Raw genomic sequence first — 144,179 nt, forward strand, 5'->3', positions numbered from 1 at the left:
ACATTTTTTACCCGATTCGGATCCGACCTGGATTCTTCCCCGATAGTCCGTAGTAAAACTCTCATAACTTTTTACTCTGATGTCGGTTGGATACGAGGTTTTATGTGTTGCAAACTGGACTCGTAGGCCTTCGATTTAGTGGGTGATAGGACTTCTAAATCTTTATATATTGGGAGAAAACATCCAAGACATTTGACCCAAATTTCAAAGAGATCTTTAAAAAGGAACTTACGATAACTTTCGCCAACTTTTATTTTGCCACTTACCTAACTTCAAAACTTGAGATACAACCCTTGAACACTTAAAATCTGACATACCATATCATTCTTAATTTATTACCCACCCTCCTTGTCTTTCCACGAAGATATGAGTTAATTTAGATGTTTTGAATAGTCGGGGTGTTACAACGAGTTATCTAAGAGTCGTACAATGAGACCACAACTCGTAGTGTAACTCGTTGTAGTTTGGAACTTTTAAGTTTGAGTCCTCTTATGAACTATGGTATAAAACCAAGAATTGTATGTTGACTCATACTAACTAGGCCCAAAAAGCGTAACTACTGGATGTAACTCACGAGTCATTTCGCAAGCCTAGCTTTGTGACTACGACACGTAGTCGACTCGTGACAGTCAAGACAGTAGCCTAAAAATGAAAAAGAATCTTCATTTTTTATGTCTCGTGAATCTAACGGTATTCCCACAGGTGCAATGCCTCCCAAAAATACGCCAAAGAAGGGCATACCAAGCCTGAAGGTCTATGGCTAGGAAATCCAAACACACATTCAAGACTAATTGAGTAGTTTTGATGAACAATATAGCTCAAACTACTATGCATCCAAAAAGGCTAAAAGTATAAGAGTAGTCCTAGTCCACCACCCCTCCCTAGTTTAAATAATGAAAGGATTTTTCTAAGCTTAAACAAAATGCCTCAAGGTCTAGTGAGATCAATTTTGATAGCAGCTTCCCAAGAGAGATTTCAGAGGCTTTGAAGTTTGAGGCTGAGCGATAGCGATTTTAAGAAATATGGAGTAAAAATTCCCAAAATCTAAAAAGATTCTAGATGTCATGTCTCTAGTATGAGTGTGATATATCTACGAGATATTTCCCTCACTCTTAAGGGGTAGTTGAATGATGTTATGAATATAAATGGAGGAGGACATTATTATTATTATTATTATTTTTTTTTTATTATTATTATTGTTATTGTTATTTTTACATCACAGAGTAACCTAGAGGAATCTTAAATTTGCACTGCCAAGTTATATGACTTGCCCGAGATTAAGCATTATTTGATAAATATCAGTTAGCATGGATGGGCAAAGCCACCATGCAAGTACAATATTGAAATAGTGAGGGAGCTATACACTACATATGCCACGACAATGGAGAGTAAAACCCCAAAGAAGGAAAGTGCAAGAAATCAACCACTATTATCTTATGTGCAAGTGCGGGGTTAGCAAGTTGATATGTCTTAGAGAACAATCCAATATTTTCTTTATAGGCTCAAGTTATCTAAGCCCCATTCGACTTCAGAGTACAAACATAGAGCGGACGCAACCAAGGATGTTAAGAGGTTTCCCCACTATGACATTGTGTGCAATTATAGTGGATAGTGAACATAGTTGCTTAATGATGAGATGAGGCATATTGGGTAACCGATGGCAGCCTGATAACTAATGCGTCACTAATTTTACGGCAAAAGTCTAGTGGTCCATTATGCATCACAGATTGGCACCAATAGATAATGATAATACATTGACACCCAACTGAACTACATTCTTCGCATGTATCATATTCGGGTATGCTCTTAAACCTGGCTAGGTAAATCATGGAGGAGATATTAGAAAGGGCCTAAAATATATCATGGGAATACCATTTTTGTTTTTGGTTTATGGGCTATGTAATGAGGCTGAGGTTTCGACATATGCTGATATTAATCATTTCATCAAAGTGAACTGCATCCAAGATGTTAGCTTGATTTGCGATGATGCCAACCCGATAACGAGAGTTTTAGGATAGCACTCTAGATCTTTGAATGCATTGTTTGTTGATAGATGCTTCATAAGGGGAGTGGTTTGATACCCCTATTCTTCTCAAGCTTGAGTTGGATGGCGGTCTAAGAGACGGGTAGACTATTAAAGCTGCAATCTAGGTGGTCAGATTTGAGATACCATTTATACTGAATCTTGATACCATGTGTGCCAGCCCACCCAGCCATGGTCATAGTGACTTAATATTATATTACTAGGCTGGCCAAATGGACAACACACACAGAGAAGTAATTGGAACAACTTTTGAAATAGCTGAAGTTGTGGGTAAAATCTACGATTGAGGCATCTTAGGACTTTCTAACAACATCATTTGAGCAATCCGTGAAGGACTTCTATGGATGAACAGATGTCTTAGAGGAGTGGATGCATAATAGGCTGACAAAGCTGAAGGAAACTGAGATGCGTAAGATTTATGGAGAGCTCTCTCTACTTCGAGAGAAGATTACAACACTATCCAAACGCTCATTTCTGTCAATCATAACCCTATTGAGGTAGAGATAGAGAAGAAATCATCCTTCTAGTTGATCTCTTTGCATATGAGGATCACTTGAATAATAAAAGATATAAGATGGTTGAGTTTTATGATAAAGATAACAACCCATATCAAGCACGGAAGAAACATGCTCAACAGTTTCACGAGGCCTGGTGAGCTTCAATAGATGACCCATTTGAGAGAAGAGTCTAAGTGTAAGCGCTTGTGAGGAACATTCGAGAGTGTGGCTTCTGGAGGTGCCACAGTTTTAACGGGTGAGGCCTTAGAGGATGAGCCTTCTATTTTTAGTGTGTCGGCCACTACTGGCATCACTACAATTTCGATGGAGATCACTAGAGAAACGTCTGCAGGCCCATTTATGCCACTAGACTTGTGCACTTATGGTGCCACATGAATGTCTCATGCATGTCACAACCTGGGCCTACACCCTGGACGTGGTCAACACTCGATAACCATTGTTGGTCCCCAAGCGAACCTTCATCCTGACTGACTACAAGCAGAAGACTAACTCAAGCAAACATAAGCTTAGAACTGAATTAAATTCAATAAACTCAAATACTCAACTTAAAAATAGTCTGAACAATACTCAATAGATAAACTCAAAGTTTGTAAAAAAAATAACTCAAGAAGACACATACTGAAAACTACTCAAGTTTGTCTATCTATGAAGCCTCTACTATTACAGAAGGATATCGGGACAAGATTCATGACATCTCAAAACTACTAACTATAAGGTAAATGTGAAGTCCTCCCGTATATTAGAAGGCTCACCAAAGCTAACTGAAACTGCAAGTGGTATCAACGAAGCTTCTGTTTATGACCCTGAATACTTGTATCTACATCATAAAAGATGCAGGCCAAATGGCGTCAGTATATGGAATGTACGAGCATGTAAGGGGAATTCTAAAGCATAAACATAAGCTTGAACTGATGGAAAAGAAACACACTTACTTCTTCTGAACTCACTCAACTCAACTCAACTCAACTCAATGAAACATAGTTCAACTCAACTCAGAGAAGTAGGGCTCAACTCAACAATAAGGTACTCAACTCAGTGAAACATAGTTCAACTCAACTCAGAGAAATAAGGCTCAACTCAATAATAAGATATTCAACTCAGTAAAACATAGTTCAACTCAACTAAGAGAAATAGGGCTCAACTTAATAATAAGATACTCAACTCAGTGAAACACAGTTCAACTCAACTCAGTGAAACACAGTTCAACTCATATCAGAGAAATAGGGTTCAACTCAATAATAAGGTACTCAACTCAGTGAAACATAGTTCAACTCAACTCAGAGAAATAGGGCTCAACTCAACAATAAGGTACTCAACTCAGTGAAACATAGTTCAACTCAACTTAGATAAATAAGGGTCAACTCTAGATACTCAATGATAAAGCAACAATAAAAGATGCAATATATGGAAAGTTGTAAGACAATAGATAACAACTCAATTGTATGTAAAAATAAAATAATAACTAATTTGTATGTAAAAATACAATAATAACTCTTATTTGGGAGACTCTCTAATCGACAACCATCACTATGAGCTATGTCATGAAACCACGTCTCGCCCACGTTGCCAGAACTGTCATATACTTTGCTAGAGCATATAACTCCTCAACTATGTCACGCCCCAAGGCTACCCCTAGATGTGGACACGAGACTTAGGATCACGATAAACCCCAAGCTAACCTTGATGACATATCATAAGCATACTAAGATAACTTAACTAAGATAATTTTGTGCGGAAGCTTAAAACATAACATAAAGGGGAAATGATGGGGAATACCCATTCTAAATCTGCATATAGATAAAACTGATTTTAATGACACTGACAAATCAAACTCAACTAAAATTAAATCTAACTATGTCTGAATAAAAGCTTCTAATGGACTAGAGCTGCTGGGACATGCCCCTAGCTAACTTCTAGCAAAACTGAAACTAAAAGAGTAAAAGTAAAAGAACACATGTCTATCGTCCTCGAAGATTGAGGACTTATCACTGATACTGCTGAATTGGAGATCGGGAACCAATCTACACGTGATTTGAATGTTGAGGACTTGAACATACATCACGAGAAGATGTAGCGTAGAGTATGCTGCAGTACTTGAAAGGTACTGAAAATGCGGGATATAATAAAGCTGAACAATATATACATAACTGAAGAAAACAATAAGAGAAATGATATAATCTGAAACATGACGGAAATACTAAAATATACTAAATAGAATGACCAAGTATAAACATGCTGAGATTGAATACTGAACTATAACTGATAACCTGGTCAATACACTAGAGTTTGACTATGAAAGCTACTATTAACCGACATAAAACCATGAGAGCTATTTGTGGAGTCCAATGTATCGCCCCATTGAGAGGACCCAATATACCTTGCCAGAGGTATAAAGGCATGATTAGTGTGATCACTAAATATGTTTCCCACAGAGGGGACTTATCCTACGGGGGCACGTAGTTCTGGGACTATGAGGGTGACTGACCCTAGTCCACTAGGTGTTAGGCCTACTCCCAACTGAATATGTATAAACACATTATAACTGAAATACTGTAATATTAAATAGCTCAAAATACTGACATGCTAACTGAAAATGCCCCATTAATGTACTGATAATGAAACATTCTTAACTAGGGCATGTATATCTGAATAAACTGACCTAGAAAGTGTAATTCATGAACTAAACGAATCTACACAACTAGGGTTCTGAGTTTCATGCAAGAACTAAGCAACAATTCCTCAAAAACATGATAACCTGATTTGGATTAGTCTAACAATTGAATCACAACAATAATCTGAAGTTCCAAAAACCCTAGATCTAAACATGATATAGAGAATCAAGAAAATGACTGAATTCTAGGGACCTAATGGGTGAAAGGAATCCACTAGTGAAATCCCACATACCTAGTGATGAAATTCACAGAGAAATCTTTCGATTTTGGGGCTGGAATTGAAGAAAACTTGTTTTGTTCTTGGAGAGGGATTGGTCGACTCTTTCTGTAACACCCCAAAAAATTTTTGAACTAAGACTCGAACCGTTCTTCGTAGTGAGTGAGATTTTACCAAGGAATTAAAAATTTCTTAAGTGTTAAGTTCATTAGATGTAGCACCTTGAGTTCCAAAAAGAATTAAATTGGAATTTTGTGAGTTAAGTTAAGTATGAATTTTGGATCGACTTCAAACGACCATAACTCCTAGCTCAGAATGAGTTAGGTGTTCTACCAGATATTGTAGGAAAGATCTTTGAATTATCTTTTCAACGCCGCTGAGTTTTCTAAGTTTCGAGGTCGGATGAGTGAGATATGGCCTTTTGAAGATAGGCTGTCCAGTTAAGGAAAGTTAGCCGAAAATAAAGAGGGGTATTTTGGTCTTTTCCTTACCCAACCAGATTTAATTCATTTTTAGTAATATTTTAAGGGTCTAATACTCTTAGGTTCAGTTTTATAATCCTAAAATACGCCTAGGGTTTTAGTTGAGAATTCAAGAAGAGAAAAGAGGAGAAAAGAGAAAGGATGAAAGCGTTCGTCGAGATTCTTGCATCTTGTTGCGGATTTTCACCATGGGTTTAATCCCTAAGAGGTATGTAAGCTTCCATAGTGTTGGGTTCTTTCACCCACACGCCAATCATGATTTATTCAGCGTAATTTCGTTCTTGAAATTTAAAGATTAGAGTTCTTGATGAGTTTTTGATAAGTGTTCTTGAAGTTTCATTAAGTTTTGAAGTAAGATTCTGCTTAGGTCAAATTTAAACGACCATATCTCTTAGAATATTAAGAGTTACGTGAGACATAACCTATCTAATTAAAGGTAATTGAATCTACTTTCCAAGCCCATCAATTTCACATCAGTCCAATAACTGAGTAAAAAGTTATGACTATTTTGGTAACCTATACAGTGCTGTTACGAATTAGCCGACGGGAAAATATTAAAAAGAGTCATTCTTGCCTTTTACCTCCAAGAAAACCATAAACGAATTTCTTGACTAATAAAAGGCTCAAAACAATCAGATTTTCATCTTCACTAATGAAAATCATAATTCTTGGCCATAGAGATTTCAAGAAAACAATCTCAAGAAAGGTTTTCTTGATTGCTTACTTTCAAGCTAGGGTTTCAAGGCTTCTAATCAAGTTCTTCTTCAAGATTCTTAAAGATTCTTCAAGAATATTTTTCTTCTAGGTATGTAAGGCTATCATAGTGTTGGACTAGTTCGTCCTCACGCCTTACATCTACTTTCAGATCAGTAAAAGAGTAATCTAGGATACTTTCCCTATATTTGAGTATTCTTGAGATAAGTTAATTTTGAGTTCTTGAATTCATGTTTCTTTTAAAAGTTCTATTCCTAATTATCGAATAGCTATATTGTCATTGAGATCCTTCATATCATGAATCATAACTCTTGAATTCATAATTCAAATTCAAGAGAGAGTTGAGAGTAGAGTTCAAGGAAGCCTTTGAGTTCAATTGTGAATCCTTTGAGATCAACTATCGATTTGAACTAAGTTTTGAGGAAGTAAGTCAGAGAATGAGAAGAGACACATACATGAGTTTCATAATGTCATGTAGACCTACGAGTCAAGTCGTTCATGCCTATAAATTCCGCATGAACTCCAGAAGTTGAGTATCTTTGAGAGGAGTAGTATCTTCAAGTTCTAAGTCTTGAGTATTGAGTTCCTAATCCCCTTTGAGATTATATTTCTAAGCATGAGACTATTACATGTTACCCATAAAGTCTTTGAGTTGAATTGTTCATGCCCATAATTCTGCATGAATCGTATAAGTCGAGCAGTCTTGAGAAGAGAAGTATCTTTGAGTCCTTGAGTTGAGTCGTTCATGCTCATAATTCCGCACGAACCCTCTGAGTTGAGCATTCTTGAAATTAGTAGTATCATTGAAGTTCTTGAGTTCCAAGTATTTGAGTTCTATCTATGGTTATTGAAAACCTTGCATTGAGTAGTTCATGTCCATAATTCGGTATGAACCATATTTTAAGAAGTCTTTTACAAACGTTTTAACTTTGTTTTAAGACTTAAGTTTTGAGTTCAGTAAAGAGTAAAGAGTAAAGTTTGAAGTCTTTTTCTTCAAAAGTATATGGGGACTAAGTATTCCCAAAGAGTTTATAAATGTTTTCACATTTAAATAAGAACGGAAACTGAGATTTCCAAAGGGCCTTCGGGCTAGTTTTCAGAAAAGAGTAATAGCTTTCTAAATGAAGCAAGCAGGGAAACTGAGATTTCCAAGATAGCCTTTGAGCTAAGTTTTTGAGCAATTATCTCAAATCAGCAGAAAGAAGTATGTTTTTAAAACATAAGAGCTAGTATATTTTTGGGAGTAGTATTGAGCACCGATATGGGGGAGAGTTTAGACAACTCACAGCCTCCATAAACCATGTAGCCACCATGGGTAGAAAAGGGTCATACTTTTTAGATGAACCTTTTTCGAAATAGACTAGTGGATCCATTAGGCAGTTCAGGTCCTATACCTTTGGCCGGGTATAGGATGCGCTGGCAGCGTGAGGTAGATCGCTGTATCATCACTATAGCTCTTATGTGATGGTTGTCGGTTAGAGAAACTCCCACAGAAGTTATTGTATTTTTATATACATCAGTTTATTGTATTTTTATATACATTTCAGAGTTATGTTGTATCCTTGCATACACACAGATTTGACAGCATGTTTTTAAACAGTTTGTTTCTTTATATTGCACTTGTTTTAAATTGCTTTATATTGAAATGAGTTCAGTCATATTTAGTTGAGTATTCAAAGTTGAGTATCCAGAGTTGAGTATCCAGAGTCGAATATCATATCTTTGAGTCGAATATCATATCCTTGAGTTGAGTATCTAATCTCTGAGTTGAGTATCTTATCCTTGAGTACTTCTGAGTTGAGTAAGTTTGAGTAGTTTGGAGTATTCCTTGAGTTGAGTAAGATTGAAAAGAGGCAAGTATGTTTCCTTTTTATCAAGTTTCAAGCTTATGTTTATGTTTTAGAATTCCTCTTACATGCTCGTACATTCCACGTACTGAACCACTTGGCCTGCATCTTCTCATGATGCAGACACAGGTATTCAGGGTCATCAATAGGAGCTTCGTTGATACATCCGAGAGTTCGAGTTAGCTATGGTGAGCCTCCTTGCTTTCGGAGGATTTCATTTACCTTTAAGTTATATCCGTTGTTAGGATGTCATGGGTCTTGTCCCGGCTTCCATCTTTATCAGTTAGAGGCTTCATAGATAGTCAGTATAGTTGCGAAGTCTGTATAATTTATTTTATTAAATGTTTTAAAGACTAAAGTTGCCTTTTTATGGCGAGTTGTATATATTTTATTATACAGAGTTTTCTTTGGACTTAAAGTTTGTATTTAAGTTTTATGAACTTTTATTTCAGTTTTTAAGCTTTGTATGCTTGAATCAGTTTTCCGCTTGTAGTCAGCCAGGATGAGGGTTCGCTTGGGGACCAGCAATGGTCTTCGAGTGCCGGCCACGTCCAGGGTGTAGGCTCGGGTCGTGACACTTTCTCTTTCTTTTCATTTAATTCGATGATTTTTTGGAGAATGAATTGACTAGGATAAGTTCTAATTAAGTTACTAGGTTAAAACTGATCAATATGACGTAGTTTAGGTGTCCAACGCATATGGAAAAGACCAAACAATCCCTGACTTAAAAGTTGTCGGGGCCACTGACGGAGCTGACCGATAGACCATCCATGGACCCACGGTCCATCCTGGTCAACCATCATTTGGCTTCATAGACTGGGATCTGGGGGTCTCGATCCAAAGACTAGGACAGTCCGTAGGTCCGACCTTGGGTCGACCCTTAAACTATTTTGTCTATGTTTCTGGGGAGGGGCTGCACGTGGCCAACCACGAGCCCCACCTACGGTTTGTGGGTCACCCTGCGGTTCGTGGGTGGTGCCTGTTTGTGGCACCTGCAACTTCTGATTTCTACATTTCTGGTGTGTCTACAATACGAGGTGTTACATTATCTCCTCCTTGGGAACATTCATCCTCGAATGAAGACTAAACTAGGTGAACATGGAGTGAAAGAGTTGCAAACCTTACCACTAAGTACTGGAAACTAAAATCTAACTGAATTAAGTTCCAAGTACATGCAAATACACTGAAAATGCAAGTATAGCTGAAGGAACATGATATTAAAATTGAATTTACTCATGAGTAACTGAAAGACTGGAGAGGAACTATTACTTCAAGCTGGAATGGAATCAGAAGGAAAAAGATAAGGATACTTGGCCTTCATGGCTGCTTCTGCTTCCCAAGTAGCTTTTTCTACAGACCGACTCCTCCACAAAAAATTAACTGAAGCGACTTCTTTGTTTCTCATCCTTCGAACCTGGCGATCAAGAATCTCAACTGGCATATCCTCATAAGTGAGGCTATCCTTCACAGCCACACTTTCTAATAGTAATATAGATGCTAGATCCCCTACACACTTCTTCAACAACGAAATGTGAAAGACCGGATGCACCGTTGCTAGTTCTGCTGGCTACTCTAACTCATAAGCCACTTTACCAACTCTTTTCAAGATCCTGTTAGGGCCTACATATCTAGGACTGAGCTTCCCTTTCTTGCTAAATCTCATCACACCCTTCATAGGTGACACTTTTAGGAAAACCCAATCATCAATTTGGAACTCCAAGTCCCTCCTCATTACATCTGCATAGGACTTCTGGCGACTCTGGGCTGTCTTAAGTCTATCTCTGATGAGCTTAACTTTTTCCATAACATCATGGACCGAATCTGGTCCTATCAAGGCTGCTTCACCTACTTCAAACCAACCAACTAGAGATCTATATCAACGCCCGTACAATGCCTCATAAGGGGCCATCTGAATGCTGGAATGGTAACTCTATAAGAGGAAGGTGATCATCTCAAATACCCTTGGAATTGATCTCGCAAGCTCTTAACGTGTCCTCTAGGGTCTGAATGGTACGCTCTGCCTGATCATTCGCCTGTGGATGAAATGTTGTGTTGAGGTTAACATGAGTACCAAGACCTCTCTAAAATGACTTCCAAAAGTGAGAGGTAAACTGAGGACCTCTATCTGAGATAATAGACCTTGAACCCCTTGCAACCTGACTATCTCATTAATGTAAAGCTTGGCATAGTCCTCCGCCGAATCTGTAGTCTTAACAGCCAAAAAGTGAGCAGACTTAGTAACTCTGTCAACTATCACCCAAATGGAGTCATGCTGCTTGCGAGTACGAGGTAAACTTGTAATGAAGTCCATGTTTATCACTTCCCATTTCCATGTAGGAATGTTGATCTCTTGAGTCATACCCCTAGTTTCTGATGTTCTACCTTCACTTGTTGACAATTAGGGCACTTAGCCACAAAATCTGCTATATCCCTTTTCATACCATTCCACCAAAAGACTTCCCGCAGATCACGACACATCTTAGTGGCGCCTGGATGAATAGAATACCTAGAGTTATGGGCTTCTGAAGTATATTCTATCTCAACTTACCCACCTTAGGAACACATAAATGACCTTGATATCGAAGCACACCATCTCCCCCTTGGGAGAAAACCTCAACTCTCTACTGATGAACCGCACTCTTTAGTTGAAGCAATATAGGGTCACTGTCTTGTTTTTCCTTAACCTACTCTACCAATGAAGATTCTGACCCATTCTGAACTATCACACCACTATCTGATATGCTCATAAGCCAAACTCCTAAGAGAGCAAGCCAGTGAACATATTTCGCTAGTTCTTTCCTTTCTTCCTCAACATGTGCGACACTACCCATAAATAGTCTACTAAGAGAATCTGCTCCTACATTGTTCTTACCAGGATGGTAAAGCACATTCATATCATAGTCCTTGAGGAACTCAAGCCATCTTCTCTGGCGAAGATTCAACTATTTCTTGGTGAACACATACTGAAGGCTCTTATGGTGTGTGAACACATCTAAGTGAACACCATACAATTAATGTCTCCAAATCTTGAGGGCAAATACTACGGGTGGAAGCTCGAGGTCATGAGTCGGATAGTTCTTCTCATGCACACTAAGTTGTCTAGAAGCATATGCTATAACGTTACCTCGATGTATCAACACACAACCTAGGCTGACTCTGGATGCATCACAATAGATCACAAAACCATCTGAACCCTCTGGTAGAGTCAAAACAGAAGTTGTAGTCAACCTTGTTTTTAGTTCTGAGAAATTCTTCTCACAATCATTTGACCACTGGAACTTAACTTTTTTCTGAGTCAACTTATTTAATAGAGAAGCTATAGATAGAAATCCTTCCACGAACCTTCTGTAATAACCAGCCAAACCCAACTTCTAATATCTATAGGAGAGGTAGTTCTAGGCCATTGTTTCACTACTTTTAATTTTTGATAATCCACTCAGATCCCTTCGCTAGACACAATATGACCAAGAAAAGCAACTGATTGCAACCAAAACTTATATTTGCTAAACTTAGCGAATAACTGGCGATCTTTGAGAGTTTGTAGGACAACTCTCAAATGAGTCACATGTTCTTCCTTATTCCTAGAGTAAATGAGGATATCATCTATGAAGACGATAACGAACAAGTCCAAATACTGCTTGAACACCTTATTCATCAAATCCATAAAAGCTGCAGGAGCATTGGATAGTCCAAATGACATAACTACAAATCCATAATGTCCATACCGAGTTCTAAAAGCTGTTTTTGAGATGTCACTATTTCTGATTTTGAGATGATGATAATCAAATCTGAGGTCTATTTTCGAGAAATGATTAGCGCCCTGATGTTAGTTGAACAAGTCATCAATCCTGAGAATAGGGTACTTATTCTTTATTGTGACTTTGTTTAACTACCAATAGTCAATGCACATCCTGAGAAAACCATTTTTATTTTTCACGAACAACACTGGTGCACCCCATGGGAAAATACTGGGTCTGATAAAGCCCTTATCTAGAAGGTCTTTCAACTGCTCTTTCAATTCCTTAAGCTCAGTTGGAGCTATTCTGTAAGGAGGAATAGCAATAGGCTGGGTATTTGGAATGAGATCAATTCCAAAGTCGATTTCCCTTTCGGGAGAAACTCCGAGAAGATCTTCTGGAAACACTTCTGGGAACTCATTTACTACTAGAAATGAATCAAGAGTTGGGGTTTCAGAGCTTGAATCCTTAACCCGAACTAGATGCATGATAGAGATACCCTTTAGAGATTATCTCTCTAGCTATAACATAAGAAATGAATCGACCTATAGGCGCTGAGTTTCTACCTTTCCATCCTAAGATTGGATCATCTGGAAACTGAAAACGAACGATCCTAGTTCTACAATCAACTGAGGCATAATATGAATGTAACAAATCCATGCCTAGAATGATATCGAAGTCTACCATTTCTAACTCTACAAGATCTGATGAAGTGACTTTGTGAGAAACTGTGACATGGCAATTTCTGTATACCCGTGTAGCTATGACTGGGTCACCAACTAGAGTAGAGACTGAGAAAGGTTCTAAGAGAGATTCTGCACTGACACCGAAGTTTACTGCTATATATAGAGTTATAAAGAAAATAGTAGCCCTTGGATCTAACAAAGCATAAACATCTAAATGAATGACTCACAACGTACCAGTAACCACATCAGGAGAATCTTCCTGATCCTGGTGAGCCTAGAGAGCATTACAACTTGTTCTGGTGCTGATTGCCACCTCTACTAGATGAACTACCCTACTGAGTTGGGCGACCTGCTGGTGTAGTTGAAGTTGTAGACTGAGCCTTACCATTATTACCTCCATGTTTTTGATCAGAAGAAGGACAATCCCTCAATCTATGACCACACCCAAAACAACCATCCTTTCCTGCAAGACACTTGCCCGGATGGTTATTACCACACTTTGGACAAGTTGGGTAGGTCCTGTTACCTGAAACATTCCTCTGAGACTTGGAGACTGATGCCCTACCTTTCTGATCCTGTCGAAACCTGGAGGATGGAACACTAGTTGATGAATGTGTTGGGGCTGAAAATTTCTGTTAAAACTGCAAGCGATTTCCACCACCCAATTTCTGTTGAGAGTACTCATAGTTGCCCTAGCCTTTTTGTTATCCTTAGCCCGTTCCCTAATCTTATCTCCATCAACCTGCTGCGTATGAGTCATGAGCCTAAAGATGTTCATATCTTTCCGGAACATAACACTTCTGCACTCTGTTCTCACCAAGTCAGATACCCTAAATAGAAACTTACTCATCTAAGACCTGGAATCGGCAACCATATGTGGAGCATACCTATAGAACTGGGTGAACTTAAGTCCATACTCCTGGACCGACATAGAACCTTGTCTCAAATTCATGAATTGCTGAGCCTTAGCCTCTCTCAATTCTCTTGGGAAGAACCTGTCCAGAAAAGCTCCAGTAAAACACTCTCAAGTCACATGAGTTGCATTCTCACCCCTGTTGTCTTTCCACTATGTAAACCATATGTGAGCCACATCCTTAAGCTGCTAGGATGCCAACTCTACCCAATCATCTCCTGTCACTTGCATCACTCCAAATATTTCTTAACCTCATCAATGAAGTTCTGGGGATCCTTACTAACTTGCGACCTTAGAAACACTGGTGGGTTCATCCTAACAAAATCACGGACCCTAGCTGTCGCTGTTCCACCACTAACATTTGTAGGAACTAGAACTTGTTATGTTCTGGTTAGCTACACTCTAGGCCAATAGTTGAATTTCCGAAACTCTGCATTTGAAACCTCCTGATCTGGGACTGGAGGAACTGCATTAGTGTTGCGGGCATTCACATTTCTTGCGTAAGCTCTACGAGGAGGCATGATCTGAAAACGCATATTGATGGATTAGAAAGGAGATCATACCCACGCACGATAAGAATATCAAGAAAGTGAAGTTTTTCTGAAAACAATTCATAGCCTCCCCATCATAGGTATGGCGCGCTTCACACTAATGAAATGGACTCTACTTAGTGTGGCTTTTCAGACATCTTACGACTCTTGAACTTGGACCTGATACCAAGTTTGTCATGCCCTGAGGTTACCCCCTAGACATGGACACGAAACTTAGGATCACGAGTGGCCCCAAGCTAACCCTACTGGCATATCATAAGCATACAAAGATAACTGCAATAAGATAATTCTGTGCGAAAGCTTAAAATATAACATAAAAAGGAGCTGATGGGGAATACCCATTCTTATTATCAATATAGATAAAAATGAGTTTAATGACACTGACAGATCAAACTCAACTAAAACTAAATCTAACTATGTCTGAATAAAAGCCTCAAACTGACTAGAGCTGCTGGGACATGCCCCCAGCTAACTTCTAGCAAAACTGAAACTAAAAGACTGAAAGTAAAAGAGCACAAGCCTATTGTCCTCGAAGAATGAGGACTCACCACTAATACTGTTGAACTGGAGATTAGGAACCGATCTATGCGTGATCTGAATGCTGAGGACCTGAACCTACATCACGAGAATATGTAGCACAGAGTATGCGTCAGTACTTTAAAGGTAATGAGCATGTAGCATAGAATAAAGCTGAACAATATATACATAAATGAACAAAACAATAAGAGCAATGATATAATCTGAAACATGATGGAAATACTAAAATATACTGAATATGGAGCTCACTGAATGCAATGACCAAGTATAAACATGCTGAGACTGAATACTGAAATATAACTAATAACATAGTCAATACACTAGAGTCTGACTATGGGAGCTACTATTAACCAACATAAAACCACGAGAGTTATCCATGGAGTCTGATGTATCGTCCCATCGAGAGGACCCAATATACCTTGCCAAGGGTATAAAGGCATGACTGGCGTGATCACTAAATTTGTTTCCCACAGAGAGGACTTATCCTACGAGGGTACTAGTTCTGGGACTATGAGGGTGACTGACCCTAGTCCACTCGGTGTTAATCTTGCTCCCAACTGTGTAAGTAACACATTATAACTGAAATACTGTAATATTGAATAGCTCAAAATACTGACATGCTAACTGAAAATGCGACATTAATGTACTGATAATGAAACATTCTTAACTAGGGCATGTATATCTGAATAAACTGGCCTAGCAAGTGTAATTCATGAACTAAACGAATCTACACAACTAGGGTTTTGAGTTTCATGTAAGAACTATGCAACAATTCCTCAAAAACATGATAATTTGATTTGGATTAGTCTAACAATTAAATCACAACAATAATATGAAGTTCTAGAAATCCTAGGTCTAAACATGATATAGAGAATCAAGAATCTGACTGAATTCTAGGAACATAATGGGTGAAAGAAAACCACTAGTGAAATCCCATATACTTGATGACGAAATTCACAGAGAAAACCACTAGTGAAATCCCATATACTTGTTGACGAAATTCACGGAGAAATCCCATATACTTGATTATTTTTTGGAGAATGAGTTGACTAGGGTAAGTTATAATTAAGTTACTAGGCTAAAATTGACCAAAACGATGTAGTTTAGGTGTCCAACGCATAGGGAAAAGACCAAACGACCCATGACTTAAAAGTTGTCGGGGCCACCAATGGAGCTGACTGATGGACCCACAGTCCGTCTTGGTCAACTGTCGTTTGGCTTCAGAGACTAGGATCTGGGGGTCTCGATCCATAGACCAAGACCACGGCCCATGGTCTGACCTACAATTCGTAGGTCCGGCCGTGGGTCGACCCTTAGACTATTTTGTCTGAGTTTCTGTGAAGGGGATGCAGGTGGCCAACCACGGACCCCACCTATGGTCCGTGGGTCACCTACGATCTGTGGGTGGTGCTCGTTGGTGGCACCTGCAACTTCTGATTCTTCATTTCTGGTCTGTCTACAATACGGGGTGTTACAAACTAAGTGGATCCACTAATCTATGCTTAAAAAGCAATAAGGAATCGTCTAAAAAGTATGATCCTTTTTACCCATGTTGGCTACATGGTTTATGGGTGTTGTGTGTTGTCTGAACTCTCCCCCATATCGGTGCTCAATACTACTCCCAATAATATAGCTTGTGCTCATATGTTTTTAAAAAAACACTTCCTCATCCTCAAACTTTGAGATTATTACTCAAATGGTTTCTCTTAAAAAAGATAGTACTCAAAACTCCTCATGAACTCATTTGGAAATCGGTGTTTCCCCTTATTTTAAATGTAAAAACATTTAATCTTGGGAATACCTAGTTCCCATCTATTCATTTTGAAAAATGAAACTTTACTCTCCTCATCCTCATCCTCATACTCGTTTACTCAAGTCTTAAAGCAAATTATAAATAATTGTAAAAGACTTCTCAAAATAGGGTTCATGCCGAATTATGGACGTGAACGACTCAATTCAAAGGGTTTCAATAACCATTTATAGAACTCAATACTCGAAACTTAGTTACTCCAGAACTCAATAAATCAATGATACTACTCATCTCAAGAATGCTCGACTAATAGGGTTCATGTGGAATTATGGGCAAGACCGACTCAACTCAAGGACCTCCATGTATAACATATGGTGATCCATAATTATGAAATATAGTTTCAAAAAGTGTTAGGAACTCAATACTCAAGAATTTGAACTTAGAGATACTACTCCTCTCAAAGATACTCAATTTATGGAGTTCATATGGAATTATGGACATGAACAATGATTAACGTTTCAAGGACACTTCATCCAATTCTAAGTGTCAACGATCGTTAGTTAGTATATAATCCAACTAAATGAGTTGGGGTCGAATCCCACAGGGAGTGGTACGTGTTTGAGAATCAATAGGAGAGTGTGAACATGGTCAAATCAGTCACAGGAATAGAAATTATCGAATAAAGACATCATTCAATTCAGGGGGTGACATGAATGTCAAATGGGGGATTTTGGTTTGAAATTATCAACTACAAACAACAATAAACAATACGAGTTAACAACAGTGAGACAGGTTCTTGGGATGTGATTCGATTATAGGCTAATATAGACAAATGGGTAATTGCAACTATTAAAAAATAGCTAAATATTAGTGAGTAAGCTAGACTATAGAGGAAGTAAACTTTCTCTCGAACAATTTACCCCGAATAAAGTCGATTTCTCTCGAACATCAATAAGCATGCAAAATAAGAACAGCCTACACTTTAGTCCATTCACACTCTCGAGCTGAATGTGTGGAAAAGTGTTTAGGATTCACTCTTTCGAGTTGAACCCATGACAACCCAATACCCACAGACCATCAATCAATAATCTTAATTTTAAAACCTCTCTCTTGAGCAAGCCAAAAACACAAGGACAGAATTGCATTTGCAACTAAAATTCTTAAATTAAATCACAATTATTGATTGAACTCACTTTTAAATAGCATTTAAACTAACAATTAGCAATACCCATAAACTAAATCAGCCCATAATCACATAATCACACCCCAAGAATTGGGGTTTTAGTTAGACATCATAAAATGATAAAAATCGTTACCAAATTGAGTTTCCATCAACTGGGTAAGATTGATTTCGTCTTTACAATGGTCCAATTCGAAGAATCTCAAAGACCCACTTCCAATTTCTCAAAAGTGAAAAACTTCAATTCTCCCAAGCTAAAGGAAAACTAGAGAAAACTTGTCTCACAATTCAAAACTTAATAAAAATATGTTCTAAAGAGTAATTGATACTAAACTAAATGTTCAAAAGTATATTTATAGTTGCCAAAAATGTACTGCGAAGAGTCACTCGGTGAAGTAAGTCAGGCTCGCCGAACCACTCGGCGATCCGCCCTTTGGTCATTTTCATCGCCTTTCTACCTTGTCCTTCAGCATCCTCAAGGTATGTAACTTTGGGAGATCTAACATTGCATCGCGGAACCACTTGGTGATTCGCCGACTGCTCCTTTCTCTCGCCAAGTTGGTTCTTTCCTTCCAGGCTTGGCACATTGGAACTTTAGGCGGTCAAGTAGCCATTCGGTGACTCGCCAAGTGGACTTGACGATCACCATGCTTGCTTTTCTTTATTCTTTCAGCTTGCTTCGTTCCTTTTTGCAAATCAGTGTCCTTGCTTTGTTCCTCAATCCATATACCTGGAAATCAAGGGTTTTACATCAGTTATTGGCTTACAATAAGCATTTGAGGACACTAAATCTATATAAATAAAGCCCTAAATGAGTCCAAGATTAATCAACACCCCCAACTTATACTTTTGCTTGTCCTCAAGTAAAACTCAAGTTCAGGAGTTCAAAAAGGATGTCTCAAACAGTGCTACACAAGACTCAATCATGAATGCACACAACAAGACTCAACTTACTCAGGCAAGGATCAATTGTGCACTCAAAGAGTCAAGTGGTGACTCACAATTATAAAAAATTCTCAACTTCACAATACTTGCTTGAAATGCAAGTTCAAGCTCAACAAAGGTACTCAAATGCCCTCACACAAAGATGATTTCATATTCACACACAATGGTTCAACACTTTATAGTTTCGGAATCACATACAACTCTCACACTCATAAAGATGAACGCATACATGACTTCACCCATAGGTTTGCCCTTATTTTCCAATCAACATTCGCTTTAGCTCACTCAAGATGAAAAAGGTCTTTTAAAGGCTTGTAACGAGGCTGAGTGCAAAGGTATGGTCATTTAGGCTCGGTGGCTGCTATCCTCATGAAATGCGGTATGAACATCACTTTCTTTCCTTTTCATTAACATTCTCATTCATGCTCAAAATTCATCCCATTATTCACTTTTCATGGAATACCGAACATCCCATTTCTTTTGCAACTTTCACAACTTTATTCCACAACTTTTTCGTTCTTTTTCTTTTTCATTCTTCTTTTCTCTTCTTTTTGTATGGAGGGGTTCCATCTTTATCAAAACCATGGATCAATGGGACTTCTTTGCACTTGTTGATTTACCTTCTCTTTTCATCACACCCCCAACTTAGGCTTTTGGCCTAAGTTGGCTATTCAAACAAACCACACTTCATGAGGATTATGAGTGAATGGATAAAGAGATGGCTCATTTGCTCAAGTTTCTTCCAAGAAAAGGATAAGGCTCAAAGGAGGTTCAAGCAAGGTTCACACACTTACAATGTTGGCCACTAAAGAGGTATATTGTCAAATTGTTTCACTCTTCAAAATTGTTGCCTAAGATCATTTCAAGAGCTTGCATCACTTAGTCAACCAGACCAACGGGGCAAATTCTAGGTGTCATCACACTAGGTTCACAGTAAGCTCATTACACAATGCATTGGCACCACTATCAAACAAGACTCCACACTTTCACTAGTGTGCAATGTTCATCACAAGAGATTCATTCGATAACCAGCTAGTCACAACAAGATGCAAAAAGGTTACATATTATCTATGCAACTTCATTTGACCTCATCATAGCCGCACATTTATTTNTCACACTAGGTTCACAGTAAGCTCATTACACAAGGCATTGGCACCACTATCAAACAAGACTCCGCACTTTCACTAGTGTGCAATGTTCATCACAAGAGATTCATTCGATAACCAGCTAGTCACAACAAGATGCAAAAAGGTTACATATTATCTATGCAACTTCATTTGACCTCATCATAGCCGCACATTTATTTTTGTTTGATTAAGAGCACTTTTCAAGTCATCGGTATTGATCATAACCTATACTCAAATTTGCATAAGAACGGCCATAATCAAACACAACAAGAGGTGGCAAAATTTTTCAGAAGGGACAAAAACCATTTGCATTTAAAATAAGGAGCCATAAGCTCAAACATCCACAAAACAGTGTGAAAACACAATTTACAGTACAAAACCCAATATATAAACAAAAATAACAATCACAAGAGGTAGGTATGGAAATACCTCACCCCACCACAAATAAAAAGCAATTTATCCTCAAATGCAACAAAATAGTGAAAAGTCAATAAAGATGACAGAGAGGGAGGTAAGAAAGGTCATGTCTACACAGTCGCTCCATCTATCGGGGCATCAGTGCCCATTGCAACATCAGCACTACTGGCTCCACTAGGGTCAGCCATGGGTGTGTCTCCAATGAGATCTGCACAGCTGAATCTACCATGGCCTCCTCAATCTCAATAATGCCTTCGTAAGAAGCCTCCTTATCAACACCAAGATGCTACTCATCAGTCTCAGCCTCAGACTCAGTAGCAACCACCTCCTCAACTCAAACCTCATCTCCGGTGGTAGCCGAAGGCATATCTGTATCAGCTGGCATGTTGGGGATCTCCACCATCCCGAAAATCATGGACATATCAGTGGACTTCAACTGGTCCATGTCCTTCCCAGCTCAGCAATAACGACCTTTAGAGTCGTCACCTCCTCAGTGCCCCCTAGCCTTGCTCACACACCGCTATCCATGCAGAAAGGGCATCAATAGATGAACTAAGAGGTGTCACAACAGCAACAAGGGCATGAATAGATGAACTAAGAGGTGTCACAACAGCAGCAGGGGCTCTCTCAATCATCTCAGGGATTGTGGCCTCAAGTCTAGAGGCACGCCTATCAGCAGAATGGGCTAGTTGCCCCATCTGTAGTATCATAGCCTTGGTGAGTAGAGATCAGGAAGCAGCAGCAACAACAGTAGATCTAGGAGGCAGAGGAGCGGTATAGGAACTGGGAGTCACAGAAGGAGCAACACTAGATATACCTGAAGGCCCAGGGTCCGGAGTAGGCAATACTGCCTCTGTAAGTAATTTATCAGTATCAACAATCAGGGAGGTGTCCACCAGGGTTGCCTTCTTATTCTCCGCCTCATACTTCAAGTACTCCGTGTCAATACGCTGAATATTGGTAGAAGATATGGGAATCACTTCCACATCCTTCTTTTCATCTCGAGGCACCCAAGCCTATCTTTACAACTCAGTGATCAACACTGGGAAAGGAAGGGAGGTTTGGCGCTGCTTGGCCCTCATGATAATCTCTTGTGCAATGATCATACCCAAGTTTATCTTTGTCCCATCAATGATGCAACCAAGGCAAGCTACTTTCGCGTGGCGGAGGATAGAGTCATTCTGGGATGAAATTATCGAACTGTTGATGAAGCCAAACCAGTACCTTGCTGCTACATTGAGGTCCTTCTTTTCAATGGGTGCTCCAACCCTGATCCACTTAGGAGTATTGTCAGATATTAGAGAAGCCAACCATTTTTTCATAGTTTCCAATTTTTTTTCCGGATCATGTATTGACAACCATCCTTAATTTCTGTTGAGCACTCCAGAACTACATTGATAACATCACTATCACACTTCAGTTTCTTACCGCTGATAACCACGTAATCAACCGGCTTGAATTTAAAGGTCGATTTCTTCCTTTGTGGCACTAGGGCTCCGTAGGCGCTGTAGAATTCCTGGACCCAGTTTGGAATGTAAGGGCCACAGGGTCTAGTGAATATTTGGTACTTGTGGGACCTCAAGCAGCTCATAATCTCTGCATGTCTGTCTGTTACTCCATTAGTAAACAACCTCCTCTCCTCTATGATGGTCCTCAATCCCTCAATCTTCAGTCTGTTCATAGGCCGGGGAGGAGGAACCTGTGCAGGTGGTGCTGGGACCACAACCTGATCTGGAACAAGAGGAGAAGTCTGAGGCTAAGGTACCCTGACCCTAGACGGATCATGCATCCTCTTGGAGCACATTTCAGCACTCCTGGCCATCAGTAGCTCATCATCATCAGGCTCAAAAGTGGTAGCTCAAGGATCCTGGTGCTCGCCCTCACTCTTAGAAGTGGTGAGGTGAGTGGCGTATATCCCGTCACTGTCGGAGCTGACCTTCGGGGATGCAGGAGCAGGTGCCTTACCTTTCCCTTTTCCCTTCCCACCTGCGGTAGGTAGTTTGGTTTCCTTTGCCCGGGATGCAGTTGCATCCTCATTCATGGTAATTCCCTTTGCCCTCTTGCGAGGCGGTATGTCTCCGCCTGCTACTTTTGGTCTAGCCATTACTGCAAAACACAACACAAGTGTTAGAATTAATCCAAGCAAATTTGCAGAAATAAAGATGCAGACACACTCGCTGAACCGATCGACGAGTCACCGAATCACTTAGGCGAGCCAGATCGGGCAAGCCGACAGGATTGGCTCAAAATTTTTTTAGAAAAATAGCCTGTCGACGATGGGAAAGCCCATTCGGTGAATCACCAAGATCATTTGGTGAGCACAAATTAGCCCGTCGAAAATTACAGTGCATTTTAGGGGTTAGGGGCGCAGAAAGGGCGATCAAAGAAGACATTAGGCAAGTCACCGAGTGCATTCGGCGAACTCCAGCTTCTCATCAAAAGTTACAGAACGCAAACTCAACAATAGCATGAAATTAAAGGTGATAAAGGGGGAGTTGACGAAATGCTGAGTGGTTCGGCGAGCTAGACCCAGCTCGCCAAACTGCCCAACGTGCCATTTTCAACCCCAACTTCCAAAATCAACCCCGCAGCCCCCAAAAACAAAATCAAACCATGCACTTAATCAATTAAATCTAGACCCATAAGACCCATGCCACCGGGGTACTTAGACTCTCCCTGATTTGGCCAAAATTGGTCATTTGACGACTTTATCCCTTAAGAATGACGTCAAATGCTCCATCTTTGGGCAAAGCACGTCATTTAGAACGAATATGGGTTACTCAGACTTTAGACAACTAGACCCAAAAAAAATGAAGCACAACCCAACAATTAATGATCAATTTTAAGGCACGAATTTTAGGAAATCAACAAATTAGCCAATTTAGGCATGATATTGAAATTAAACCAGGCACACAAGCACACAAATATGATTTTAGAGAGGCCCATCACACATCATTAAGAACAATACAATTGCAAATGAGTATAACCGTTAAATATGAGTTTGGGGTTCGGAAAACCAACCTTTAATTTCGAATATGAGAATTTGTAAAGCTAGGAAGCAAAGTGTCCAACTCTGAACACAGATTCAACGACTAGAAAGTGGTAAAAGTGCAAAAATATTGAAAATATAGTGCGGGTGTGATTGTATGAAGTTAAAAAGTGACGAAATGTGAAAGAGTTTGAACTTTTAAACATTTGGCCTTTTAAAACCGTTCAGTTCGCCCCCTTTCGGCGATGTTAGTCGACCTCGCCGAATCACTCGATGACACGCTGAGTGGTTACTTACCTCACCGATTTTTACAGGACCTCCAATTAATATGGGGGTCCAAATGGTGGACAAAGTCGAGCTCGCCGTTTGGTGATTCAACGACGTGTTTAGCGATTCACCGACCTTTCCATAGGCCCATCGAGTTTTACAGACTCTAACCTAATGATTTCTTGAGTCCAACTGTGGTCTAAGTCGAGCTTGTCGACCTCTTTGGCGAGTCGCCGACCAGACATTTTACTCGCCAATCTGCACATTTCAAACACATTCCACTTTTTCATATGCACAATCAACACATGATAATTCCAAAAACAAAAATAAAGCAAATAAAAACTTGGGTTGCCTCCCAAGCAGCGCCTTACTTAACGTTGTGGCATGATGCAAGTCCTCGCTCAAACCTCATTCTTGGGGTTCGCCATAGTGTCACTAGGCAACCCTTCTTATTTTCTCGGGTTTAAATGGGAAGAAATTTGACCCATTTGGGTCTCCAACTGCTTGATAGAGACGGAATGAGAAGTCACCGTCTGGTTGAGCGTCCATACATCTTCCTTCATCTCTTTCAAAATCTTAGCGGACCCCTTAACCTTATTGAGAATACGAGAAAGCATATCCTCAGACCGGCCACCCTAAAAAACATTGGGTTTTTGGCGCTCGTGGGGAGGAACATTCCTATTCTTCTCCCCATCCCTTTTCTTCCAAGTGGGGTTACGATCCCTCCACTCTCTATCATGATCTCTCTAGCCTTTATCCCTATTCCAACCTTGGTTACCACACTGCCTTGGGTAGTTAGCACAATAACTTCACCTTGGTTGGCTAGGAAGTTCACTTATTCATTGTACAACGCTTCAAACTTGGCCTCATCAGGGCTTACACCCCCAACACCTATAACATTTACACTTCTAGCACTAGCTCCCATGACATTTTTGGCCAAAATGTCTAGTAAGGTCATCATATTTGCCATTTTTTGGTCCCTCTCTTGGTCTTTCTCAAGCTACTCCTTGGTCAATTTAAAAGTGAGAGAGGAGACCTGATCTTCGCGGGTGAACCAGCCTGATTAATTTTGGTCATACCATCAAGAAGTTGGGCTGCTATAATGTGAGGTTGTTGAATCAAACCTCCCGGAGAAAGTTGGTCAGCTACGCCTTTGTTGTAACGCCTCAGAAATCTAATGACCTAAGCTAGAGCCTAACATGTAATCTAGCGTCCTAAATAGGGTTAACGTCAAGATAAGAGTCGTAAAATAGCTTACCTAGTACTAAGGTGTTAGTACCTAAACGTCAAGGAATGGCCCCCCCAAGGACCTTCCAAGGGTCCTTGATGAAGGTCAAGGGGCCGCTAAAAAACTGTCCAAAAACAGTCCATCCACGAAGGGAGGACTACGAGGCGTGGAGTGACTCATGCCCCATAGATGGGTGTCGTGAGTCCATCTTTAACCTCCTCAAGAGGGTCCTAAAAATTACATGTCGTAGCCCCATTCAACGGATGTGCAGTACGGTCTGTGGACCAACTCACGTTTTGTGGAAGGGTATCGTGAGTTGAGGCTAAATCTCCTCACCAAGACCCTCATCCTCCCCTCTCTAACCCAAACCATGAGTTACTAGTACGGTCCATGGTTAAAACCACGCCCTGTGGACGGGGTCTCGTGAATGGGGCCTGGGAAGGCTGCCTTAAATCAGCCTAGGTGGGGGTAATTTCGTAAGTTGCTAATTAATTAAGTTAGGGTGGGGGACGGTTATATTTAGTTGTTTTAAGTATATTAAAGCATTGATAGGTATTAAACAAGTCTCTTAAATCTCATAACTCACAAACTCAAAATCAAACCCACTTTCCTTTCAAAATATTCTCTCTCTAAACTCCATTGAAGAACTAGCTCAAAGCTCAAGCTAGGTCACCAAGAACAAGTCTTTCTTCTCTGAATTCGTAAGGAATTCAACCTAAGGTATGGATACTCTTCATTATTGGGTAGCTATCCCCCAAGAAGTCCCTTCAAAGTGTGTTTTTTAAGATTTCCAAAATCTAGGGTTTTACTCCAAACATGGGTCTTCTTCTAAAACGATTTTCTATTGTTCAATTATGATCTATTGTGGTTAATTATGATAGTTTATGGTTAGATTGTTGTAGAATTGATGGTTTTTGATAAAAATATCTCTTGGACCCATGGTTTCCCTTTCTTCCTAAATTTTGAACTAAGATGTGACTTGATTGGCCATGGAAGTTGGTAATTGATTATGTTTATGATTAATTGATGGTTGAATCATGAAATCCCTCTATCTATTATGGTAATACTATAAATTTGGGGTTGATGTTGGTGCATGGCCTTGAAGGGCAATTGGCTAAGGTTTGTTTATGTTGATGTTGCTTCTATGTGACTATGTGAACTACTTGGATAATAATGATCCTATATCTAGTGTGGTAGTATTGATGTAAGATCCTTCTCCCTTATACCCTATAAACTTGATTATGTATAAAGAATGTATGTATATATGTTTATGGTAAGGTTGTGGTGTTGCTTGAAAGGACCTTCTCATGATCACACTTCTATTGCAATGTGAAAGGTTTACTCGCATGCTAATGTTTCTAAATGTGAAAGGAGAATTCTCACTTAAAGAAACCTATGAGCTATTATGATGATATATTGACATGAGTGTCTAATGCACTCTCTTATGACTATGAACTTTAGTAAATGCTTAATGTGACTATAGAAAGGGAGTTGTGCGTAGCACCAAGTGGATAGGAGTATGAGATGGCTTCCTTCACGCTAGTGGTTGGGTTCCCAATATGGTGTCTCATGAGATGGAAACCTCAACGTTAGTAGTTAAGGTGTCTAGTAGGAATCTCCCTATCCCATAACTATGTGCCCACTTAGGTCTTAGCTAGTGGATCCATCTAAATAGCTAGAATGTACGTTCTACCTTAAGAAAGTAGAACACCTCTTTTCGGTGTGGGGGTAGAACATCAGATTCCATGTAGCTCACATGGTCTATGTCTGTTAATGAAATATTTCCCTAAATGATAATGAATGAACTATGGCAAGAACATGGACTTTAACTAGGACTTCTTAAGTGGTACTACTTAGTGTGAGGGGGGGGGGGTATGGGACTTCACTTATACATTGCACAAGTAGACTCTAAGAGGGGTTTTGGTAAGGTTCTCTTATATTGTGATGACTTATGAATAATGCATGGGAGCTATGTATGGATGTTATGAATATAAATGTCTTCATTTTTATATATATCATTGGTAACCTAAATGTGATACTTAGCATTTAGTAGGGTTATGGGACCTTACCTTTGCATTGCACTAGTGTGGCTTTGGGTTGCCCATATGTTGAATTGACTTATGTTTCTTTGTAGATGTTCATAATGGTTTCTAAGCTTAACTAAATGCATGATTTCAATTAAATGTCCCTTTTATGCATGTTTTAAGGATTTTGTACATGGTGTCCATACTTAGTACAATTCATTGTGCTAACTCATATTTTCTACTTTACTATGAGTGTAGGTTCCGATCGTTGATACTTACTACTTCCTTGAAGGTGAAGCTTGGGTTGACTATTCCCTAGGCTTGGTGAGTCCTCAAGTTCGAGGACGAGTTGTTATTTATTCTAGTTTATAGTTTCTAGTTTACTTCCTATGTTCTAGACTATATTGTATTTCCCATTGTTGGGAACTTTATTGATGTAAAAGGCTTTGTCCCTATTTGTACTCTTATGTTTAGATGGTGATTGAGACAAGTCTAGTGTCCTATTTTTATTATATGAAGAAGTTGACTTCTATTGTAAAAGTTTTTAATTTTTCCATATTTTTCTATGTTTTTATGTGATGATGATGCTAAGGGCTTGTATGCGACCCCCTCGTATCAGAGCTTAAGGTTTTGAAAGATTCTAGGGTGATGTTTCATGAACCACATCTAGTAGAGTCTTGTTCATAAGTGTGAAGCGTGCCACACTTATGAATGGGAGGCTATAAGATGTTTAGGAACTTTTCGCTTCTTTGATTACTCATTAGTTGTGCCTTAGAGTTTTTACTCTATGAAGTCATTCTCCTAACCCTTTTCTTGTGCATATAGGATATGACTACAAGAAAAGTGGCCACAAGAAGAGTGGAAGAAGTGATTGCTCAAGATGAGGGAGTTCCTCTCCAAGGTCCTCAAGGGCCTCAAAATCCTCAAGATCTTATTGGTGAGGGGGCCATGACTAATGTGGAGATAAAAACGGCTCTCCAAACCTTAACTCATACTCTAACGGCCCAAGTCACTAGAGATGCTAGGGTCCAAGTGAACTCCAATTCAAGTACTACCGCTTCAAGGATTAGGGATTTCACGAGAATGAATCCCCCTACATTCTATGAATCCAAATTGGATGAAGACCCACACGGGTTTATTGAAGAGGTGTTTAAGGTGCTTGAGGAAATGGGAGTGTCTCCAAGAGAGAAGGCGGAACTAGCCGCCTACCAACTCAAGGACATGGCTCAAGTGTGGCATGAGCAATTGAAGGAAAAAAGGTTCATTAGAGCGGGCCTGATTGATTGGGGAGTGTTCAAGGCGGCCTTCCTTGATAGGTTTTCCCCTAGAGCTAAGGGAGAGGAAGATGTAAGAATTCATCAACATCCGCCAAGGAGGTATGAGTGTGAAGGGACATTGCCTCAAGTTCACACAACTGTCTAAATATGCCCCAACCTTGGTGGCGGACTCTAGGGCTAAAATGAACAAATTCGTTATGGGGATATCCAATCTTGTGGTGAATGAATGTAGGTCGGTGATGCTTATTCCAACCATGAACTTCTCCCGTCTTATGGTTCATGCCAAGCAAATTAAGGAACAAAAGCTCAAGCAAGTGGGTAGAGAAGTGAAAAGGGCAAAAGTTGATGATGGTAATTTGTGTAAGGATAGATTTGAGGCTCAAGGCACACCAAGGTTTAAGAAGAGATTTTCTAATCAAGGCACTTCTAGTACTCCTAAGGTCCACAAAGAGAGGGTGCCTACTCCAAAACCACAAGGTGGTAGTGGAGGTGGTTCTTTTATTGATAGACCTACTTGTGCAAAGTGTGGCAAAAAGCATGGGGGCAAGTGTCTTGTGGGCACGAATGAGTGTTTTAGTTGTGGAAAAAGTGGGTACATGAAGAGGTATTGTCCCATGCTAAGGGCTCAAGGAAGAGAGCGCAAGCAAGTCCCTCCTAGTGGCTCAAATTCCGATGCTCCCAAAAAGAATCGCTTCTATGCTCTCCAATCTAGAAGTGATCAAGAGGGGTCTCCGGACATTGTCACTGGTATGTTACAAGTGTTTTCCATTAATGTTTATGCATTATTAGACCCCGGTCCCACTTTATCTTTTGATACCCCTTTAGTGGCTATGAAATTTGATGTACTCCCCGTAAAGTTAGAGGAACCTTTAGAACTGATCAAGTAATGAGGTATAGTATGGTAGGCGATCAATCATATTGATATTCAGGTTTAATAATAAACATTAAGCTTGAATTTGAGATGAGTGTTATGATCAAAAGAATGGCAACATGAGAGTGATGATGTTAGTCTTGAGATTTGATCTAGAAGACTTAATATAGAGTAGGCGAGGAATTGTGGTGATAAGATGCAATAAATATGAGTGGTACAAGTGAGAGACCCTAACCTTTAGATAAGGGCAGTGAAGTGTGGCTAAGTCACAAGAATAACAAGAGCATTAAAAGGTGTACCGAGAGGGTATGTAATCAGAAGAGGTTAAGAGAAACACCTTAGAAAGAGGTCTTAGTACCTACTTATGGAGAGTTCGGTAGACATGAGATAAGCTTCTCCCGAGTGTTAGAGTACAAGAGAATGTAGACCAGTTAGATATGTGGAATAGATCCATAGTTTTCAAGTGTCAGCTTTAGACCTAAGGGGGAGATGAAAAGATGAGAAATCAAGTCAAGTGTTTGAGAGTAACATAGTAATGAGTTCCAAAGAGTAATATTCTTGGGATGAGGTTCCGTATAGAGGTATAGAACCCAAACCTTAGGATTTGGGTTAAGCGTGAATATAGTAAGGGCATACCATTAGACTCAGACCTTAGTAAAAGTAACCCGTTCCATAACCAGTCCACTCATCATTCGAGGACGAATGATCTCAAGGGGCAGATATTGTAACACCCCAGAAAAAATTTTGAACTAAGACTCGAACCATTCTTTGTAGTGAGTGAGATTCTACCAAGGAATTTTAATTTTCTTGAGTGTTAAGGTCACTAGATGTAGCACCTTGAGTTCCAAGAAGAACTAAAGAGATTTCATTCAAGTCATTCCTTAGTTCCTTTAAGTTTTGGGTCAACTTCAAACAAGAGTAACTCTAAGTACAGAATGAGTTAGGTGAGATACAAGATATTAAATGAAAGGTCGTTGAATTATATTTCCAACGCCACCGAGTTTGCTAAGTTTCGAGTTTGTATGAGTGAGATATGCCCTTTTGAAGTTAGGTTGTCTAGTTAAGGAAAGTTACCCGAAAATAGTAAGGGGTATTTTGGTCTTTTCCTTACCCAATCAGATTTAATTCATTTTTAGTAATATTTTAGGGGTCTATTCTAATTAGTTTCAGTTTTATAATCCTAATCTACGCCTAGGATTTTAGTGGATAGTTCAAGAAGAGAAAAGAAGAGAAAAGAGGAGAAAAGAAGAGAGGATCAAGCGTTCATCGAGATTTTTGCGGTTTTTCACCATGGGTTTGATCCCTAAGAGGTATGTAAGCTTCCATAGTATTAGGTCTGCTCACCCACACACCAATCATGTTAATTTCAACATTAAATTCGTTCTAGAAAGATGAAGGTTTGATGTTCTTGAATTGTGTTCTTGAAATTGGCTTTCATTCTTGAGTTAAGATGAGATTGATAAGTTCTTGAGGAAATCGAGTCGATTTTAGAGTTGTGTTTGATTAAATTCTTAAGTACATGTATTGGGTATCTGAATCAAAAGAGAAATTAAGAAAAAGAATCGAATTTAGGCGAATTGGGGTTAGAAAACAAGGAGAGAAAATCAGACAAGGAAAAGGTACCAGGTCCGCGTTGCGGACCTGTTTCTTAAGTGTGAAAATTTTCTCTTCACGTCGCAAAGAGATCACGGACCCCTCTGCCTCAAAACTTATTTCACGCCCAAATATTAAATGCATCTCCGCGTCACGGACTTGCTCCCCAGACAGTGTTTTTCAATTGTTTCTCATGTTTAACTATCTAAAAACACTCCTAAACATCACGAGATCTTTCCCATCACAAATCACAACCTTGAATTCATAAATCAAATTCAAGGTAGAGTTTAGAGTCAAGTCTTGAGAGTTCTTTCGAACATTTTTGAGAAAATCCCTTTGAGTCCTTTTGAGGAGTCTTCTACCATTTCTATTAACTTGTTTCAAGATTCGAGCAAGTGAGTATGAAAGTGAGAAGAATGTATTCATGAGTCTACTTTGTCATCGCGAGATCCTTCATATCATGAACTATAACTCTTGAATTCATAATTCACATTCAAGAGAGAACTAAGAGTAGAGTTCAAGAGAGTCTTTGAGTTCAATTGTGAATCCTTTGAGATCAACTATCGATTTGAGTTAAGTTTTGAGGAAGTAAGTATGAGAATGAAAAGAGTCATATACATGAGTTCCATATTGTTATGTCGACCCTCGAGTCGAGTTGTTTCATGCTCATAATTCCGCATGAACCCTATGAGTTGAACATTCTTGAGATGAGTAGTATCCTGAAGTCTATGAGTTGAGTTGTTCATGCCCATAATTCCGCATGAACCCTCTGAGTTGAGCATTCTTGAAATAAGTAGTATCATTGAAGTTCGTGAGTTCTGAGTTGTTGAGTTCTGAGTATTGAGTTCTATGTATGGTTATTGAAAACCTTGGATTGAGTCGTTCACATCCATAATTCGGTATGAACCTTATTTTAAGAAGTCTTTTCTTACAAATTGTTTTAAAACTTGTTTTAAAGAATTGAGCACTGAGTTGAGAAAAAGTCGAGTTGAGTTCATTTTCTTTAAAATGATATATGGGAACTAAGTATTCTCAAGAGTAAATGTTTTTACATTTAAGATGAGAGGAAACTGAGATTTCCAAAAGAGTTTTGAGTAGTTTGAGTACCATCTCTTTTAAGAAAAAGATGAGTTTTGAGAAAGTGTTTCTAAAACATGATTAGTATGACAATCGAGTATGTCATCAATGTTTAAGCAGTATGGTATCTAGATATATCATCAATGTTTATGCAGTATGACTTCCCGAGTCATCAGTGATCATATTAAAATATGATTTTGATATTTTTTTAGAAAGAGTTTTCAAGAGCAGTTACCTCTTTTAAGAGGGTAGTTTGAGCAATTATCTCAAACTAGAGAAAGAGTTATGTTTTTAAACAAATGAGCTGAGTATATTTTGGGAGTAATATTGAGCACCGATATGGGGACGCGAGTTCATAGTAACTCAAGTCTCCATAAACCATGTAGCCAACGTGGGTCATACTTTTTAGATGATTCCTTAATGTTTTTTAGCATACACTAGTGATTCCACTTAGTTAAGGCGTTCTATATGACGGCAAATTATAGGACAGTTCTGGCAACGTAGGCAAGACGTTGTATCATCACTTAGGCTCGTAGTGGTGGTTGTCAGTTAGAGAAACTCCCATAGATTTATATTGTATTTTTATATACACATTGAGTATTATTGTATTTTTCAATACATTGAGTTGCTATCTACAGATTTACAGCTTTCCATAAATATTGCATCTTTTACTATTGCTTTATCCTTGAGTACCATGAGTTGAGTCTTTCGAGTTTAGTATCCTGAGTTGAGTATCTTATCCTTGAGTACTTTTGAGTTGAGTAAGTTTGAGTAGTTTTGAGTATCCTTGAGTATTCCTTGAGTTGAGTAAGTTTAAGAAGAGGTAAGTATGTTTCCCTTTTTATCAAGTTTCAAGCTTATGTTATGCTTTAGAATTCCCCTTACATGCTCGTACATTCCATGTACTGAGCCATTTGGCCTGCATCCTTTCATGATGCAAATTTAGGTATTCAGGATTATCAGCAGGAGCTTCGTTGATACCACATACAGTTCGAGTTAGCTATGGTGAGCCTCTTTGCTTCCGGAGGGTTCCACTTGTACTTTCAGTTATATCAGTTATTTGGATGTCGTGGGTCTTGTCCCGACTTCCATCTTTGTCAGTTCACGGCTTCATGGATAGACAGTCGAGTTTCAGAAGTCTGTTCATTTATTTTGTTAAATGTTTTAAAGACTTAAGTTGCCCATTTTTTTGGCGAGTTGAATATATTATTTTTATTCACAGTTAATCATTTCAGTTTTTAAGCTTTTGCATGCTTAAGTTAGTCTTCGGCTTGTAGTCAGCCAGGATGAGGGTTCACTTGGGGGCCATCAAAGGTTCTTTAGTGTCGACCATGTCTAGGGTATAGACTCGGGTCGTGACAGAGCTAGAGATATGATAGCTAACCTGAGGCATATGATGATGAACAAATTAATTTGACACCCAAGTGTTGGAAGGAGTTAAGGTTAAATTCTTCTAATTGGGCTAAGAGGCTTTTGAAGACAAACATATTTATCAATTTTTCACAATGAACACATATGAATGAGTTTATAGTAAAGTATCTATTTGAATTTCAATATCTAGGAACCATAAATCTAAATTTTCTTTAATTATTGATACAAACATCTTAGTATAATACAGATAATAAATTCCCATTTAAAACCCCTAATTGAAAAAGTAATCATTGATTGGATTTTGTTAACTAATTATAAGTTCTTTCATCACACTCTTTACCGAATTTGACCTCAATCTTATTGGATTACTATATTTTGACAACGACCATTCTATTCCCATATGAAAGTATAATTTGGGCGACATCGCATCTTAAACAAAGGATAACTGACTATAATAAACTGATTAGTTGTCACATACGTCTGTTATACCATCCTCTCAAAGTCATATTAATTACCTACACTTTCCCTTGAATTCCACCTCTTCCATATCTTCCATGTGATAATAGATGGGATAACACTTCATTTTTTGTGTAGTTTTTAAGGTTGAGGAAAGGTCCACCACTTTAGGATAATTCATTAGCATGTCCTGGCAAAGCCACATACACAATCATGTGGAAAGGTCTCACACCTTACTGGTTATCGCATGCCCTATGGACAATCACAATTACAAAATACAATAAAACATAATACAATATGCAACATGCAATACAATACAATACAAACTTAACAAAATAACCTGTAATAATTACTACACGACTACCACTCGATCTCTACGAGTTTTGACATGCCACCAATTAACCACTTATATCCAAAACTGACCCCAAACTACATAACTAACCATAACCCTTAACACTATTATAATATTACGATTAACCTAACAATAACCATAGTCCAATAATTACAACTATATATACAATACCTCTAACTTTCAACTTAATACAAAATATACCACTGAATATTAGTTTTTAAGAAAAATAATAATTTATAGACATCTGTGTACCATGAATTTAATACACATTTGATGCTTAAAACTTAGGATTTTTATAAACTCTCTTGCACATTTTAGTAGATTTGATGTGTGTTGTAGTCGTTTTGTAGGAAAATAGGATTCGAGAGCTAAGTACAAAAGATAGGAACTATCCATTATAGCGACTAAGGAACTATTGCATCGATCCTAAGCATTGTCTCAATCCTTTCTTTCCACTCTTAAGAGAATTTTTTTAACCAAGACGGGGTTGGTTTCGATTTAAACTCAATTGATATACAAAATTTCTAACTTGAACATCTGATAGCGAATATTTTTAGTAATGACATAATTGATCATTATAGTAATTTATTAGTGATGACAGCAAAAATTAAATAAACAAAGGAAAAGCTACAGGCTCATATCACTTCACAAAATTAATAACTCAAAAAAATAGTGAAAACTAATAACAAAGAAATCAACCAACAATAGAGGAGGGAAATATACCTCCTCCATAATTTAGTTGTTGTGCTAATCTTACCTTTTATTTGTGATTTTAGGGCTAATAATGTATTATAAAATGAGAGTAATATAAGACAAGATATATAATAAAACAGGTTGAGAAACACAAGAGATGTAAGCTTTTCTTATTCTTCCAAGTAAGTATCTTCAAAGTGTAGGAAGTGTGAACCTTTATAACTCTATTTATAGTGATATACAAAAGGTGATCATAAATATGATAGTAACCATGAAAGTTATGGAGAAAGATCATAAGGAAGATTGTGGAGATGTGCAAGTTAAATATGAGAATAGTGACCATTGATGAGTGGTAGATTTGCACTCATTTAAGATCCATTTAGCTCAATAATTGGTGTCCTTAATGCTTAACTTTGTCCTTTTCTAATTAAATATTGATGATTTGCAGCTATGAAGGCAACTGGACAAGGAATGGACTAAAGCTGTAAAGAATGGCCAAAATGCAAAAGAAGTACAAAATGAACATTGTTGATCGTCTAGCATAAAGGGTGGATCGTCAACTGAGCTAGACTTTGCCCAATACGACAGTGCAAAGCACTTTTGTTTACCAAAGAAGGTTGAAATCACGTAGCAAAGGCGATATGTCGAATAAGAAAGGTGGATTTGAACCACATCGCCCAAAGTGGAAGTGTGCAAGGAAAAAAATATAATGCTCGAAAGAAGAACTAAGGTGGTATTTGGTGATACGCCGAACGAGAAAGGTTGACTCTATCGAGTTCGCCAACAGACGTTCAAACACTTAAAGCCTAGAGCATTACAAAGACAAGCTGGGAAATGAAGAGAGATTCACCGAGTGAGTTAGGCGAGCCCAACTAATGTCGTCGATTTGGTTGCGAAGTAGATTTTTGGGCCAGATTTTGGAAAAATATAAATAGCCTAAATTATAGAGTTTTGAGGGAGTTCAATTAGAGAGTAGAGCTACTGAGTTCAGAAAAGAGTCTTGAGAGAGAAAACTTTGCTTTTTAGAACACTTTTTCTAGCCTTCTTGGGGTTTTACAATTTGAATCTTGAATTCGATAATTTGAAGTTAATCCAAAGTGAGTTTACTCTTAATTGCTTGTAATCAAGTTACCCATGGCCGCTTTCATGAAAGATATACTTTCTTTACTTTTTGTTATTGGTGGCTAAAACCCCAAGATATAGGGCTGCTATAATGGGGTTGAGTGTTAATTTAATGTAGTGAGTATTGTGCTCTATTTTATTGTTGTTCATGCATTAATTGGTCTAATTATCATGGGGTTAACTTAAAGGTTAATGTTGCAAACTTAATTCCTACTTTCAATCTCTGGTTGATGCTTGAAAGAGATTAATTGGAATGGGTAATTAGTTCAATACTAGCAATTTAGGTTTGAAGTCCTTGACTTTCTTGAAAGAGAGGTTATGGGTCCTATTATTGAAAGAGGGAATAGAGTAAGGTAATGGGTTATTTATAATTGGCAATAGTTGAGGTCAAAAGGAGATTCTAGGTACAGATGCTTTGAGATCGAAATATGATTAGCGTCATTGAAGATGACTTAGTCTATTCATGTATGCACATCACTATAGAGAAACACATTTACTCCTATATGGCATTGATATCCAATTCCCGCACCCCTAGATTGTTTGCTAACTCTTGATTTCATTCAAATTTTAGTTTAATTATGATAATTGACAACAAAGCTTCATATTAAGTTGGTGGTACCATCCACCCAATTGTTCTTACTATTCCAAATGAACTAATTTAAAGTCCAACCTCTCGATAAAGAATTCTCCACAATATACCTTTCCCTATGGGATTTGACCCCACTATTCGTTGGGTTTTTACTGACTATGACCACTCACTCATTTAATTGGTTTTAGAGGGTGATTTGAGCGTTATCAAAATGGCATCGCTGTTGGGAGTGGTAGTTGAGAATTCTAATTGAGAAGTTAGATTTTTATTTTGTTTAGGTGAAATGGTCTGGTGGACCCTTATACTTGTATCAGTTTGTATTTTGAACCCTTATACTTACACCTTTGTCATCTGGACCCTTAAACTCAATAAAACACAATTTAACAAATCCCTCTGACCATTGACCAAGCTTATGTGTCTTTAAGATGGCTGAGTTGGCAAAAGTGTGTGACTTCACGCAACTTAAGGCGAGTGAACAACTTTTTTTAAGTTAAAAAATATTAAAATTATAAAAGAAATATTTTTTTAAAAAACAATTAATTAAAAAGTTATTTCTTCTTCCCCAAAGCTTAATTGCTTTCCAACTCTGGCAACTTCAACTTTGTAAGTAGATATTGGCGAGCCGTAGATCTTCGAAGAAACAGAAAGGAATGCTTAACATGCTTATCTCAAATTTCAATACCATTCCATGGCATTCACCGGAGAGGAAGGAAAGTTTCTGTTGGTTCATAGCCTGAGTATAAAGCTGAGAAAGGGAATTAGCAGCGCTACAGAAAGTCAAATACATGGTTCAATCCACCTCATCAAGGCTCAATGCTAGAGACTTCATTTTCTTCCCTATTTTCAATCTTTCACAACAATCGTCTCCTTCTAGTCCCTTAAACTTGTCTTTTTCAACTGGTTTCGATAACCCAAGAAAATCTCAGGCAAATTTTGGGTAGATTTCGACGAGCTTCACAGCAGAGGTTGGTGTGAAATTGTATTTGTAAGCAATTTGGGGTGTGAAAATAGTAGTCAGCGTTGGATTACGAAAAGTTTGATCAGATCTGGTTGTGCGGTGGCTTAGGTTGTTGTTACTGTGGAGGTTGGAGGAGGAATGATGGTGTGCGGCGGAGATGAAGACGGGTGAGGGAGAAAGTATATGTGATTTCACCGGCAAAAGTGGCGACCACGCTGACGATAGCTTTCTTTTGGTCGTGAAATAGTGAAAAGAGGGAGAATTAAAAATGCCAATAATAAATTAAAATATTATTATTTTACATTTGATTCAATAATTTTGGTTAATAATTTTTAAAAATAGTTATGAAATAATTATGATGTGGCATTAATATATCTGACGTAGATATGACATGTCAATTATATAAAGGAGAGTGAGCTACACACATGGTTGGAGGGGCTTAAAAGTCTCATTTTAATTGAGTCTAAGGGTCCACATGACAAAGGGATAAGTAGAAGGGTTTAGAATACAAACTGATACAAGTATAAGGGTCCACCAGACCATTTCGCCTTTTGTTTATTTGTAGTAGAGTTGTTGTTTTGTGTTGTTGTTAGATGATTTGCAGGTTGACAAGATGAGTGACCATAGGAGTGACAATGATAGTCACTATGGTCAAAATGACAATATAGGTGACTTAAATAACATGCCCGTTAATATTGTTCAAAGCACCGGAGAAATCTGAATACCTCCTACAACCGGGAGGGCGGTGCTTCACATCACTGAAACTATGATCCAATTGCTCCAGATGAAAGTAATTTTTGGAGTTCTAGCTCATGAGGATCCCCATTAGCACCTTAAGAATTTCAAGGAGGTGGGTGGACCCTTTGAGTTCAAGAACATCTCCTAAGAATTCGTAAGGTTGAGACTATTTCCATTCTCTATAACTGGAGAGGCTAAAAATGGTTGGAAAAATTGCAATTGATTCTATTATTTTGTGGGATGAGCTAATTGAGGCGTTCTTGAACAATTCTTTCCACCCTAAAAATTGGTTAAACTTCGTCTCCAAATCTAAAATTTGAAAGTCTTGGAGATGAGTCCTTGCATAAAACATGGTTGGGGTTCAAGAAGTTACTCTTCCAATGTACAATGCATTGAGTTCTAGATAATTTGCTACTGCAATACTTTTGTTGGAGCCTTGATTCAGTCAATAAAAGTGTGGTTGATCTATTAGTTCATGGTGAATTGATAAGACAGCCATATGAGGTAGCTGCATTGTTGTTAGATGATATGACTAAGGTCAACTGAGCATGGCACACTAGGGAGGACCAAGACCCCTTCTACAAGTGGGCTTGAGCAAAGAACAAATCAACAAGGACCGTGAAAGAGATGAAAACATGGCCAAAATGATGACCCAAATTAATTTGTTGTCCAAACATGTCATGGGAGGTGGAACTAAGTCAGTGAATGCAGTTGAAACCAACAGTGGGCAGTGCCTGGATGATGCCAAATTTGAGGCATTATACAATGAAGAGGTTCAATACTTGGGAAATCAAGTGGGGGGTTCTCACAACAATTATTAACGTCAAGGTGGGAACCAAGGTTGGAACAAGGATATAGATGGTGGTTGCAAAGAATGGAGGAGTGAAAATAAGAGAGATAGGGAGGTGGACAAATATAGATACGTGCCTCCCCATGATCGTCCACGCCCAAAAAATCCAGCTGGTCTAGAAGGAAGCCGGCCGGAGGACATGCTTGTGAGGATCTACGAAGTTTAACGATCCTATAAGGTATTGAAGGATTTGAAAAATGACTTCTCGAGTTTAACCCAAATGGTGACTTCACATTCAGTTTCGATCAAGCAGCTGGAGACCCAACTGGGTCAAATTGCCACTCATCTAAATCCAAGGCAGAAAGGAACTTTGCCTAGTGATACCATCCTGAACCCTAAAATGATTGTTGAAGTTTGAGGACTATGTTGTTCCATGATGTTAAAGAAGGCGTTTCTTGGAAGGCAAACCAAGTCTTTACTTTTGTTTTTATTGCTTTCGAATAACTTGCATTAAAAAAGAGGTTGAAGGATAGATAAGGGAAGATTGGGCGAGGCCAAACCAAAATGGCGATGCACCTAAAGCATTAAGTGGACTGCTTCTTGTTCGCCTTTTCAGCTGAAATTGGTAAAAAAGTGCACTGTCAAGATAGGCGACCAGAGCTCCAAAAGGCGATATACCGAATTACACTAAGAAGACCACATCGGGTTCGTAGAAATAACCTTTAGGTTTGGTCATTATTCATGCATGTTCAGTGAGCTTAAGCTCTAGACGGTGATACGCCAAACACGTTCAGCGATGTTAGTGAGTGCACCGAACGGTCCTGCTATAAAAGGACCCAGGGTTCTTTTAACTTCAAAAATCAAAACCCTTTGAATTTTTGGAGCCTTTTCGATTTCCCTCTCTTAAATTGTGCATTTTGAGTGATTGTGTGCCTCATGTGAGTGTATTGTTGGTGATAGGAGTGCATTTGCTTGGATCTCGAGTCAACCCAACCCCGATTCCCAATTTTTTGTTTATTTATCAGCTTTAAGATTGGTATTTCGACTTTTTGTTGATAATTTTGAGTTTAGATTGCATATAGGGTGTGGGCTTAAGACCTTTAATTGAGACTAAGTGATTAATTTTGCTGGGTAGCATCATATTATTGATTTTGAACTATACCCATGTGATTTTGATGGTGAATGCATGTATAAATTGTGAAGCGTAATTGTGTTGGTTAAAATGCTGAATTGAGTTGATATACTTGTTAGGTCTATGCTTAATGTAATATGAGTGAAGGCTGAGTAGCTCAATGCTGACCCATTGTATGATTTTTTCCCAATGATAGATAAGGTGATTATTTTCTTAAGGGCAAATCATCAATTAGTGCAACACTTAGTGATAAATAGGGAAAATCTAGGTACCCATGGGTAGAAAAGCATATAGGGGAATGTAATTATTGGGGGAAACTCGTATTTGTTGTGCATGTTGGATTTGGTTGTAAAATTTAGGCACTAGGCTAAAACTTCCTGTTCGGCGAGCTTGTCTTAGCCCGCCAAAGGAGTTAGGAAAATCGCCAAGTAAGACCCAACTCGCCTTCCTTAGCTTGTGCATGACCTTAGGTATTGTTCCATTTGGTGGGCTTGTCTTAGTACCGTCGAACCCGCGTATCACCAAGTGGGAGAGGACATCACCCTTAATGCCTGTGTCTTCCCTTTTGCACTGTCAGTTTGGGTGGACTTGTCTTAGACTGCCGAAACCAATTTGGTGAATCGCCGAGTTGGCATTGAATCTACCTTGTGTGGATGAGCCCTTAGTATTGTGTTACCAGTCATTTCGGCGAGCTCACCGGAGCTGGTTGATCCTGTTGGGTGGTACGCCTTCCCGTTAGGCGAGCCTCAGGATTGTTTTAAAACTTGATTCAAAGTGCTTTCTATTTTGATTGACCTTCACAAATCTTGTTCTTTAATGTGTACATTGCAGGTAATGGCAAGAACAAAGGGTAAGAAAGTGGTCCACTCCGATACTTAGTCAGATAGAGAGTCTCCTCCTCCCCCTCTCAAGAGACACTGCAGGCTCTCCCCCACAACCATCTACCCAAGATAAGGTACAACCGGTGAGGAAGAGGACATAAATTAGATCTAAGTTGGTTCAGCCCTCTTCGACACAGGCACCGACAAGGTTCTCCCGATTATAGCTCCAAGAGCCTTGAATAGGCTCAAACCGGTAAGAGAACGAACCATACTTGAGGAGAGACAACTCTCCATAGAGGGAGTGATGAGTGATTGCCCATCTGGGATCCAATTTATTTCCATCCATTTGAAGGTTTCACTAGATCTAGGAGCCCCTACATCCATTCTTGGGTGAGAGAGTTTTATGCAACGTATGCTCAGGTCCTTCCGAAGAAGGGAAAAGGCATAGTCTGGATGCCACTTGAAGAAGTGGAAGTGAGAGGGAAGAAATTATGGTGCGACGTAGGAGCTATTAATATTGCCCTAAATGTACCGACATTTGCAAATGAGCTGTATTCACTCCAGATGTGCCACGACCTAGATTCTCTGAAGGGCTGGCTAACACCCTTGATCTTTGATTCGTCTCCACCTTGGTTGGCAGATGGTGTCAAGATCGAGAAGAAAAATTTAAATGTAGTGGACAAATATATATTGGTTTGGGTTCATCAATAGCAACCTGATGCCATCCAGAATGAATTTATTCTTCGTCATGACAAGGCGTTTTTGGTGGGAACCATCATAGATCGAGAGCATATACATGTCAGTGCCATTGTTTCTACCGAGATGCTAATGAGGTCAAGGTAGGAACAAACATCGCTCTTATAACCAGTTTTGATCACCCAATTATGTGAAGGGCAAGAATCCTTTTTAGGGCTGCTACAGATATGTGAGTCACACCAACCTCATCTAATGATATCCAGAGGATCCAAGCAGAGTGTTTGAGAGATTATGCAGCTCAGAGGAAGCCGCCACCACTAGACTCCATTCCATGGGTCGACCCTGCGAGCTTAACTCCGGAGACCAGCACACATGTTCTTTTTGTGGAGCAGGCAGGTATTCCTACCCCTTCATCTGTTGTTGCTGGATTTTGTAATTCCACTACTACATCTACACTCTCTACTTCTGTGACTGCGGCTAGTGTGAGGCCTCCCCCTTATCTTGTTGCATGTCCTCTCTTGACCCAGACACTTATATACCAGACAGACAGTCTTGCTCGATTAGCGGATTTTAGAGCTGCCCAGGTTGATGGGGACTTTCCCCAAGCTATCCAGAATGCCTTGGCTCATCTGACTGAGTGGGTGGTCAAGTGTGAGAAGACGATTGAGGGCCACACTATGAGATTAGATGATTTGACTGCGAGGAGAGCCATTTTGGAGAAGGAAAAGGGTAGTTCTAGTGTTTTAGAAACCCTTAGAGTTGAGGTTGCCACATTGAGGGCTGAGGTGGTCCAGATTAAGTTCATGGACATCTTAACACTTTGGGGAGATATTCCCCCTTTAGATGTTATTCCCCCTACACCCGAGATGCCTACTTCTACACTTCTTCCTCTGTTCCTGAGGCTGCTTTAGATGTGGATGTTGAGGACAAGGAGTTAGATGAGAAGATTAATGAGAAAGGGTTGAGAAAGGACGAGCAAGGGATTGTTAAGACCCTGACAGAGATGCAAAAGACTGAGGAGGCCATCCTTCAGGATACCTTGGAGAGGTCCATTCGAGAGACTAAAAAGATCAGGTATAGTGGAGTCACTCCAGACTCCACCACACTTCCCATTGATGATACTGGCTCTGATGCCCAAGCCGAGTCTTCTTTGCCACCTCCCGTGATCCTATTGTTGGGCATCAATACCCCACTTGAGGCTTCTCCACCAGAGAATCTGGATAAGAGTGCTCCACATGTATAGCCTGTTAAAGGGATCCTATATCTTAGCCTCTCCTAGTATTTCATTTACTTAGCATTGAAGATACTACTTTTTTTTTTGGTGGGGTAAGGGCTTTCGTGCCAATATTCCCCTTTTGATTGTAATTTGTTATTTTGTATTTTAAGCTTTTGTAGATAATGCTTTGTTTATATTAGAGTGCTTCTCTTTTGGGAAATTGTGTCTCTTTACTTCATTTTTCATTTTCTCTTGATGAATGCCACCCCCCATAAGTTTTCAAATCGTGAAATGCTTGAGGTTTTCATTGATATAATTTGAGAATGATTTTGTTCAATATTGAGGTCTTAAGTAGCACTCATATGAGCATGATGCGTAGTTTTGGTGTTGTGAGAATGAAATTGACGTGGTTACACTTTTGAATGATCCATTTGAATCTTTTGTTGACTAGCTGTGTTTCGATGTGAGCCTGGCAATGAACATTGCAAGTATGTTTTTTATCTTTTTGGGATGTGCTAAATGAGTGTTTCGGAGTACCATGTGTGGTGAGTTTTTACTTGAAAGCATGCATGCAGATTCCTAGAATTTGTCTTGTTAGTCCAGTTGTGTGAATCTTGATGAATGAAAGACATGATCTTGGCCAAAAAATTATTGAAGGAACCAAATTGTTTATAAACCATTTGTGATTACCATGTGAGGGTGTGAAACCATTTTGGCACCATTTGAGCCTAATCCGTTTGTTGTCAACCAAAAGAAGACCTCTTGAACCAAATTATCCCTACCTTCTGTCACGACCTGAGCCTACACCCCGGACGTAACATGGTGTACAAGACTCTGAAGAGCCTCATACAAGCCTCATAGCATTCATAACATAAGTAAAACTTTTTCTTTTACAATCAAAGTCTTTTATAAACATGAGCGGAAGTCTATAATTTGTCTCAAACCATCTAGGACCATAAGACTAAAACTTTGGGGCGCAGCCCAAAAAAAGCTCTAAACATAATAATGAAATGTAAAGGACATGATGATAAATCCATCAGATACTATATATGACGACTCACCATAACTTCTCTTCTTGATCTACTATGAACCCATCCACGAGAATGGAAGCCGATATCACCAAATCCTACACTCTGTAGAAAAATGTAGAAGAAATATGGGTTAGCAAAAAAATGCACTAAGTATGATAGTCATGCAAAAATCATGCTAAAAAGGGCATTTTAGTTGAAAACAATGCATTTAACAAGTTTGAGAATCATCATGTACTTTTAGTGAAAGACATGAGTCACAAGCATAATCATCATATAAATCATTATAACATAATAGAACCATCATCTTAGACAATCCTAAGTTATACTTGTGCAGTGTATGAATGACATCTCATAATACCATTCATACTAAGTACCACTTTGAGGCCACCATAAACATACTTACCATTCTTCATTCTCATCTTTAGTCAATACTCATAGATAAGGAACATTCTCATTTAATAATTAATGACAAGGAAAGCAACTCATCGCAACAATCCAAGTTAAGCATTCATCATTACATTTAGCCTTCATGTCAACATTATCATTAGCATCGTTATAAGCACATTCCTTTCATTAGACATTATAACATTAAAGAACACACCATGACTACTCTCAAAGCCTACTTGTGCAATGCATAGATGAAGTCCCATAACCCCACCCATACTAAGTAGTGCATTCTTCAGAAGCCATAGTTCATTATCATTCATTGTGGGGGTAAGCCTTAACCGACATAGACCATGTGAGCAAATCATGGAATCCCAGTGTTATGCACACCTAATAAAGGATTCCTACTTGCCTAAGGTAGGACCGTCAATTTAGCTTAGGTGGATCCACTAACTATAAACCTATGTGGGCACATAGTTATGGGATAATGAGATTGCTAATAGATACCCCACCGTAACTCACGGATGAGCATCCATCTCAAGAGATTGCTACTAGATACCCCGTCTTAACTCACGGATGAGCATCCATCTCAATCCATATCCACTTGGTGCTTAGCATTATTCCCCACGGAGTACTTAACATTCATTACTTTAGTTCATTAAAATGGGATATAGAGATTGTTACTATATACCCCGCCTCAACTCACGGATGAGAATCTATCTCAAGCCCAACATTCATTAAAATGGGATATAGATATTTTTACTAGATACCCCGCCTCAACTCACAGATGATCATCCATCTCAATCCCAACATTCATTCATTAAGATAGCTCATAGATTCAAAGATGAGAATAGTCTTTCAACTAAGAATCTCCATATTGTGAGAAAGACCTTTCACAACATGTCATTATCATTATTAAGTGTACAATTGAGAATAGCCTTTCAATCAACACATCATCATTAACATAATCATATAAACTTCATTAATGAGTGTGTATGTGAGAATAGCCTTTCAACAACCATACCATTACATTATAGTCATGATCACATTACTTTCAATATATTCAGAAAGCATGTACATAAGCATAATGATTATACAAATATCACAATTTACCCTTAAATGTCCATGAATCATAATTCACCAACACACATAGAACTACTACAATTAGGCATGGATAATAATATGATTCAAGTATTTAAACTACTACAAGAATAATTTCATAGCATTCACCTTACAACAATTCACCCACATCAAATAGTCTTAAATTAGGGTTATGGGTAATTCATGTATTCATGGGAGATTTTATTTTAAAAACACCATTAAAGAGCAATTCAATCTTAATATATGATAATTAAACAATTGAAAACGTTTTGAGGAAGAATCCATGACTTAGAATGAAGACCCTAGGTTTTGGAGAATTTGCTTCTTTGAAATTGAAGGTTTGAGGGCTTCATGGAAGAAAGCTTTCCATGAATCAAGACTACCATACCTTAGATGAAGAAATCCAACCAAAATCATGTGAGAAAGCCCCCTACTTCAAGCCCTAACTTGATCTTAGTCTTCCTTTTCAATGGAGTTTTTGGCAGAAAACTTTAAGGGTAAAGGTGGTTATGATTTGGGTAGTTGAGATTTATGAAGTGTAAGGGTTAATTAATAGCTTAAAAACCCTTATATAGGCCTAAATAAACAATATAAAACGACTTCACTTCAAACTAACCTCAAAAGGATTTTCCTAAAATACCCTTACCTTGACCGAGCTTCAGGCAGCACGGACCATGAGTGGGTCTACGCCCCGTCCTGCAGGTCCGTGGGTGGGTGGTCTTGTAACGACCCGAGAGCACCCCCTAGTCGTTACCGGCGTATTCGACCTCTCGGAGGTCTTATACAAGCCCTTAGCATTCGTCATAGCATTTATCATAGAAAAATAGCGGAAATTTAAAACTTTTTCATAATATAACACAAGACTTAAATGTCACCTCATTTAAACCTTTAATACAAAATCGAAGTACTACGTCTCAAGGTAGCCATCTTAAAACAAGACTACAACACAAGAGGGACACAACCCTTACAATACAAAAGAAACTACTATCTAGTACATAGAACTTAAGGAAACTCTTTAACATAAAGGTCCTTGAATCTTTAAGGACACACCCGAACTTGGGAATAGTAAGCCAAGCTCATCACTTCTCGGAAAGACCTTTTAGTCACCATCACCTACACTTGGTGTAAAAAGATGAAGAAGAATGGTGTTAGCACAAGAATGCACTAAGTATGATAACCATGCAAAACATGCTCTTAAAAGGAATATAGTTGGAAACCATGCATCATGCCTGTTTAGAGAAACTTCAAGAACATTTAGTACATAGGCACAATATAAACCCCATACATCATCATAAACACAGAAACCATTCATAATAGCACATAGAGCCACTTATAACATTTTAGGCACATTCAATGCATACAATACATTACCTTCGTCTTTATCTTAACTCCTTTCCTCAAGCAACCCTTAGGGAATACTTGGTGCAATGTATCACCTTAAGATTACCAAAGGTGAACTTACATATAGTCTTCATCAATCCAACCACATATATTCATAGAGTCATAAGCACACCATAAGACATAGTCTTCACATAGGAACCATCACCTAGGACAACCCCCAAGTCACACTAGTGCAATGTGCAAGTAGCATCCCATAATACTACTCCCACCAAGTGTTCCTAGGAAGCCACCATAGACTAGGCACATCATATTCAACAAGTCATAACATCTTCATTTAACATTAGACATAAGACCAACATACTTCATAACATCATATAAGTACTCATTCCTTACTACATCATTAGTCATAACCCATTTAGTTCATATCATAGGTAAACCACCCTCACAACCCCTTCACAAGCTCACTTGTGCAATGTACACATGGAGTCCCATATCCCCACATATACTAGGCAAACCCATTAAGAAGTCATAAGTGTAATTCACATGCATAAACATACTTCATGTCTTGACATAAGTAAACTAAATCTTAATATTCTTTCATATTAGCATACATAGACCATAGTCTCATTACATAAAGAGCCTAATCATAACCTTCCTTAGAGTCCACTTGTGCAATGCATAAGTAGGGTCCATAGTCCTACCTATACTAAGCTCCAACTCCCTTTTTAAACATCTTTAAGCCTTTATTTAATATTAGTTCATAAAGTAGGCTTTAGGGACTTAATCCCTCATATCATATAGCTCAAAGGTTTCTAAGATGAGAATGACCTTTCATCATAGAACCTACATTATGTGAGAATGACTTTTCACATAGTCATACCATATTCACAACATAGTCTAGTTTAAGTACAATTGAGGAAACCTTTCAAGAGACTCACTTTCACTAGATTATCATAAACCTTATTCATTCATTCGTGTGTGTGTACATATGTGAGAAAGCCTTTCATACCTTGTTAATCATACACTTTGCATGCATAATAAGATATAAGGATGCATATAAGAGTTAACCTTTCAATAGATACCATAACACATCATATTCATAGCTATACATGTACAGTGTGTGTGTGCATATTAGTCCTCATAGTGACATATTAGCAACAATATTGATATTGAGTGTTCTTCCTTTCAAGAGATCACCACACATTTACAATGTCCCCAAATCATGAGCAATTCACATATAAAGCCCTTAGGGATTCTAGACCACACACCCACACTTCATCATAGGAGACAAGGACACATTCAACATTGAATATGTACTCCTAACATGTATATGATCAAACATTCATATAGGGGTCATATAGGTAGGGGTCATTCCACAATAGTACCTAACATAATCAAACATGTAGACCACACCTTATCCCTAACATTATCATTCACATTATACTCCTCATCATCAACACACTTTAAACATCATGCTAGCATTGAGGAATTCATACATAACCTTCATAGCACAACTTTATAAACATAGGCATCATAATCATCAATTCACTTCACATCTATTGCCTTCAAGGCCATGATCTCAACATGTATAGATAGACAAGAAGTAAACACCTCCACCATAAGTAGATCAAACCACACAACATCAATTCTCATACTATAGACTAGAAGTTAGGTCAACTTACCAATTCTCCAAGCCATGATCACCATGGATCAATCCTCAACAATTCATAATCAATAGACATAGGTAGCAATAGGAATCAACAATGTAATTCAATATCATAAACATAGTCCAAGTACATTTCCAAAAACAAAAGGATCAACCCATAACTTTGCCCATAAGGCCATAATCCTCAACTCATCAATATACCAACAATTCAACATGAATAAGTATAGATGATCATAGGAAACATCAATATAATCTAATCTAAACATAATTTCACCAATAGAGATCATATTCACAAAGACCCAAATCATAGGCCAATTTTTGAAAATTTGGGGATCATGGGTTCTTTAAGAATTCCTTTGAAAATTATCTTAAAAAACTTAATTCCACATTAATTCATCAATAGAATGATTTAGAAAATCGTTTGACAAGGAACCCATGTTTAGATTGAAAATTGGGAATTTTGGTCTTTGAATCACTTTTGAAAATCTTTGATAGAACTCCTTGAATGAGAGGTTATTCAAGAATCAAGAGTTACCATACCTTAATTATTGAAGACCCATGAAATTGAAGAAGAAATCAGTTGAAAACCCATCTTCTAGCTTGAGCTTCATCAAGGTCTTCAATGGAGTTTTTCAGAGAATCTAGTTTGAGAGGGAAGGGTCACTTTGAAGAATGGGGTCTAATTTTAGGTCTTGGGGTTTTAACCAACTTAAAATACCCTAAAATAGGTAGAATAACCGTTTATAATAATTCCCCAAAGTACCCAAACTACCCCTCACTTAGTTGGACATTTTAAACAAGTCAAACTTGAGTTTTAATTTCGCAGATTTTGTCGGGAAACAAGTTCGCGATGCGGAGGTGTTCCTATAAGTTTTCTAGAAATTAAATTCGAGACAGTAGAGTCCGCGACATGTCCGCAACGCGGACCAAACTTTTGGCCCTTGGTGGAGCTAGTCCACGACGCGGACATGATCCCTCCAAGCACAACTTCAAGCTGCCTTTGCAGCTTGCTTGGCCAAGGTTGGGGTTCTTCTCGGGGACCCTTAGGGTGGCCCCCGGGGCGTTGTATCCAAACATTTTGACCCTAAAAACATTTATTAAGACACTAGGGTCACCTCCACTGATTTTAGACTCCAAACAACACATAAAAACATAAAACAACATACTAGAACACACCAACACGTAAAAGACTAGTTTCCGAACGTCTTGGTCGTCCCTTGACGTTTGACTTCCAAACTCTTTAAAATTGACTTAAAAGGCTATTCTTCATTATTTTAACAAGTTATTAATGCATAAAACCCATGTGAGGCTCTACTTTATCCTACTTTATTTTGAGGGTCGTTATAGGTCAACAGCCTAATCTTGAGGTCCTGACCCATGACCCCCACCTACGGGGCGTGGGTCCACCTACTGGCCGTAGGTGTCATCCTTAGGTGGCCCTATTTTGGCAGCTTGGGCAGATTTGGGGAGTCTTGGGAGTTAGGCTTTAGGGTCCTACTCAAGGACCCTTGGTTGGTCCTTGGCCAGAGGGGGGGTCGTACCTTGACGTTTAACCCATAAACCCCTCATCCTAAGTTCGGGAAACCATTTTACACTTCTAAACCCCAAATCGTACTCAAAAACTCTAACGTAAGGCTCTAGTTTCACCTACTAGTTTTCCGAGTGTTACATCTTCTCACCTAAAATTCTTTTTGAAACATTGTGACATTTGAATAAACAACTTAGGCCAAAAGCCTAAGTTGGAGGTGTGGAAAGGAAGGATGAACGAGAGCCAAGTGAAGGGCAAAAAAAAGAAGAAATGAGACTCAAATCTTAAAGTTTACCAATAAAGAAGGAACTCCTCCTTATAATAAAAAATTATGTGTGAAGTTGTCATCAATTTGATGGGATTAGCTGGAATAAATGAAAATGAAAAAGAGAAGTGAATGAAATAAAGGAGAGTTTCAAATAAATTATGTGGTAAGTCTAGAATTGAGTTTTCAAATGAAAAAGAAGAAAAAGATTTTGAGAAGAGGTGATGATATTGTAACAATGCTTTGAAAAGGTAAAGTCACCAATCCAAATTGAGCATGCCTTGATCCTCAACCTCATTACAAGCCTAAAAGAACCGTGAGATCTTGCATGAACTAGGTTGTGTAATGATTGGAAAATATGGGCAAACCTATGGGACAAAGCTTGCATGTATTTCTCTTTTGAGAGAGTGAGAGTTGCATTGATTCCTATTACCTTTGTTGATTTGCTTTGTGAGAGCATGTAATTGTTCTTGATGTGAGGGAACTTGAGTGCATTTGTCGAAACATGTTCTTGCATTAGACAAGAAGCTAAAGTGGGTTTGAGCTTGTGTTGAGACTAGCTAGTCATAATTTGAAGTTTTTCTATCATGATTTAGGGTAACATACTGTTGACAATAGTCTTGCCATGGCACTTGCATGTTAACTCTCTTTGAGTATTTTTATAGACACCCTTATTGAACTTATTGTGTTCTTGATTTACTTGAGGACAAGCACAAATTTAAGTTGGGGGTATTGATGAGTGGTAGATTTGCACTCATTTAAGGTCTAGTTAGCTCAATAATTAGTGTCCTCAATGTCTAACTTAGTCATTTTCTAATCAAATATTGATGATTTGCAGCTATGAAGACAATTGGACAAGGCATGGACTAAAACTTGAAATAATGGCCAAAAATGTAAAAGAACTGCAAAATGAACATTGTTGATCGTCTAGCATGAAGGGCGGATCGCCAACTGATGTAGACTTCACCCAATCTGACAGTGCATAGCACTTTTGTTTATCAAAGAAGGTCGGCGAACTCCAGTAGAAAAAGCGATACACTGAATGAGAAAGGCTGATCTGAAGCGCATCCCCAAAGTGACAATGTGCAAGGCAAAAATTTAATGCTCGAACAGTGAACCAAGGTGGTATTCGACGATACACCGAATGAGAAAGGTTGAATCAATCAAGCTCACCAACTGAGGGTCAAACACCTGAAGTCTAGAGCATCACAAAGGTGAGATGGGGAACGAAGGGCGATTCGCCGAGTGAGTTTGGCGAGCCCGACTAATGTCGTCGATTTGGTTGCGAAGTAGATTTTTGGGCCAAATTTTGGGAAAATATTAATAGCCCAAATATAAAGTTTTGAGGGAGTTTGATTAGAGAGTTAAGCTACTGAGTTCAGGAAAGAGCTTTGAGTGAGAACACTTTTCTAGCCTTCTTGGGTTTTACAATTTGAATCATGAATTTGATAAGTTGAAGTTAAAATTCAAAGTGGGTTTACTCTTAATTTCTTGATTTCAAGTTATACATGGCCGCTTTCATGGAAAATACTTTCTTTACTTTTTGTGATGGGTGGCTAAAACCGCAAGATCTAAGGGTACACTAATGGGGTTGGGTGTTAATTTAATGTAGTGGGTATTGTGCTATGCTCTATTTTATTGTTGTTCATGCATGCATTTGGTCTAATTATCATGGGGCTAACTTAAGGGTTAAAGTTGCAAACTTAATTCCTACTTATGATATCTGGTTGATGCTCGAAAGAGTTTAATTAGAGTGGGTAATTAGTTCAATACTAGCAATTTAGGTCTGATGTCCTTGACTTGCTTGAAAGAGAGGTTATGGGTCGGATCTAATTGTCTTATTCTTAAAAGAGGGAATAGAGTAAGGTAATGTGTTGTTTATAATTGGTATTAGATGAGACCAAAAGGAAATTCTAGGCATATATGCTTTGAGATTGAAAGATGATTAGCGTCATTGAAGATGACTTAGCCTATTCATGTATGCACATCACTATAGAGCAACACATTTACTCCTATATGACATTGATATCCAATCCTTACAACCCTAGATTGCTTGCTAACTCTTGATTTCGTTCAAATTTTAGTTTAATTGCGATAATTGACAACAAAGCTTTATATTAAGTTGGTGGTACCATCTATTCTTACTATTCCAAACAAACTAATTTAAAGTCCAAATCTCTCGATAAAAAATTCTCCATGATATACCATTCCCTGTGGGATTCGATCCTGACTCTTCATTGGATTTTTACTGACTACGACCACTCACACTAAATATAAAATTTTATAGGGACATTTTATAACATGAATAATATTTTCTTGCTTATTTGTCAAATATTAAAAAATAAGAAATTTACGTTATTTTTTGGTAAAATATTTTCTTCGGTACCAAAGATACCCTAAAGTATATAATTAGTACAATCTCTCCAAATAGGCCCCCGTGTAACAACCATCCAAACAAGTTGAAATAGTAAGGATGACAATGGGACGAGACGAGACGAGACGAGACGAGATAAGTTTAAAGTTATATATTTTTAAAATTAATGTCAGGTGGGGTTGGTTGCGAGTTTAAGGTACCAAATAGAATTAAATCGTTGTAATTAGTAAAAAAATCAAGGATGAAACTTTTTATATTAAACTTTGACTTTAATTTTATCTCTTTTTTTAAAAAATTTAAACTAGACATGTCCAATAAATTGTTAGTTGTTGAAATGTTAATTAGAAACAATTAACTAGCGATTAAGAAACAATGGTTGAAATGTTAACTAAAATAGTTAATTAGTTATTGAGATGTTAATTAGCGAAAAAATTAAAAAATGATTTTTTTCATATTAAACTCGAAAAAAGAAAAAAACCTAAAGAATTACGTGGGACGGATTTCTGTGAAGTGGGATGGATTGAAAATGAAAAAACCTGTCATATGAGGGAGATTTTAAAAAAATGCGGGTTGAACTCAACCTACTCTGAACCTCCCCGCTCGCCACATTAGGAGTGTGCAAAAATCAAACCGATCGGTGCTATTGGTTTATTGCTATTTGATTAACATTTTTAATGGTTTTATAAAAAAAAATCTTTCAGGTTGTCGGTTCGGTTTTGGTTTTTAATATTGGGTTATTGGGTAGACCTATAACCCAATAAAACTGTAGTAATTTACTACTTTGCCCATACATAAATATTAAATATTAATTTAAATACCTTACTAGGTAGTGCATTTGTCCTTTAGCCTGCAATTCACCTTCACGGTGACTTTGAGTTTAAAACTTCACATTATACAAAACGTCAAAACTTAAAGTAAGAATTTTATTCCTCTTAATTTCTCTTTGTGTTACACTTGTAATAGTTTTTTTCATGTTAGTTATTACTATTTTTTATGAGTCGTGTTAAATTGTTAGAGAAGTCGTATATTTATTTTATAAACATTTTTTATTGGTTAAACTGAACCATTAAAGATCCAAAACCAATAAATCGAGAACCGATAAAAATATCTTATTGATTTAATTATTAATTTAACGTATTTTAAAAATAAAAAATCAATAATACATAAAACGAAATCCACACCCTACACCCCATTGTCATCCCTATGTATTGTTTTCCCTACCAACAAGAAACGAGCTTTAAAAGCCCAAAACCGATGGAGAAATTCCAATTGCTGCTATATTCTTCTTTCACTCCCAAACCCAATTAGTCCGGACAACGCAAATCACTGCGATTTCTTCAAAACCTATCTGCAAAAATGGCGTCAGTTGATGTTGAGAAGAGCAGGAGCGATATGGAGAGAGAGGAAGCCTGTTCGGCGAAACCAACAAAGCAAGGGGAAGGGCTGAGACAGTACTATATGCAGCACATCCATGATCTCCAGCTCCAAGTCCGCGTAAAGACTCACAATGTTAATCGCCTTGAAGCCCAGAGGAACGAACTCAATTCTAAAGGTCTGATTAACTAAATCTGGAAAACCTAACTTCTTAAGGGAACATTTTTCACGTTTATAGTGAAACCCTAGTCTTAATCAGTTTCTTGGTTATGTACTACTTTTTCATGTTGTTTATGGTCTAGTATTTGAGGTAAAGCTCCCTTCTTTGATACAGAGATCTTAGTTTGAGAAGGCTGCTAAAATATTGAACTTAAGAAATTGAATTGATAATAGATTGAAGGTAAAAGGGTTCAATTTTTAGAACCGAAACTAATGTCGTGCCATCGATCACCATAAAGAATTGTTGTACCATTATGATAGTCCAACATGAGAGGTGAGTAGAGAGTCCATTCCTCTTCTCTGGTGTTACTTGATGAATTTTCTTACTTAAATATGTTAGAATGCATAGAGACCCAACATTTCTTTGCCTTTTATGAGGTTAATAACCCAGTTGGCATACTCTTCAACTATTCGATTGAATACCTACCATCTTCTACTAGCAGGTAACTCTGACCATCCAAAGCTTAGGTCAATAAAGGGAAGAGAAATAGTTACTGAGTAGAGGTTGTAATGGTTTGGTTTCCCAAACATAGCTACTGTGTTATGGACCACATGTTCATTCTTTTTTGCCTGGTTTTCATCGGTGTAGGGATCTTGTTGACTAAATTAAAGTTTTAGTGTTTCTTGAATAAATCGATCATGGTGTTTCTCTCACATTTGTTCTACTCTTGCTGAGGAATGTACTAAAATTGTGTCTTCATGACCAATGGTATTTTCTACTTTATTTTTTCAATTGTAATTTGAATCGTGTATGGGCTCATAAAATTCTCCTTAATGTCTATTTTGCAATGAGAATGCTCAAAGAGGAATTACAATTGCTTCAGGAGCCTAGATCATATGTTGGTGAAGTTGTTAAAGTAATGGGGAAGTCAAAGGTTCTAGTCAAAGTAAGTGTATCCACATCTTTTTACTTATCATTGAATTCCTTATTAAATTTTTGTACCCATTTGTAACTAAGTTGCTGGGGTGCGGGTGTCCAATATGTGTGCGTATCTAGAGGTCAGATCCTTCATGACCTAAATTTTAAGATGCAGGATACTGGTTTAGGTATTGATACGAGTGCGGGGATTTGATTTAAAATAGTTAAATATCTTAAATACAATTATAAAATATGCCTAAATAATGGTGGACTATTTGAAAGGAATGTACAATTTTTTTAGAGCAAGTTTGAATTTGTAATTATACAAGTACAAATGTATGTGGTTGCGGACTTTTTAATACAAATATCTTCTAACGATAAAAAACATATGCCTAATTATGATTTCACCCTAGGTTTTGTTTTGATTTCAAAAACCAACGTATCTGTATCAAAATTCTTGATTGATTTTGGTCACAGTATACAAATCAATTGACCATATCCGGTATTGATCCCACACCTATGTCGTATCGACACGAGTGTGGCATCGAAAGTAAAGAGTTCACACAACTTAGTCTGTAAGAAAGCATGTCTCATTTGGTCACCAGGCTGCAATAGAATGTTGAATTGGTTGTATGCTGTAGTAGAATGTTGTACTTTCAGCTTTGTATCCTTGGTTGATAGCCTACTATGCTAACCCTCTCAGTTGAATACCTTTCGTGTTATGGAACCCATTAGACTCTTCCATCTACCAATTTTGTCTTTGTCTTATTAGTTTTGCACTCTTCATTTTGGGGTATCTGGTAGTTTTGACTCCTTTGCTTACTTGACAAAGTTGGTCTATGCTATCTCAAAAAAATGACAGTTTTTCTATGTGTTGCCATTTATGATGTCAATTTCATTTTACCCTCATTTAGCATGTCATGGGTTCCAACTTGTCCTTTACTATGAGAACAGTTCTGTTAGTTTTTCAGCAACAAGTGATACAATGAATTCATTTGGATTATGTTGTTTCTAAATTTACAAGATTCTCTAGTACAAATATTTGAACCATGGTATTCCCATAATATATTTCTAGTTTTTATTTAATATGCCTTTCTTCTCATCCTTTTTTTTATTACTCATCTTTGTGTTATACTCTAGGTTCATCCTGAAGGCAAATATGTTGTCGATATTGGCAAAAATATTGACATTACAAAGATCACTCCATCAACTAGAGTTGCCCTGCGCAATGATAGCTATGTCCTTCATCTAATTTTTCCCAGCAAAGTTGATCCATTGGTCAACCTCATGAAAGTTGAGAAAGTGCCAGATTCCACTTATGACATGATTGGTGGTCTTGACCAGCAGATCAAGGAGATTAAAGAGGTACATATCTTCTCTATTTGGTTTTTTATTTCATTTTTTCTTGATCTGTCTTGTTAACTCAATCTCTTAATTTCTTTTATAGTAATTGTATAATTTGTTTAACTTTGGATCTATTATGCATTAGGTTATTGAGCTTCCTATAAAGCATCCTGAGTTATTTGAGTCTCTTGGAATAGCTCAACCAAAGGTATATTCAGCTTTACGAAGTTCTCCTTCAGTTTATTTAGCATCAATAAAGATCTTGATTGGATTCCTCTTTTATGAATGACAGGGAGTGCTGCTCTATGGACCTCCAGGAACTGGGAAAACATTGTTGGCAAGGGCAGTTGTACATCACACTGATTGTACTTTCATTAGGGTCTCTGGTTCCGAACTAGTGCAGAAATATATTGGAGAAGGTTCTCGAATGGTGAGAGAACTTTTTGTTATGGTCAGGTTAGTTCTTAATTTTGAGAACTCAATGGTAACATATTTCTGATCTATTACCTTAAATTAAATACTGAAGCCATTTCATGGTCAAGGTGTTGTGATAAGTACACTTGAATTGGCTTTCTGTAGGAGATGAAGTGTGAGAGAGTTCATAATGGATCTAGAATCTTGATACAATATTGAAATGTGGAAAACAAACAAACAAGAAACAACAAATAAACAAAAGATAAAGGATAGAAAATCAAAACACAAGATAAAAATTAATTGGCAACAATAGCTATAGAAAGCTAAATCCTCCGATTAATTGAACCAAATTAAGCACCTAACCTATAAGATGAACCCGGAAGATGAATGATTTCCTCTTGCAAGCAATCTATCAAGTAACATCAAGCAACAATGGCCTTATTCCCTAACTCTCTCAAGAGAATCGTTATTCAAGTGAATATTCATATCATCCAACATAATCTACCTAATAAAATGACATAATGTAGTATTTATACTAGACTAGGCTAAGACTAAAGACTAATGATTGTTATTACAAAAATATCCTTAATGAATTAATGATCTTTTTAAGTCTTCTTATTCAAGAGGCTTGCATTTAAAGAATGGCCAATTTGCATTCATAGCCTCTTTCTCCCACTCCGAGTAGTCTTTTCTGTGGAGCCTTGTACTTCTACTTTAATATGGTCTTGAGCTTCAACTCTTTATTCCAAGATTTTGATTAGACTTGGGTTGCATCATTCTCTTTTTCTTGAAAATGATTTGTCCGAACCTTGCAAAACCATTAGGAAGACATGCTACAACAAGGACCTCATAGTATGAGGGTTAGTACAAGAGGTTAACAAATCTACCAACATGCGAAGGATGCACAAACTTGTGATATAGTCAAGCATCAACTATTCTCCTGAAGGACAAGCTTCCACGTGAAGCACTTAGAACTTGGCTAGTCCAAGATTGTACTGTGACAGACTCATACATATTCAAAAGGTTAGGGAGGTCAAAAGGAAAGATTATCTACCCATCTTGGTCAAGAGAACAACCAAATACTCCAGTAAGTTCCCTTCCCACTTAAGATTTGACCTTAGTACAAGTACTAGCATAATCATATGCAACTAGATAATATAAAAAGGTGTCACGCAAATAACTTCATTCAAAGTGTCCTCATATGTAAGCTCACTATTAGAGTCACGAACACCATTAAGCACCATCAAGAATTGGGACACTCAAAGAAGAAGTAACAACTTGAAAGAAAGTATCACCTTCTTTCTCAACATTCCATAGTGGGTTATCATACAAGTTATAATCTTCAAGTAGAGCTACATCACCATCATTTTTAACACCAGTAGACACTACACTAGGAGTGATCTCATCATCATGACCAACTTGATGAACACCATCACTAACTTGAGGCTCATTAATCACTCCTCAAATAGTGGACTAACATTACAAGTAAGTTGATTAGCACAAGTGTGACATGATAATGCACAATCATTCAAAATACACTAACATTGCAAGTACAGTGCCATGATCATTCCAGTTCTCTTTCCAGAAGGAGATTCTGTCCCACCTTCCAACTTTGACCTTTGTGTTGGCATTGAGTATCAACCATAGATTCCCAATGGATCTCCAAACCCCGACTCCATATGTGGTAATTGCTTCATTTGAGCACCATTGTTCCTCATGTCCATATATATGAAAAATTACTTCCTTCCATAAAGCGTGATCTTCTTGGTTATACCTCCAAAGCCACTTCATGATCAGACTTTTATTTTGAAGCTCTTGGTTTCTCATTCCCAAACCACCAGACTCCTGCTATGTTGGACTATAACCCACTTCACCAAGTTGAAGCTTTTCTCAGTTTTGTTCCCTTGCCACAAAAAGTTCCTTCTTAGCTTGTCTAGAATCTTAACCACTTTCCAGGTATGGGGAAGAGAGACATTATAAATGTTGGTAGGTAGTCCAATACCGAGTTAATTAATGTAACTCTCCCTCCCAATGACAAGTACTGTGATTTCCACAAAGCCAGCTTTTTCTCAGTCTTTTCAATTATCCCATCCCAAATGCGGAGTGTGCTTTATGCTTAGCACCCAATGGCATACCTAAATAGATTGTGGGGAGTTTCTCTATCTTGCATTTCAGGATATCTGCTAGAATCTGTATCTCCTGCACTTCATTGACCGGAAAAATGCTGCTCTTTCTCCGGTTCACTCTCAACCCTGAGCATGCCTCAAAAACCACCAGTATTACCCTGAGGTATCTACGCCCATCGGAGATGGTTTTTCAGTTCAGTTTCCTCTTCCATCTCGATCCACTTGCCACATCTCTCTCCTATCTTCTTCATTATCGAGCTAGACCACAGATGGAGGGGCAGCCCTAGACTGTTAATCCAGAACCAATCAAACTTGTGGCCCTTTGGGAAGGACCTTACTGTTGGGGACCACCACTGCTAGTTTAGATGATCTCCTTTTCTTCTCCATTCGCCTATCAGAACATGTTCAACTTCCTTCCTTGATTGGAACTCGAACAAGAAAGTTACTCTGTTTATGTCATAGATTAGAACTCCCTGAGCTCCTTTCCAGGTTTGGTGCGCCCATCTTCTTACGTCAGATCTGGTTGGAGCATCTCCCTTACTAGAAAAATGCCCCACTAGGCATCTGCTTAGCAAATCTGCATCAGCCAGTTGAGCTCTGGCCTTTATCACTTCTTCCCCGGCAACTTCAATCATCTCTGTGGAGGCCTTTGTTTCTTTTTGCGTTCATTTTTATTTTTTTCCAGCATTTTCTTGTATCTGCCTTTCTCTCTGTTTGTAGCATGAGCTACCTCCCTTGTGTATTTAAACACCTTTGTGGTGGTTGGGTCTTTATTAATGAAAGAATTTATTTTGTCTGCTAAAAGCTCCCACCCCTCATTGAATGAATTTTCTGGTAGTATAATAACTCCCCTCTCCCTTCCTTTACCGGTTATTAATGATACAAATCTGTCGTACATATTGGACTTCAAAGACTGGAAAATATTAGTGACAAAGTCTCTACCTTTCCAGGTTTAATGTGTTTCCTTTGATTCTTAATGCTTCGCCAAGTCTTCTACAGATCCATATGAGAGCCCCCTTGCTCAGAATCATTCTCCTCATTTGGTATCCACTCTCTACCCAGTCATACCATGTTTCTACTTTTGATCTCGACCCGGTGATGTCGTATGACTTCCCCCTTGATCAGAAATGAATTATGTTGTCCATACTGTCTGTGAGGGTCAGAATGTCTAAAAAAACATAAAAAAAATGGAGAAAAGAGATTTTCGGTGGAGCAGTTTCACCGGAATGAGATTCCCAAAGTCCAGAAGGGATTTCAGGAAAGTGCCTGAGAGCATTTTTAAAGTTGAGTAAATTTATAAGTGCATGAGGAAAGTGCCTCTATTTCTTGGTCATATTGCTTGCTTACTAAGAACTAGTAAATTTTTCTATAAAAATCTTGTTGAATTAAAATGCAAAGCAACTCCGTAAATACGTGTTGTTGAAAGTGGGTGGTGATGCCTTCATATATTTGCTTAAAATAATTTGAATGTATCCAGTTTATTACTTATTTTAGGGAAAGAGTACATGATCAGACACATGGTAGAGAATAAATATGTTTCACTTCTTTATTTAAGATTGATTTATGTTGATTTTTTTTTAAAAAAAATGATTGACTACATTTTTTTTCTAACAATTGTTTTTATTAATATAAATTATATATATCCAGGTAGTTCTATTTTATTTTTATCAAACTTAAAATATTTATTTATATCTTCAAATATCTTAAATTTATCAAATAATAATTTATTTTATCTAGATTGAAGGTTTTTCTAATATTTTGTTAATGTAAAACTTAATTACTATTTTATTTGAATTATAATATTTATTGTGTTTATATATATATATATATATATATATATATATATATATAGATGCTTAAAAACAAATAGTCTTAAATCATTCCGTGTCCAGACCTAAAGACAAGATCTTAACTCATTCAAATGTGCATTCGAATTTGGACATCTTAATCTTTAATGAAAACAAATGGGGACTAAGGCTTAAGACTAATGATAGTTATTACAAAAATACCCTTAATGAATTAAGGGGTCGATTGGTACAAACATAGATAACGCAGGGATTAGTAAATGCACGAATTAGCAATTCAGGGATTAGTAATGCAGAGATTATTTTTTATCAAGTGTTTGGTTCATTGTTTCCCACTTAATCTTGTGTTTGATTTAGAACTCTACAAAAAAATTCTTTCCTATTATACTGTTGTCTTATTATGAGATTGTTTATTTCATGTAATTGGATCAAGGTAGATAACCGCCGGACAATATTATTATTTTTTGTAGGATTTTCTATTTCATTTAAAATACAAATATATAAAATTGTTATTAATTTTGAAGTGTGATGTACCACTACGGAGATCCTTGATGGCATAGTGTATTTCTAATTTTTTGTTGGTCAAATATATCTTAAACTTAACATAGATTTAAGGCTACTTAAGTTGTTCAATACCTAAAGCTTATTAAAAAAATAAATAGTTCAAGTGGTTAATCGACAAACTACATTGAATAATTTTTTTTAAAAAAAAATGGAGAAAGAAAATATCAGTGAAATCATGAAATTGCACTAAACGGATTTGGAGAATTACAAAGAACATTTATAACCATTCCAATATAAATAAAAAGGAAATCAAATTACAAAAGAAATTTAGGAAAGTGAATAAGGGGAAAATTAAGTCATTTAGTAGGGGTCTTATCCCAGGATTGTAAAACCTTGGATTAGTTATCCCTCCAATTCCTAGTCTTAAAATAAGACCATATATGGTGTATAACTAATCAATGGATTGTTAAATAACGTAACCAAACAATGTATTAGATGGACTAAATTTTAATCCATGGACTATTCTAATTAATACCGCCTACTAAACGGGTCCTAAGAGTCTTCTTATTCAAGAGGCTTGCATTTCAAGAATAGCCACTTTGCATTCTTAACCTCTTTCTCCCTACTCCGAGTAGTCTTCCACGTGGAGCCTTGTACTTCTATTTTGGTATGTTCTTGAGCCTCGACTCTTCATTCCAAGTTTTTGATGAAACTCGGCTTGCATCAATCAATTCTAGATAAAGTTCCTGCTTCCTGGAGATGCTTGACATATTATTGGGATATTAAGATCTTATGATTTACGCAGGTAAGCCACCAACACCCCAACTGGACGAAGTATGACTTATAAGTCCTAAATACTAATATTCTCTTAATTATAATATTATTAGGTAATTTTTTCCCTCTATGAATTAGATTTTGTGGAGTTAAATCTTTTGTAACATTTGTTGCCTACAATTTTGGACTTTGAGTTGATATCGATCATCCCAAGCTATCCACATATTTCTAGCCTACCAGTCATGTTTCTTTTTGGTTTATCGGAAACAGCCTACTTACCCCACAAAGGCAGGGTTAAGGTCTGTGTACGCGGTACATCCTATCCTCTCTAGTCTCCAGAACCCACTTGTGAAATTATACTAGGTACGAATGTTGTTGTAGTCACATTTCTTTCTGGTTTAACTATCTAGTATCTGAAAGCACCGTCTGTTGACCCGACTAATCCAGATTGGCGTCATGTAGGACTGATGTAAGGGGAGAAGTTCCATACCACGGCTTTCTCCCTGATTTTATTTTGAGACCTTTGGGTTATAAGAGGGAAGGGATCCTATTGTGGTGGTTACCAGTCATGTTGGAGATCAATTAACCTGATTTAACGAGTATTGCAAGAAAATAGGATTCATATTGATCTCCAAATGCATGCTATTGGGATGGGATGGCTCCAACTAGCTCTCTGATTTTAGACTCTTTTTTTGACAACCTTAACCTAATAGAAGACTGATTATATCTTGCTAGAAATAATGGTTCTATTAAGGGCACAAGGTGTGTGTGTGTGGGGGAATCTTGTTCCTTCCTGCAAATGTTTCCCCTTTTGTTATATGGTCTATGGATCAACCTGTTTCAATTTTTTCTTTGGTGCTAATGCCCTGGCATTGTTTTAACTTCAGGGAACATGCTCCTTCTATCATTTTTATGGATGAGATAGACAGCATTGGATCTGCTAGGATGGAATCAGGGAGTGGCAATGGTGACAGTGAAGTGCAGAGGACAATGCTTGAACTTCTCAATCAGCTTGATGGATTTGAGGCATCAAACAAAATCAAGGCAAGCTCAGCGTGCTGTTTCAATTGTATATTGCTTGGGTATTAACTTTATTGATGTGAGTGGTTGGAGCTGAGACAAGATTTACTTTTGCTTCAGAATCTGATGGCCACAAACCGCATAGATATTCTAGATCAAGCACTCCTTAGACCAGGAAGGATAGACAGGAAGATTGAATTTCCAAATCCCAATGAAGAGGTCTGTTCTTCGTATAGTTTTTAATATGTAATTAAGCTGGTCAATTCTTTTACTTCATACACTCTTGGGTTGCTCATTTTGATTGCTTGTGCTTGTTGATTTATGTGCTGAGTTGTAGCCGTTATGTTTGACTTGAAGCAACCTGTAGTCGTCATCCTTCTCTGCTTCCTAATTGGAGCGACTGAACCTCTTTGCTTCATCCTTTAGTTATCATTTTAGAATGTGCTGATGATTGTTCCCAATCAACTTATCTTTTGATCACTGTGCAGTCTCGTCAGGACATTTTGAAGATTCATTCGAGGAAGATGAACTTGATGCGGGGGATTGATTTGAAGAAGATTGCTGAGAAGATGAGCGGTGCTTCTGGGGCTGAACTTAAGGTATGGTGATAGCATGCACTTTCTGCTATACTATAGCAAATGAAATTCACGTGCATCTTGAGTGGCCTATTTAGCTTACCAGTTAAAACTTCTGATCTAATGTGATGAACTAATCTCACCTGTTCCTTGATCCTCCACATGAGTTGATGTGAATCAAAATGGCATTTCTTGCTATGTTATATTTTTGCTTGTTCTTGATCTATTCTTTCTAGCTACTATTTGCAGGCCGTATGTACGGAAGCAGGAATGTTTTCTCTAAGAGAGAGGAGGCTGCATGTGACGCAAGAAGATTTTGAGATGGTTGTTGCTAAAGTAATGAAGAAAGAGACTGAGAGAAACATGTCACTGCGAAAGCTATGGAAGTAGATGATGGTCGATATGAAGGACCTGAAACGCATACACATCTGAGTTGATTGTCTATAATTACTATTGTTCTTGGAACTTTTATTTGACCCCAGGAGCTTACGACTTGCCCTTGGTATTTTCATGTTTCTCAGTAAGCTGTTTCATTTTCTTTGGCCGTATGGGGCATTCACAGCTGTAATTCAAAAATGTTAAGTGTTTTTCCGCGCAGCTTTAGTATTTGACTCCCGGCTTCTAACTTTTATTCATGTTTATTGACATGCTATACTTTTTCGGGTCTTCCTTGAAAGCCCTGCCTAGGAGTTGTACTTGTATTCTGTTCATTTTTTTAATTTATATGACAGTTTCATTATAGACTGGTAGAAAAATATAGAGAAAGGAAGAGAGACCTACACATGGTATTCATTGACCTCGAAAAGGCCTATGACAAAGTACCGAGGAAGGTCCTCTGGAGGTGCTTGGAGGCTAAAGGTGTCCCGATGATTTATATTAGGGCGATAAAGGACATGTATGGTGGAGCCAAGACTCGGGTTAGGACGGTTGGAGGAGACTCGGAACACTTTCCAGTTGAGATGGGGTTGCATCAGGGATCAGTCCTTAGCCCTTTTCTATTTGCTGTGGTGATGGATGAGTTGACGCGGTCTATNCTACCCTCCCCAGACCCCACTTAGTGGGATTTCACTGGGTATGTTGTTGTTGTTTCATTATACATGAAGTTTAATAAGGAGAAAAAGACTTGTGAAACTTGTGGCGTCTATTGTGGCTATGCAAGTCCTGAAATTTTGTTATCTTAAATGTGTTTTAACATTTATGTGGCTATAAAAGTTTGGAATTTTACATAATTGAATTCTTTTACACTAATTATTACCCTTTTTGTAGGTACCTTTTTTAATTACTGTATATAGCATATTTTTCCTTCAATAACTTCCCTTTTTCACTTTCTGTATCATTTGGGTTGGTTAAAGCTCATTCCGGTGATGATCTGGTTGTGATAATTCATTGGAGAAGAAAAGGTGAAATTCTAAAAAAATGTATTAAAATTATATATTAAATATAAACGATAGTTGTAATATAGTTCTAATTAAATTTTATATATTATTATGAATTAGTGTACTTATCTGTGCTTCGCGCGGAATTGAATATATATTTTAAATAATTGATGTCCTTAATTGACTATTTTTCAATAAAAAAGTGTATAAAAAACAATACAAATCAAGTTACGGTCTTGATATTGTCTATTCATAAAATTGTTAATTTCTGCTTAACATTGCCGATAAAAAGAACAAAAACATAAAAAGTATCTTAAGAAAAAAAAAAGTTGATTTTATAACATTACATTGGAGATTATACTTTGCAATGGAAAATAAAAGAATTGAAACACATAATATATAATAAAATGTATATTTATAAGAAGTCATGATGTCATTAGTAATGTGATATGTACTTATCTACTCGATTATATAATAAGTATCATAGAGTGACAAAATATTAAATTTTTTAGAGTACATGAAGTGTCAAGTTGTAGAAAGGTATACCAAGAGTTGGATCAATATTTGTCCCTAACACATGTAGAGGAGTGAAAGCGTTTTATAACATTAATCTAATTCTTATTGTAGTCATCACTAAAAAAAAATTAATATATGATAATAACTATTCAAAAAACAACTCCTTTAATGTGAAAAATTAAGATAGATAATTTTTACTTTAAATAATTACAAGTTAAATACATATTAATCACAAATGCACATTTATTATAGCATAACTATAAAATAACTTTTTATTATATATGTACACATAAATGAGATTTTTTCTTCATTCTTTTCATTAAATAATTCATTTATTAATTAAAAGTTTTAAAAATACTAAAAAGATGGTTTATTTATTTATTTATTTTGTGATTGATTTCTAATATGATAGACCATATCATATATTTTAGGGGAAATACTATCTAATTGCTATGAGAAATGTACCATAGGTAATATTATACCTTTCAACAATGACAAAAAAATGAATATTAATTAGAAATTGACAAACAGATACACACATATAAAGGAGTCGAAGAGTTTTATAATATTAATTTAATTATCATTGTAGTCATCACTAGAAAAAATAATATATGATAATAACTATTCAAAAGATATCTCCTTCTTTAATGTGAAAAATAAAATAGATTATTTTTGCTTTAAATAATTATAAGTTAAATATATATTAATCACAAATGCACATTTTGTCACGATCCAAAATGAGTCATGAGTGACACCCACACTAACCTCCTAAGTGAGCGAACCAACGAATTCAACCTCAAATTATATCAATTGTTCAACTACGAATAACAACAATAATGCGGAAGCTCAAAACTTAATAAAATAACCAATCAAATGAATCTCTAAAGTCTATTACATATTATCCCCACGAGCTAGAAGGAGTAGCTCACCCTGAATTCTGATGAGCTGGAGACTGGCTAGAGCTGAGGGCGAGTCGAAGTCGATGGTATACTTGTTGCACTCCACAAAAGAAAACGAAGAAAACACAAGTAGGGGTCAGTACAAGGAACATGTACTGTCACGACTCAGGGGTACACCCTAGATGTAACATGGCGTACTTTACCCCGAAGGGGTCTCATACAAGCCTTAGCATATCATAACATAAGATAATAGAAAAGTACAGAAATTTTAAAAACTTTATCCATACAATTGAAGTCTTTTGTAAAATCAAGCGGAAGTCTTTACTACACTTTGTCTCAAACCATCTTATACAACTTTTGAATAAACTCTTGGGACATAGCCGATACAATAGTCTCAAAACATGAAAATAAAAGACATAAATGAAATAGTGGCTTTTGTCCTCGAAGCTATGAGGATTCACCAAATCTTCAACTCCTTTGCTCCTTAGAAATCTAGCCTTAATATTGGAACTCAAAACTCCGAACCCTACATTTGATGAGAATGTAGGCAAAGTATGCATAAGTACAAAATGTACTAGATATGTTAGCTAGCATAACATAAGGGTTAGTCAACATAAGAGATAATCCATAATCATAAGAAATACTTCATGAAACATAAACTATAAGCATAAGAGACAATATCATAATCATAAGCAATGTCTCCAACATAAGCATCATATAAGCCTTATTCAACTCTTAATCATTCATATCATAATAGGACTACTCTCAAGTAACCTTAAAGCATACTTGTGCAATGCATGAATAAGACCGCATAATTCCATCCAAGCTAAGTATCCCTTTTTGGTCATCTTAATCATAGGCTATATGCATAGTCAAGACCTAGGCATTCATATCATAAGAGCACTACACTCCTAAGTAACCTTCAAGCATACTTGTGCAATGCATGAATGACATCCCATAATACCATTCACACTAAGCATAACCTTGAAGTCACCATATTCATACTTACCATTCATTTGGTCTCATTCTTAGCTAACTTCATATAGACAAGGGAATTATCACCTCTAGTTAATCATATCATGGAAGGAAACTATAGCAACAATCTACCAAAGCATATATCATATAAGAGCAACACTTCTTAGGTAGCCTTAAGTCATACTTGTGAAAGGTATAGATGAGACCCCATAATCCCATCCATACTAAGTACTTCTTTAGGTCATCATACTCATGCTTTTACAATAGGGACTAGTCCCTCTTTGGAAACATTGGACACACTGGGAAGCACTTCATTAAGCATATCTTAGTTCCTTCTTAAGTTGAACTCTATGAGATACTACCTTAAGTACATCTTAGTTCATCATTGTTTTGAACTCTAGGAGATGCTTCCACAAGCATAGTCTTAGTTCATTAAGTTTGAATCCTAGGAGATGGTTCCTCAAGCACATCTTAGTTCATTAATTGTGTTGGACTCTAGAAGATGCTTCCTTAAGCATAATCTTAGTCCATTCGGTTTGAACTTCTAGGGGATGCTTCTTCAAGCATAATGTTAGTTCTTTACTAATCTTGTTGTAGTTGGGAGCCTTAATCGATATGAGAACATGTGAGCTATCACATGATCTCTCCCGGTGTTACCCACACCGCCAAGGGTTGGTCCACTTGCCTAAGGTAGCACCAGTTTGTTAGCTTAGTTGGATCCACTAGCTAACTTTCCTACGGGGCACGTAGTTATGGAATACGGAGATTGCTACTAGAAACCCAAAACTCCACTAGGTGAAGACTTCCATCTCATGAGACATGCTTGGGAAATCTGGACTCTTCTAGGTGAGAGTTCCCATTTTGGAAGCCCAAACTCAACTAGGTGGGAACCTCCATCTCATTTCAATATCCACTCGGTGCTAGACCTAATCCCACAAGATAACTATTAAGTCTCTACTTTGACTCAAGTTTCATAGAAAGATGTCCTTGACAACCAATTCATGTTAATTCATTAAAATATCTCCTTAGACCATGTGTGAGCAACTATCACCATCCATGACCTAGATATGAAGGCTCATTAGCCTTAGGTTCAATTAGGTGAGAAAAACCCTTCAACCCTAGAACCATTACTATGTGAGAACCCCTTTCATGTTAATTTCATATCCATGCCTAATATCATATCTAGAATTTTCCATTAGACATGGATATTATCATGACTCAAGTGATTCTATCACTTCCTACCATCTATCATTCATAAGATGAATTAGGTAGGTAAAGATCTTTCATCACAATTCTATTCATTTGCCTTCTATTCACATGTAGATTTTACTCTCAAAATCTTAGCATCCATAGTTAATAATATTAGCTTTACTCTCAAGCCCTAGTTATCAACATTCATGACTACAAGCCCTACTCTCAAAGCATTACTTCTACAATCATCATTCATACCTAGATTTCAAGGTATTCTAATCACATTCTTCATTATTAGGTGATTCTAGTCACAAATCATCATAAAGCTTCAACTGCAATCATTACTAGTCATGATCCATTATATATACTATCATCTAATTCAATTTATGTCTACAAGCTTTCATTCATGAACAATTACTATAGACATCATCAATTTAAGAAGATCAACTCTAAGTCTTCAATTTCACCTTTCATGGTATAAACCCAAAAAATATCAATTTCATCAATTAGACTAGGGTTAACCATGTAAAACACATAAATTCATCATAATATCACAATTCAATACTAAAACAAGTACTATCCACTCAATTGGAATCATACTTCAACACTACCCACAATATAGGAAGAAATCCTAGCTAGAATTGGGGTTTTGTCTTCACAATTGGGAGAATTCTAGGAGGCTCTATGGATGGAAGAATCGATAGATGAATAAGCTAACATACCTTGATTCAAAGCCCTCACAAAGCTTGCTTCAATAGAGGAATTTGCCCTAGCTTTCTTCTTTTCTTCTTGTTCTTCTTTACTTCTAGAGAGAGAATTTCTTGGAGGGAGTTGGGTTAGTTTGGGGTCTTGAAATTATGTCTAGGATCAATGTATTTAGGGGTCTATTAGGTTTATATAGGTGGTCTAATTACTAATAAACCGACCTCACTTAACCCCTAACTAATAATGAATTAACCCCTAAGTCCCCAACTTAAAGCAGTAACACTTCAAAACTGCCCCACCCACGGATGGTGGGTGGGTCCATGGACCGTACTGGTCATTCGTGGTGGTGGACGGGGGCTTGAAAAACAAAGGGGAGGCATTTCGTGGGAAGGCTGTTTTTTTACAGCTTTTGGGGCTATTTTGGGGTCCTCCTCAAGGACCCCTTTGGTTGGTCCTTGAGGAGTCGTACCTTGATGTTTAACCCCTAAAACCCTCATGCTAAGTACGGGAAGTCATTTTACGATTTTAACCCTCATATCAAACTCTAAAACCTTCACATAAAGCTCAAGAACTCTTACGTTAGGCTCTAGTTAAGTCTACTAGTTTCTGGAATGTTACATGTACTGAGTAGGTATCATCGGTCAACCCAAAATAGAAACTAATATGTAATGAATAATAGTATAAAATCAACTATGACACTTAGCAGGTGACAAGCAACAAACAACATGAACCAGTGAAAACAACACTAAAGTAAGTACGTAATCAGTCAACAATATCAAGATCACACATGAGGACTCATGCCTCCAAACCTAGTCATTTTGGGAATTGAGTTCTTTGAGATTGAGTACATTACGTTATATACATATATGTTTTCCTTTAATGTTACCGTGCCGGAACGTGACACCCGATCCAATAATATCATGCCGGCTTGTGGCATCCGATCCAATAATATCATGCTGGCTCATGGCATCCGATCCAATATATCATTAATTTATCATTTATTATTTCCACTTTTCACCTCATTAACAATATTTCATCAAGCCTTCTTTATTCAAGGTATCACTTCGATAAAGAGGGTTTAAGATTATAAATTACACGGTCTCAGGATTTCAGACCAATCACAAACCACACAATCAAGTACATAGAGAACTTCACAATATCACTCAATACATATCAATCACTATTAAGAGTCTATCTATTAAATAGAATAAACCATAACCTACCTCCACCGAAGAACCGAAGTCAAGCAAGCTACTACTCCAATATTTTACCTTTCCTCAATGCTTCTGAACCTTTCCAATCTATCAAAAATATATGCATAATTTGTAAGTTAACGAGTCTATAAACACTCATATTATTCTATGTCTAGCCTAGACCCAAAAACTCACTTAATTCTATAATCAATTTCCTAAAGTTCAAACCTAAGGATAAGTATTAGTTCCTCCAATTTGCATAACCTTAATGGTATTCAATTAATATAATACGCCTTATATTTAATTACCTATCTCAATATGTCAAAATATAATTTATAATATGAGATCACAATATTAATATTAAACGTTTGAAGCCACTGGTTATGAAACCAGTGGCAGCCAGCCCTCCACCATACCCCTACATGAGTGATGTACGATGACAATACCTAGATTCTATGATAACTATACTCCTATAACATATTCCCACCACCAGTACTCCAATCTTTTACTCCAATTAGGTGCTTTACTTACTAAATATATTCGCCATTAATTATATCAATATGCAGACCCATATAAATGCAGCACCTCAATCTTCTTACCCCTAACATTATAATAATAATATAAATTCACGCCTAACAATTACACCTCCAACCCAATTCCAATTTTAAGATATCATTACTCAGTGGTCAACAATGTTTGTCCAAAATTTGCCATCAACTTTCACGTGGAAGCAATTACTATACATATGTCCTTCAATTCCATTTTATAATATAATAATATACATTCCTATCAACAATCAAATATATACAATACAACATTAGAGCTTGTTGAATTTATACCTAAAGACGCCTTTTCGATTTAGTTTCGTTCGACGCCGCTTTATGCTGTTCTCGTCTTCCCCCTTCTCTTTTACAGCTTTACCCTAATTATTATAAATGACCAATTATAAAAGTGGTAAAATTGATCCACTATTAATTTTAATTATAACTTTTTTAACCATTAATTAAATTAATTATTAAAACTACCCCACTAATTTCATAATTGTACTTATAAATAGTCCCAAAATATTCATTTAGAATCTATCGTAAAGTATTTTATGAAACAAAAAGCTCTAGTACTCAAAGCGATCAAATAGGTTGTTACACATTTATTATAGCATAACTATAAAAATAACTTTTTATTATATATGTACAAATAAATGAGATTTTTTTCTTCATTCTTTTTATTTAAATAATTTATTAATTAATTAAAAGCTTTAAAAGTACTAAAAGATGGTTTACTTACATAATTTTAGGGGCAATATTATCTAATCACTATGAGAAATGTATCATACGTAATATTCTACCTTTCAACAATGACAAAAAATTAGAATATTAATTAGAAACTGACAAACAGATACACACATATAAAGGAGTGGGAGAGTTTTATAACATCAATCCAATTATCATTGTAGTCATCACTAAAAAAGATTAATATATGATAATTACTATTCAAAAGATAACTCCTTCTTTAATGTGAAAAATAAGATAGATAAATTTTGCTTTAAATAATTATAAGTTAAATATATATAAATTACAAATGCACATTTATTATAGCATAACTATAAAATAACTTTTTATTGTATATATGTACAAATAAATGAGAATATTTTCTTCGTTCTTTTTATTTAAATAATTTATTTATTAATTAAAAGCTTTAAAAGTACTAAAAGATGGTTTGCTTATATATTTTTAGGGGAAATATTATCTAATAGCTATGAGAAATGTACCATAGGTAATATTATACCTTTCAACAATGACAAACAAGTAGAATATTAATTAGAAATTGACAAACAGATACACACATATAAAGGAGTGGGAGAGTTTTAGAATATCAATCCAATTATCATTGTAGTCATCACTAAAAAAGATTAATATATGATAATTACTATTCAAAAGATAACTCCTTTAATGTGAAAAATAAGATAGATAATTCTTGCTTTAAATAATTATAAGTTAAATATATATTAATCACAAATGCACATTTATTATAGCATAACTATAAAAACAACTTTTTATTATATACGTACAAATAAATGATATTTTTTTCTTCATTCTTTTTATTAAGTAATTTATTTATTAATTAAAATCTTTAAAAGTACTAAAAGATGGTTTACTTATATATATTGAGGGGAAATATTATCTAATAGCTATGAGAAATGTACAATAGGTAATATTATACCTTTCAACAATGACAAAAAATTAGAATATTAATTAGAAATTGATAAACAGATACACACATATAAAGGAGTGGGAGAGTTTTATAATATCAATCCAATTATCATTGTAGTCGTCACTAAAGAAGATTAATATATGATAATTACTATTCAAAAGATAACTTCTTCTTTAATGTGAAAAATAAGATAGATAATTTTTGCGTTTAATAATTATAAGTTAAATATATATTAATCACAAATGCACATTTATTATAGCATAACTATAAAAATAACTTTTTATTATATATGTACAAATAAATGAGATTTGTTTCTTCAATCTTTTTATTAAATATTGTATTTATTAATTAAAAGCTTTAAAAGTACTAAAAGATGGTTTACTTATATATTTTTAGGGGAAATGTTATCTAATAGCTATGAGAAATGTACCATAGGTAATATTATACCTTTCAATAATGACAAAAAATTAGAATATTAATTAGAAATTGACAAACAGATACACACATATAAAGGAGTGGGAGAGTTTTATAATATCTATCCAATTATCATTATAGTCATCAGTAAAAAAAGATTAATACATGATAAGTACTATTCAAAAGATAACTTCTTCTTTAATGTGAAAAATAAGATAGATATTTTTTGCTTTAAATAATTATAAGTTAAATATATATTAATCACAAATGCACATTTATTATAGCATAACGATAAAATAACTTTTTATTATATATGTACAAATAAATGAGAATTTTTTCTTCATTCTTTTTATTAAATAATTTAGTTATTAATTAAAAGCTTTAAAAAGACTAAAAGATGGTTTAGTTATATATTTTTAGGGGCAATAATATCTAATAGCTATGATAAATGTACCATATGTAATATTATACCTTTCAACAATGAAAAAAAAATTAGAATATTGATTAGAAATTGACAAACAAATACACACATATAAAGGAGTGAAAGAGTTTTATAACATCAATCTAATTATCATTGTAGTCATCACTAAAAAAGATTAATATATGATAATAACTATTCAAAAGATAACTCCTTCTTTAATGTGAAAAATAAGATAGATAATTTTTGCTTTAAATAATTATAAGTTAAATATATATTAATCACAAATGCACATTTATTATAGCATGACTATAAAATAACTTTGAGAAATTTTTCTTCATTCTTTTCATTAAATAATTTATTTATTACTTAAAAGTTTTAAAAATACTAAAAAGACGGTTTACCTATTTATTTTGTGATTGATGTCTAATATGATAGACCATATAATATATTTTTAGGGGTAACAATATCTAATAGCTATGAGAAATGTACCATGTGTAATATTATACCTTTCAACAATGACAAAAAAAAATTAGAATATTAATTAGAAATTGACTAACAGATACACACAAAAACAAAAACGTGATACTTTTCTTCTGCATTCATTCGCATAATAACAATGTTAGTAGATATCTAATAAAAAAAATAGAATAATATTAATTGAAATCAAAACAATACATTAATGAATCTTCAAAATATTTGGAAACCATTCAAACTTTTATACTAATATGACCATCTCTTTTGATGAATCTTCCAAGATAATTAAGTTTCCTTCTTCATTTTGATGAAGTTGTACCAAACTAATGTGAACATCTCTATAATGAATCTTTGAAGAATATATATATAATATTTATCAAAGTGAAGACCATATACATTATTAAGTACATGAAAGATGAAAGAGATGAAAGAAGAAAAAAGGATGAAAAAGGGAAATGGACATTGAACATCTCTAAAGATGATTGTTATTTATAGATTGGGTAAATCATAACAATAGTTAGAAAGAAGTTGAAGAGGCATATTATTTAAGTAGAGAAGATAAATAGATGGAGGTTTTTTGTAACTTATTAGACATAATTAGAATAGTAAATATGATTAAAATTTTAAATTAATAAATAATTATTTATTGAGAAAATGAAGAAAAAAATAAATAGGAATGGAGGCCACAGAGAGGTGCCACGTCACCTTCTCTATGTTTCTCCTTTATATATATATATATATATGATAATTGTTATTCCAAAACAAATATAATACATTTCTAACAACGTAGACTAATTTAAATATAATCAAAATGTTTGAAATTCACATATAATACTTATTTATAATATATTTGTATTAAAAATATATTAGTATATATTCAACACGTGCATTGAAACATGACTAAAATGTGTATAATATATTGAATTCAAAATGTATTATAAATTTGTTTATATTTTTTTATTAACTAGTTTCACGGCATGTGCGTTGCACGTGTGTATCATATCATATAGTATACGACGTTGTAAAATGGAATTAATAATACTAATTTAAAGCATTTTAGTAAATAATTATAATCGAGAGAACATAGGAGAAGTGCTTTTAAATGATTAATACATATTGTCATAAATTTACTTGTTTTTTGAGATCAAAGTGACGAGATATCATTGAAACATTTTAAAATACATTCAAAGTCTAAATAGGAGGAGAAAGTAACATTTCTTTAGTAGTATATCATATATTTGTTGTCTAATGAAAGTATCTAGTATCTTACAGAAGTTGTATCGTGATATGAAACATTAAACTTTTCCAATAAAAAATAATAATAGATGAATAAAATTTAAAGTATTATTTATAACATCTTTAATTTGATTTAATGTCATTTTATGATCAATCACTATTTTCTTATCTATTTATATATAGCTAGCAAAGAGTGTATCTTGTGACATAACATTTTCTCAGATTAAAAATGAACACAAAATAACAGGAAATTTATACTGAAAAAATTTCATACTCAATATAAAGATTAAAAAAAAGAAAAAATATATGAAACAATTCATAGTCAATGAAGAAGGAAGACAAAAATATATTTTCATGCTATATTCACTCTAGTGTTCTATTTGATTGAAATCTCTTGACACCAACATTTTATTTTCTCCATTCATTTTTACTTACATATCTATTAAAAAATAATTATTATCATGGCTATATTATCATATTATAAATAAAAATGAAAATTTATTTTTGAAATAGTGGACTTAATGTCACGACCCAAAAATGGACATGATGACACTCGTCTTATCCCATTAAGACAAGTAAGCCTAAAACCCAACTAATATGATAAATACAAAAGTAAAACAAGAAAAAGATACTAACACCATCTAATAATGCGGAAATCATAATCAAATCAAAATAAAACATCAAAACCTAGTTGTCACGTGTACAAGCCTTGAATATATTACAATAGATTTGAAATAAAGAAACAAGTCTTGAATGATGTTGTCTCTAAAGTAGAACAAGATCATAAATAGGATTGAAAATGTTTGTTGAGATGACAATCAACAACCTCACAAATCTCCATAGAAGTCGCAAACAAGAAGATAAGAGAAAGTATCACGAAGATCTGGGCTCATAACCTACACAAATGTAGAAGCAAGGGGTGAGTACAGAACCACATGGTACTCAACAAGCAAACTCCTAAACACAAAGCTAAGAGTATAGACTATGGGTACTCCTACCCCTCCAATCGAATCTCCACAACTACAACCTGCATAAAACCAGCTCAACCTAGCAGTTCACAATTTACATAACACATAGCTCAATAACAACACTCCAACCATTACAGATCAGCAACACACGAGATCAAGTTCCTCAATCACAAGTTCCACCGAAAGGCACTCACAAGTTCACAAATGATAAAGATATGCAATGTAATGAAATGCAATGCTAAGTATTGTGATGCATGTTTGACCTAGTGATACACACCCGTTGTCTCTCAGTTCGGGACCCATGGGAGGACATATCTATACATGCATCCGTGCAACACGACCCTTGATAATAAAATCTGTCATGACGTGCGACACGTCCCTCGATAATAAAATACGTCACGACGTGCAACACGTTCCTCAAATCGTAATATCCAACGCGGCACGCGACACATCCCTTGAAATGATACGTTCTCTTTAATTTGTTATGCTTCCTCAATTCACATAACACTTGTCATAACCATGTCTCAGAATCAATGCATATGACATGTTCACAAATAATGAGGAGATAACCATTTTCATATCAATGCACAATTCACAACAACACAATCATGATACAACATCAATAATGAATCAATAATCCTTTCATATAATTTCCAACACAACACACATCAATATACAATCAAGTTGCCTTTTATTACCCCTTTTTCCTTATTAGGATCATTCAATATGAACAAGTCAACCCATCACCAAGTCCCATTACTCCCCAACACATACCACAAGGAAATACACGATTTTATACACTTAACAAAGGTTGAGAAATCCACTTCCCTCAATCTATCAAACAATCACTCCGGGACTTGAACCTTGCCCTTTCGTTGAGCTTCCAAATCATTATATTCTATCCAAATAAATAACCACAATAAGATTTTAAAACTAACAATACCCATATTACCATACGTCTAGCCAAGACCCCACAAATCACCCCCAAAAAGTGAATTCAAAGGTATAAATATATCTCAAAATCTACATCCTAACTTAATAGTAATATTCCGTCCAATGTACTAATACTTGCATTCCAATATAAGTAATTAAATTTATATGATTCAAAATAAGAGATAACAAAGTTACTGAACCACTGACTTTGAATAAAATTATAGAAAATTTCTTTTAGTGAAGACTAATGACCTTAAAAGAAAATAAAATATAAGTCTTTTTAGGGAGAACACTGATTGATTTTGAGAACAAAGATCAACATTTATTTTTAAAGAAAATATTTGAATTTACAATTTTTCATGTGATCATTATCATATAACTTCAACAATCATTATTTTCATATCCTTGGCATCATCATTGTTTGATTAAAAAATATTATAGGGGAAGATCATACCAACATTTTAAATACGAAACTCTTGCAGTTCGTGTCTCGGCGCCACAACTCTGTTAGAGAGTTATCGTCTAACTCTTTCTTTTCCCTCCTAAATTATAACCCAAAGTGTCAACCCTATTAACTTATTTTACTATATATGGGTCAAGTGGTATAGTGTATTAAATAAATTAGGGACTTGACCCATTAGTCATAAACTAAATAAATAAATTATTTAAAATTTACCCGCTAATTAAATAATCAAAGTTAAACGAGTAATTCAAAATTCACATTTAAAACTTATGAAAATGGTCTTTTATGAAAGAGAGATGACTAATTCTCAAAATGACTTAACATGTCATTACATTGTCCACCACTAAAAATCATGTTCGTCCTCGAACATAAAGAATGTGAAGAAAGTATAATCAATGTAAACAAAAGTTTGAGTTATGATATTTCAAAGTTAGTGTTCATCTCTCCAAGTAAGCTCCTCCTTAAGACCATTCTGTCAAGAGAAACTACTAAGAGCTTGAACTTTCGAATCAAAATTTTGAAAGATCTAAAAATCAAGAATAATTACCAAACCACAAACTAACCCATGAAACGAATCTGAACCGAAACCCTATGGTCCGTAACACAATTACAAGGATGATTTTTTTCTCATACAACTACAATAAAATTCTGAGTCAGTACTAGCTATAACCATAAGTGAACCTTAACCAATCACCACACTCATAATGCACAAACCATCACATATCTTATCAAGATTCCCTTTCGACAACATAATCTTTTCACGAACTTAAGTTATAAAAATCTTATCTTTAGATATCGGGTACTCATCAAGGGAGGATCAAACTTATCTAACCCAAAGAAGTTAATGATCAAGTAACCACCGAGAGAGTGATACAACTCAGTATACATAACCTCTAACAACACTGTCGGAATGCTAGATCAGTAGCTGTGATTGTAGACAAACCTGAAGAACGACATAACTAGACCCAATGGTCCCCACATTCAATCACACATACTCAGAACGTGATCTCGATAATGAGATAAATCTTAAGACTGTCAGACAATTGTAAATATCATGGTAGCTCTCCTATAAATTCTCATAAGCAAAGTTGTGCGTGTAAAACCACTGATATACTTCAACTATCCCAAATAACACCAAATCTGCCATAACTAAAATGTCCAAGTCTGCCATGAATGTCATCCTACAAGAGGACAATCGTAGGATCGGTACACCCGATCCACCACTAGGGAATCACCAAAAGATGTAGAAACACACGTGGACATATGCCACAAATCATACTCCCAACCATGTCTAAAATGAAGTAGGTGGTCACATCAGAATGTACAGAACAAAGGCCGGATAATACAAGATACTCCTTCCATAGTGACCATATCAAACATTTCCATTCAGTTGACTCCATCTCTTTGATTTTTAGCTACCCATAATCTAGCGGTCTAGTCCCCATTACGAGCCTACCCACACTCAATATATCATACCCCACATACTCTTCACATTATTCTACTGAATCCCACACTCTCAATATTAACAAAAGAACATAATCACTTCTACCATTTGTCTTACTCTCAAATCGTCAATAATATCAAAGTCTTCTTAGCAAACACATTGTCGCCTTCAATTTTTTTGAACTATGGCTCCCTCTCTTTTCATTTAAGCATTTTATGACAGATACAGGTCTCACCCAAGGATGATAGCACTAATTTCAAATTTGGTAGTACTTTTCCATTGAGATAAAGCTATTAAATCACCCCCATAGTCAAGTCCACACAAACTTTCACATACCATGTTTCAACTACCATTTCAATTGTCGTATTAACTCATACTAAAACTCATAGAAATCCTTGGTCACTACAATAATTTGTATACTATGAGCATATAACATTTATTTACCATCCAATGTTTATGTGATGCATTACAACAGTCTGTGTAATCCCATCAATAGAGTAGTATCAATCCAACTCAAAATTCTTAATAATCACGTAGGACTGTAGGTCTATCTTATAGTACATCCATAATTCATCTACCAAAATTTGAACAACCTAACCCCACATAAACACGAAAAATCTTCCACACATCACTGTTTATCACCTACACCAAACTCAATCTTTATAAAAGTTGTTGATAATCCCCTAGTAAGTCTATACCAAACCAGTCTACCTTGCATAGTCCTTTCTAAGCTCAAAGATGCAAATTCATACAACTTTCAACTTCGAACCAAGGTTCTATATGAGATGTCTTATTCCTTAACATTTCTTAGATTCTTCTCGTGACACAAATTCTAAATACCTTGAACTTTTCAATATACCAGACTTTTGTTCCTTTCGATTGCTCTCTTACCAATCTTATCCTTTGACAAACAATCCATGACATTGTAACTTATCCTCTAAACCAAAACTTTAAGTGAAGCACTTTCCTAGGCCCTTTAATAGTCAAAAGTAACAAACTCTATGATCTGAACCCTGCACAAGTCCTTTTAATTAGTCAATACTCGATGCGATCAATCATTTCTTACCTTACTAATTCATACCTTAATAAAATATACTACCACAAACGTAGACTTACAATGAAAGACTTAAATTCACATTCCAACCATCCCAATTACCAAACTCGAAACCATAAAAAAATTATCACTATACTCGAGCCGAACGTATGTAGACTTCTTCCTCAAATCTTATCTAATAGTTTTATTAACTCATAAGAAAATCATGTAACACTATCACCATAATTAGGGCAAAACAGATGGAACCATGTGTCTCTAAATCCAATTCTCCGCTCTCTCTAAAGATACATTATTGGCCTTTGCAATTAGAGTAAATATCCTTGCTCTCGCTTCCTCCCAAAGGCTAAACTACATCACACTAATTCTTTTCATTGGAAATCTAGCTCCTTTCAATTCTATTCAATTTGTATCTCAACACATCCTACAACTTTCCATACGACCAGATTACTCACCCAATAGTAGAAAATCACAATTTTAGATACACACAAGTTGTTATTACCATAGAGAATTGATTTAACCAAAAATTCTTATCATATGATTGCATCCTGGTAATAATTTATCACAACTCTTATTATCATTATGCTCAATAGTCATTCTCATCATCACGAAGTCAACCTTATTAACGATATGACACCTTAAACTCACTTATACCAACCAAATCCAAAGGAATAACCCAAATTTATATGCATTTTATTACTAAAATCCTTAATTTCCTTCACGCAAGTATACTCAATGAGACTTCTTTTACCCATAAGATTTTCATTCTGATATTCATTCACTTCCTTGAAGATTATGATGAAATCACCAGTCCTCATTTAGAAACCTAGGGATACACTTTACAACTTAAATGCATTAATACCGTACCAAAAATACATCACTAAAATCTTCCTTATAACCAATGCTCAACCTAAACGTTCGTAGTAACAAACTAGTTGGTTTCTCAAATATGAATTCAACATCGAATCTCATTAGTCGAGCATGTGATACACTGGTAACTCCTTAAGTAGTTAGTCTTTTCACTTGATAATCGACTTATCCATTTTCATATACCACTAGTATCATAATGTGAAAGTCTATTAGATCCACCACTAGAACACATCATCTCATAATGTGAAAGTCTATTAGATTCACCACTAGAACATATCATACCTACCGTAAAGATCATATTCAATTAGCCCACACATTTTTTCCCATTAAGCATCTTAGAGAAGGGTGGAGTGTTATTCATTATTGAGGTTACTCCCACTTTTATAGATCAAATCAAGGCTAAATAGTTTGAGGATAAGAATTTGAAGAGGCTTCGAAACAAGTGGTGATTGGAGAGACCCAAGATGCCACACTTGATGTAGGTGGGGTGCTTAGTTTCAAAGGGTGGGTTTGTGTTCCTTAGGTTGATGACTTGATACAAAGTGTGTTGGCAGAGTCTCATAGTTTGTGCTATTTGATTCATCTAGGTGTGACCAAGATGTGTTGGGATTTGAGATGTCTTTATTGGTGGGCTAGAATGAAGAAATATATAGTTGAGTATGTATCCAAGTGTCACAACTGTCAATGGGTAAAATATGAGCATCAAAGGCCTGTAGGTCCACTTTAGAGAATTCCATTCATGAGTTGAAGTGGAAAAGTATATTCATGGACTTAAAGGTGAGGCTCCCTAAAAATTAGCGAAGTATGACTCACTTTGGGTCATTGTTATAGATTGACTAGATCAGCCCATTTCATTTTGGTTCAAGTGGTTTATAACTGTCAGTAGTTGGCTAAGATCTATGTCAAGGAGATAGTAAGGCCACATGGGGTTCCCCTTTCTATCATCTCTGACAGAGGCACTAAGTTTACTTCTAAGTTCTGGGTAAGTTACATGAAATGTTGGGTGCTCAATTCATTTTTAGCACAACTTTTTATCCTCAGACAAATGGTTAGTCAGAGAGAATGATTTTGGTACTAGAGGAAATGTTGAGAGCATGTGTGATTGACTTTGGAGGTCATTGAGATCAACTCTTTCCTTTGTGTGAGTTTTCCTATAATAATAGTTATCACTCCATCAACTCTTTCCTCTGTGTGAGTTTTCCTAAAATAATAGTTATCACTCCATCATAGATATAGCACCATTTGAAGCACTTTATGGGAGGGTGTAGATTGACTATAGGGTGGTTTGATGTGGGTGATGTGAAGCCTTTGTGGGTTTATCTAGTTAGGGAGGCTCGAGAGAAGGTAAGATTCATCCAAACCAAATTGTTGGGAACTCAGAGCAGGCTGAAAAAGTATGCAATCGTAAGGTAAGAGATGTGCCATTTTAAGATGGTAAACATATTTTGTTGATAGTGTCACCAACGAAAGGGGTGATGAGGTTTCACAAGAAAAGTAAGCTTAGCCCCAATTACATTGGTCCATTCAAGATCTTTAATATTGTGGGGCTAGTGGCTTACATATTGGCCTTGCCACCCAACTTGTCTAGAATCCATCTAGTCTTTCATATGTCCATACTGAAGAAGTACCATGGGATGGGGATTATATTATCAAGTGGGATTCGATAGTACTGGACAAAGTTTCACAGTATAAAGAGGAACTGATCGCGATTATTAATTAGAATGTCCAGAAATTAAGAACAAAAGCGATCGAATCAAATCAGTGGAAGTATTGTCCGATTGAGAAAGCTACTTGGGAAACTGAGAGGGACATATAGAACAAGTACCCTCATGTGTTTGAGGATTCATGCACTACACTTTTTCTGACTTAGCCCAACTTTTTCTTGTCTAATCGCTCTAGACGAGCGATGGGTAGTTGGTATCTATTTTAATGACCCTTTCTGGTTGTTATGGGTAGACTAATGGTGAAAGAATTTAGTCAAAAAACTTTTTGGGTAGTAACTTGAAAATTTTAGGCTAGGTCACTTTTAGGTGAAATATGAGTGAGATGTGATCTAGGAAAATCCGAAAATGGATTGGGTGATATGTCTAAGCTTAGATAATGTTTTACATTAGCTAAGATATTAAAAAAATTCATAGGGCCTTCTGGAAGTGAATACCGGTAAGTAGAACTACTGATATCAGACTTAGCATGATATGGTTAGTTTAGAACGTCAAGGTTCGAAGGTGTGTTTTGAAACATGAACTTTTGGGTGATTTCTGAGTCCTTGTCCCATGGAATCCGCTATAGTGGGTGTCACACTGCTATAGTATGGGAAATAGATCCCTTCTATAGCGGGTGGTCTCTCTAGGGAAGAGCCACTATAGTAGGTTGGAACGATAGGTAGGGTTAGTTGCGAGTTTATGCAAAATTTTCCCCTAAATCGCTCATAAATCTGCATATATGTGTTAAGAAGAAGGAGATGCAACCTAGAGCGAATTCAACCCTATTTCCATCAATTTCATCGATAACTGTAAGTTAATTACTCCCCCACTTTGGTATTGTGATTCACAAGCCTTAGAATTGACTTAAATTAAGGGTAGAAAGACCCTGTTTTGGGTTGGATGATCATGAGGATGGTCTGGGGTTTAGGATTTGGCTATAATTTGGGTATTATTAGGCCATTATTTATTGATTGTCATATTTTATTATTATTTTAGACCAATAACAATCCAGTGCATTACAAAATATAAAGGCTCAAGTTCAATAGAGCTTCCAAGGCTTTAATCAAGGTAGGTGATGGTTGTTTGTTTTCCCATTTCCATTATATCTTCTTGTTAACTGCTTTGTTAGTACTACATGTGTGATATATGGTTAAGGGAAAAAGCAATGAACATGAATTGAAATTAAAGATGTTGTCAGTTCGCATACAATGAATGTGTTCACTTGGGTGTACAAGTTTGATTGTTATTCATTACACTTGTGATTGTGTGGTGTGTTTGATGATTGGATTTTGTACCACGCTGACACTAACTTTGATTGGAATATGTACCACTCTGGTAAACTAACCATAGGAATGTGTACCTTGACGGTACTCTAACAATAGAAATAGGTACCATATTGGTAAACTAACAATAGGAACGAGTACTACATTGGTACACTAACGGTTGTGTGTGTTTACATGAGAGAACCAATTTTTTTTAGTACTTTGGTGGTTTATGTTTATTGTGAATATCAACTTAATGCAGGGACTGGAATTCTGGGCTATGTTGTACTTGTGTTTATGATTGAATGTTATTTGTCTTACTAAGTTGTGGTTTCCTGTTCATATCTCATATAACTGGACTAGCAGATGATCCTACAGTATACTCTGGTTGTATATTGATACTACACTTGCACTTTCATTGTTGAGTACATGACATATTCAGGTGCATGCTTCGTGATCTCAACTGTGAGACCTCCGTTATCTAAATCCAAGGGTGAGCCACCTCCTCCAGGATGCCATGAATTCCTCTTTATTTCCTTAGTCCACTTGTTTCGACTCAGACTTCTTAGACTAACATTTTTCTTTGTTTTGGGGTCGTATCCCCTTATTCTAGTCAATTAGAGTTTTAGCACTAAGACTTTCAGTTTCTAGGGGGTTACTTTTGCATTGGTTGATGATATTGGTTTCCTTATTTACAAACTTGGTTTAATTATTGAAGACTATTTCTTTAAAAAAATACTTGGAACTGCTTACTTTGTCAGGGTCGTGACATCCACTAACTGAGCCTCAAAGGGCAAAAGGAGTTGACCAACAAAGCGTTATACTCAAATCCTATGGTGGCATGTACTTCTAGGTCTTAAGTTTTCTAAACCCACATTCTCCCGGTGCTAAATAATCCTCCCAGAACAATCTATATATGCTCATAATATATCATGAAAATTGCAACTAAAATCATAGTGAGTCTAGAATTGTACTATTGATGCGAATAAGCTCACGACTCTATGAAATATATATAGAAATTTGATCATTGATGACAGATTGGAAAGTCATACTACATAAACATTGATGACATATCTAGATGTCATATTGCTTGAGCATTGATGGTATATCTGATTGTCATACTAATCTCGAGTCGTATGTGTAATAGACTAGTTTTAAAAATATTGATATACTCATAATAGATAAATTATTTGTCTGTCTGAGTAAAGTGTGAGACTAAGCTCAAATCTACTAGACAAAGCCAAAATCTGTCACGACCCAAAACTACCCCTAGACGTGACATGGAACCTATAGCCACAAGTGACCCCAAGCTAACCATATGGCGTAGCATGACACTAAGATAGCATACAGAATTGAAATAGCATGAAAAGTGGAATAAAAGTCTCAAATGAATAACATATAAAAATAGATAAATCCTAGTACAACGACACATATACGAAACACTAATGTCTGAAATAGCCTCTAAACATAAGTGAGTTACTAGGATAAGCCCTTAGCTCATTCGAACATCTGAAAAACTGAAAGTAAAGTTTAAACTGAACATAAAAGACCAAAAGTTATATGTCCATGAACCATGAGGACTCACCAAGTGTGGTATAAGCTAGCTGATAGGGATCCGTACTAATCATGAGCCTGATAAGATGCGTTAGAACCTATATTATGAGACAATATAGGAAGAAAGTATGCGGTTTGTACTCGGAATGTACTGTGTATAAAGAAATGCATAAACGTGTCATTATAACATGATAAGTCTTTTAAAACATGTTAAAGCAATGACCAAGTAAACATAACATAAAATATGATGATCTGATTCTGAAAAACATAGTATGAGGTCATGCAAAATTTGAACATCATATCATAATATGGAAGATATTGTTAACCGATATAAATCATGTGAGCTACAATATGGAGTTCAGTGTACTGCTTCTACACCAAAAGGAGAGTGTCCTACTTGCCAAGGTAAGACCATGAGTTTGAGCTAAGATGGATCCACTAGCTAATGTTTATCTAAGACAAAATCCTATGGAGGCACATAGTTCTAGGACAAAGGGATTGCTAATAAAGGTTTCATGCCTCTAGTAACGGGTGAGCCTTCATCCCAAGGCTCACCCGGTGCTAACTATACTCTTAATGGAAAACATGCACAATCATGAGAAACAGTAAGAATCCAGTAATACTGAATCATTCATGAAAAATATGATAATCATAAGATTAGCTTCTTAAAATTATGATTTCATCACATACATAATCTGAGAGATGTTTTATATGAAAACATCTAAATCATGATAATCACATAAACTGATTGATATTTTATTTGTAAGCATCCTTAATTCATGAAAACCATCACATCATAATTCATGCTTAGTGAAATAGCTTAGTCATGATCATGAAATATTTGCATAGCATGTATCCATGAAAATACCATTGAAAATATTGAATTTCAAATCATGCATAATAAGATCAATTATAAAGAATAAACTGAAATTCAGTAAGAACCCATAAAAAATCATGACACTCTAGAATTGGGAGAGAATCATAAAGTTAGAAGTTTAGGTTTCCTTGGGACTCAATGGGCGAAGAAGGACCAATTGATAAAGTTTTCACATATCTTGATAGAAATTAGGTGAAATCCTTCAATGTAGACTTGAATCTTGGAACCCTAGCTTTGTTTGAGGGAGAAGTTGATTTTGAGAGAATGAAAGGGAATGAGGAGGTTAAGGTAAGTAAGAATCAATTATACCCTTCAAAATACTCCCAAAATGACACAATATTGAAATTAAAAGCATGGGAAAAGACTAAAATAGACCTGAATAATAACTGGGAACACCATCCTTGGAGGCCTCCATGGACCTTACAACCCTTCACGGTCCGTGAAGGTGCTTGTGAACGGAATGGGAACTAGGATCCTGAAGGTCGACTTCTACAAATAGGTCAACCATCCATGTGAGCTTCCACGGGCCCTGGAGCCTTCTGTGTAACTCACCTCAACTTTCTAATTTCTGGGTCCAACTCCATAGATCCTTCCACGATCCGTGAATGGGTCCGTCAAAGCCCATTTTCTATATTTTCCAATTTTATCTGAGTTAGGCACTTCTAAGGTGTTACAATATCTCCTCCTTGGGAACATTCATTCTTGAATGAGGTTCAACTAAGCATCAAAATAGTAGGGAAAGATATACAACCTAACATGAATGAAAAAACACATAAAACTGGAGTGACTAACTCTAAGCTAAAACATGAAGTTTAATATTGATTACATGAGCATGTATACATAGGGAAACATAAGAATAACTAAAACACATGAATCCAAAGGAGTACATAGGAAGAACTAATACATCACGTTGAAACTGAATCAGAAGAAAATAGATGGGGATACTTGGACATCATATCAGCTTTGGCCTCGTAAGTAGCACCTTCAACTAACGATTCCCTATAAGTACTTTCACTGAAGCAACTTCTTTATTTCTCAACTTACAAACTTGACGATCAAGAATCTCAACTAGGACCTCTTCGTAAGATAGACTTTCCTTTACACAGACACTCTCTAAAGGCACAAGTATAGTCGGATCAACAATGCACTTTTTCAACAAAGACATGTGAAACATTCTATGCACAGATGCCAATTTTGAAGGTAAATCCAACTCATAAGCCACATTATCGAAACAACTCAAAATCTGATATGGGGATACATAATGGGGACTAAGCTTTCCTTTCTTACCAAAATTCATCACACCCCTCGTGAGTGAAATTTTCAAGTAAACCCAATCATCACGACAAATTCAAGCTCTCTTCTCCCCACGTCCGCATAAGATTTTTATCTACTCTGATTCGTTTTCAACCTATCCCTCAAAAGTCAAACTTTTTCCATAGCCTGATGAACTAATTCAGGCTCTATAAATCCACCTTACTAATATCAAACCAATTAATAGGGGACCCACATATCATACCGTAAAGAACCTCAAATGGAGCCGTCTGAATACTCGAATGATAACTATTATTATAAGATAACTCAATCACAGACAAATGATCGTCTCAATTACCTTTAAAGTTAATCACACAAGCTATCAACATATACTCCAAAGTATGAATAGTCTGTTCATCCTGACCATCTGTATGCGGGTGAAAAGTTGTGCTAAGCTTAACCTGAGTAACAAGACCTTTATGAAATAATCTCCAAAACTGAGAGGTGAACTAAGTACCCCTATCTAAACTGATTGACAAAGGAACACCATGCAACTTAACCATCTCCCGAATGTCGAGCTTAGCATAGTCCTTGGCTGAATATGAGGTATTAAAAGGAAGAAAATGCACCAACTTAGTCATTCGGTCTACAACTACCCAAATACGCATGATGTCGACGCATGCGAGACAAACCTGTGATGAAGTCCATATTCAAATCTCCCCACTTCCAAGTACAAATGCTAATATCCTGATTCATACCACTTGTTTTCTGATGCTCAACTTTCACTTGTTGGAATTTGGACACTTAGCCACAAATTTTGCATTATCCTTCTTCATCATATTCTACAAATACACTTCGTGTGGATCACGATATATCTTAGTGTCTCCCAGGTGAATAGCATACCAAGAACTGTGACCATATGATAATATTTGTTACCTTAACTTATCAATATTCAGAGCAGACAAAAGACCCAAATGAAGCACATCATCTCCACCTTGGGGGAAAGCCTCGTAGCCTTTTTGGAAACAGCTTTATTCAACTCAACCAAAGTCGAATCATTATCCTATTTTGCTTAACATTCGACGCAAGAGACGATTCTGACCTATGTTGAACAATACAACCAAACGAACTCACAAACCATCTAGACTATGCACATCCCAAACCAACTTTTCTTTCTTATCCTTAATATGAGCAACCTACTAAGAGCATTTGCAACCACATTCGCCTTATCCGAATGGTAAAAAATGCTCTTGTCATAATCCTTCAATAACTCGAGTCATTTCCTTTGGGGAAAATTCAAGTCCTTTTTTTTAAACACATATTAAAAACTCTTATCATCGGTGAACATATCAACATGAACACCATAGAGATAGTGTCTCCATATATGCTACGACCTAAGGGTACCCCCTAGATGTAACACGGCGTACTCGACCCCGAAGAGGTCTTATACAAGCCCTTAGCATATCATAAATATAAGTAATAGAAATGATGTGGAATTAAAACTTTTTACAATCGAAGTCTTTTTATAAAAATCAAATAGAAGTCTAGACAGAGTCTCACTAACCATCTAATACAATCGAGTATCAATAAGGGTCAGAGCCCTTTTCAACATAGCCTCTAAAGGAAAAGTAGAAGAAACTAGAAATGAACAATTCTCATCCTCGAACCATGAGGACTCACCAAAAGTGTGGAGAATAGTCAATCCAAGCTTTGATCAAGAAGGAAGCACACCTCAACAACCGGGCCCTACACTTACAGAAAAAATATAGAAAATATGGGTAAGTACAAAATTACACTAAGTATGGAAGCCATGCATAAAAATCCTTAAAACATGCTAAAAGGGACAATTTAGTTGAAATCATTCACTTTATCAACTTTCAACTTTAAGAGTCATTATGCACAATAGTGTAAATACATATGTCAAACCATTTCATAAGCAACCCTAAGTTGTACTTGTGCAATGCATAGACAAGATCCCCTAATCCTATCTAACACTAAGTATCACTTTTAGGCCACCATGTTCATCCATATCATACCTTGACCTCATCCATAGCCAATACTCATAGACAAGTAAACATTCATGTTCATAGCTTTTAGCAAGTAAAGTCACTATTAGCAATAATCCATATCATACATGCATAAATTCATATATCTTCATAGCATAATGAAACCACACTATAACCCCTTTCAAAGTCTACCTGTGCAATGCATAAGTTAAGTCTCATACCCCCACTCACACTAAGTAGAGCTCATTGAGAAGTCATAAGTATAGTTCATGTTCTTTTCATAATTCATATTCTTATCATATAGGGAAATAACCTTAACCGACATAGACCATGTGAGCTACATGGAATCCGGTGTACTTCCCCACATTGAAAAGAGGTGTCCAACTTGCCTAAGTTAGAACTAGTTTTGATAGCTTAGGTGGATCCACTAGCTAAAGACCTATGTGGGCACATAGTTACGGGATATGGAGATTGCTACTAGAAACCCGGACTAACTGAGGTAAAAGGTTTCCATCTCATGAGATAATTATTTTGGGAACCCGGACTAACTGGCATAAAAGGAACCCATTAGGAAGTCGGACTAACTAGCGTAAAAGCTTCCATTTCATATTCATATCCACTTGGTGCTAAGCATAATTCCTTTTAATGTTCATGTTAAGTTTTAACTTAGGTTCATGTTCATGAAATAATGCCCTAGCTTTCAAACCAACATGGTATCATGATAGCTCATAGATTCAATAGGTGAGAATAGCCTTTCAACCTTTAGAATCATTAATATGTGAGTAAACCTTTCACATCATGTTCATAGTGCATTCATGAGAATAGCCTTTCAATCAATACAACAACATTATCATAGTCATAGACATTTCATGCATAGTCATGTGTAAGGGTATGGGGAGAATGATCTTTCAACAATACCACAATTACACTATATTCATACGATCTTCACTTTCTAAGTGAATCATAAGCTCATACACAATTCTCATAAACATGTACAAACCCTCATAATTTGCCCTTCAAAGACCATGAATCACATTCAACCCAAACATCTAGAATTACTACATTAGATATGGAGAATACCATGATTCAATAACTTAATCAATATAGACATAATCAATTGACATGCTTCTATAATCAATCAGCCCACATCATAAAATCACAATTTAGTAATATGGGAGATTCATGGGTTCTTGGGGGGATTTCATCATAAATTATCAATTCAATCATAATCCATCATAAATCAACCATGGAAAGCGTTTTGAAAAAGAACATATGACTTAAATTGAAACCCTAGCTTTTGGTAAAATTGAAAGCTTTGAAATCAAGTTTTGAAGGGACTCTATGGGTGAAAGCTACCCCTAGATGAAAAGCCACCATACCTTGATAAAAAATCTTCAAAGAACTTGAAGAAGAAGCCTTGAATTCTCCAAATCCTAGCTCCAATTCTACTCTTCTTCTTCTTGGAGTTTTAGAGAGAGAAATATTGTGAGGAAGATGAACTCTTGGGTTTTTCTTTTTGATTCTATAAAAATGACATAATTGGGAGAAATTTGAGTCACTAGGAAAAGAGTAAAATAATGTGGGTTCAAATTTGGAAGAATAACTAAAGACCCTTAGACTTGAATTTTAAATCAGCCTCCTATCACGCTTTAGCTTGCCAACTTGCACCACTTAGCTCGCCAAGGGCACTAGGCGACACGCCTAATGGTCCCTTGGCTCGCCTAAATTTTCAGAATGCTCCATAATGAAGCCATTCACTTGGGAGATAAGGAGGGCCTTTGGGCGATGCGCCAAGTGGGTTGGCAAGGCTCGACCTAGCTCGCCTAATATTCCAGTAGCTAAGACAAGGGGAGGCTGCCCACTAGGCGAGGGAAGTCCATTTGGCTAATCGCCAATGGACTTGGGCGATGTTGTTGCCCCATCGCCGAGTGTTCCAAGGGGAAAATTGTTTTTCTTCATTTTTCTTAGGTGGTTTAGGACCTTGCCCTCTTTCTAGACTCTTACCCCTTTCATTTTAGCTCTAGTTAAGTCTATACATTTACGGAGTGTTACATTATCTCCCCCTTAGGAATATTCGTCCTCGAATGACGATCTAGACACCTTACAGAAATCAAGACTCAAGACTAGCAGCCCATCATGCATGCAATATCAAAATAATTTAAAATTCAAAGGAGGAAACATCAACTCCATCTCAAGACGCAAGCAACGCAACACAAGGAAGTGGGAGCTACATCCACAACCCATTTTGCACAAAACTCATCATTTCACATTAACATAGGAGGAACTACCTTCTCCAACTCAAAGCAAGCTCAACACAACAATATTGAGCTATTATGTCATTTCATAAAAAAACATAACAAAGCATGTTCATCAAATCATCTCATGAAGTCCAATATGCAATCATCGTACTAAATGCACAACAACACGAGGAACATATAAATCATGAAAACTCATTTTACACTAAACATAAATTCTTACAAGAACATGCATATCATAAGGAAAATCATGAAGAACACACATAACACACATAACTCCTAAAACACCAAGATCAAAAGAGATTACCTACCTCAAGCTTGGATAGGAGTAGAAGGAAAAAGATGACGATAGCGGGACTTCATATCGACCTCGGCCTCCCATGTAGCACCCTCAACTAAATGATTCCTCCATAAAACCTTTACGGAAGTTATTTCCTTGTTTCTTAACCTTTTGACTTGCCGCTCTAAGATCTCTACCGGAACCTCTTCATAGGAAATGATCTCATCAACTCCCAACCCTTCTAAGGGAATGATGGATATCAGATCACCAATACACTTCTTGCGCATAGAACATGAAATACCGGGTGAATCGGGGCCAACTCATTTGGCAAGTCTAACTCATAGGCAACTTTCCCAAAACGCTTCAAAATTTGGTATAGGCCTACATACGGGGGACTAAGTTTCCCTTTCTTTCCAAACCTCATCACACCTTTCGTAGGTGAGATTTTCAAATAGACCCAATCATTAACTTCAAATTCTAGATCCCTCCTTCTAATATCGGCATAAGACTTTTGCCGACTTTGGGCCATCCTCAACCTCTCTCTAATGAGTCGGACTTTCTCAATGGCCTCATAAACTAGTTCGGGACCAATTAGAGAAATTTCACCTACTTCAAACCAACCAATCGGAGATCTACATCTCCTACCATACAATGCTTCAAAAGGAGCCATGGCGATACTTGAGTGGTAACTATTATTGTAGGCAAACTCTATCAATGGTAGATGGTCATCCCAATTACCTTTGAAGTCTATAACACATGCCCTCAACATATCCTCTAAGGTTTGGATAGTACGCTCCGCTTGACCATCCCTTTGAGGGTGAAAAGTCGTGCTAAGCTTGGACTTAGTACCAAGCCCTTTTTGGAATGCTTTCTAAAAGTGTGAAGTAAATTGAGTACTTCGATCCGAGATAATAGATAAAGTAACCCCATGAAACTTCACTATCTCCTTGATGTACAACTTGGCATAGTCTTCCGCCGAAAATGAAATCTTGACGGGAATAAAGTGGGTGGATTTTGTCATTCTATCCACAATGACCCAAATAGAATCATGTTGCCTTCAAGTACAAGGAAAACCCATAATAAAATCCATATTCACATCCTCTCACTTCCAAGGGGGAATATCTATATCTTGGGACAAGCCTCTCAGCCTTTGGTGCTCGGCCTTAACTTGTTGGCAATTCGGACATTTGGCTACAAAATCCGCTATATCCTTTTTTATACTATTCCACCAATAGACTTCCCGTAGGTCACGGTACAACTCGATGGCTCCCGGATGAATAGAATACCGTGAACCATGAGCTTCTTCTAGAATTCGCTCTATCAAGCCATCAACATCTGAAACACATAACCGACCTTGGTATCTAAGCACCCTATCTCCCCCTTAGGAGAAAGCCTCAACGAACTTGTTGAGTACCAATTCTTTCAACTCAACTAATATGGGATCAAGGTCTTGTTTAGACTTCACGTCCATCACAAAGGATGATTTGGAACCATTATGGACCATGACACCACCCTTGGTGGAATCCACTAGTTGAACACCTAGTCGGGCCAACCTATGCACATCACGAACCATTTCATTCTTTTCATCCTCTACATGACCACACTACCCATGGACTGTCTACTAAGGGCATCCACAACTACATTGGCTTTGTCGGGGTGGTAAAGGACACTCATGTCATAATCCTTCAAAAGTTCTAACCACCTTTTTTGTCAGAGATTCAAGTCCTTTTGACTAAGCACATATTGAAGACTCTTGTGATCGGTGAACACATCAACATGCACCTCATAAAGATAGTGTCTCTATATTTTCAAGGCAAATACTACCGCCGCTAATTCGAGATCATGGGTGGGATAATTCTTTTCATGGATCTTGAGTTGCCTTGAAGCATAGGTAATCACTTTACCATGTTGCATAAGCACACATCCCAAACCCACTCTAGATGCGTCACAATATACAACAAAACCATCGGTACCCTCTGGTAAGGTCAACACCGAAGCGGAAGTATATCTTTCAAATCTTGGATGTTTTTCTCACAAGCCTCCGACCACACAAACTTAACTTTCTTTTGAGTTAAAGCCGTCAACGGAGAAGCAATGGAGGAAAAATCCTCAACAAACCTCCCATAGTAATCGGCCAAACCCAAAAAACTTCTAATATCGGTAGGCGTTAGAGGTCTAGGCCAACCCTTATCCGCATCCGTCTTCTTAGGATATACCTCAATACCCTTGCTCGACACAATATGACCAAGGAAGGCTACAAACCTTAGCCAAAACTCACACTTACTAAACTTCGCATATAATTGGTGGTGTTTAAGGACTTGTAATACAATCCCCAAATGGTTCATATGATCATTTTCACTCCTTGAATAGATCAAAATATCATCGATAATCATGATCACAAACATGTCAATGTAGTGTCTAAACACCCTATTATAAGGTCCATAAATGCCGTCGGGGCATTTGTCAACCCAAACGACATAACCACAAACTCATAGTGACCATATTGGGTCCTAAAGGTCGTCTTGGGAATGTCAACCGCTCTCACCCTTAGTTGATGGTAACCTGAACGAAGATGTATTTTGGAGAAATAGTTAGCCCCTTGAAGTTGATCAAACAAGTCATCAATTCTTAGAAGAGGATACTTATTCTTTATGGTCACTTTGTTCAATTGACGATAGTCGATACACATTCTAAGAGACCCATCCTTCTTTCTAACAAACAATACCGGAGACCCCATGGGGAGATACTCAGTTGAATAAAGCCCTTGTCTAACAAATCCTTTAGTTGCTCCTTTAACTATTTCAACTCTGTCGGAGCCATTCTATAAGGAGGAATGGAGATAGGTTGCGTATCCAGTAAAAGATCAATGCCAAAGTCTATTTCCCGCTCGGGAGGGATACCGGGTAAATCATCGAGAAAAACTTCCGAAAACTCATTCACTACCGGAACTGACTCTAGAGAAGGGGTTTCAGACTCAACATCCATAACCCTAACAAGGTGGTAAATATACCCTTCAGAAATTATTTTTCTAGCTTTGAGACGAGAAAAAATGACCTCTAGGGATAGAATTTTCCCCCTTCCACTCTAGAATAGACTCATTTGGAAATTGAAACTTAACTACCCGAGTTCTACAATCAACAGAGGCATAACATGCATGCAACCAATCCATACCGAAAATCACATCAAAATCTAACATGTCTTACTCAACCAAGTATACCAAGGTAACTTTATGGGACAAAGAGATAGGACAACTCCTATAGATTCTTTTTGCTACTATCGAGTCACCAACTAGGGTAGAAACCGAAAAAGGCTCTATTAAGACTTCGAGGAGTATTTCAAATTTCTTGGCCACAAAAGGTGTCACAAAGGACAAAGTGGCACCAGGATCTAACTGTGAGACCCCGTGGTTCTTTCGCATAATATGTGTATCATTGAATGAGTGTATGAGGTTTATATGAATTGGTGTATCATTTCAGGAGAATAAGGTTGCAAAGGGGAGGTAAAAAAATAGAATCAAAGAATTAGACTAACGTTATGGGTCAACAATGCCCTTAAACAAGTTCAAGTTAAAGAATGTCTATTCTAACACCCCACCCGTTCAAAACGCTTAAGTTAATCGGTACCTTTGGGGATAAGACAAAGAGTGTCTTATATGCTAATAGGGATGTTTTATAAGGTGATATAGTCTCCCAATGATCGTAAGTTAAGTTTTGAAGTCAAGCAAGTTGAGAAATAAAAAGTTGGCAAAAGTTAGAATAAGTTTCTTTGATAAATTTTCTGAAATTTGGGTTAAATGTCTGGGAGATTTTCTCTCAATCTACAAAGCATTAGAAGAACCCCAATATATGGGATCGAAGTTCTACGAGTCTACTTTCCAACGCACTAAATCATTTGTCCATACGACTTCAGAATTGAGAGATATTCAGATTTTAGTGAGATTGCACAAGCAGGCATGTGAAGGTGGACCCCTAGCCCATATGTTGGTTTAGCTTTATCAGATCAGATTTCCCTTCGTTTTATCTCATTATTTTCGACCAAAATAAGAATAAAACAGTCCTAAATCCTCTCTAAAGGTTCCCTATCAACCAGGCAAATATTTACAAGATTTAAACGTGGTTTCACCCTCGGAACGTTCACAGAGATTGTGTTATTTCTTTCCTCCTCGTTGGTTGCGATTTGAAGGATTCTTAATGGTGAAGGAGTCTCATTTTCTATGTGGTGTTGCTGCTGTTTGGAGGTAATAATTCTCACCCTTCATTTTATTGAGTGAGTGCAAGTTATAGCTGTGCTATATAAGCAAGAACACGAATAGACGGCTGGAAAAATCGTACTTGGATAGTTACGTGATGTGGAGCTGTTTTGAAGTATTTTCTGATTTGTAAGTGTGTGGTTCTTGTTGATATGACTCTGAAAGAGAAGAAAAAGTATAGATGGATATTTAATAGTAACATAAATTAGTGTAACGTTGGTTCTATTATTGCATAGCAATTCTCAAATTGTTTCTTCTTGGTTCAACGTCTTGCAAAGGAGACTGTTTGTTATTGACAAGACATGTTAATGACTGCAAGCTCCATCAAGTTTAAGTTTAGGTTTTGTCCTTTTAAGCTCTTATTGCATATGAAGAGAAAGCCATGACTCCAAATGTATTTATTGGACGAACGTATAGGATGATGATTGGATGCTGCGAGTTCAAGTTATTATGGTTATATTGAACAATTATAGGACTTTATTATACATATTTTTTTTATGGCTTTAATGGTTTGAAGACTCGTGGTTAGGATTTGGTTATTGTTATTTTGGGTTGGAAAAGAGGGATGTGGCGATATGCCGAGTTTTAATTGTTGTGCAGGCATACTATATTTGGTTGTTGTTGACTATTGTGTAGGCCTCCACTTGTTAATAGCTGCTGCAAAAATGTATGTTATGCCATTAATTTGAGGTTATAATTTCGAGAAGAGAAGGTAATGAAGCATACATTTAAAAATGGTTTGGCGAGCTAATCACTCTGCTAGTGAGCTCTAAATTGCTACTTTGACCCTAACGTGTTAATATTCTGCCTATAATGGTTGTGTGACATGATTTTCTGTAGACTAGATACTGTAAGGAAGGGGGCACAATCCATATTGATACAACAATACCCAAAATCGAGGTATGTTAAGGCTAAGCACTGTACTTCCTTTGAGCACGAATTTTGGAATCCTAAATCGTCAAATATTTTTTTACTACTCTATTACTAGAAACACCTAAGGTATTGATATTGCAGCTGGTGTATTTTTGTGACTCCATTATGTTGCTATTCCACTCGTTCGGTTAGATAGGGTATTTGGCGTCTTTATGTCATTTTGTTGATTCTCTTGACTATAGGTCCATTTGTACAAATTCTTATTCTTCTTTAGGTGTAGTAACTTAAAAAGATTAGAGATGAACAATATGAATTTGAAATAAGTCCTCCTTCCTTGCTAATTTATATTTTTGAAAACTTTAAAATAAAACGTCAATCTCCAAAACTCTTAAATATAAATTGTAGGTTTAAACTACTAAGGTACGGGTTTTTTTGAAATATTTTCTTTTACAAACCACTAAGGAAACATATATAGATACTAAGTGAGGAACTTTAAGCTCTTTATGAACATCCTCAAGTTTAAGTTGCCTTTCTAATTCCAAGTTAAGTGTTCCAGTTTAATCTATATGTATATAAGTTTCACGAGATATTTACATGTGATACGAAAGTGATTACGAGATTATGAGTACAAGTGTACTAATGAGCCAATATTGGCAACGTGATTCAGGTAACAAATGATTTACGAATCAATGACATTACATGCTATGCATTCTACTTTCGAGCTATAATCGGAAGGTATGAGGCCTATTGCCTATATTTATATGTATGAGACACAGATGGCCACAAGTTGGCGAATATGATCTCGGTTCGTTACCGGAAGGCACCATCATTGCTAGCACTTGGTTGGGTATGACATGTATTTGCATTTATATATATATATATATGCACGACATACGATTATCCGAGCATACCATGCATATTTAATCTATATAAGGTTTGATGTCAGCTATGGCGGCTACCAGAGTTTCTGTTTCAGGTGGTATCTTTATTCCCCTTTTTACAGTAACTATTTATTATTCTATTTTTTGCCTTATATACCAATACATTTTTATTCGTACTGACGTCCAGTTGCCTAGGACGCATTGTTATTTCATGCGTGCAGGTCCAGGTAGGGATTCTTATTAACCCTTCTGCTAGGATTCGGGGTTTAGCTGTGAGTTGGTATGCTCCATTTCTTCCTGGAGCTTTCATAGGATGTTACTTTTATTGTAGAAATTGGGTATAATCCGGGACTTGTCCCGACCAGTGCTTATGTCACTCATAGAGGTTATTGTGGACACAGTATTCTGGGTTTCTTTCTGCAGCTTCCAGCCACATAGGCTTGGCATGTATAGATATGTATGTATGTGTGTATATCTTCATTGTTTCCTTGTCGCCTAACTAGTACCTTATTATCTTTGGCTTGTCTACCTTCGTCTATATGACTTATCGATATTCAGGTTATGACCTTAAGGGTCCGGTCATAGTATTTTAGATGTTATGCTGCTTAACCTTCTAAGCCCTCAGTTGAGTCAGTTGGTATGTTTATGTGGCTAACTCGATTGCTTAAGATGTCGAGTGCCAGTCACACCTTCTCTAGTTTGGGGCGTGACAAACTTTTTATCAGAGTAGGTCGTGTCCCAGGGAGTCCACAAGTCGTGTTTTGTAGATTCTTGTTTATGGGAGTGTTGTGCACCACACTTACAATCAAGAGGCTATAGGGCATTTAGGATTGGTTACATTTCTTTCAATTTACAGATCGTGCTATAGAGCTGAGTTATATGTAGGTATGAAATTTGAATCGTGCTTTGTGTTTCACATACGTTCAAGAGGATTTATCGAGGTTCTACGGTAGAGATTATTTGTTATTAATTTTTTTAGATGTGATAGGGTTAGATATGCTCGACTTTGTTATTGATATGGGCATGGATTGGTGGAAACCTTATTATGTCGATGTCGACTACCAAGAGAAGACTGTTAGATTTCAGTTCCCTGGGGAAGTAGTATGAGAATGGAAGGCTAATTGTGCAATGCTAAAAGGCAAGTTTATTTAGAATCTTTAGGCAAGGAAATGTATGCCAATAGTTGTACTTATCATATTTTTTGAGTGAGTTTAAGATATTGATGTTGAGACCTCGACTCTTCAGTTATTATAGTGGGCAATGAGTTTCTAGGTGTATTTCCAGGTGAGCTTCTTGTTATTTCCCTGGAACAAGTGACAAATTTTTCTACTGATACATTACGAGATGTTCTGCCGATATCAATTTCCCTATTTAGAACTGCACCAGTAAAATTGAAGGATATATTAGATAAAAGATTTAACAGGACTAGTGCATCCCCAAGCGGTGCACCAATGTTATTTGTTCGGAAGAAAGATGAATCATTGTAGAAGTGTATAGACTACAAAAAAACTGAATAAGGTGACTATAAAGAATAAATATCCACTACAAAGGATTGAAGGGCTTTATCGTCCAACTATATGATGTTGGATGCTTCCCAAAGATTGATTTACATTTAGGGTACCACTAGGTACTTGTTCGAGAGAGTAATGTTTCAAAGACAACCTTCAGGATTAGATATGGCAATTTTGAGTTTCTTGTAATGTCTTTCAGATTGGTGAATGACCCAAAAATATTTAGGAACCTGATGAATAGTATATCCATGTCATTCTATACTTGTTCATAATTGTATTAGTTAATGATATTCTGGTACATTTCATTCAGAGGCAAATCATAGAGATCATCACTAAGTAGTGCTTCAGTTACACCAAGGTTAGAGGTTGTAAGCTAAATTCTCAAAGTATGAGTTCTGGTTGTATTTAATGGTTTTTTTTTTGCCGGGGCCATATGGTATTAGATACTTACAGAAGACTGAGGTCGTGAAGACTTGGCATAGACATATGAACCTGGTCGAAGTTCAAATCTTTCTAAGGGTTCGCGGAGTATTATATAAGTTTTGTGGAAGGATTTTTTTTTCTTTTCTCCACTTTCAACACCCGTAACAAAGTTGACTTAAAAAGAAGTTAAGTTTCAATGGACAATAGCCTACGAGAGGAGATTCCAAGAGCTGAGATATCAAATGACTTCAACACCAGTTTTGACCCTATAAGACGGTCAAAAGGGCAATGTAATGTATTATTATGCTTCAAGAATTAGGCTGGTTTATGTTTTGAAATATTAAAGAAAGGTAATTGTTTATGCTTCGTGATAGTTAATGAAGAATGAAAAGAACTACTCGACCTACGATTTAAAGTTGACTGCAATTATTCCTTCCTTGAGGATTTTGAGGCATTACTTGAATGTCTTTAATGTTGATATTTATACAGATCCTAAGAGCCCCCAATATATTTTGACTAAAAAAGGTAATTCTACAATAGCGCAGATGGAATGAATCGGTGAAAGTTATTGATGTGGATATCTTATATCTTCCAAGGAAAGTAAAATATAGTAGCAGATGCCCTCAGTCATAATTCTATGGGTAGTTTATCACCTTTGGGAGCTGAGAACCAAGAGATGGCCTAAGAGCTCCATCAGCTAGCTGGTTTGGGGTTATATTATAAAACTCCAATGACACTAGAGTCACAGTTCAGGACTGGGTAATATCATCTCTATTTGTGGAGGTGAAGGCTTGACAAAGTGAAGATCCCAGCTTACATCAGCTCAGAGGCAAGGCTTAGGAGCAAAACAATAAAATAAAAATTCATCTTTGATAGAGCAGGAGAGACAGTCTTCAGATTCAGAGATCAATTATATGTTCTGAATGCCACATGGTTTCTATTTAAAAACATAGGATATGTGAACCATTCTCGCTTCTATGTTCACATAGAAACCATGAAAATGTGTCATGGTATTAAGGAGATATGTTGTCAATAGGGAGAGGTAGAGCATCAGAAGCTTAGTTTGCTAACTCAGGAGATAGTTATTCCATTGTGGAAGTGGAAGGAGATAAATGTGAATTTTATCACATGTTTTCCGCATTCGCGAGGGAAGATCAAATTCCATTTGGGTAATTATTCACAGGTTGACGAAATTAACCCATTTATGTCTAATCAGGACTACCTTCTGGTGGAATATGTTGGGATGTACATTAGAGAGTTATTTATACTCAATTATGTCTCAGTATAGATTACTTCAAATAGATAGACACATTTTATAGCACAAAACAGAGATCCTTGTTGAAGGGTTTGGGGACTCAAGTTAATCTTAGTACGAATTTTCATCTTCAGAGTGATGGCCAAGCCAAATGTATAATCTAAATTCTCAAAGACATGTTATGGGTATTTGTGCTAGATTTTTGTGGAAACTGGTGTGATCACGTGTTACGGGTTGAGTTTTTTTATAATAACAACTTCCAAGCAAGTATTCAAATAGCTCATTATGAAGCACTATATGGAAGAAGTGCATGTCACCAATTTATTGGTTAAAGATCAGGGAAGTAGAGTTGCTAGGTCATGATCTAATCTAACAAGTTATGGAGAAGGTAAAGCTTAGTAGAGATCGATTGTAGATATCATAGAGTAGTCAGAAGTCTTATGCAGATGTTTGACTACATGTAGAAGATTGGTTTTTCTTCAAAGTATGGCCTATGAAGGGTTTCATGCGATTAGTCAAGAAAGGAAAGTCGAGTCCAAGGAATGTAGGGCCATATAGTATTATTTGGAGGATTGGTAGGGTGGCTTACGAGATTGATTTCCCTTCAGAATTTAGAGCAGTTCATCTGGTGTTCCATGTATCTAGTTTATAGAAGTGCATCAAAAATGCTTTGAATTATGTCTGTTGAGGTTATTCTTGTCTCTACAGACTTGTTTTATGCTAAGGTGTTAGTGGCTATTTTGATTTGGCAAGTAAGAAAGATTTGGACTGAAGAAGTGGTTTCTATGAAAGTGTTATGGTGGAATAACAATGTTGAGGAAATAACTTGAGAAGTCGAGGAGGAAATAAGGAAGAATTACCCCCAAATATTGACGACTTAAGCTGAGTTGTTTTTCAATAATTGACAATTATTCATGTACAGAAAATTAATTGGATTTTAAATACCTCAAAAATGCAGTTTATATGGATTGTCGCAAGCTAGATATACGAAGCCTTATAATTAGATTTTTGAACTGGATTTAAGATTTGCGGACGTAACAAATATAGCCTTGCAAATAGCACAGTAGCAGCAAATAATACAACTAAGAGATTGTTCGAATCCATTCGCGGACGACTGTTCTTAAGGAGGGGAGAATGTGAGACCCCGTGGTTCTTTCGCATAAAATGTGTATCATTGAATGAGTGTATGAAGCTTATATGACTTGGTGTATCATTTCAGGAGAATAAGGTTGCAAAGGGGAGGTAAAAAAAATCAAAGAATTAGACTAACGTTATGGGTCAAGGATACCCTTAAACAAGTTCGAGTTAAAGAATGTCTATTCTAACACCCCACCCGTTCAGAACGCTTAAGTTAACTAGTTCATTTGGGGATAAGACAAAGAGTGTCTTATATGCTAATAGGGATGTTTTATAAGGTGATATAGTCACCCAATGATCGTAAGTTAAGTTTTGAAGTCAAGAAAGTTGAGAAATAAAAAGTTGGCAAAAGTTAGAGTAAGTTTCTTTCATAAATTTTCTGAAAATTGGGTTAAATGTCTCGGAGCTTTTCTCCCAATCTACAAAGCTTTAGAAGAACTCCAATATATAAAATTGAAGGTCTACGAGTCTACTTTCCAACGAACTAAATCATTTGTCCATACGACTTTAGAATTGAGAGATATTTAGATTTTAGTGAGACTGCACAAACAGGCACGTGAAGGTGGCCCCTAGCCCATATGTCGGTTTAGCTTTATAAGATCAGATTTCGCTTCGTTTTATCTCATTATTTTCGACCAAATTAAGAATAAAATAGTCCTAAGTCCTCTCTAAAGGTTCCCTATCATCCAAACAAATATTTACAAGATTTCAACATGGTTTCACCCTCGGAACATTCATAGAGATTGTGTTATTTCTTTTCTCCTCGTTGTTGTGATTTGAAGGATTCTTCATGGTGAAGGAGTCTTGTTTTTTATGTGGTGTTGCTGCTATTTGGAGGTAATAATTCTCACCCTTCATTTTATTGAGTGAGTCCAAGTTATAGCTATGCTATATAAGCAAGAACACGAATAGACGGCTGGAAAAATAGTATTTGGATAATTACATAATGTTGGGCTATTTTGAAGTATTTTCTGATATTGTTGTTGCTGGAATATTTTTGGAAATGCTTTGTATGTGTGTGGTTCTTGTTGATAAGAGTTTGGAAGAGAAGAAGTATAGATGGATATTTAATTGTTAGTGTAACATTGGTTTTATTATTGCATAGCAATTTTCAAATTGTTTCTTCTTGGTTCAATGTCTTGCGTTTAAGGAGACTGTTTGTTATTGACAAGACATGTTAATGTATTGCAAGCTCCGTCAAGTTTAAGTTTAGGTTTTGTCCTTTTAAGCTCTTATTGCATATGAAGAGAAAGACATGACTCCAAATGTAATTATTGGACGAACGTATAGGATGATGATTGGAAGCGGCGAGTTCAAGTGATTATGGTTATATTGAACAATTATAGGACTGTATTATAAATATTTTTTTTATGGATTTAATGGTTTGAAGACTCGTGGTTAGGATTTGGTTATGGTTATTTTGGGTTGGAAAAGAGGGGTGTGGCGATATGCCGAGTTTTAATTGTTGTGCAGGCATACTATATTTGATTGTTGTTGACTATTGCGTAGGCCTCCACTTGTTAATAGTTGCTGCAAAAATGTATGTTATGTCAATAATTTGTGGTTGTAATTTGGAGAAGAGAAGGTAATGAAGCATACATTTAAAAATGGTTTGGCGAGCTAATCACTCTGCTAATGAGCTCTAAATTGCTACTTTGACCCTGATGTGTTAATATTCTACCTGTAATGGTTGTGTGACATGATTTTCTGTAGACTACATACTGTAAGGAAGGGGGTACAATCCATATTGATACAACAAGACCCAAAATCGAGGTATGTTAAGGCTAAGCACTGTATTTCCTTTGAGCACGGATTTTGGAATCCTAAATCGTCAAATATTGTTTTACTACTCTATTACTAGAAAGACCTTTGGTGAAAGGCATTGATATTGCAACTGGTGTATTTTTGTGACTCCATTATGTTGCTATTCCACTCGTTCGGTTAGATAGGGTATTTGGCGTCTTTATGTCATTTTGTTGATTCTCTTGACTATAGGTCCATTTGTACAAATTCTTATTCTTCTTTAGGCGTAGTAACTTAAAAAGATTAGAGATGAACAATATGAATTTGAAATAAGTCCTCCTTCCTTGCTAATTTATATTTTTGAAAACTTTAAAATAAAACGTCGATCTCCAAAACTCTTAAATATAAATCGTAGGTTTAAACTACAAAAGTACAGGTTTTTTTGAAATACTTTCTTTTACAAACCACCAAGGAAACATATATAGATTATAAGTGAGGAACTTTAAGCTCTTTATGAACATCCTCAAGTTTAAGTTGCCTTTCTAAATCCAAGTTAAGTGTTCCAGTTTAATCTATAAGTATATAAGTTTCACGAGATATTTACATGTGATACGAAAGTGATTACGAGATTATGAGGACAAGAGTACCAATGAGCCAAGATTGGCAACATGATTCAGGTAACAAATGCATTACGGATCCGTGAAATTACATGCTATGCATTCTACCTCCGAGCTATAATCGGAAAGTATGGGGCCTATTGCCTATATTTATACGTATGTGACGCAGATGGCCACAAGTTGGCGAATATGATCTCGGTTCGCTACCGAAAGGCACCACCAGTGCTCGCACTTGGTTGGGTATGACATGCATTTGCATCTATATATATATATATATATTCACGATATACGATTATGCGAGCATACCAGAGTTTCTATTTTAGGTGGTATCTTTATTCCCCTTTTTACAGTAACTATCTATTATTCTATTTTCTGCCTTACATACCAGTACATTTTTATTCGTACTGACGTCCCGTTGCCTGGGACGCATTTTTGTTTTGTGTGTGCAGGTCCAGGTAGGGATTTGGATTAACCCCTCTGCTAGGATTCGGGGTTTAGCTGTGAGTTGGTAAGCTCCATTTCTTCCTAGAGCTTTCATAGTATGTTACTTTTATTGTACAGTTTGGGTCTAATCGGGGCCTTGTCCCGACCAGTGCTTATGTCACTCATAGAGGCTATTATGGACACAGTATTCTGGGTTTCTTTCTGTAGCTTCCAGTTTCCAGCCACATAGTCTTGGCATGTATAGATATGTATGTATGTGTGTATATCTTCATTGTAGCCTTGTCGGCTAGCTAGTACCTTATTATCTTTGGCTTGTCTACCTTCGTCTATATGACTTATCGATATTCAGGTTATTACTTTAAGGGTCTAGTCATAGTATTTTAGATGTTATGTTGCCTAACCTCAAACCCCTCAGTTGAGTCAGTTGGTATGTTTATGTGGCTAACTCGATTGCTTAAGGTGTCGAGTGCCAGTCACACCTTCTCTAGTTTGGGGCGTGACACTAACAATGCATTTACATCAATAAAAATGACTTGTAACATATCGGTCACTACATCCGAGGAGCTCTCTTGGTCACCTCGAGATTGAAGAGCATAGAAGCGGTTTTTCTTGGGAGCATCGAAATTTGAACCGCTATGAGGGACTTGCTTGCCCTCTCTTCCTTGAGCTTTAAGCATGGGACAATCTCTCATCATATGACCACTCTTCCCACAACAATAGCAACCATCCATGCCAACTAGGCACTTACTGATGAGTCCGAGATTTGGACTCATTTAGGGCTTTATTTACAATGATTTGGTGTCCTCAAATGCTTAATTTGTGCCAATAACTCATTTAAAACCCTTAATTCTCAGATACATGAATTGAGGAACAAAGCTAGAACAAAAATGGGCAACAAAGATAACACGAGCGAATAAGAGAAGGGAAAAATAAGCCTGATGATCACCGATGTCACTCGGTGACTCGCCAAGTTGCCTCTCTACCGCCTAAAGTTACAGAACGATGAGGCTGGATTGGGAGTAAATTCGGCGAGCAGCAGTTCCACTCGGTGTGACATCGATCGCATCGACGATGGATTACCAGGTCGCTGAAAGTACTGAAGGAGACACAGATAATCATCGATGGGCGAGTCAAAAGATAGAAGGGCGCATCACGGAATGAAACGGCGATCCTGAGTTGGTTCGCCTAAAAATTACAGTGGTCAGATGAATAAGATGTGAAGCAAGAAGGCGAGACGAAAGGACCATCGATGAGTCGCTGAACAGTCGCCGAAGCCCGACTTTTCTCGCCGAGTGACCCCAAAAAGTCACACCAAATTTTGTATAAATTGATTTTTTCATAAGAGAGAAAGCATTCAGAAACGTGAGGAACAAAAGATTGAGAGCAAAAACTACCATTGTGGATTTCAAGTGATTTTAGTAAGGTTTTTTCATTTGGATTTTGTAATAGAGAAATTTTTAGTTAATTTTAACATTTGAATTTCATTTACCCAGCTTTAGAAAATGTGGCATGTATTGAATTTCATCTTTTCACTATGATTGGCTAAAACCTTAACCTTGAGGGTTTGACAATGTGACCAACTGTAACATTTTACTAAATGGGTGTTATCGATTAGTGATATTTGGTGTTAATCTGAAGCGGGTCTAAATTATTACTGTTGTTTAACTTTATTATTGCATATTTAGTGTGATAGATTTTGGAGTTTTGTCCTTGCTCGAGAGAGAAGTACAGATCCAGCGTAATAATTTGGCATCCTTAGTAGTGGGTCTTGACGGTTTCAGCTTGAGAAAGTGAAACCTAAAATCTAGCCTTTGTATCTAGCTTGAAAGAGTGGATTTGATGAGAATGTGGGCTGGTCATCTTAGGGATAGTGTTGAGGTTCGAGAGAACTCAACGGAAATAAGGTAATTATTCGAGAGAAAATTGTCTTACTTATAGTCCATTCTACCCGCGATGAATTAACATTATCGGTAATGATGTGCACCCATTAAGTTGAATTTGGCAGTTGGTTAGTCAATCCCCCATGTTTTTTCTAGTTATCTGATTGTTTCTTATTGATAATTGAAGTGGGTTGGTAACAACATCCTGAAATTTGATTGTTAAACTCTTAAGTGTGTGTGTTGCTCAGCTGCAAAGGTCATCGTCACACTTTCGTATTTGAATTCAAAAGAAAGCTACTCTCTGAGGGATCAACCCCAAGTCAGTTGGTTGGGTTATTTACTGACTAACGATCGTTGACACTTAGAATTGAATGAAGTGTCTTTGAAACGTTAATCAAAATGGCACCGCTGTCGGGGAGTAGCGTTACCCCTGTCACACATATAACTTAGTGTACCATAATTATAAATATACTTGCAATATCAATAATTCAATAAATTTATTAATTAATAATGTATGCATTTTTAAGTGATAACAACCTAATCATCAATTACAAGCATGTACGGATATCAATCAACAAATATTCAACTTAAAATCATATATGAATCTTAATCAAGTAACCCTAATTAACAATAAAAAAAAACTCTTGCCCTTATCATGATCATTTAGCATAGCAATACTAAGCGGGAATGTCATACTTTCAAGACAACACAGTAGTAGGGCCACCTTCGTTAAGGTATTAAGTCGATTTCTTGGCTTACAAGTTCACGCAATTCTTCTATCATTATCTAAATACACATATTCACCTTATAATTCATCAAGTAAGTCATATCAACACGAAACACACATCAAGGGATTCATATAATAGCATAACAACACACAACTAGATCCCTTTTATTTAAATGTCGTGTTTTGTCCATTCAAACGTCGTGTTCGCAAGTCTAATCATGATTTTTCTGTCAAATTTATATCAGATACATGTGTTCTAATCATAACTATTCATAATTCATAACCTACATGGACGTCAAGATGCTGCTCTAGAGCGCATGAATTTTTATCCCTTGGTTCTGTTTGAGTGAGATTGATAAAGAGTTTGTGATGTGTTTTTTGAGAGCCTTGCTTCTCTATTATCGAGGTTTTTCACTTAGGAATAGCCCTAAGGCATTTTTAAAATGAGAGAACTCTTTTAAAATTTGAACTAGATGAAGGGTTTCATAGACTCGTTGGGGCTACTGCCTGGCAGCTACAACGGCCCATGGTCCGCTATGTTGACCAAAAGACTGTTGTATCGATCCTAGGCAATGCGCCCCCCCTTTCTTCCCACTCCTAAGAGAATTTTGTTAACTAAGACGGGATTGATCCCGAGTTAAACTCAACTTGATATATAAAATTTCTAACTTGGAAATTTATCATGGGTATTTTTAATAACAATGAAATGGATCGTTACAGTAATTTTTTAGTGATGACAAAAAATTAAATTAATAAAGAAAAAGTGAAGGCTTTGATCACTTCACAAAGTCAATAACTCAAAAAAAATAATGAAAACTAATAACAGAGAAACCAACGAGCAGTAGAGAAGGGAAATATACCTCCTCCACAACTTGGTTGTTGAGCTAATCTTACCTTTAATTTGTGAGGTTAGAGCTAATAACATGTTATAAAATGAGAGGAATATAAGACGAGATATAGGGTGTGTTTGGTATGAAGGAAAATATTTTTCTGAAAAACAAGTGGATTTCTTCTGACTTATTTCTTATTTGGTTGGTGGGTAGAAAATATTTTCTGAAAAATAATTTTTAGTGTTTGGTTTGTGAATGAAAAATATTTTTAAAAAAATATTTTTTTTTTACTAGAGATTAGAAAATAATTTTTGACCGGGAAACCAACCTCGATAATCGATCTAGGACATAACCCTGACACGTGAACTAGGACACAACCCTGTCTGAAATTCGCCCCTGAGATCTGAAATTCGCCCTAAGACGCGATATTCGAATTGAGATTTGATATCCGACCCAGGACCTGACCCTGACACCTGAACTTGAACACGATCCATTAATTCGGGTTTTGACTTCGACATTTGAATCTATACACGACTTCCAAATCAGGATCAAACACCGACAATCAACAATTGATGCGAGACCCAAGATTCATTTTTCAAATTGGAATTTCGACCCCAACTTTCGAACTAGAATCCAACCACACCTGACTAGGTACCTAACTTTAGAATTGAGATTATTTAAAAAAAAAAAAAACAAAATTTTAAATTTCTTTTGTGTGGGGGCACTGGGGGGGGAGGAAGGCTGGTAGGGGGGAAAATATATTTTTTTTAAATTTACAAATATTTTCCAAAAACAAACTTCTAAATTTTTTATTTTGTTTGGTGGGTGTGGTAGGGGGTGGATTCGCGCTTGGAGTAACAAAGGCCACAATTGTTTTCCCTGCCAACAAGAAAAGTATCTTTAAAAGCCCAAAAGCTGATAGGAGAAAGGGTTTCCAACTGCTGCTATTATCTTCTTTCTTCCACTCCCAAACCTAATTAGTCCGGACAACGCAAATCACTGCGATTTCTTCAAAACCTATCTGCAAAAATGGCGTCAGCTGATGTTGAGAAGAGCAGGAGCGATATGGAGAGAGAGGAAGCCTGTTCAGCCAAACCAACGAAGCAAGGGGAAGGGCTGAGACAGTACTATATGCAGCACATCCATGATCTCCATCTCCAAGTCCGCATAAAGACTCACAATCTTAATCGCCTTGAAGCCCAGCGGAACGAACTCAATTCTAAAGGTCTGATTAACTAAATCTGGAAAACCTAACTTCTTAAGAAAACATTTTTTCACGTTTATAGTGAAACCCTAGTCTTAATCAGTTTCTTGGATATGTACTACTTTTTCATGTTGTTTATGGTCTAGTTTTTGAGGTAAAGTTCCCTTCTTTGATACAAAGATCTTAGTGTGAGAAGGCTGCTAAAATATTGAACTTGAGGAATTGAATTGATAATAGAACCGAAACTAATGTTGTGCCATCGATCACCTTAAAAAATTGTTGTTCCATTATGATAGTCCAACCTGAGAGGTGAGTAGAAAGTCCATTCCTCCTCTGTGGTATTGATGAATTTTCTTACTTAAATATGTTAGAATACATATAGACCCAACATTTCTTTGCCTTTTATGAGGTTAATAACCCAGTTGGCACACTCTTCAACTATTTGATTGAATACCTACTATCTTCTACTAGTAGGTAACTCCGACCATCAAAGCTTATGTTGATAAAGGGAAAATAAATAGTTACTCTGTAGAGGTTGTAATGGTTTGGCTTCCCAAACATATCATCTGTTATGGACCATAGGGTCATTCTTATTTGCATGGTTTTCATCGGTTTTGGGATGTTGTTGACTTACTTAAAGTTTTAGTGTTTCTTGAATAAATCGATCTTGATGTTTCTCTCACATTTGTTCAACTCTTGCTGGGGAATGTACTAAAATTGTGTCTTGATGACCAATGGCATTTTCTACTCCTTTTTTTCAATTGTAATTTGAATCCTGTATGGGCTCATAAAATTCTCCTTACTGGCTATTTTGTAGTGAGAATGCTCAAAGAGGAATTACAATTGCTTCAGGAGCCTGGATCATATGTTGGTGAAGTTGTTAAAGTAATGGGGAAGTCAAAGGTTCTAGTCAAAGTAAGTGTATCCACATCTTTTTAGTCATCATTGAATTACTTATTAAATTTTCCTACCCCATTTGTAAGCTAAGTTACTGGGGTATGGGTGTCCAATATGTGTGCGTATCTAGAGGTCGGATCTTAAGATTCAGGATACGGGGTTAGGTATTGATACGAGTGTAGGGATTCGACTGAAAATAATTAAATATCTAAAATACAATTATAATATGCCTAAATAATGGTGGACTATTTGAAAGGAATGTACAATTTTTTTAGAGCAAGTTTAAATTTGTAATTATACAAGTACAAATGTCAGTACCTTATTGGTTACTACCTTTGCCTTTTAGCCTTCAATTCACATTATTGTCTAAGTTCTTTTATTTGTGTTGTACTTGTATAGTTCTTTTCATGTTAGTTACTATTGAATCCTCACTAGACGAATTGGCCCCTGAGATCGTTTGTTCGAAAGAAGTGTTGAATTCCTTTGTAGCTGCTCAGGCAGATTGATTTCGTCCGACAAAAGAGCGAGTTTCATCTATTTTCGCATCAACACTCATAGTTTCGATCCTTACTTCCTCTAAATTTTGCAACTTTATGGTCTGAGCATCACATACTCGTTCAAGCATAAATTGTTCCTTTTGAGACTTAGATTTAGCTTTTTTAGCCTTAAGATTTTATTTCAGTGTAGAAACATAACTCCACTCAGCCACTAAAGCCTTTTGCATTTCTTCAAAAGCAACAAGTCCTCGAGACAATACCTCTTCGAGCATTATCGACACCTCGGCCATCTCCATATCCCTCTCAACAAGAGATCTTTGTAGAACTCAGTCCTCTTCGAGCTCAGACTCTCTGAATTTAGCCTCAAGAATCTTTTAATGATAGTCTTGTATCATTTTTCAAAGCAACCACCTTGGTAGTTAGGTGACCAGTCTCTCGGTTGTAGCCTGTAGGCATCTCTCTACTTCAACCGAAGCAAGTTTGGCTTTAATAGACTCAACTTTGGAGGCCTAAATAACTAGGGCTTCCATTGTGGCAGGTTGAGTTGGCTTAGTTATGAGTGCTCTTCAAAGCTTCTCACATTTATATGCCAACTCATCTTTTTCATAAATCACCTATTGGAGTAAGTTCCAACAAGCGCTTAAGGGTCACAAGACTCTATGGTTGTTCAAATGCTACACCAAAAGCTTGGGTGTGCGTGTTAGCAATCGGTGATGGAGTAATTGGAACTCCAAAAGTTGCCGAGGCCTCTGCACCAGGGATTTTGAGAGGAATCAATTTTTTTGGGAATTGATCCAAAAGCTTTCTTTCTCAGAGCATTGATTGATGTCACTCTCTAAATAGTCATAGGAAGGTTTGGATTTTTGGGAGCCTCACTTTTGGCTAGAGTTAAAGGCGATAGGAACAAAAGGATCAGAGATGTCTGTAGCACCCAAATCCATTCTGTTAGGGATAAAGGATGGTTAACAATGAGAGCCTACTAAGACCGCATTATCAAGACTCGATGAACTTCTTCAGTAGCCAATGTAGGGTAACCATTCCTCCACTCCTTTGGAGAGGAGTTTCATCCTCAGAAAACTCTTCAGTATCAGATCCTTCGTAATCAAACACAATAATAATCTCACCTACCCTTGAAGCATAAACATATTTTGTGCCACAACAAGTAGTAAGAGGGGTTTGTTTGACTTTTTTTCTCTTAAGAGGCCAGGACTTGAACCCTGCCACTACTTCAGCTTCGATAGTATCTGTTTCAAAGGGAAGACTTGCATAAACACGGTCGATGCGCTAATGGATTTCAGCGGTAGAAACAGTAATCACCGATTGTTCTCGAGAAAGAAGAACATTTGGTAATGTTCGCGCATGAAGGAAACACGTAAGAATAGCTTAAGAAAGAACTGTGACAAGGTGAGACATATGGGGTGGGGTTGAAAGAGGAGTATTGTGGCTCTTTGCCTTCCATCCTTGATTGTCATCTATTTGACTCTATGTTCGATCATCGGCTGCTGTGTTATTCAGAATCTTCTAAATGCATTTGCTAGTAGGGAATACAACGTCTAGGTGCCAAGTGGGTGTTGTAATAGTATACTTTTGTATAAGATGACAATAAGAAATCAAGAAGGGATTGAAACGAAATGGAGCATACAAAGATATAGGAACTTATGGGATAAATTTCATGACTCCGACAGCGAGAAGCTAGTAAGATCTACGGTAGCTATTGCGACAAATTGGTTGATCCAGTCCCAGTCATGGTCTTCTGCTAGGCTCGTGATAAAAAAATTCCTCCCTTTGCCCATGTGTCACGATACCCCTAGTGGCAACTCGAGGGGAACATAAAAACAAGAAATGGGTTATCAGAAGGTTTGCTTGGTCTCGATAGCCAGGGCCCAAAGACACCCGACAACTTCCCAAACCCTCGACCCTAGTTGAACCAAACATAACTCAAAAGGTTTGGCAAAGCTAAATGATCACTTTGTCAATTACAGGGTCGCCAAAGCCCATGGAGAATGGATAAGTGTAGATGAACGAATAACCAGTTTTCGGGGAATTAATACTCTCAAAATCTTTAGGAGCAATTGCTTGGAATTTATTGTTCGTCCACATATAGTCAATCCGAACAATAAGAATAACATTGTTTCATTAAGGAGGTGTAATCATTAACCGTTGTCTCTTGTCCCGATGTGCTTGCATGGTCAAATTTTGAAATCATCCCAAAAATAATAAGTTTTGGGAGTGATGTTATCAACACTAGGTCCGGGAAAGACATCGTCACTCCTTTTTCCTTTCTTCTTTAGGCCACTCCTTGGACATAAGATTTTGACGAAACTAGGATATGAAGCATGATCGATCAAGTTTGCAAGAGAAAATGCGTATATATATATATACATAATAGAAAGGGTTGAAGAAATTGTGAAAGGTTGGAATGAACATGAAGATCCCAATATATTGGTGCATGGAAAGAGGTCATTACTGCCATGGCCCATGGGCAACGCGCCATCATCGTACCAATAACCAGAATACACATGGTAGGTGCATTTAAAGTAGTGGGACTGACATCATCTTTTCTCATAACTCAGAGTATCCTCGCGTCAGACTTGTTGTCGAAATCTACGAAGATTATTCCTCTTCCCGTCATGTTTGGCATCACAATGGAAAAGCAGAGTGATTATTTATATTGGGTAAAAATAGCTAAAGCACGTGACATTGTGGATAGAATGCATGACGTCAACAAGGAAGGCCCAGAGAAGCAAGGTGAGATCGTAAACATTTGGTCTCAAAGTGTTCCCGAACATATAAGAATGACCATCATCGGGAACAAATCAAAAGTGCATGACTTGATGAGTAGAGAAGGACTCGTGTCCCGATGATGTATCCAAAAGGACAAGGACAGATACACCAAATATTATCGTACAAATAGTTTGAGCACGACAGAGGAATATTGGCTGGCACCACTAACGACATCTCCACGTGGTCAACGTCCATTGGTCGTGGTACTTTAGGGCTTGAGTGGAGGACACTTATTGGTTAATGTTTTACCTCTATAGCCTATAAATAGTATCTTCCCAAAACTTGTATGACATTTTGATTTGAAGAAATACAACAATTTATTTACATCCTTGTGCTCCAAGCTTTCCTTTTTCACCAAATCTTTGTCTTATAGTATTCAATTATTTAATCGTTCCTGAATCTCTAGCTAAGGACACTTAAACAACACCGGATTCAGTGTTTGCATTCATCAACAAACCTCAAAAGCTTCATATGACTTCCATTTATTCGCTTTGTTGTTGTTATATTGCTTTTACAGAGTATTATCGCAATATGCAACTGCTAATAACCAAACCTAACGAGTTAAGCTAAGACGCATGTCCTTGACTTCATACAAAGTCAACTATACCGTTTTTTAGTCGTATGCTTCAGTAGAATGTTGTACTTTCAGCTCGTATCCATGGTGGATTGCCTACTTTGCTCACCCTCTTCAGTTGAATACTTTATGGACCCCGTTAGACTTCCATCTACCAATTTTGTCTTGTCTTATTAGTTTTGCATTCTTGTCTTTTAGTTTTGACTCCGTAGCTTACGTGACAAAGTTGTTCTTACGTGTTGCCATTTATGATATCAAGTCCATTATATCCTCATTTAGCATTTGATGGGTTCCAATTTGTCCTTTTCTATGAGAACAGTTCTATTAGTTTTTCAGCAGCATGCGATACAAATAATTCATTTGGATTATGCTGTTATTAGATTTACAAAGATTCTGTAGTACAAATATTTGAAACCGTGTGTTCCCTTACCGTATTTTTAGTTTATTTGATATGCTTTTCTTCTCAATTTTTTTCATTACTCATTTTTGTGTTATTCTCTAGGTTCATCCTGAAGGCAAATATGTTGTCGATATTGGCAAAAATATTGACATTACAAAGATCACTCCATCAACTAGAGTTGCCCTGCGCAATGATAGCTATGTCCTTCATCTAATTTTGCCCAGCAAAGTTGATCCATTGGTCAACCTCATGAAAGTTGAGAAAGTGCCAGATTCCACTTATGACATGATTGGTGGTCTTGATCAGCAGATCAAAGAGATAAAAGAGGTACGTATCTTCTCTATTTTTTTTATTCTGTGTTTTCCTGATCTGTCTTGTTAACTCAAGTCTCTTTTCTTGCATAGTAATCGTATAATTTGCTTAACTTTGGATCTACTATTCATTAGGTTATTGAGCTTCCCATTAAGCATCCTGAGTTGTTTGAGTCTCTTGGAATAGCTCAACCGAAGGTATATTCAGTTTTACGAAATTCACCTTCAGTTATTATTAGCATCAATAATGATCTTGATTGGGATCCTCTTTTATGAATGACAGGGAGTGCTTCTCTATGGACCTCCAGGAACTGGGAAGACATTGTTGGCGAGGGCAGTTGCACATCACACTGATTGTACCTTCATTAGGGTCTCTGGTTCCGAACTAGTGCAGAAATATATTGGAGAAGGTTCTCGAATGGTGAGAGAGCTTTTTGTTATGGCCAGGTTAGTTCTTAATTTTGAGAACCCGACAGTTGCATATTTCTGATCTTATCACCTCAAATTCAATTCTGAAGCCATTTCTTGGTCACTGTGCTGAGCTAAGTACACTTGAATTGGATCTCTGAAGGAAATGTAAAAGTGCACAAATTCATAATCAATCTAGAATTCTAGATGAAGTTCCTGGAGATGCTGGACATATTGATGGATTTGAGATCTTACAATTTATGCAGACAAGCTAACTGTATGAAGTATGTTTTATAAGTTCCATCACCATGTGAGTTAACAGTCATAACCTGCCATAAAACTATTCACTTTTTTCCGGAATAATTTCACTTCATCCGAAAATCATTGTTTGGCCATGAAAATACCAAAATCCAATTTGAAGTTGTTTCCAACTGACTTTTCACTTTAAAAGTTGTATTTAAGTACACTTGAACATGAACATTAGTCCAAATATTCTTTGCAAATAGCATAACCAAACACACCTTGTTCCCTAGTTCTTTAACTCCAACTTCATAAATTCCAAATAAAGTGATTTTTTTGGGAATCTATTGCCAAATGCCTTCAATGTTCTCTTAATTATAATATTAATTTTTTCTCTATGAATCAGAATTCACGGAGTTAAATCCTTGTAACATTTGTTGCTTACAATTTTGGAGGGTGAGTTGATATCGTTCAACCCAAGCTATCGACAAATTTCTAGCCTACTAGTCATGTTTCTTTTGGTTCTATCGAAAACAGCCTATCTACCTCACAAGGGTAGGGGTAAGGTCTGCGTACCAGACCCCACTTGTGGAATTACACTGGGTATGCTGTTGTAGTTATGTTTCTTTTTTGTTTAGCTCTCTAGTATCTAGAAGCACTATTTGTTGATCTTGTGACCTTTGGTTAAGGGGAGAAGTTCCCTACCATGGGTTTCTCCCTGATTCGATCTTGGGACCTTTGTTTAAGAGGGAAGGTATCCTATTGTGGTGGTTACCAGTCATGTTGGAGATCAATTAAGCTGATTTAACAAGTATTGCAAGAAACTAAGATTCATATTGAGCTCCAAATTCTATTGGGATGGGATGGCTCCAACTATCTCTCTCATTTTAGACAGTTTTTTGACAACCTTAACCTAATTTAAGACTGATTATATCTTTGTTAGAAATAATGGTTCTATTAAGGCACAAGGTGTGTGTGTGTGAGTGAGGGGGAATCTTGTTCCGTCCTGCAAATGTTTCCCCTTTTGTTATATGGTCTATGGATCAACCTGTTTAAGTTTTTCTCTTTTGTGCTAATGCCCTGGCATTGTTTTAACTTCAGGGAACATGCTTCTATCATTTTTATGGATGAGATAGACAGCATTGGATCTGCTAGGATGGAATCAGGGAGTGGCAATGGTGACAGTGAAGTGCAGAGGACAATGCTTGAACTTCTCAATCAGCTTGATGGATTTGAGGCATCAAACAAAATCAAGGCAAGTTCAGTGTGCTGTTTCAATTGTATATTGCTTGGGTGCAACTTTATTGATGTGAGTGGTTGGAGCTGAGACAAGATTTACTTTTGCTTCAGGTTCTGATGGCCACAAACCGTATAGATATTCTAGATCAAGCACTCCTTAGACCAGGAAGGATAGACAGGAAGATTGAATTTCCAAATCCCAATGAAGAGGTTTGTGCTTTATATAGTTTTTAATATGTGGTTAAGTTGGTCAATTCTTTTACTTCAGACACTCTTGGGTCGCTCATTTTGATTGCTTGTGCTTGTTGATTGTTATGCTGAGTGTAGCCGTTGTGTTTGACTAGAAGCAACCTATGCTCGTCATCCTTCTCCGTTTCCTCATAGCAGCGATTGAACCTCTTGCTTCTCCTTTAGTTATCATTTTAGAATGTGCTGATGATTGTTCCAAATCAACTTATCGTTTGATCACTGTGCAGTCTCGTCAGGACATTTTGAAGATTCATTCGAGGAAGATGAACCTGATGCGGGGGATTGATTTGAAGAAGATTGCTGAGAAGATGAGTGGTGCTTCTGGGGCTGAACTTAAGGTATGGTGATAGCATGCACTTTCTGCTATACTATAGCAAATGAAATTCATGTGCATCTTGAGTGGCCTATTTAGCTTTTCAGTTAAAACTTCTGATCTAATGTGATGAACTAATCTCACCTGTGCCTTGATCCTCCACATGAGTTGATGTGAAACAAAATGGCATTTCTTGCTATCTTATATTTTTGCTTGTTCTTGATCTATTCTTTCTATCAACTATTTGCAGGCTGTATGTACGGAAGCAGGGATGTTTGCTCTAAGAGAGAGGAGGGTGCATGTGACGCAAGAAGATTTTGAGATGGCTGTTGCTAAAGTAATGAAGAAAGAGACTGAGAAGACTGTGGAAGTAGATGATATTGTCGATACGAAGGACCTGAAATGCATACACATCTGGGTTGATTGTCTATAATTACTATTGTTCTTGGAACTTTTATTTGACCCCAGGAGCTTACGACTTGCCCTTAGTATTTTCATGTTTCTCAGTAAGCTATTTCGTTTTCTTTGGCTGTTTGGGGCATCTACAGCTGTAATTCAAAATTTTCAGTGTTTTTCCGTGCGGCTTTAGTATTTGACACTCTGACTTCTAGCTTGTATTCTTGTTTATTGACATGCTGTACTTCTTTTTCGGCTCTAACTTGAAAGCCCTGCCTAGGAGTTGTACTTGTACTCTGTCCATTTTAATTTATATAACACAGTTTGATATACATTAAGTTCCAAAAGAAGACGTTTGAAACTAGGGATGTCTAAATGACGCAATTGTGACTAGGGATCTTTATGGTTCAGTTTGGATTAGTCTTTGCTTTTAAAAAAAAATTCAAACCAATTTAGTCTTTTTTAAATTTCTAAAATCAAACTAAATAAAATAAAAACTATTGGTTTAGATCGGATTATAATTTGTTAATGATAAACTGATAATAGTAAAACAACAGAGACATGAGACTCCATTTCAAATGAACAGGAATCTAACAAATCTCTCTATGAATGTATCTGAATTTCCTACTTCATTTGTTTTAATTTGTATCCTACCTTTTTTTTAGTTTGTTTAAAAATAGAACATCTTTTTTTAATTATTTAATTTCAAATTTTCATAATTAAGGCCACACGATTAAAGGACATTTGATACATTCAACATATCTCTAATTTAAGATCCTACGAGATTAAAAAAACCTTCTCTATTATGTTGACCACATGCTAAATTTAAATTAGACAATCAATTTAAAATAAAAAGAGTATTATATTTCAACACTATTTCAAGCTTTAGCATGTTAAGTTGTGTAACTATAGAGGCTCTCCACTTCACAGTCTAACTCTACAAAAGCACTATACGACTTTAAATAAAATGGTCAACCCTTAAAATATCAAAGGGGCAAGCCAATGAAAAATAGAGGGATGTCTAGGTAAGAAATTTTTTTAAAAATAGCAATACACCACACCATATATATACAATTAGATGATGGGTGATCTTGCGCGGACATGCCCAATATTTATCAATTTGTATTTTATATAAAATTATATGTTTGAATAAAAATTTGAAAGTTGTGGAACCTTATTTATTGGTTAGTAATAGATGTCGCTGAATTGTTAATACATTGTCACAAGTATTGCCTAGGGGAAGCATTTTATTTGATTTATTGGTATGCACACATTGATGATTGCACAGACGTCCGTGAATACATGCATACCATTTATATATGTCAAAATAGCAATGCAGTCGAATACTATGTCACAGTTATTTGGTTCTTTGAAATTGGCTAACATATGGCTACTATATCGTGGTAGCCATTTGAAACTTCATAGTTACTATTATTGTGCCGTGTTTGAAAAAATACATGTCAAAACGAAAGTGCAATGTGGTAGAAAGAAAACAATTTGAGGTCTTCTTTGCTTCAGAACCCCCAGGAAAATCAAATGATAAAATAAAATGTCAAGTAAAATAAAACTAATTAAGACAACTATCTTTCAACCTCAGTGGCAAAATCTTTGTTTTATTTGCAATGGTTCAACTAATTAGAAATAAAATAAAGTGAACATGGAGCTCCAAAAAAATGCAATTATTTAACTGATTTTATTTATCAATTTGAGTAAGCTTACAATATCAAACTCCAAAACAATCTTAGACTTCAAAATTTGAGGAATATTTGTGGAAGTATTTTATTTTACCTTATCAAAAGAAGTACAAAAGGAAACACCATGTGTTTTCCCAAGGGACAGCTCAATAGTAACTCAGAGTTCACAATTAACGCACAAGTCAAAGTTCAAATTATGAAGTTGATTAGCTGACTATCCAGTTTAATCTTGCATAATTCTGTTCCAAAGCTTTGTTTCATTCCAGCAACAGTAGTCTATGGTTCGAAGCGCCGTGTTTCATCCGGCACGAATCCTCTCCATAACTAGTATAACTATAAAGAAAGAGAAAAAACACCAACTAAAAATGATGACCCCTTAGTATATTTTTAGTTGTTGAGTATTAACTTGACACACAAATAATACATATATAGATGATAATTTTTCTTTGAAAAAATACATTGGAAAATGACTAATAGCAAATTATCTTAATTTTTTAAATTGCAAGATGAAGATAAAAAACAGGTAAGATAACTATCAATGAGAGAAGAATAAAAAGTTATCAAGACACATAACCAAATACATTAGATGTCTAAATAGAAACTCGTTCAAACGAATGAAGAATATCTCTAAAAATATATATAGGAAGAACAACATAAATAACAAAAAGAGTAAATATATAGGAGAACAACATAAAAAAATAACAACAAGAGTAAATATGTAAGAGAGCAACATAAAAATAATAACAAAAAGAGTGCTTGAAAATTACAGTAGAAATGAATGAAAAATGCAAGTGAGAGAGAATGGAAAAATAAAATAAAAGAACAGTGCAATTCCTCCCACTTGTGCTAAAGAATGGAAAATAGAAGAGATGTTGAAGCCTCATCAATACGTGTCCCAAATATAAGAAATTGGAAAGACTGCAATTATTGCTCCTAGTGACACGTAAATTTGCAGACATAAATTAGAGAGAGTTAAATAGTCACAATTGTTGACACCCAATTTTGGACCTCCACATTGTATTTTAATCATCGAGCTTCTTCAATTTCAAACGATTTAAAATAATTAGTTTTATAAAATTTAAAAAAAATATAGTTTTCAAGTTATTTTAAATAGTTGTATTATTTTATAATTTTTAAACAGTATATGTGTTTTATATAATTACGTATATAATTAATGTATTTTATAGATATTCGAAAATCATCCCTAAAAAGATTTTAGTTTTACTTAAATATTTGGTTAATTAGTTTAGTTATATAATAGTTTATATTTGTTTTTGAAATATTTAGTTTATAGTTAAGTTAATTATTTTATTTCGTTAGGATTAAGGAGCTTGTTGATTAATTACTATTAATTCGTCTTATTTAAGTTTTAGTCAAATTTGCTAATTAAACTCAATTGGCTAAATTCGTAATTCTCATGGCCATAATTGCAAATCATGTGGCTATTTTCCTATTACAAATCTAACCCCTTTCTTACCTTGCATTTAACTCTTTTAAGGCCAATTGTGGGCTTTTGCTTACTTTTCAGCAGTCCAAATTCAACAGCAGCCCAATCCCAAATAACCCAAAAACTAGCCCAATTTTCTCTTATTCCATTTTTTAATTCCCAGCCCACCAACATACGAACATCAGCAACTGACAACTCCAATCAACAATACAACGCGAGACCCGATCCCTGTAGATTTTCTCCTTCTTCTTCTTCTTCGCGAAAATCCTAGAAACGCGTACAATACACACACGCATACAAACCAAAATGACCCCACCTCGTCTCCCTCACGCGTTATTCTTCTCCAGACGCGAAAAAAAGCCCAATAATCGCAAACTCGGAAAACTAGCAAACATCAACATCGCATGCAAAAGCCATCATCATAGTTGTCCCCCTTTTCTCCATTTTCAGGGATTTTCAAATCTCTTCCACTGTTGGCCTTGAAAAGGAGCAAAGGAATTCAAATTTTAAATTCAAAATTTCACCCATTTCCCCCCTAATCGACCAAAGTTTTCCTCTATATAAACCACCCCCTACCCATCGTTCAAGGGAGGAATGAGCGAGCATAGGGGAGGTTTTTGAGTTTGAGTTCTTTGGCAATAGTCATTTTACACTTAAAATTTTATATTTAACTCTCTGGTTCTAAGTTTCGCTGCTCTTAGCTCATTTTTCCTAGTCTCGCTGCCACGGAAATGGTATATGACTTTAACTTTTCTTTAAATCTCTTTGGGTTAGTTGATTGTTTGATGGCGATGGTTGTATGGAGGTTGGAGTTCTCTGTGTTTTGATTGAAATCTCGGTCTTTGTTTGCTTGGGTTAGAATATGATTTGGATATAGCAGTGTGAATCTTAGAGTATTTTCGAGTCAATTTCAAGATTGTAACTTGATATTTTACTCGCTTTCCTGTAGGTTCATTAGTTTCATTTCGTTTGATTTAGCTATATTCTCTTCTTTTCTCGTCTGTGTGATTGAATAAACCTCAAATTTTGTCAAATATGTCTTCTCATCAAGTTATTTCGTGTTGATCTTTTGTTTCAGTACTGTTTGGTTTTGAGCTTCTAATTGGATGTTTTTCAAGTTGTCTTGGAGTGTTGAGTTTTGTTTTCTTGCCAACTTTAGTCTATTTCTGGTTCTTATTTCTTTTTGAGTCTCTCCCTGCTTCTCTCGTTTGATTATTATCTCTTTAAATTCTTTGTATCGGTTCAGTTTGTAGTTCACAGGTTAGTTGATATTCAATTAATAAGACTTAATGCAATGGGTCCTTTCTCTAGTTGTTGATTGCTCCTTGCCTTAAGTAATGTTAACTTGAATAATCTTAACCCCTCCCTTAGCATGATTCAAGTCCCTTATATGTGTTTGCTAGTTTATGTTTTTAAATTGAAAGTGTTGGTATTTGACTGTTTAAAATTCTTAGTGTGGGATTCATATATTAGCTTGTCATGTTTCAATTTCTTTTGGCTACCATGTTGTGTAGTTTTCTTTCAACATCCATATAATTAGATCTTATTTGGGAAACTCTTGAATCTAGCCCCCTTTGAAATATAATTTGTATTTGTTTATTTCTTAACTGGAGAATTACTTTCGAAATAAGAAGTAATGTCAAGCCAAATTTATCATGATCAATAATTCTTTTTCTTGCCTCTTATCTGTTGCTTTGTTGTTTATCAGTAAGAACAAATTTTGTTCTTGCATTTTTCTTCCCATATGTTATTTTTCTTCTTTTTGTTGTTTCCAACTGTACAAGAATGTGACCATGCCTATGCCATATGATAGTCATTCCCTCTCTAATATATTTATTGTTTTAATTCCCTTTATATGTTAGTCTTGACATTTTGCTTGAATGCACATTTGGTTTCATTCTGGTGGGGATTTAAATTAGCGCTCACATAATCAATGTTTTAGATAATCTTGTATGCACAAGAGTACAGATAAAAAATTGTCCCTTTTTGTTTTGTTATGCCTATCAACTTAACATTTTTTTTCTTAATGTTCTATGACTAGTTTAGATGAACTAATTCGTATTGTTTATTTTATTCGCATGTGACACCAATTCGAGTTCACTTTGAACTCTATTCTTGCATTTCTTCGAGTTGAATTCATTCGAGTTAGCCCCATCAATTCGAACAAAAAGGGAAGCTAAAACGAGGAGATTAGGAAGCAAATAATGCAGAAAAAAAGGGCTGATATGCACCATATATACATTCTGTGTACATTGATATACAGATCGAGTGAAGCAAGATACAGGTAAAAATTGAATTACATGTTGCAGGGGTCGAAATAAGCTATATATATTTGGTATGCAGTCCGATATACAGGAAAATGGGTCAAAATATAGCCCATATATAGAAATATACACTTGGTGTATACACAGGTGTTGGAGAGCAAAAATGGGCCGGAAAAAGGGTCAAACAATTCAGCTGGCCCATTATTTGCTTATTTGTGGTTTGCTTTAATCCTAACCCTTTTATTTGATTTGGTTTAATTTAATTAAATTCCCCAAAAGATGAACCATATTCTTTATGTTAGTTTATTTTAATAAAATTTCATTTTTATCAACGCTTGTCATATTATTGAAGACTTTTACTTAATCTTCAATTAATTTCAAATGGTTTTTATGCTTAAATTAACCAATTTGGTTTAAATTATTATTTTAAAAATGAGTCAACTAAATTTTAATTAATCTAGTTTTGTTAAAATTCTATTCACTTGCATTTTAATTCAAATGTTTCATTTTACGCCCCTTACTCTAAAAACTAAAATAAAATAAAATGTGTCATTTATTTAATTATTTTCTCAAAGTTAATCACATATTGTAAATTATTATCTTTATGTTAAATCATTTTTCAAAAAAAAAATATGGTCAAATATTTAATCTAAGTCATAGGATAACCGCATGTTAGCGGGCACTTCAAACGCCTTAAAAACCTTCTCAAAGCGTAAATAAGAACCTCTTATCCATTTTCTCTAAATTTTTAAAGATTTCATCTGTTAAAATCTTTTTAATTAAGTTTTCTTAATTTCTTTAAAAAATTAAGTGGCGATTCTTTTCTAAGTATTTTTTTCAAATTGTTTTATACTTAGAACATTTCAAAAAGTAATTTTGCTAAAGATAGTAAAATTACGGCATAACATAAATGACGACTCTGTTGGAGATTTAATAGGTTCTAACCAAAAAGTAATTTCATTTTATTTGCTTGTGTTATTTTACATGCCTAATGTTTTATTTATCATGCATATGTGATATAAACTACTTATTTGTTACTACTTTATTAACTGTCATTCTGTTCATATTTCTCCACTTCTTGGAAATTCACATTATCACACATACATGCGAGATGTGTTTTGCGCACCCGCAAATTTCTTTCAAAATCCCAAAAATTAGGAGAGTTGGCGTATGCGCGGAGTGTCCGGATCTTTTTCCGTGTGATCGCGTAACCTCCTCACTCGAGTTGTCCACTCGAGAACCTTGTGTCTAGTAAGCCAAATCTTAGAAAAATAAGATTGAGCTAAACCAACACCTTTTAAGGAGCTTGCATCATGCAAACCTACGAGTCTTAATACCCATGGCGTATTAAGACCATTGAGTTTACCTTACCAAATGTCAAAGCGGGTTCATGACCCAAGTGACACTTGATCATAATATGTGTGCATATTTGAAGGATAATTGTGCCTAAATACCGACTATTTGCTCTTAAATAATTAAATTACAGTAGGAAGGTATAGGCTAGCCATTTGTTTTGTAGTGCGGATGGCTGTCAAGATCCAAACTTTGGTTGATGGAAGGTTTATCCTAGCAACACCGATAAAGGCAATCATAGTCGGGGCACAACAACATTTTAAACTTAGTTTATTAGGTTTATTTTTTGCACAAAATATAATGAAGTTATAAAATTATTCATGTACTTTTTTAGAGTATATATTTAATTATTTAAGAGCTATAGAATGACGTATATTGGCAAAATTTTCGTCCTTCAAATTTTCATTAGGCCTACCTCAGGCATAAAAGAGGTCCCTTGCATATTAAGACACCTTATTGATTTGTTGTTTGTTACTATTACTTGTTTAATATGTTCATTATGCACTACTTGCTTGGTATGTGATTTATTTGCATTGCTTGATGTTTTGTCACCTCATCTAACATCATTTTTTTTTTGTATCTTTCTTTTTATTTTTATTTTTTAATCCTATTCCTGAAAAGACTTATTCACGGTGACAATCGAGATGTCTGATGACGCAAATGTTTTACCTCAATGGGCAGTTCAAAGGCCAAGAACTAACGTGATTGATCCACCAATGACAGACCTTTTGGGCATTGAAAATGGCACCCCAACTGAAGATAATCCTGAAACTTTGGGAACTAAGAACGACACTAGTACTAATGAACATATTGCTTGCTTAGAGAAACAAATCACTGATTTGCAAGGAGAAGTTGAGTGTGTTAGGAACTTTGGCAAGTTATCGGTCTCCAACACCCCTCCTCAGGAACCAAGGATCACTGCTCCAATGCCTCCTCATTTTCCATCTCTAGAATCTCCTGTTCCTAACCTTTTTCCTCCACAAAATACTCAGCCCATAAGCACACCCGTCATGAACTCACATCCCATAAACCCAACTCCTACAAATCAAGCTCATGTTAACCCCCAGTATGTCAATCCATCTCTCATGTTCCAAAACCTATCTATCCAAATTCCTTTCAATACTTAACATGTTACCCCGCCACCTGTTCAAGTCCCTATCAACCCGCAATCTCTCACCCCAGTTCCCGGCTACCAAATCCCTCCAAATTAAATTCCCTTCTATCCACAATATACAACCCAATTTCCCACATATCGAAGTCTTCAAAACCAAATTCCTACAAACCTATCACATGCCACACCAACTATCGCTCCTCACAATACTTCACCAATTCAAAATCACTCGATACCTCAACATATATCAGCGGCACAAGTTGATCCTAACATGCAATGTGTTCCACTGATATATGTTACACAAGCTCAACCATCTGTTACCTTGACACCAATTGTTGATCCATATGAGTTGTTGGAGAAATAGTGGAAATCAAAGGAGGAGGAACGTGACAAGGAGATGCGTGAGTTGAGGAAAGAAGTTAGAAATATGTGGATTTCCAAAAGAGGAGAGAAACTCGAGTATGAGGACCTATGTGTACATCCTGACATTGACTTACTTGATGGATACAAGCCACCAAAATTTGAGATGTTTAATGGCACTAGAAATCCCCGCAATCATTTAAGATCTTATTGTGATAAGTTGGTTGGTGTAGGAAAAAATGAGGTTGTAAGAATGAAGTTGTTTATCAGAAGCCTAACTGGAGACGCATTAACTTGGTATATCGAGCAAGATCCAAAGATTTGGCACAACTGGAGCAATATGGCATAGAATTTCATGGAAAGGTTCAGGTTCAACATTGAGATTGTCCCTGATCGGCCTTACCTTGAAAAGTTGAAGAAGAAGACCACTGAAACCTTTCTCGAGTATGCTATCCGTTAGAGGTCAGAAGCAGCTAGAGTTCAACCCCCAGTGGATGAAAATGAAATGAAGGACAATTTTATCAAAGCTCAAGCTAATATGTATTATGAAAGGATGTTGCTTATGATAGGTGCCAAATTCATAGACCTCTTCAAAACTGGGGATGCTTTGGAAGAAGGAATCAAGTCTGGGAGAGTCACAAACTTTGCAGCCTTACAGGAAACAAATAAGGTAATTCAATTCGGAAAAATTGGAGGAATTAAGAATAAAAAAGAGGAAGTTGCAACTATAATGAATATTCAGGAGCAAAGGCCAAGCCAGATGTACGCATATCATAGCCTGCACTTCACAGCCCATATAATCAAATATTTTTACCTATTTCTTAACCTGTTTATAACACCCAACCAACATACTACCAGCAACCACCCACATATAAACACTCGCCACATTACCAACAACCAATTCGTTTCCAACCTCCAAACAATTCAGCAACTCCACCAAGGCCTCGTCAAAATTTCACAAAAGGAAGACTTACACACCTCTTGCTGAGCCCTCTGCCCAACTCTTTGAAAAGTTGAAAGCAGCAGGGTTGATCCAAACAATTCGTGGAGAGATATTGAGCCTCGTCCTAAGTGGTTTGATGAGTCTAAGCATTGCACATATCATTTGGGGGCTGCAGGACATGATATCGAAAGTTGTTTGGCTCCCAACGATAAAATTGAGTTTTTAATCAAAGAGAATGTGATCCAGCTTAAACGAGCTTCTCCAAATGTGAACAACAATAATTTGCCTAACCATGGGAATGTGGGTGTGAACATGGTTACCACAGACGATGAGAGAAGTCTTAAGAACTATTATACTTCTTACAAAAATATATCTTAGTACACTATCAACCTGCAACAGCTAGTGCATGGAGGGATCGGTTTGTACATTTGTAGTATATTTGTGTTATTGGTTGGAATTTTACTATGCCAACAATTCTTTTTTCTTTTTTTTTCTTTTTTAAAGTACTGGCTTATTTTGGACTTACCATATAAAATCATAGTTTTAAATTCGTATTTTAATATGTGATTTGATATTCTGATTTAAAATTTTAAATCGAGAATTCAATTCTTTTTAAATATAAGACTTAACTCATAAATTTATGTTTCGTAAAAATAAAAGAATCATATTATATCGTAAATCACAATTAGGTGTCCGAAACCAAAAGGGTAAAAAAAATTGTCAAAAAATCCAAAAGGGCAACAAAATTGATTTTAGAACCAAAAGGGCAACTTTGTAACGGTTGAACCAAAAGTTCCCATAGCATCTCTTTTAAGAGCAATTTTTACAAGCAAAGTAGATTCGTAAAACATGTAGATATATATATATTCAAAATAAAGTACAAACAACTCATTTTGTTAATCGATTCAATTTTAATCAACATAGAATAATCAAAGTTTGAAATCTAGATAAATGATTAAATCTGTACAAAGTATTACTTTACAAAAATAACTATAAATGAGAGAAGGATATCCAATTCCTAAAGTTCGTGCCAAAATCTCTTTCCTTAAGATGAAGATGTGGTCAGTCAAAATTGGATTCGTCAATTTCATTTGCTTCGAATTTCTTTCATCAATCTGAGTCAGACGAGGGCAGCTGTTGACAACTAATTTTGGACCTCCACATTGTATATTAATCATTGACCTATTGAATGCCCTACTTGCGGGATGCAATATACCTGGGCTGCATCACGACAACTCAAACTTTAAAATGTCATTTCATCTATTGATTGCCCTACTTTGGAGTGTCATCACCTTATGCATTCAAGGTGCTTTCACGACAACTCTTTAAATTGTCATTTCCTCTATTTCGTTTGTTTTCCTTATTGAAAACTCTTGTTAGGTGTTTTTAATTTAACATTGTTGCTATTGTACTGTGTTAGGTTTCTTTAATATAATCTTTTTTGTTATGTACTAAGTTTTGTTTCTTTGATATAATCTTTCTATTATGTTTGGTTTCATTAATACAAAATATTAATGATTAATCCGATAACTCGATAGCAATAATAATTCAATAATACTTCTTTGATTTAAGTTATCGTTTAATTTAAAATATTAAACCTCCAAATTATAGTATTAGTGAAGAAGCAAGCAAGCAAAAAAGTTTTAATACATTTTATTTTTATTAAAATAATCTCATTTAAATTATATTTCATGTTTATTTTAAAATACATTTTCTAAATAAAATATTGTAAAAATTATGTCGGTCTTTGCTTCATTTATTCCAACCTACCTGTTAGGGTTTTGCCCTGATTTTCTTACCTTATTTGAAGTTTATTTTTTTCTTAAAAGAAAAGAAAAAATATTACCATAAATGTTTTTACTTTTCATGAAAGTAAAATATATTTTTCTTCCATATTTGGTTTATTATTTCCTTAGAGAAAAAGTTTAGAGATCTATATATTAAAGATCTCTATTTCCATAGAAAAAAAAAACACAAGGACATCCATAATATAGACATTTAAGAGTTTTATTTACGGAGAGATTTTCTCTGTACAATTTGAATGTTTTTTGTTAATTTGCAATATGTAGGCCAATTGGGCAAATTTCAAACAATAATATTTTGATTTTTAGTATAAGTTTTTTGTTATCTAAATTGTAAACCATATGATTTGCAAATGTAAGCTTCCATTTGACGCCCTAATCACCTTTAATAACCCAACACTACCGAGGTAGGTTAATTTCATCAACACTCATAATAAAAAAGTTGTTTTTAGTTTGCTTTTTCTAAGACTTCTTACAAAAAAAATGCTAGTACAATATCAACCTGCAATAGCTAGTACATTTAGGGGTCGGTTTGTACATTTGTATTATATTTGTGCTATTGGTTGGAATTTTACTCTGCCAACAATTTTTTTTTTAAAATATTGGCTTGTGTTTGGACATACCATATAAAATCATAATTTTAAATTCGTATTTTAATATGTGATTTGATATTATTTTTTTAAATTTTAAATCGAGAATTCAATTCTTTTTAAATATAAGACTTAACTCATAAATTTATGTTTCGTAAAAATAAAAGAATCATATTATATCGTAAATCAAAATTAAGAGTCCGAAGCTAAAAGGGTAACAAAAAATTGTCAAAAATTCCAAAAGGGAAACAAAATTGATTTTAGAATCAAAAGGGTAACTTTGTAACGGTTGTACCAAAAGTTCACATAGAATCTCTTTTAAAAACAATTTTTACAAGCAAAGGACATGCATAAAAAACGTAGAGATATATATTCAAAATAAAGTACAAACAACTCATTTTGTTAATCAATTAAATTTTAATCAACAAAGAATAATCAAAGTTTGAACTTCTAGATTAATAAAAAAACCTTTACAAAGCTTTATAAAGAAAACTATCAATGATAGAAGGATACCCAATTCCTAGAGTCCGTGCCAAAATCTCTTTCCTAAAGATGAAGATGTGGTCTATCAAAATTGGATTCGTCAATTTCATTTGCCTCGAATTTCTTTCATCAATCCAAGTGAAACGAGGGGCAGCTTTTGACAACCAATTTTGAACCTCCACATTGTATATTAATCATCGAGCTATTGAATGTCCTACTTGCGTGATGCAATGTACCTGGGCTGTATTACGACAACTCAAACTTCAAATTGTCATTTCCTCTATTGATTGCCCTACTTTGAGATGTCAGCACCTTATGCATTCAAGGTGCTTTTTCCGGTTGTTATTTGAAAATGGAAATCGGCATGTTGATACTATTGAATGCCCTACTTGCGGGATGCAATGTACCTGGGTTGCATCACGACAACTCAAACTTTAAATTGTCATTTCCTCTATTTAGTTTGTTTTCCTTATTGAAAACTCTTGTTAGGTGTTTTTAATTTAACATTGTTGCTATTGTACTATGTTAGGTTTCTTTAATATAATCTTTTTTGTTATGTACTAAGTTTGTTTTATTTGATATAATCATTCTATTATGTTTGGTTTCATTAATACAAAATATTAATGATTAATCCGATAACTCGATAGCAATAATAATTCAATAATACTTCTTTGATTTAAGTTATCGTTTAATTTAAAATATTAAACCTCCAAATTATAGTATTAGTGAAGAAGCAAGCAAGCAAAAAAGTTTTAATACATTTTATTTTTATTAAAATAATCTCATTTAAATTATATTTCATGTTTATTTTAAAATACATTTTCTAAATAAAATATTGTAAAAATTATACAGGTCTTTGCTTCATTTATTCCAACCTACCTGTTAGGGTTTTGCCCTGATTTTCTTACCTTATTTGAAGTTTATTTTTTCTTAAAAGAAAAGACAAAATATTACCATAAATGTTTTTACTTTTCATGAAAGTAAAATATATTTTTCTTCCATATTTGGTTTATTATTTCCTTAGAGAAAAAGTTTAGAAATCTATATATATTAAAGATCTCTATTCTCATAGAAAAAAAACACAAGGACATCCATAATGTAGACATTTAAGAGTTTTGTTTACGGAGAGATTTTCTTTGTACAATTTGAATGTTTTTTGTTAGTTTTCAATATGTAGGCCAATTGGGCAAATTTCAAACAATAATATTTTGATTTTTAGTATAAGTTTTTTGTTATCTAAATTGTAAACCATATGATTTGCAAATGTAAGCTTCCGTTTGACGCTCTAATCACCTTTAATAACCCAACACTACCGAGGTAGGTTAATTTCATCAACACTCATAATAAAAAAGTTGCTTTTAGTTTGCTTTTTTTGAGACTTCTTACAAAAATAAATGCTAGTACAATATCAACCTGCAACAACAATTGCATTTAGGGGTCGGTTTGTACATTTGTAGTATATTTGTGCTAATAGTTGGAATTTTACTATGCCATCAATTCTTTTTTCATCTTCTTTATTTTTTTAAAATACTGGCTTGTGTTTTGACATACCATATAAAATCATAATTTTAAATTCATATTTTAATATGTGATTTGATATTATGATTCAAATGTTAAGTGGAAAATTCAAGTCTTTTTAAATATAAGACTTAACTCATAAATTTGTGATTCGGAAAAATAAAAGAATCATATTATATCACAAATCAAAATTAGAAGTCCAAAGCCAAAAGGGTAAAAAAAATTGTCAAAAATTCCAAAAAGGCAACAAAATTGATTTTACAAAAAGGCAACTTTATAACAGTTGAGCAAAAAGTTCCCATAGCATCGCATTTAAGAGCAATTTTCACAAGCGAAGGAGATGCATAAAAAACGTAGAGATATATATTCAAAATAAAGTACAAACAACTCATTTTGTTAATCAATTAAATTTTAATCAACATAGAATAGTCAAAGTTTGAACTTCTAGATAAATGGAAAAATCTTTATAAAATATTACTTTACAAAGATAACTATCAATGAGAGAAGGATGCTCGATTCCTAAAGTCTGTGCTAAAATCCCTTTCCTAAAGATGAAGATATGGTCAGTCAAAATTAGTTCGTCAATTTCATTTGTCTCGAATTTCTTTCATCAATCCAAGTTTAGCGATGGACAGCTGTTGACACCCAATTTTGGGCCTCCACATTGTATATTAATCATCGAGCTATTGAATGTACTACTTGCGTGATGCAATGTACCTGGGCTGTATCACGACAACTCAAACTTCAAATTGTCATTTCCTCTATTGATTGCCCTACTTTGAGGTGTCAACACCTTATGCATTTAAGGTGCTTTTTCCGGTTGTTATTTGAAAATGGAAATCGGCATGTTGATACTATTGAATGCCCTACTTGCGGGATGCAATGTATTTGGGTTGCATCACGGCAACTCAAACTTTAAATTGTCATTTTTTGTATTTAGTTTGTTTTCCTTATTGAAAACTCTTGTTAGGTGTTTTTAATTTAACATTGTTGCTATTGTACTGTGTTAGGTTTCTTTAATATAATCTTTTTTGTTATGTACTAAGTTTGGTTTCTTTGATATAATCTTTATATTATGTTTCGTTTCATTAATACAAAACATTAATGATTAATTTGTTAACTTGGTAGCAATAATAATTCAATAATACTTCTTTGATTTAAGTTATCGTTTAATTTAAAATACTGAACCTCCAAATTATAGTATTAGTGAAGAAGCAAGCAAGCAAAAAAGTTTTAATACATTTTATTTCTATGAAATAATCTCATTTATATTATATTTCAGGTTTATTTTAAAATACATTTTATAAATAAAATATAGCAAAAATTATGCCGGTCTTTACTTCATTCATTCCCACCTACCTGTTAGGGTTTTGCCATGATTTTCTTACCTTATTTGAAGTTTAGTTTTTATTAAAAGAAATGGCAGAACAGTACCGTAAATGTTTTTACTTTTGATGAAAGAAAAAAGAAAAATATATTTTTCTTCCATATTTGATTTATTCTTTTCTTAGAGAAAAAGTTTGGAGATCTATAAATTTAAGATTCTTATTCTCATAGTAAAAAACACAATAACATCCACAATTTAGACATTTAAGAGTTTTGTTTACGGATAAATTTTTTCTCTATATTTTAATGTTTTTTTTATTAGTTTTCAATATGTAGGCCAATTGGCCTAATCCAAATAATAATATTTTGATTTTTAGTATAAGTTTTAGTTATCTGAATTATCAATCATATGATTTGCAAATGTAAGTTTCCACATGGCACCCTAATCACCTTTCATAACCCAACAAGTGGTATCAGAGCACACGGTTCAACAAGATTGAAGAAAAGTTCAAGCGGTTTCAAATCAATTTGCAACAAATTTGATGATAATGAAGATTTTTGTCAAGCTACATGTGTAGAAAAAGTTTCAACCACATTTTAAACATTCCTGTTGCTGTTATTTTTTAAAATAAAAATGAAATATTTTAAAATCATTTTTAATTCATAAATTTTAAATTTTCTTTTTAACCATGACAAGCAACAGTAATGAAGACTTTGTGAAGAACACGATTAACAAGCATATGAAGAAGGAGGATCAAGTTTTTTCAAGAAAATCCAACCAAAATGGGAGATTTGTTAGGGTTTTTTCCTGATTTTCTTACCTTATTTGAACTTTATTTTTTTCTTATAAGAAAAGACAAAACATTATCATAAATGTTTTTACTTTTGATGAAAGGAAAATACATTTTTCTTCGGTATTTCGTTTATTCTTTTCTAAGAGAAAAAAGTTTGGAGATCTATAAATTGAAGATCTCTACTCATAGAAAAAAAACACAAGAACATCCACAATGTAGACATTTAAGAGTTTTGTTTACAGGGAGATTTTCTCTCTACAATTTTAATGTTTTTTGTTAGTTTTCAATATTTAGGCTAATTGGCCAAATTCCAAATAATAATATTTTGATTTTTAATATAAGTTTTTGTTATCTAAATTGTCAACCATATGATTTGCAAATGTAAGCTTCCGCTTGACGCCCTAATCACCTTTCATAACCCAACACTATCGAGGTGGGTTAATTTCGTCAACACTCATAATAAAAAAAGTTACTTTTAGTTAGCTTTTTTTGAGACTTCTTACAAAAAAATACTAGTACAATATCAACCTGCAACAACAAGTGCATTTAGGGGTCGGTTTGTGCTATTAGTTGGAATTTTACTATGCCAACAATTCTTTTTTATTCTTCTTTATTTATTTTTGTGTTTGGACATACCATATAAAATCATAATTTTAAATTCGTATTTTAATATGTGATTTGATATTATGATTGTAAATTTTAAATCGAGAATTCAAGACTTTTTAAATATAAGACTTAACTCATAAATATATGATTCGTAAAAATAAAAGAATCATATTATATCATAAATCAAAATTATGAGTCCAAAGCCTAAAGGGTAAAAAAAATTGTCAAAAATTCAAAAGGGCAACATAATTGATTTTAGAACCAAAAGGGCAACTTTGTAACGGTTGAACCAAAATTTCCCATAGCATCTCTTTTAATAGCAATTTTTACAAGCAAATGAGATGCATAAAAACATAGGGATATATATTAAAAATAAAGTACAAGCAACTCTTTTTGTTAATCAATTAAATTTTAATCAATATAGAATAGTCAAAGTTTGAACTTCTAGAGAAATGGAAAAATCTTTACAAAATATTACTTTACAATGATAACTATCAATGAGAGAAGGATACCCAATTCCTAAAGTCCATGCCAAAATCCCTTTCCTAAAGATGAAGATGTGGTCGGTCAAAATTGGTTCGTCAATTCATTTGCCTCTAATTTCTTTCATCAATCCAAGTTTAACGATGGTGAGCTGTTGACACCCAATTTTGAGCCTCCACATTGTATATTAATCATCGAGCTATTGAATATACTACTTGCGGGATGCAATGTACCTGGGTTGTATCACGACAACTCAAACTTTAAATTGTCATTTCCTCCATTGAATGCCCTACTTTGGAGTGTCAGCACCTTATGCATTCAAGGTGATTTCTCTGGTTGTTATTTGAAAATGATAATCGGCTTCTTGATACTATAGAATGTCATACTTGCGGGATGCAATGTACCTGGGCTGCATCACGACAACTCAAACTTTAAATTGTCATTTCCTCTATTTCGTTTGTCTTCCTTATTGAAAACTCTTGTTAGGTATATTTAATTTAACCTTGTTGATATTGTACTCTGTTAGGTTTTTTGAATATAATCTTTTTTGTTATGTACTAAGTTTGGTTTCTTTGATATAATCTTTCGATTATGTTTGGTTTCATTAATACAAAACATTAATGATTAATCCGTTAACTTGATAGCAATAATAATTCAATAATACTTCTTTGATTTAAGTTATCATTTAATTTAAAATACTGAACCTCCAAATTATAGTATTAATGAAGAAGCAAGCAAGCAAAAAAGTTTTAATACATTTTATTTTTATGAAATAATCTCATTTAAATTATATTTCAGGTTTATTTTAAAATACATTTTATAAATAAAATATTGCAAAAATTATGCCGGTCTTTACTTCATTCATTCCCACCTACCTATTAGGGTTTGCCCTGATTTTCTTACCATATTTGAAGTTTATTTTTTCTTAAAAGAAATGACAAAACATTCCCGTAAATGTTTTTACTTCTGATGAAAGAAAAGAGAAAAATATAGTTTTCTTCCATATTTGATTTATTCTTACCTTAGAGAAAAAGTTTGGAGATCTATAAATTTAAGATTCCTATTCTCATAGAAAAAATTACAATAACATCCACAATTTAGATATTTCAGAGTTTTGTTTACGGAGAAATTTTCTCTCTAAAATTTTAATATTTTTTTTATTAGTTTTCAATATGTAGGCCAATTGGCCAAATTCCAAATAATAATATTTTGTTTTTTAGTATAAGTTTTTGTTATCTGAATTGTCAATCATATGATTTGCAAATGTAAGTTTTCGCATGACACCCTAATCACCTTTCATAACCCAACAAGTGGTATCATAACACATGGTTCAATGATCCAATGGTTCAACAAGATTGAAGAAAAGTTCAAGTCGTTTCAGACTAATTTGCAACAAATTGATGATAATGAAGATTTTTGTCAAGATTTATGTGGAGAACAAGTTTCAACCATATTTTAAACATTCCTGTTGCTGTAATTTTTGAAAATAAAAATAAAATATTTTTAAATCATTTATAACCCATATATTTTAAATTTTCTTTTTAACCATGGCAAGCAACAATAATGAAGACTTTGTGAAGAACACGATTATCAAGCATATGAAAAAGAAGGATCAAATTTTTTAAAAAAATCCAGCCAAAATGGGAGATTTGTTAGGGGTTTTCCCTGATTTTCTTACCTTATTTGAAGTTTATTTTTTGTTAAAAGAAAAGACAAAACATTACCATAAATGTTTTTACTTTTCATGAACGGAAAATATATTTTCTTCCATATTTTGTTTATTCTTTCCTTAGAGAAAAAAGTTTGAATATCTATAAATTGAAGATCTCATAGAAAAAAAACACACGAACATCCACAATGTAGACATTTAATAGTTTTGTTTACGGAGAAATTTTCTCTCTACAATTTTAATATTTTTTTATTAGTTCTCAATATGTAGGCCAATTGGCCAAATTCCAACTAATAATATTTTGATTTTTAGTATAAGTTTTTGTTATCTGAATTGTCAACCATATGATTTGCAAATGTAAGCTTCTGCATGACGTCTTATTCACCTTTCATAACCCAACAAGTGGTATCAGAGCACATGGTTCTATGATCCAATCGTTCAACAAGATTGAAGAAAAAAATCAAGTGGTTTCAAACCAATTTGCTACAAATTTGATGATAATGAAGATTTTTGTCAAGCTACATGTGAAGAAGAAGTTTCAACCATATTTTCAACATTCATGTTGCTGCAATTTTTGAAAATAAAAATGAGATATTTTAAAACCATTTTTAACCCACATATTTTAAATCATATTTTTAACCACGACAAGCAACAATAATGAAGACTTTGTAAAGAACAAGATTATCAAGCATATGAAGAAGGAGGATCAAGTTTTTTCAAAAAATCCAGCCAAAATGAGAGATTTGTTAGGGTTTTGTCTTAATTTTCTTACCTTATTTGAAGTTTATTTTTTCTTAAAAGAAAAGACAGAACATTACCATAAATGTTTTTACTTTTCATGAAAGTAAAATATATTTTCTTCCATATTTGGTTTGTTCTTTCCTTAGAGAAAAAATTTGGTGATATATAAATTGAAGATCTCTATTCTCATAGAAAAAAAAACACAAGAACATCCACAATGTAGACATTTTAGAGTTTTATTTATGGGGAGATTTTCTTCTACAATTTTAATATTTTTTAATAGTTTTCAATATGTAGACCAATTGGCCAAATTCCAAATAATAATATTTTGATTTTTAGTATAAGTTTTTGTTATCTAAATTGTCAATCATATGATTTGCAAATGTAAGCTTCCGTATGACATCCTAAGCACCTTTCATAACCCAACACTACCGAGGTGGGTTAATTTCGTCAACACTCATAATAAAAAAGTTGCTTTTAGTTTGCTTTTCCTTAGACTTCTTACAAAAAAAATGCTAGTACAATATCAACCTGCAACAGCTAGTGCATTTAGGGGTCGTTTGGTACATTTGTAGTATATTTGTGCTATTGGTTGGAATTTTACTATGCCAACAATTCTTTTTAAAAAAAATATTGGCTTGTGTTTGGACATACCATATAAAATCATAAATTTAAATTTGTATTTTAATATGTGGTTTGAGATTATGATTTAAAATTTTAAATTGAGAATTCGATTATTTTTAAATATAAGACTTAACTCATAAATTTATGTTTCGTAAAAATAAAAGAATCCGTAAATCAAAATTAGGAGTCCAAAGCCAAAGGGTAAAAAAAAATTGTCAAAAATTTCAAAAGGGCAACAAAATTGATCTTAGAACCAAAAGGGCAACTTTGTAACGGTTGAACCAAAAGTTCCCATAGCATCTCTTTTAAGAGCAATTTTTACAAGCAAAGGAGATGCATAAAAAACGTAGAGATATATATTCAAAATAAAGTACAAACAACTCATTTTGTTCATCAATTAAATTTCAATCAACATAGAATAGTCAAAGTTTGAACTTCTAGATAAATGAAAAAATCTTTACAAAGTATTACTTTACAAAGATAACTATCAATGAGAGAAGGATAAATTGGAAAGACTGCAATTACTGCTCCTAGTGACACGTAAATTTGCAGACATAAATTAGAGAGAGTTGAATAGTCAAAATTGTTGACACCCAATTTTGAACCTCCACGTTGTATATTACTCATCGAGCTTCTTCAATTTCAAATGATTTAAAATAATTAGTTTTATAAAATTTCAAAAAAATATAGTTTTCAAGTTATTTTAAATAGTTGTATCATTTTTATAATTTTTAAACAATATATGTGTTTTATATAATTACGTATATAATTAATATATTTTATAGATATTCAAAAATCGTCCCTAAAAAGATTTTAGTTTTACTTAAATATTCGTTTAATTAGTTTAGTTATATAATAGTTTCTATTTGTTTTTGAAATATTTAGTTTATAGTTAAGTTAATTATTTTATTTCGTTAGGATTAAGGAGCTTGTTGATTAATTACTATTAATTTGTCTTATTTAAGTTTTAGTCAAATTTGTTAATTAAACTCAATTGGCTAAATTTAATTCCCATGGCCATAATTGCAAATCATGTGGCTATTTTCCTATTACAAATCTAACCCCTTTCTTACCTTGCATTTAACTCTTTTAAGGCCTATTGTGGGCCTTTGCTTACTTTTCTGCAGCCCAATCCCAAATAGCCCAAAAACTAGCCCAATTTTCTCTTATTCCATTTTTTAATTCCCAGCCCACCAACATATGAATTTAACTTTTCTTTGAATCTCTTTGGGTTAGTTGATTGTTTGATGGCGATGGTTGTATGGAGGTTGGAGTTCTCTGTGTTTTGATTGAAATCTCGGTCTTTGTTTGCTTGGGTTCGAATATGATTTGGATATAGTAGTGTGAATCTTAGAGTATTTTCAAGTCAATTTCAAGATTGTAACTTGATATTTTACTCGCTTTCCTGTAGCTTCATTAGTTTCATTTCGTTTGATTTAGCGATATTCTCTTCTTTTCTCGTCTGTGTGATTGAATAAACCTCAAATTTTGTCAAACATGTCTTCTCATCAAGTTATTTCGAATTGATCTTCTGTTTCAGTACTGTTTGGTTTTGAGCTTCTAATTGGATGTTTTTCAAGTTGTCTTGGAGTGTTGAGTTTTGTTTTCTTGCCAACTTTAGCCTATTTTTGGTTCTTATTTCTTTTTAAGTCTCTCCCTGCTTCTCTCGTTTGATTATTATCTCTTTAAATTCTCTGTATCAGTTTAGTTTGTAGTTCACAGGTTAGTTGATATTCAATTAATAAGACATAATGCAATGGGCCCTTTCTCTAGTTGTTGATTGCTCCCTGCCTTAAGTAATGTTAACTTGAATAATCTTAACCCCTCCCTTAGCATGATTCAAGTCCCTTATATTATGTGTTTGCTAGTTTATGTTTTTAAATTGAAAGTGTTGGTATTTGACTGTTTAAAATTCTAACTGTGGGATTCATATATTAGCTTGTCATGTTTCAACTTCTTTTGGCTACCTTGTTGTGTAGTTTTTTGTAATGACCCAGAAGGTCATTTTTGAAAATTTTGAATATTCATTTAACTAGAGTAAATTAATTGACGATTAATTATTAAATTACTAATTTTAGTTAATAATTATGGGTTAAGTTTAAAAAAATTTTAATACCATATACCACTTGACCCTTGTAGAAAAATAAATTATTAGGGTTGAGAGTTTTTGGTTCAAAACTTAAGAAAAGAAATGGAGACTTACCTGCGTATAGCGGCTACTGGCGTGGAAACCATCCACTGCACTTCACGATCAGGTAACATTCATAAATTCATTAATTATGCAATTGAAAATGTGTATTGAGGTCAAATGTAGTTATAAGTATTATTTTCATTATGATAATGTGTGAGAAAGAGTAAAAAGGGAATCAACTTGCAAACTTGATTAATTATATGTATATTTATAAGTTACAGTGGATTAGAATTGGATTTCATGCAATCATGTGATCATTACGGCCAAATGCCATTTATGTAATCATGATAACTGTTAGTATTACTTTATATTGGCTTTGAAGAGGAAAAAGGGGATTTGGAATAAGAAAATTGGTATATATCTGTATAAAGTAATTTTGGAATTGAGAAACGATGGTGATTGGCTAATGATAGGAAAATGGTGAATACTAGGAATAATGATTCAATGGTTACAGTTGATTCAGGAGTTAGCGAACCAGTTTTGATATTTTCCAGATTTTTGTTTTTCCATAATTATCACATTATAAACTATATTTTTGACATATTGAAATAGGTAATTAAATATTAGGGGTATTGTATTTTGTGAATATCCTTAGATTTATGATATTGGAGAAGTTGAGACTTAACCCTAGGCTTCAAATTTGGAGAAAATTGAAAGAGTTTGACATGTTAATTGGCATCAAGATTTAAGAACTTGATTATAGATTTGGGATGAGTTTTTGGGTCTAGGTTAGACCTATAGTAGCATGGGTGTTGTTAGTTTAGAAATCTTATTGTGGTTAATTATTTGACTAGATTGCTTTGAGTTGGAAGTTCAACGAAAAGGGAAGGCTCGAGTCGCGGAGTGATTGTTCGATTATTTGAGGCAAGTGAATTTCTAAACCCTTGTTAAGTGTATGAAATTCATGTATTTCCTTTTAATATGTGTTGGGGGTAATGAGACTTGGTGATGGGTTGACTTGTTCACATTGATTAATTCTAATGATGAAAAAGGGATAATAAAAGGCAATGTGATCAATTGTTTGTGTGATGTGTTGAGAATTGTTTGTGTGATGTGTTGAGAATTGTTTGAAAGGCTTGTTGAATCATTGTTGATGTTGTATCCTGATTGTCTTGTTGTGAATTGTGCAATGTTATGAAAATGGTCATCTCTTCATTATTTGTGTGAACATGTCATTTGCATTGTTCTGAGACATGGTTGTGACAAGTTTTATGTGCATTGAGAAAGAATAAGAAAATAAAGAGGATGTACCATTTCGAGGGACGTATCGCGCACTGCGATGGATACTATATTTCGAGGGACGTGTCACACGCCGTGACGGATACTATATTTCGAGGGACGTATCGCACGCCACGATGGTTACTATTATCGAGGGTCGTATCGCGCGCCGTGATGGATGCATGGACATATATGTCCCCCATGAGTCCCGGACTGAGAGACAGCGGGTGTGTATTATTAGGTCAGACATGCATCACTATACTTGACATTGCATTTCATTGCATTGCACTTCTTTATTATTGGTGAACTTGATCTTGTGTGTTGCTGATCTTGTGAGTGCCTTTCTATGGAACTTGTGACTGATGAATATTGAGCTTGTTGTTGAAGATATGCAATTGTTAGAGTGTTGTTGTTGAGCATATGAAACTATTGTTGTTGTTGAGGGTATGAAATTGTTAGAGTGTTGTGTTGAGCTATATGCTTTGTAAATTGTGAACTGTTAGGTTGGGCTGGTTTTATACAGATTATAGTTGTGAAGGTTCGATTGGGGTGTAAGGAGTACTTGTATTCTATCCCTTTAGCTCGTGTTTAGAGGTTTACTTGCTGAGTACCGTGTGGTTTGGTACTCACCCCACAAATTTTTGTAGGTTACGAGCTCGGATTTTTGTGGTACTTGTTATTCTCTTCTTTTCCGAGGCTTCTGGGAGATTTGTGAGGTAGTTGTTTGTCTTCTCAGCGATCCTTCTTACTCCTGTTTATGATCTTGTTCTACTCTAGAAACAATGTCATATGAGACTCGTATTTTTCTTTTGATTCAATTGTAATATTTTAGAGGCTTGTACACGTGACAACCAGATTTTGGGGGTATATTTGAGTTNTTCTACTCTAGAAACAATGTCATATGAGATTCGTATTTTTCTTTTGATTCAATTGTAATACTTTAGAGGCTTGTACACGTGACAACCAGATTTTGAGGGTATATTTGAGTTTATTATAAAAATTTCCGCATTTTATTGTAATGGTTGAGCTTTAGGCTGACTTGTCTTTGTGGGTTAAGACGAGTGTCATCACGTCCATTTTTGGGACGTGGCATTTTCTTTCAACATCCATATAATTAGATCTTATTTGGTTTGTTGGGAAACTCTTGAATCTAGCCCCCTTTGAAATACAATTTGTATTTGTTTATTTCTTAACTGGAGAATTACTTTCGAAATAAGAAGTAATGTCAAGCCAAATTTATCATGATCAATAATTCTTTTTCTTTCCTCTTATCTGTTGCTTTGTTGTTTATCAGTAAGAACACATTTTGTTCTTGCATTTTTCTTCCCATATGTTATTTTTCTTCTTTTTTTAGTTTCCAACTGTACAAGAATGTGACCATGCCTATGCCATATGATAATCATTCCCTCTCTAATATATTTATTATTTTAATTCCCTTTAGATGTTAGTCTTGACACTTTGCTTGAATGCACATTTGGTTACATTCTGGTGGGGATTTAAATTAGAGCTCACATGATGAATATTTTAGATAATCTTGTATGCACAAGAGTATAGATAAAAACTTGTCTCTTTTTGTTTTGTTATGCCTATCAACTTAACATTTTTTCTTAATGTTCTATGACTAGTTTAGATGTTAATCTGTATTGTTTATTTTATTCGCATGTGACACCAATTCGAGTTCACTTTGAACTCTATTCTTGCATTTCTTCGAGTTGAATTCATTCGAGTCAGCCCTATCAATCCGAACAAAAAGGAAATCTAAAACGAGGTGATTAGGAAGCAAATAATGCAGAAAAAAAGGGTCTGATACGCACCATGTATACATTCAGTATACATTGATATACAGATCGAGTGAAGCAAGATACAGGCAAAAATCGAATTACATGTTGCAGGGGTCAAAATAAGCTATATATATTTGGTATGCAGTCCGATATACAGGAAAATGGGTCAAAATACAGCCCATATATAGAAATATACACTTGGTGTATACGCAGGTATTGGAGAGCAAAAATGGGCCGGAAAAAGGTTCAAACAATGCAGCTGGCCCATTATTAGATTTAGGACAGGTTGGGCCAAAGCCCAAAAATCTGATTTTGGCTTCTCTTTTATTTATGGATTAATTGCTTGAGTGGATTCCTTTTAAAAAATAATTACTTATTTTAAAAATACTCTTTAATTATTACCATTTATAACAACTTCTTTAATTTCTCTCTTTTCTTTGTCTCGCTCTTTTTCCCTTCCTTTCTTTCTTTCTTTCTTTTTTTTCTTTCTGTTATTCATTCTCCCTTCCTTTCTTTTTTGTTGCTCTTTCTCCCTTTTTTACTATTGCTCTTTTTCCTTTTTTTTTCGTAGAGTAGTCAATGATTTTAGACTGAATAAAACTTGTATCAATAATTAATTAGACAAGTAATTTAATTGTAACAAATAAAGAGACATAAGAAACTGCAAAATGAATTAAACTTGAATTAAAAATGTATTACAAACATATTAAAGTTGAATTATTATAAGAGAATCAAACATGAATGCAAAATGTAGCAAACAAAAGAACATTCTTTGATCTGCATATAAATTGAAAAAAACTTGTATCAATAATGAATTAAACAAGTAATCCAATCGTAACAAATCAACCAATTAATTGCAAAATGAATTAAACTTGTATTTAAAAGTGTATTACACAAATATTAAAGTTGAGTTAGAAGAGAGAATTAAGCATGAATAAAAACATGTAACTAATGAAAGACTAGACATTGACCTATTTAGTAAATTAAACTTGTATCAATAATGAATTAAACAAGTATCCAATAGTAACAAATAAATCAAAAAACTTCAAAATGAATTAAATTTTAATTAAAATTGTATTACATAGTATTAAAGTTGAATTAGAAGAGAGAATTAAGAATGAATTGAAAACGTAACTAACGAAAGACAAGACAATGATCTATAAACTGAATTGAACATATATCATTATTCGTGAATAAAACATGTATTATATGTATCTTATAAATTATTTTGAATTATATAAGAAGATGATATATTTGAAATATGTATTAT

The 144,179-nt window shown here is 35.6% G+C and overlaps 2 protein-coding genes across 2 annotated transcripts; both read left to right on the forward strand.

Annotated features, from left to right (window-relative positions):
• The first annotated feature begins 54,663 nt into the window (after positions 1–54,663).
• On the forward strand, positions 54,664–118,205 carry LOC125868565 (26S proteasome regulatory subunit 8 homolog A). The gene is made up of 9 exons (XM_049549198.1): positions 54,664–54,767; positions 55,880–56,104; positions 56,229–56,291; positions 56,376–56,539; positions 62,594–62,750; positions 62,847–62,945; positions 63,215–63,325; positions 63,551–63,885; positions 118,084–118,205. The coding sequence occupies exons 1-8, from the start codon at positions 54,669–54,671 to the stop codon at positions 63,689–63,691; spliced, it is 1,059 nt and encodes a 352-aa protein (XP_049405155.1). The 5' UTR covers positions 54,664–54,668; the 3' UTR covers positions 63,692–63,885; positions 118,084–118,205.
• LOC125868564 (26S proteasome regulatory subunit 8 homolog A-like) lies at positions 109,298–118,205 on the forward strand. Its single transcript, XM_049549197.1, has 9 exons — positions 109,298–109,624; positions 110,421–110,518; positions 114,858–115,082; positions 115,202–115,264; positions 115,350–115,513; positions 116,816–116,969; positions 117,065–117,163; positions 117,430–117,540; positions 117,766–118,205. The coding sequence occupies exons 1-9, from the start codon at positions 109,429–109,431 to the stop codon at positions 117,946–117,948; spliced, it is 1,293 nt and encodes a 430-aa protein (XP_049405154.1). The 5' UTR covers positions 109,298–109,428; the 3' UTR covers positions 117,949–118,205.
• Positions 118,206–144,179: the final 25,974 nt, after the last annotated feature.

This window comes from Solanum stenotomum, chromosome 6 (genome assembly GCF_019186545.1).
Source record: "Solanum stenotomum isolate F172 chromosome 6, ASM1918654v1, whole genome shotgun sequence".
NCBI lineage: Eukaryota > Viridiplantae > Streptophyta > Magnoliopsida > Solanales > Solanaceae > Solanum > Solanum stenotomum.

Excerpts from the sequence above, each read along its gene's own strand:
- LOC125868565 (XM_049549198.1), top strand. The coding sequence starts at position 54,669 with ATGAGAATGCTCAAAGAGGAATTACAATTGCTTCAGGAGCCTAGATCA. Across the intron at positions 56,105-56,228 it reads AGATCAAGGAGATTAAAGAG|GTTATTGAGCTTCCTATAAA; the intron begins GTACATATCTTC and ends ATTATGCATTAG. Across the intron at positions 56,540-62,593 it reads GAACTTTTTGTTATGGTCAG|GGAACATGCTCCTTCTATCA; the intron begins GTTAGTTCTTAA and ends TTTTAACTTCAG.
- LOC125868564 (XM_049549197.1), top strand. The coding sequence starts at position 109,429 with ATGGCGTCAGCTGATGTTGAGAAGAGCAGGAGCGATATGGAGAGAGAG. Across the intron at positions 115,514-116,815 it reads GAGCTTTTTGTTATGGCCAG|GGAACATGCTTCTATCATTT; the intron begins GTTAGTTCTTAA and ends TTTTAACTTCAG. Across the intron at positions 117,541-117,765 it reads CTTCTGGGGCTGAACTTAAG|GCTGTATGTACGGAAGCAGG; the intron begins GTATGGTGATAG and ends AACTATTTGCAG.